The sequence below is a fragment of the Astyanax mexicanus genome, chromosome 5 (assembly GCF_023375975.1).
Source record: "Astyanax mexicanus isolate ESR-SI-001 chromosome 5, AstMex3_surface, whole genome shotgun sequence".
In the NCBI taxonomy this organism is placed as follows: domain Eukaryota; kingdom Metazoa; phylum Chordata; class Actinopteri; order Characiformes; family Acestrorhamphidae; genus Astyanax; species Astyanax mexicanus.
In genome coordinates, this window is record NC_064412.1 from 6,943,241 (window position 1) to 7,087,419 (window position 144,179).

Sequence of the window (144,179 nt, forward strand, 5' to 3'; positions counted from 1 at the left end):
AACAAAGAGCAAGAGTTTTCTCTGTTGTACAGTATACATTCATCAGAGTTACCAGCCTCAGAAACGACAAGTTAACAGCTGCCCAGATAAGAGTATTTTAGTTTGTTTAACACTTTTAAGTTACTAAATGATTCCTTATGTGATCCTTCATAGTCTGGGTCACTATTCATTTACAATGTAGGAAAAAATATATATAAAAACTGTGCATGTCTAGGTGTGTCTATACTATTGACTGGTACTGTCAATGTTTATTGGGCTCAATTACATCTATGATGAAAAATACCCATGTTTTTCCAGTCATGTCTTTATCTGTCACATCAGACAACCAGACATTCATTTGAATAAAACAAATAATTATCAGCGAATAGATTTACAGACATTTTCACAGAAATTATTATAAAAAGAAATTCATGTTTTGCATAAACGGTTCTACAGCTGCCCAATAGTGCATCACAGATGCAGCAGTTAGAGATTGGAGTATCGTAGTGAAGCCACAGGCGCTAACTGAAACAGTACCACCACAGGTGGTTTTTCCACTGTTACACCTCTGAAAACTGACCTGAATTGGCAGAGTGTCTGATTGCATGTGATTGGTTGCTTTGCTCTGTATTGTTGTTAGATTCTGCTTTTGATACAACATAGATCAGTCAGCTCTGTATATTAAATCCTGAGGGCATGGCTCTTATTGTTGGTAATCTTCTTTTCCCCCCTTCTACATACACAGGGATTGGAAAATGAAACTGAAACACCTGGTTTTAGACCATGATAATTTATTGTGGTGACGGACAGTTCTGGTGGAACCAGGAGAGTTGAGGTGCACATTGAATTCTGCCGTGATTTGATCTGCCGTGGTTTTATGTTTTTTGGATACAATCCATGTTAGCACCCGAACATCCCTTTCAGACAGCTTCCTCTTACAGCATCCACAGTTAATCCTGTTGGATGTGGTTTGTCCTTCTTGGTGGTATGCTGACGTTACCCTGGATACTGTGGCTCTTGATGCTTCACAAAGACTTGCTGTCTTGGTCACAGATGCTCCAGCAAGACGTGCACCAACAATTTGTCCTCTTTTGAACTCTGGTATGTCACCCATAATGTTGTGTGCATTGCAACATTTTGAGCAAAACTGTGCTCTTATCCTGCTAATTGAACCTTCACACTCTTATTGCTCTTACTGGTGCAATGTGCAATTAATGAAGATTGGCCACGAGGCTGCTCCAATTTAGCCATGAAACCTCCCACACTAAAATTACAGGTGTTTCAGTTTCATTGTCAAACCAATGTATAAATTTGAATATCATTAAAAAAGTTACTTTATTTCAATAATTCAGTTCAAAACGTGAAACTATATATATTATATAGATGTATTAAACACAGAGTAATCTATTTTAACCGTTTATTCCTTTTATTGTTGATGATTATGGCTTTCAGCCAATGAAAACCCAAAAATCAGTATCTCAAAAAATAAGAATATTATATAAGACCAATTGGTACTTTTGGCAGTGTGGACAGTGTGGCAAGTCCTGCTGGAAAATGAAATCTCCATAAAAGTTGTCAGTAGCAGAGGGAAGCATGAAGTGCTGTAAGATTTTGTGGGAAAACAAAACTGCACTGACTTTAGACTTGATAATAAAACACAGTGGATCAACACCAGCAGATGACATGTCTCTCCAAACCATCACTGATTGGTGGAAACTTCACACTAGACTCAAGCAGTTTGGACTGTGTGTCTCTCTACTCTTTCTCCAGACTCTGCTCCCTTGATTTACAAATTAAATGCAAAGGATTTTAAGTTTTCTCTTAGATTATTTTGGTTATGCTGCATGAATATTATATATGTATTTAATATGTTCTGAGTCTGTAAGGCTGCTATACTGACCAGTTCTCTCTTGTAAAAGAGATTCTGCTGATCAAAGTGGGACATCATGATAAAATAAAGGTAATAATAATATAAAAAGAGTAAATGTAAATAAATGAAGAGGAGACAAGAGAACAGATGACAGGAGAACTACAGAGATTAGAGATCGTAGGAGAACAGAAGAGATTGGTCAAAATAATAAAAGAGAAGAGAAGAGATATGAAAGGAATGGAGGTCCTCAGAAAGAACATAAGAGAATGGTCAGGTGAAGAGAAGAGAAGAGAAGAGAAGAGAAGAGAAGAGAAGAGAAGAAAGTAAAAGAGAGTAAAAGAGAAGAGAAGAGAAAAAAGAGAAGAGAGTAAAAAAGAACAGAAGAGAAGAGAAGAAAAAGAAGTGAAGACAAGAGAAAAGAAGAGAATAGATATGAAAGGAATGGAGGTCCTCAGAAAGAACAGAAGAGAATGATCAGGTAAAGAGAAGAGAAGAGAAGAGAAGAAAGTAAAAGAGAGTAAAAGAGAAGAGAAAATTAGAGAAGAGAAGAGAGTAAAAAGAACAGAAGAGAAGAGAAGAAAAAAGAAAAGTAGTGAAAAGAAGAGAAGACAAGAGATGAGAAGAGATATGAAAGGAATGGAGGTCCTCAGAAAGATCAGAACAGAAGGGTCAGGTGAAGAGAAGAGAAGAGAAGAGAAGAGAAAAAAGTAAAAGAGAGTAGAAGAAAAGAGAGCAAAAGAGAGTAAAAGAGAAGAGAAGAGAAAATTAGAGAAGAAAAGAGAGTAAAAAGAACAGAAGAGAAGAGAAGAAAAAAGAAAAGAAGTGAAAAGAAGAGAAGACAAGAGATGAGAAGAGATATGAAAAGAATGGAGGTCCTCAGAAAGATCAGAACAGAAGGGTCAGGTGAAGAGAAGAGAAGAGAAGGAGATCCTCAGAAAGAACAGAAGAAAAGGGAAACAAGAACAGAAGGGTGATAGAAAAAAAAACAGAGACAAAAAGAGAACAGAAAGAACAAAGGGGACCAAAATGAGAACAGAAGAGAAACAAAGAGACATTAGGAAGCTAGAAGAGTGTGAAAAAGAGAGCAAATGAACAGAGATGAGAGGAGGAGAGGAGTGGAGGGAAGGAAGGAGGGAGTGAGTCAGGATGGAGTGATGGTTCTGCAGGGAGGAATAAAGCTGTGAGGCTGGAGCTCGGTCTGTCTGCACGCCTCACTGAAACAGCCATACTTCACTCTTTTACTGGAGCAGAAACAGATTTCTGATTTCTCTCTAATAAACGTGATAATAACAGCACAGGAACGAGTGCTGAAGTGAGCTGGAAGGAAGTCTGTGAGAGCGGTGTGTGTGTGTTTGAGTATGTGAGTGTGTGTGAGAGAGAGAGAGCGTGAATGAGTGAGAGAGAAAAAGACAAAGAGAGCGAGAGAGGTTTGATCTGTCTTCACCTCCTCTGATCCTACTCTTCACTCTCACCCTGTGTGCTCCTTAAACACATTACTAATCTCATCTGAGACCCTGAAACATGAGCTCCATCATTGATTCTCTCTCTCTCTCTCTCTCTCTCTCTCTCTCTCTCTCTCTCTCTGCTGAATAGGAATTAACTGGGAGAGAAACAGTAAACCAGTGTGAAACCTACGTACAACCCAGAATAACATCACCGCACTTCCACACTTGCCTCTCTGAACAAAACTGAACACAATGACATTTTAATGTTATCATTTTTTTCCTTTGTTTCTTTATTTAAACCACATATATGTGCTATATTTTCGCAACTGAAAACTAAATTAATTTCACTAATAATACTGATTACAATGAGTAGAAACATCAAACAGCTTAAATTATGTTAAAGGTGCACTATTTAAGATTCTAATACTGTTGCAAACAACTTATTTATATGTAAGGACGTAGTGTAGTAAAGATGTTTTGAACAGATAATAAAGCTTTGTGTTCTCATACATAGCTGGTCTGGCCATGCATGCTATTAGCCCTATCCTCTGAAAGCATTAAAAAAAGACAAGACAGTGACCCCCTACATTGCACTGTGCATGCAAGATGGTAGAGTGCTGTATTGAAAGTCAAAGAGACCGTCCATACATTCTCTCTCTCAAAAAAAAAAAAAACATCATATTTTACACATCAAGTCATCTAATAATGTATTGCTACAATACACTGTCTGAAATTGTTTAAAGTTTGCAATGGAATAGCCACAATGCTACTAGCCAGGTCTGACAGGCTTGTAGCCACAATGCTACCTGAGATGCACACCTGAATGGGGACAGGTGTGTTACTTTCATTCTAAACATCTTTTCAACAGATAATGTGTTAAAACTGTTGGGCACACATTTTTACTCGTTTCAAACATTCTCACACCCCTGCATTCTGCAATATCTGTTCTATTGTAAATATTTAAAAATGGAAAGCTACTCAAAACTCAGTGTAGATTTTTCAGAACATTTGCTCACACTGGGAAATTAACCCATTTATGCCCAAATTTTTCCCAGACATGAAAATATGCAAATCATGTGTTATTAGTAACCCTTTGAAATAATCAAGAATCATTTCCTCCAAAAAAATGAGAAAAGTAGATGAAAAAGTGTGTTTTATTACCGGTCACAATTGTGACCGGTGGGATGATATGCGTATTCTCAATGAAAGGTTGCTCAAATAGTTTTTTTGTTGAAATAAGGGCCTTCTGACAGCAATCACTGAAACAGAATACTTGATCAGGAACTTGGGACTTTCCACACCATAGGAACACAAAGACCCGTGGCAAAATATGTTCAAAATATGTTAACCTTGTTTAATTATTTCAAATACAAATTGCAACAGCATCACTTTAGTGTAACATGTATTGAAACATTTATTTGTAAACATTTTAAATTGTACTTTACTGCAAATCTTTTAATGTTGGTGTAATATTTTAGTACAACATTTACAACTAAATGTAAATTACAGTCAAATACTTCATTCAAAACTTCAGGAACGATGTAAACTGTTGTGTATACTATTAGTAACCAGTGTTGGGCACGTTACTTTGAAAAAGTAATTAGTTATAGTTAGTAGTTACTTCTCCGAAAAGGAAACTGATTTACTAACTGAGTTACTCCACTATAAAAGTAACTAGTTACCAGTAAAAGTAACTACTGGGTTACTTTTGTTACTTGCCTCCGTAACCCCCCCCCCTCCCAGCCCCCAAAGACAACAGCAAAGACAACAATCATTGCTTAGGCGGTTATCTCATCCTCCCCTCCCTTGTAACTCACACACACAACACACACACACACACTTGCATATTTGTCTGTATGCGCAAAGTTAAAAAAAAATAGTTAATTGAGCGTCTAAATAACGTGCAGTAACGGGGTGTTGAAAATGATAACAGTAATTAGTTACCGATTACTCCTTACTGAACACCGTTATTCCCTAATTTAACAAAAAATTGATAATAGGCAGGTATACAGTAACGAGGTAGGCACCTGAGCGAAGTGCTTGATTCTGTTCAACAATCAGTCAGACATTGTATTACAGTAACTTAGAAAATAAAGTAACCAGATATGGTAGTCCATATCTGACCCATCACTATCACAATAACTTATAATAGCATCTTTCTCATTTTGAGGTATGATAGCAACGTTGCATGCCTAAAATTAGTCATCCTAAAATAAAAATATATATAGGTAAGATGCAACAAGAAATTTGTTTGTATATTTAGTATGTGTGCATCTAGATACAACATTCTATCCCACCGGTCACAATTGTGACTGTTTACATGTTTACTCATTCTGCAAACACACCAAAGACATTTGACTAATTACGAATGCATATATCATAACTAAACAACTTCGAGAGCATGTGTACAAAAATATTTGTTTCTATGTTTATTTTAACATACTTTACCAGCCTTTTATTTGGGAGCTTTGAGGCAGCCATCCTCTTCTCAAGATGCAACCAGGAAGTAAACAGCTCTGGTCATGTGACAATTTACTCAAAACATTTGATACTGTCCACATTTAATTGAAACATTGTAATATTTCAATATTTCCTTATAGAGTATTGGGAAATTAACCAGTAACATTTTTAGAGGCTAATAATTAAAAAACATTTTTTGGTCACAATTGTGACCGATGGGTTGAAATGGGTTAAGGAAATATTTTATTCTTCTTAAGGTTCTTATCCCTTTATCATAATCTGCTCTATTTTTGGAAAAAAACATGGAACTGGGATCATTTTGTTTCGTAATGTTTAACAAGTTCACCATATTTCCACCAAAATATTAGGTTCTGAAATGTTTATTCGCAGCAGGAACCAAAGAATACTGTGTTCTTCAGCTCGACCCATGACCTCTTCTGTTCAGTGCCACTGTGATATGCGATCTGTTGATTACGTTCAATGTGATGATTTGACGGCTCAGCTGAAACTTGTATAACGTGGGCTGGTTTGCTGAAAAGCAACATGAAACTGGTTCAAGAACCAGAGTTCTTTTGGTGGAAAAATGCTATGTGTGGAGGAACTGAGAGAAAGTGGATTGTACCATTTGTGTGACGAGGTTTTTTTTGTTTTTGTTTTTAAAATTCTGTTTAATAATACACTTTTTAGGATTCGTTTTTTTAGCTTGTCCTTATCGTAGACCAATTTATGTTAAAAAAAAAAAGACAACTTTTATCTATCACTTTGATGGAACTCACTTTAGGGTTGCCAATGGCTGATCCCAAAGTTAAGATTGACACCTTTCGAATTGTATTTTTCAACAAATGCTGTTCTTTAGCCTTTGATTTATGTGTTGACTAGTATTTTCTTCCACTGCACCGCAGCCCTCACCCTGTGATTAAACCAGGCACTGACCCAACATGGCGAACTGTAGGCCTGACAATGATCCAACATTATTAAAAGGTCTTTCCTTGGTAATTTTTGCTATTATGAAACAAAAAAAGGAAAACAGAATAGTGGGAGAGGAGATGTAGAGAAAGAGAGGAGAGCAGGAGAGGAGGAGAGTAGAGAAGTGGAGGAGAGTTTTTAGCAATAAGTTATGACAGTATAGAATGTTATACATATCTCTACAGTACGTTGCATTTAGGGGTGATTTAGAGCTTTGATAGACTTCGAGGAGGGTACAGAAGCTCCAGTTGGTCCAAAAATGCATGAGAAAACTGAGAAAATTGATTTTGTCACACAAAATTTAAACAGAAAAAAGGGAGTGGAGACTAACAGTAGAAAGTAGAAAGAAAAAGTGTTTATATTTAATGCATAGCTTGCAGAAAATCCAAAACACACAACCCTGATAATGAGCCAACATTATTAAAAGGTCCTTCCTTGGTAATTTTTGTTATTATGAAAAAAAAAAAGAAAACCAAATAGTGAGAGAGGAGATGGAGAAGAAAAAGAGAGAAGAGGAGGAGAGTAGAGAAGTGGAGGTGATTATAATATTCTATACTGTCCTTTTACTACTTTTACTAATGTGGTGTTGTACAAGCTAAACATGATAAACTGTACAACACCTCATTAGTAAAAGTTAGGACAGTATAGAATATTATACATATCTCTACAGTACCTTGCATTTAGGGGTGATTTAGGGCTTTGATAGACATTGAGGAGGGTACATAAGCTCCAGTTTGTCCAAAAATGCATGAGAAAACTGAGATTTTTTACACACATTTTAAACAAAATTGGAGTGGGGAGCAACATTAGAAAGTAGAAAGAATAAGTGTTCATATTTTTTTAATGCATGGCTTGCGGAAAATCCAAAACACACAACCCCGATACTGAGCCAACATTATTAAAAGGTCCTTCCTTGGTAATTTTTGTTATTATGAAAAACAAAAGAAAACCAAATAGAAAATAGCGAAAAAGAGAAAAGGAGAGTAGAGAAGTGGAGGAGGGAGGGGAGGGGAGGAGGGGAGGCAGGGTGCTGAAGGGAAAATATCAGTCGGCATTCTGCAAAGCACCTCTTAAGTAAAGCAAACATGCAGCGTCTGAGCAGAACCAGCTGTGTGAAAATGAACGCTGGCATCGGGATAGAGAATAAAATGCCTGTTAATAGAAATAATAACTGCTGGGGCCCTCCATAAAGACTCTGGTGAGGAAGCCCAGTTATGGCAAGCCCCAGAAGCCCAGACAGCCCATGTCATCTCTGCTCTGCATCTGCTGCGGGGTGGCCGTGAGCGTCCGCGGCTCTGGATTTGGTTATGTATCTCTGCCATGTTGATTCTGGCACTCTGCCGTCTGAAGCAGAGGTGCAGCCTTCACGATCTGGGCACCGGCTTCTGCACCATGGCAGAGAAAAGCCCTCGGTTATGTTTGCCGGCCAAAACCTCCTCCAATTTTTGTCTCTTGCTGCTTGAGGGCTGTAATTTACTCTCTCTCTCTTTTTCTCTTTCTTTCTCTTTCTGTGGATTTTCCTAGTAAACTGTGAAACACACAGACGACTTGCTTTTTAACAGATATTGTTTAAAATAAACTTGTGTTTCTTTGTCAAGCAGGGAGATTCCTGTTTCCCAGCTGGAGTGACCCTTCCTTCTAGTCCCTCTAGCTTTACACCTTGGTCTGGGTATAGTTAGGCTCAATACACTGCTCAATCTCTCTTTTCTTCTTCTTTTAAATGAAATGTAAAATTTACTGATGATCAGTGATGGTTTGGAGAGACATGTCTGTCATCTGCTGGTGTTGATCCACTGTGTTTTATTATCAAGTCTAAAGTCAGTGCAGTTTTGTTTTCCCACAAAATTTTACAGCACTTCATGCTTTCATGGAGATGCAGATTTCATTTTCCAGCAGGACTTGGCACACTGCCCAGGGATAGGGGCCCTCTCGCCCACTGACATTGAGAGTTTACAGCGCCCAGAGTTTGCTGCTACGCCCCTGGCCAAAAGTACCAAGTGGTCTTATATAATATTGAATTTTTCTGAGACTTTTCTTAGATTTTTGCGTTTTCATTGGCTGTGAGCAATAATTATCAACGATAAAAGAAATAAACATTTAAAATAGATCACTCTGTGTGTAATACATCTTTGTATATAACACATGAATTACTGAAATAAAATAGCTTTTCAAAAATATTCCATTTTTTTTTTTAGATGTACTAGTAGGATCTTAGGGCAACATAATACTGTTTTATGACATACATGCATTCATCAGGAAGAATGGAACAAAATAACACCTCAGATCATTTTTGCTGGTCATCCTCTTCGCCAAAATTTATTTTAATTGTTGTGAAAAAAAATTGTGAGCTTTACAATGGGGTGAATTCTGTACATTTTTGGAATGTGTTGCAGGGGTAAAATAAAAGTTAAGCAGATAAAGCATAATGCATGTTAAGCAGATAAAATCAATACAAAATATAAAAATAACTTTGGTTCAGATTGTCTGCAATTAAATAGAGGTCAAAGACTCTGTTCTACTTCAGGACTGTAGGGGAGCTCAGGAGCAAGAAATATTCATTCTTACATAATGTTGCTTTAAAAAGCATTTTATGTATGAGGTTAAAAGAACCTTTAAATTGGTAAAGAACCAATACATCAACTTACTTTAACATTTAAAAGGCTTTTAACACAAAGATCTCTTGTACAAAAATATCTCTTCTATAGCTTTACTCAAAAATCCCTTTGTAGCTTTTACAAAGTGCATATCCTATAGTCCGATAGCCAGTTGAAAAACTGATAACAGTTTGTAACAACTTTTTGGTTTTGGTGGAAATTAAAGTCAAGCGAATGTATACAAATGTGTGCTTGTAAATTGCAGGTAAAAAGTGTGTCCTTCGGTGGTGTTACAAAGCATCTGTTCTACTTCAGGACTGTAGGTGAGCTCAGAAGCAAGGAATATTAATTCTTACATAATGCTGCTTTAAGAAACCTAAATTTCTTTAATATTTAAAAGGATTTTCACTTTCAGATGTCTCTTCTATATGGAGCTTCACTTAAAAATCCATTCGTATCACTTACAATGTGCTACATCTTCTACAATCCAAGAGCCAGATACTCATACAGGCCTGACCATGGTCTACTTGAGTAAATCTAGCAGACAACATCTCCTCCAACCAGGACACAGGAAGGCGGTAAACTGTAACATTTCCTTTGTGTAAAGATGAAGACGAGGCTGGAAGGACGCACAAACATAGCAGCTTGTAACAACTTTTTGTGGACAGTGATTGAACGGAGGATAAAACGCAGTGATATGAAAGCTGAGGGACGGTCTCAGGGCGTTCTGACTTCCACCCATCTCCCAAGGTATCTCTCTGGCACGGGTGGCGGAGCGCCAAGAGCTCCACACTCGTCTGATTTACGAGAACAGAGGGAACGAGAGAAAGGAAAGAGAGGGCCGGCTCATAAATCAAATTCATCACAATAACAGCGCCCTAATAAAACACTCCCTCTCTCTTTTTCCTCCCCAAATGGACAGAGAGAACTAGAGCGAGAGGATGCAGATGAAAAGGAAAAAGAGAAGTGTGAGAAAACGGAGAGAGGACGGGCAAGGACGATGTTGTAATACCTGAGATATTAGTCATGCCACGCTTTTTCTGAAGATGTCACACTTAAAATCATAACATCTCAATAATGACAGTAATACATGTATTACAGGGATTCTGATATTCAACAATGTTTTCTTATATAAGATTGATGTTTTAAGTTTGATGAGAACAATAGGATCCATCATTATACTGTTAAAGAGAAAAGCAAGAAAGAAAAGAAAGAAAGAAAAAAGAGAGACCATTTCAGTTTCTGAATCAGTTTCTCTGATTTTGCAATTTATAGGTTTATGTTTGAGTAAAATGAACATTGTTGTTTTATTCTATAAACTACAGACTACATTTCTCCCAAATTCCAAATAAAAATATTGTCATTTACAGCATTTATTTGCAGAAAATGAGAAATGGCTGAAATAACAAAAAAGATGCAGAGCTGTCAGACCTCAAATAATGCAAAGAAAACAAGTTCATATTCATAAAGTTTTAAGAGTTCAGAAATATTTGGTGTTTTTTAATCACGGTTTTCATGCATCTTGGCATGTTCTTCTCCACCAGTCTTACACACTGTTTTTGGATAACTTTATGCCTTTACTCCTGGTGCAAAAATTCAAGCAGTTATTCCTTGATTATATTCCAGAGGTTTCTAATTTGGTAAAATAAAAAAATGTATTTAACTATAAGTGTTTTTGAGAAGGAATAGAAAAAGGTAAGAAATGGGACAGCGCTATACAGCGTTATATTGCTGTTTTAATAAATACATGAGTAAATTTCATGCACTAAATTGAATTTATTCAATTCATATTGGGACTGTGGGGTGTGAGAGGCAAAAATGTATATTTGGCTGGCGAGTGCAGGATTAAAACAAGCGATTTTTGGTGGGAGCGGGTGGTAAGGGCTCTAAAACATCCTGGAATTGGCAGGACTGGTTTAAAAAAAGCAGTCCCGTGCAGACATATATTGTAAAGCATGTACTGTATTCCACTTTATGAGAGTAGGGGACACCAGGAGCAAGAAATACTAAAGACCAATTCTCACATAATGCTGCTTTAAAAACCATTACGAAGAAATGTATCCCTTAAACCCACTCATGTGATTTTTGCAAAGATTCTGACATTCAGAACTCATTTCCTATATAGAATTTGTCCAGTTTATGAGAAACAATGGGATTACTTATTATGAAAAATTATCTGTGTTATTAATCTAATATAGACTCTCAAAAAATAAATTTAAGGAAATTCTCAGGAAGATTTTAATGAATGCTGCCCAAAGTCTAAAACCCTGGTGACTAACCGCCTTAATAGAGCACCTCGAGGGCAGGGAAGGTGTTTGGCAATGTTTGACTGCAGTGATTTGGAAGCGATATGGTGAAAAAGGAGAAGCTATGGCCTAATTTAACTGGCCTCAGGCAAATGTTGTTCCTTTTAGCGAGGAAGTGAAGGACTTAGTCTCATAGACCTACATTTATTCTCAGACTCGTCTTGCCATTTTCTCGAACACCTCCCATAGTACACAAAGTTCTTGGTGTGTAAAGTTGCCTTTTGCGTTGTGTGATCATGTTCTGTTAAATGGATCTGGGAAGGAACATTTCAATATGAATTGCCAATAAAATATTTGGCTAAAACATACATTCAAGTTCAGAATATATTTTCAACAAATTTGCAATGATAGAAATCAGCTGCTTACAAATACAGCGACAGTAACGTATGTATGGGGCTAACCATAATTTCTTTATATACTGCAAAAATGTTAAAATATATAATATAATTAACTGAGCACACTGTTTTATCAGTCAACTCATGCTTTAGTAGAGTTTAGTAACACTGAGATAAAATAAAAAAACAGATCAGTATTGTGATTTATCAGTCTACTCAGGCTTTAGTAGAGGTTAGTATCTCAGCTGAGATAAATAGCTGATCATCAGTACAGTGATTTATCAGTCTACTCATGCTTTAGTACAGTTCAGTATCACTGAGATAAATAACTGATCAGCACAGTGATTTCAAGAGTCAAGAGGTCAAGAGGCTTTTATTGTCATCTACTCATGCTTTAGTAGAGCTCAGTAACACTAGGATAAATAACTGTTTAGGATAGTGATGTATCAGTCTACTCATGCTTTAGTAGAGTGTCTACTCAGTCTACTCATGCTTTAGTTAGTGTCTAAGCTGAGATAAATAACTGATCATCAGTACAGTGATTTATCAGTATACCCATGCTTTATTAGAGTTCAGTAACACTAAGATATAAAATAACTGATCAGCACAGTGATTTATCAGTCTACTCATGCTTTAGTAGAGTTTAGTAACACTGAGATAAATAACTTATCATCAGTACAGTGATTTATCAGTCTACTCATGCTTTAGTAGAGCTGAGTAACACTGAGATACAAAATAACTGATCAGCTCCGGTGATTTATCAGTCTACTCATGCTTTTGTAGAGGTTAGTATCTGAGCTGAGATAAATAAGTGATCAGTACAGTGATTTATCAGTTTACTCATGCTTTAGCAAGGTTTAATATTAACACTGAGACACAAAATAACTGATCAGCACAGTGATTTATCAGTCTACTCGTGCTTTTGTAGAGGATAGTATCTGAGCTGAGATTAATAAGTGATCAGTACAGTGATTTATCAGTCTACTCAGGCTTTAGTAGAGGTTAGTATTTGAGTTGATCAGAGTTGATCAGTCTACTGCTGCTGTTTCCATTTAAAAGGTAATATATATATACACACTGGCTTTACAATATGTATACTGCCATTAGGACTGAATGCAGATATTTGTCTATGTATTCTGAATATAAAGTATCTGAGCTTACATAAATAATTGATCCTCACAGTGATTTATCAGTCTACTTATAATTTACAAGAGGTTAGTACCTAAGCTGAGATACATAACTGATCATCAGTACAGTGATTTATCAGTCTACTCATGCTTTAGTAGAGTTCAGTATCCCTGAGATAAATAACTGATCAGCACAGTGATTTATCAGTCTACTCATGCTTTAGTAGAGCTTATTATCTAATCAGCGTTGATCAGTCTACTGCTGATGTATTCTGCATACTGGCTCTACATTCTGTATACTGCTATTAGGGCTGAATACAGATACTTCATCTATGTATTCTGAATATATATATATATATATATATATATATATATATATATATATATATATATATATATATATATATATATACACATAAAATATAAATATACTCAATACTTGTATACCAACCTTGCATGAAATCACTGTCAAAGCATTTCATAGGTTTTACTTTTCTCCTCATGTGTGGCATGAAAAGTATATTACCATCCCCATAAATGCCCTGGGTCTGAAGCTCAGAGCAGAAGGTCATGCTGTAAGTGTTCCTGGTGCTGCTGAAAAGTCTGAGTTGGAATCATGTGGAGTTGATTAGAGTCATGTACTCGGTCTCGAGCATGCACCTCTTAGCCCTCATCTGGATCCGAGCGGGAATTGGGCCCAGAATTCACCCTTGATGCACCCCCTCTCAGCTCACATGTGGACAAACAGCCCCCCACACACACACACTTGCTCTCTCTCTCTCCCACAAACACAAAGGCCTCAGGGCAAGTTGATTGACAGGTTGGGGCTGTGCTGTTGGATTAAGCTAGAAGAAGGGGGGTGGAGTGGGGAAGAGGGGATTAGGGGCAGTGAGCTTCATTAACCTGAATGTTTACACAAGCTGATCCCCGGCAATGAGAGCTTTTCCTTCCCACAAGTGTCCCCCATCATCAGCCCCCACTGGAATGGACATCCACGGTCTGTACTCTCTGATTGGAGGGATGCAGAAAGAAAGTCCATCTGTGGTAAATGAAAACAATGTTGTGGCAGCTTCACTGGGAATCCACTCACTCAGCGACTCAGACTGTCTTAAGTACACAAAAATGGATGGAGCGTCTCGGGCATGGCTCGATTTAGTACGAGGATTAGATAAAATCCTAAAAATAACATAATAACATCAAACTGATAAAAAAATATAATAATCTCAAAATATATGATCTCATATATTCTTTAAATTAATGAGTGATTCTTCATTATGAATGTGATTGCAATTATGATTGGGAATTGTAGTTCTTACATGACATGACAGTTCTTACATAACTTCTTACAAATAGAAAACAGCATTAAAGGGATGTGCAAGCTTCAAATGGTCTATTCATTAATTTATTAACAAATAGTAAGTACCCCCCTTCAATCTTACATGCAGCTTTTAAATTAAACAGTGCAAACTTAACTTAACTTGTTAAAATCCTTTTTAGTGTTAAACATGTGGAAAAGTGTACAATATGAAAATGACTGCCACATAAAAAAAATTGCAAATGCAAATGTCTATCTACTGATATTCCCTCTGGCAGCTTGTATATGTAAAGATGTACAATCTTAGGCTTTGAGTGGTCCAGCAAACTAAGGCGCTGCCAGTATGATCGAGAGATTGCTGGTTCGATTCCTGTTTATGCAGCTTGCCATCAGCTGCCGGAGCCCTGAGAGAGCACAGCAAGTAGTCTTGCTATCTCTGGGTGGGTACAGTAGATGGCGCTCTCTCCCATCATCACTTCAAAGGGTGATGTGGATCATCACAAGGCTTCGTCTGTGAGCTGTTGTATCAGAACCGTGTTGCTCCGCTTTCCTCCGAATGCGCTGTGATGCTACTCTGCAATGCTGCATCAGCAGCAGTTTGAAAAGAGGTGGTGGCTGAATGAAGAGGCATGTGTTCAGGTGATTTTCATCTGAAGTTAGTAATAGAGAGTAAGATATTTTATGGGTGTAATTTACCTAGTGTGTTTGTGTGTTTAAATCAGACTCATATATGTCACAGGAATGGGTGCACTAAAGACCAAGTTCCCAGCAGCATTATTTTTTTTTTTGTTAGAACATTACTAATTAACTATTGCTGTTAAGGATTACCTGTTTTTCCAATTCCAATATTTTTTTCTGCCTTTTTATAGGGTCATTTATGGTACCTATTTTTTATTTTATGTAATGTTGTATATTATAAAATAAATAAAAAAAAGGTTTCCAAAACTTGTCATACAGTGTATACCCATATACCCAGTGTATATGATGGTGTTACTAATTTTAACGTTAGGGTTCTAGGGCTAAAAGTCTTGATGTGAGTTATACATTCAAACAACAGTCCCGTCCTCACAGGCCTCGTCATCAACAGACCATTCCATCATCATTCCTCTACAAAGCCTGCCTACCAGTGGCCACTTTTACATGTGAGCAGAAGAAAGAGGGGTGTGTGTAAAGGGGCTGGGGGGCTCTGGAGGGGAGGGGGGGGGGGGTCATAAATCCAAAGCCATCAACCCCTCTCGGACTTCAAACAGTCTGACTCATTCGCTTTGTTGAAACTCTCAGCGGTCCCATAGTGGAGCCCTGAGTCACTCCTGAGCCTTAAAGACAATATTGGGATGCTTTTTTCTCTCTTTTTTTTTTCTCCGTCACACACAGTCTGACAGCATATATGTGTGTGTGTGTGTGTGTGTGTGTGCACTCTCTCTCACTATCCTAACTATCCTCTAGACTAACATGCTAGAGGCTGAAAGAGAGAGAGAGAAAGAGAGAGAGAGAAAGAGGCTTCAGAAGAGCTGCTATCATTTCCCGAGTGGCTGCTTTGTTTAGTCACTGCAGGGCAGTTGTTTTCCTACTGCACTCAAGTGGAAAAGTAAATTAGTCTTCTCTCCCTGGCCGGGGGAACAGTGTGAATGGTGTGTGTCGACAGGCGGGGTGCTGGACAGTTTTGGGTGGGCTGAAAGGGCCGATTTGCTGCCTCTTTGGCTGGGGCTCTCGCGCTCGCCCCTCGCGGAGACGTGCAGAGGCTGGCTGAGGCTGAAAGAATAGACTCTGTGCACTGTGGCATGCAGGTGGAGAATGTTAAGAGATTCGTATAGGCCAACCTTTCTCCTCGGTTTGGCTGAATTCCCGGTAAAGTGTGTGTGTATATGTGTGAGAATGTGTGTGTAAGAGTGTGTGTGTGTGTGTGTGAGTGTGAGGCTGCACTCATTTCTCAGCCCTGATAAGAAGGAACATATAAGGGCTTGCCTTAAAAATCCCACTAAATAAATCGTCAATAGTAGAGGCCTCCAGGGTACCCGTAGCACCACCGCCACCACATATCCCCATCTGCACGGAATGTGGAATTCCAGACAGGAAGGAGGGAAGGAGGAAAAGGGGAGGTGAGAGGAGAGCAGAGGAACGGTTCAGGAGACATCTGGTGCTGATTTGGCCGGGGTGCTGTGGACATGCTCGGCCTACGCTTGTTTTGACTCGGATTCCAGGGGAAGTTGCCGTTATTTGTTTTTGAATAGCAAGTGGGGCCGTTAATCGATGAACAAGGATCCTAAACAGCAGGCGGCGGGTTTACGGGTTCAGGATTGGCGATGTTGTGTTGGAAAGCAGCCTGAGGGTTTGGGTTTGGGTTCAGGTTTAGTCAGAGAGGAGGAGCATCAGGAGCATCACAAAAACAAAACAGTAGTAAAACGTTTTAAAAAAAGAGTCTACTGATTGATTCTTTAAACTGAACATATTCATAGGAATGTATTGTAATTGTAGAAAATATGTTTGTCGGTTGATTTAAAAAAAGAAGAGCAAATTAATTATAAAGAAGCATGCTTGTAATATACAGTTTTGTTGATTTTACCAAATTGAAAACCTCTGGAATATAATCAAGAGGAAGATGGATGATCACAAGCCATCAAACCAAACTGAACTGCTTTAATGTTTGAACCAGGAGTAAAGGCATAAAATTATCCAAAAGCAGTGTGTAAGACTGGTGGAGGAGAACATGCCAAGATGCATGAAACCTGTAATACAAATCCAGGGTTACTCCACCAAATACTGATTTCTGAACTCTTAAAACTTAATGAATATGAACTTGTTTTCTTTGCATTATTTGAGGTCTGAAAGCTCTGCCCCATTTTTGTTATTTCTGCCATTTCTCATTTTCTGCAAATAAATGCTCTAAATGACAATATTTTTATTTGGAATTTGGGAGAAATGTTGTCTGTAGTTTCTAGAATAAAACAACAATTTTCATTTTCCTCAAACTTATACTTATAAACAGCAAAATCAAGGAAACTGATTCTCTTTTTTTTCCAGAGCTGTAGATATGATGTCTTCACAATTTCTAACAGCTTTAGTGACTTAATATTTATATTCACAATCCAGGTTTTAATGTTAGCTGACATTCCTCCAGAAACCTCTCCAGTCTCCAGTTTGGCCTTAAGTTCCCAAATTCATTTTACAGGTTTCAGCTCTAAGTGTGAGCGGTGTAACACTAATTATCATGCAATTTTCACACCAAAACATGCCAACAACAGCTTTATTTCAACACAGGGTGGTTGTTCAGCACTAAGAAAAATGGTGTACTGAGCACACACATATGTGGCAGGTAGGGTGAGTGGAAAAGCAAAGATGGGCGACTATGCTGGGACGCCCGTGTCTGACTGAATTGAAACACTGATTTGGGGAAAGCTCATCACGTCAAGAAACACACTGACTCACACTCCTCTCTTTTAGCTGGATTAAGTGAGACTGAAGGAATTGCACAGCCTTGATGCCCTGAGCATCTGCTTATGCATAAAACCACAAACCTGGGGGACCTGCCAAAGAAAACGAACCGCAAAGGCAGTTTGCACTTAACTGAGATAGAGTGAGAGAGAGAGAGTGAGAGAGAAGGAGAGAGAGAGGGACAGAGATGAAAAGCATGCAGCAACTACAAGAAATAGTCTAGCAAAATCCATTGCAAGTGAAAACATCTGAAGTTTGTTTCATTATAAACTCTTTTAAATCTGGAAACTCAGAATATTTCCATGATTGAGGTTCTTTTGTTTTAGCAAAAAAAAAAAAAAAAACGAGTGTAGGTTCTATAGCTTGACTGCGGTTATGAAACCCCAGACTCTGGCTTCCCCTGTTGGGGCACGGAGCAAGTTGACGGTAATTGGAACTGGCATTGGCTTGATTTAGTGAGGTGTTGGGCTATGGTGTGTGCTTGCTTAAGTAATGTGTTTGGTTAGGATGCATTGCAAGTGTTTTTGCTGTTGCTTATGGTGACCAGTGTTGAAGTAAATTGATACTGGATTGAAGAAGAAGAAGAAGAAGTGGAAGACGACGAAGGCAAATTATTCATTGACTGTAGAAAAAACAAATCTGTAAATTTCCAAAACGTATTGGCAGTACAGTTGGCAGGACATTACTTTAAGTGCTGTTCTGTAATTACTGTTGGCCTACTGTATTTTTAAATGGAGTAGAAATCAGCATTTTAATAAGACTATATACTGACATCATAACATTACTATTATCCTTATCTTATGCACAGTATTATCCTTCAGTAAGTCCTTTTTGAATTTAATGGAAATTTCGCATTAGAAGTACAATATTAAATGAATCCTTTTTTGTGTTCTTCTAATGTATATTATAATTCCGATGTGACATTTTTTTACATTATATGCTGCTATGTAATGAAAAGTAATACAAAATAAGTTTACAAACTCTTGCAACAACTTGCATATCACATGCAAATGTATTTTTTATGCTGGGAAAACTGGTCACATGACCCATGTCCAGAAGGCCTTGTGTCAATTTGTTAGGTGCAATTTAATTCCATTCCAGATCACCTTTGGTCTTCATTACAGGCACTTTCAAAGCCCAACATTACAGTAGTAAGTTCCTGCAACCAGTGACCATACCTTTTTTGAATGCAAACTCTGGAGGGCTATTTCAGTAGAACAATGCTTGTCCACATGCTGCTGGCATTTCAACAGCTTGCCTTGAAATCATAGAATTAGGATTGTACTTCTGAGAAGTGTGAGGCTTAAGAACCTTTAAATTTTCCAAGCCATTACATGGCGGGCCACAAAAAAATCTGTTTTGGAAAATGAGATGTAATGGGATGGAGTGCTACAGACTGGTAGCTCTCCAGCCCAGAGAGGTGTTGAACCCAATTGCAGAACAGTTGAAATCAAAGCAGGTAAACCCAAAAAAAAAAAAAATAAACACACGGGATCGTCCAATACACTACTGATGCCCCGGCTATTGAATTGGGACACGACCGGGAAAAAAAAAACCTTATAAGGAGTTGGAGCCCAAGTACAGGCGGAAAAATGAGAACGGGTGGAAACTAAAGTCATGCCGAGCGCAACAAAGAGACAGGGGGAGGGCTGTAAACAAAAGCTCACCAGAGAAGCATTTTATTCATTTTTTTTTCATCATCGTTCATTATAGTTCATACAACCTCACGGGCCAGATGTTTCATGCTTGTGGGTTTCTTACAGAGGTACAGAAACAATTTAGTTTTTTAAGAGCCCAGAGGAGCAAAGAAAGCTTAGATAAAGTATCCTCTGCTGAGACACACAAAAGTGCTGCATTGTTAAGATACGAACACGCCACAGTCAGAGCTCACCTGCTTCTTAAAGGGAATGACAACTGACACACTGGTTGGTTTACTTCACATTACGCCCAAAACTCTCCCATTATAATTAAATTACGATACCAAAGACACATTGACACTCCCTAAACCCAGCTGCAACATCAGCAATTGACCGTTGCGCTTCAGATTGCTAAAGTACGGCCCAGGGATGGAGAAATCTTTATAATCCCAGATCATTTTTAATCTTCATTATTGGCACTTTAAGAGCCCATCATTACCAGAGCTCACCTTGAAGACCTTTGAGAAGTGTGAGGGTAAAACAACTATAAATCCCCCCTTATCCTCTAAAGATTTCAGACCCTTTCAGGTTTCTTACAGAGCCACACATTCAGCCAAAAACCATTTAGGAGCTTTTTAGGAGTTCAGAGGAGCAAAGAAAGCTTAGATGAGGAGTCAAAAATCAAGCCGTTTATGCCAAACCGGAGTGGAGCTACAGAATGGAATGAAGAGGAAGATGAAGACGGGGAAATCTGCAGTAAAGCAGAAAAAGAAGAAGAAAAAAGAAGAAGAAGGTGCTGAAAGGAACTGTACGCCGGGCACCGTGTCTCCCTCTGTGAAGCCTTCATGACGAGCTCAGCGACTAAGCAAAGAAAGCCCACCTCCACTGTGCGGTTGCACAGCTACCGCTAGCACAGCCGCAGCATAGGCCCGAGTTAATGAAACAGTATCTGGGAGCTGGGAGGCAGCTGGGAGGCACAGGCGCAATTCAGTGGATTAGGTGTGACGTTACTCCCAGCGCTTAACAAATGCAGAGAGGAGAAAAAAGGAAAAGAAAGGGACTGGAGCAACGGCTCACTGAGCAAGAATGTCCTCAACCTCCTCCTTAATGTGAGGAAACAGCCCACATCCTCGGCTGTTCTGATCTACTCAAGGAAGGTGTGTGTGTGAGTGCATCGGTGTGTGAGTATGTGTGTGTGTGTGTGTGTGTGGTGATGACGTGGTTTGGTAGCAAGGCATTTAAAATTCACAGATCAATTCACACACACGGATCATTACGCTTAGGAAATGCCTTAGCAAATTGTGCTAGCCAAGGTATGTCTGCACAGTTTATGCCAGCATTAGCCATTGTCGAGATTTCGAGATTTCTGAAGACCACAATTATGCTGCAACGTCACCGCAAGGTTTCTAACCTACCAAATATTCAGCGTCTGACCTCACTCCCTCACTGTAGGGACACTTTATTTAGGCTTTTTTTATTCAATTAATTAATGAATTCAATGTAGCAGAGCTTACATAAAATTAAAGGGATTGAAAAGTAATTTTAAATGATAAAAAACAAGCAAACAATGTAAAATTTAATAAAGAAAAATCTAGATAATTCTAAATACAAAGATATGCAAACAGGCTAAAATGTAGAGATAAAACAAAGAGATAAATGACTAAAATAACCACAATTAAAAAAGGTAAATGGTGGAACTAAAATAAACAATAATAGTAAGTAAAAATAAAATTAAAAATAAATAAATATATATATATATATATATATATATATATATATATATATATATATATATATATATATATATATATATATATATATATATAAAATAAAAGGAAGAAATAAATGAAATAAAAAGGTACAAGGCCAAAAGTAAAAACAGTAACAAAACAAATAAAAGGATGAAATTAATGAATTAAATAAAATAAAAGGGCTAAAAGGTAAAACATAAAATTAAATTAGGTGCTTATTAATGTCTTATTATTTGCTTAATAAAGCCTTAATTGGACATTTGTAAATTATTTATTCACTACTTATTAGGCTTTATTCTGTGTAAGTGTTATTGGTGCTTAATTAGCGGTCTTTTATGTAGAAATGATTAATAATGGCTGTATTAGTTCTTATGGAGCACAATCAACAGTTATGTTATCTAACAGAAAATAAAACTGCTTGAATTCAATAGAGAATAAATGTGCTAAAATGTGTTTTCTGTTATTTCATTAGGACAAGTGCATTTTTGACATTTAACTTCTGTACATGGGAGGTCAAACACACAGACTTTTTAGTGTCTAATTAGTGATGAACAGAACCTCACTTTAGAATATGGTACACATCTTAGTGACTTATTAAGCTCTTATTAGCTAAATCGTGATGGAGATTGACTTATTAAATGTTTATTTTGTGCTTTTTAGTGTCTAATTAGTGATGAACATTAATCACTTTAGAATATGGTACACTTCTTGGTCTATTAGCAGTGATGGGGAAACTAACGCCGTTACTTTTTTCAGTAAGGAGTTATCTAACTAGTTACTCTGACTGTAACACAAAAGTAATGCAATAGTTACTTTTACTGGTAACTAGTTACTTTTATAGTGGAGTAACTCAATTAGTAACTCAGTTACTTTTTTGGAGAAGTAACTAGTAACTATAACTAATTACTTTTTCAAAGTAACATTCCCAACACTGTCTATTAGTGACTTATTAAGCCCTTGTAACTCAATAAACTCCAGCACAGCCATAACCTTGCCAAACTCACATATAGATCAAACTGCTGCCAATTATAATAACACTAATAACACGTAGAATTAGCTAATAGTTAATGTTTAACAGGGTGCTAACATAACTGTTTATTGAGCACTATAAGAGCCATTATTAAAAGCCTAATTTCCACATAATAGACCGCTAATTAAGCACCAATAAAACTTACACAGAATAAAGCCTAATAAGTAGTGAGTAAATCATTTACAAATGTCTAATTAAGGCTTTATTAAGCAAATAATAAGACATTAATAAGCGCCTAATTTGTGTTTCTTAAAATGAAGTGTTACCAATTAGGTAAATAAAAAAAGATAAAATAATTAAAATAAATAACAAGGTAAAAGAAAAACTCAACTTAAACAGTTACAGGCTGTCTGATATGGAGGATCAAAACTGCCAAAATTAAAAATAAATACATAAATAAAAACGTAAGTAAATCACTCAATAAAAGTAATATGGTGATTAAAACAGTAAAGAATAATCATAATTAATATAAAAATGAAAACATATACATAAAAAGAAATATATTAAATTGTTATTTGTGGGTTTAATTTCTCTTTTGATTCGTAAATATATATATTTCTGCATTCCTTTATTTCCCGATTTATGTATTTCTGTATTTATTTATTTCCCGATTATTTATTTACCAATTTATTTATTTCTGTATTTATTCATTTCCCGATTTATTTATTTATGTTTTTCTTTTCCTTATATGATAATGAAGGGGCTGTCCAGCAATGATGTCACGGTGTCTCAGCATTCCTATTGGTTGATCATCAGATAAAGTCAGATAAACCTAGATGGATTGTACATGTCTTGCTGCTCTGGCTGTAACTTTGGTAGTAGAACATTATTAAAAAACACTCCCCTTCATTATCATATAAGGACAAGGAAATATAGAAATAAATTAATCAGGAAATTAATGAATTTAGAAATAAATAAATAAATAATTAAAAATCAAACAATAAAGAAAAAATAAAGAAACCCATAAATAACAAAAAAATGACATATTGATTTTTATGTACATGTATTTATTTTTATATTAATTACAATTATTCTTTACCGTTTTAATCACCATATTACTTTTATCGAGTGATTTACTAATGTTTTCATTTATTTATTTATTTTTCATTTTGGCAGTTTTGGTCCTCCATAGTCTGAAGGTGGTTAGATATTGAAGGATTTAAAGGAATTTATTTGGGACACGTTCCTGAGGTACGTGCTCGGACGCACTGGGCGGGAGCAGTAGTGAATTAACACTTGACTGTTTTCCCACTGATGTGTGAAGACAGGGAGGTCTCGAAAATTGAATATACTGCCCTGTTTTGTTTTCCTTCTCTGGTCAGAAATGTGCGTCTGGGTGAACACCCAATGCAGTAATGCGGCGTTTATTTTCATTCAAAACTCTCGCCGGTCGAATTGTCTGGACTAAAGCTGCGGTTTATCTACAACAGCGCGGCTCTTTTATGGCAACAGAATTTCATTCACTGCATTTCGTGGCCTATAAAAGCCCCGAAATAAAGTTATTATTATTGTAGATGTCTCTTTGAAAGAGTTTCTTGGACATCTGAATTCAAGTTATAAACTCCAGCGTTTCCATCTATTCTCTGTGGCGTACTCTTGATGAACACAGACAGTTTCCCTGAACTTATAAAAGGAGAGTTCACTCCAAACATATGTATAATAGAAGCCAATGGGCAGCTGCTGTGTGTGTTTTGAGTCAGTGGGTTTTGTGTTCTTTTCTAAGAACAGGGAAAGCATTGTCTGTGGTAAACTCACCATATGCTGGAGATGCTGAAGACTGATATTAGGTTGACAAAAAAGCAGAAGGACTGATACATACTGCATTCTTACAAATAAACTGTATATTGACTCATTTCTACATATTGACAACAGAACATTACATAATCTTCTTGATTCTAGATACAACTGCACAATATACAGACACTATACATTCCCCACTTGTGTTAAATTGTGTTAAAATATACAGCACTGGAAAAAATGAAGAGACCATAAAGTTTTAGGAGTTCAGAAATCAATATTTGGTGGAATAACCCTGGTTTTTAATTACAGTTTTCATGCATCTTGGCATCATATTCTCATCCACCAGTCTTACACACTGCTTTTGGATAACTTTATGCTGCTTTACTCCTGGTGCAAAAATAAAAAAAGCAGTTCAGTTTGGTTTGATGTCTTGTGATTATCCATCTTCCTCTTGATTATATTCCAGAGGTTTATATAAAATATGCAATAAAATAATGACTTTTAATGAAGTGTTTTTACATGGACACCCATTGAAAGCTAAGGCCAAAAGTGTCTTCAGTTCCATAGAAAAATAAATAAATAAATAAAAGATTGTGATATCACTGATGTCCCAAGACAGAGTGGACAGGTTTAAATAGCTTAATATTTTTTTTTATAAATAAATAAATGAAATGCGTAAATGATTAAAAATCAGAATCAAAACAAAGAAAATATAATGTAAAAATGTATTTAACCACTTTTAGGAAAGGAACCTTTAGGTGCCATCACAACCTTTACACTGTTTTCTTTTCAAGAGACTGAAATGAATGATTTCTAAATGATCTCTTGCCAGTATAATGTGTTTGAGAGCATCAGTTGTAAAGTTGTGAAGAGGTAGAGGTGGTATACAGTAAATAGCTCTATTTGAGTAATGTTCTAATACATATTATGGTGAGAACTACTCAATTAAGTAAGGAACAAAAAATGAACTTTGACAGTGTCCTTAAGTGCAGTCGCAAAAAGCCATCAAAAATGTTATGATGAAACTGGCTCTTATCAGGAACACCGCAGGAAAGGAAGAGCAAGAGTTACCTCTGTTGTAAATTAATCAGAGTTACCAGCTTTAGAAACCAGAAGTTAACAGCTCCTCAGATAAGAGCATCTAAATGCTTCTTCACAGAGTATTTTGGTTTGTTTAACACTTTTAAGTTACTACATGATTCCTTATGTGTTTCTTCATAGTCTGATAGATCACTTTACTATTCATTTACTATGTAGGAACAAAAAATTAAAACTAAGAGTTGAGAGCAAAAATGCATAATATTTTGAAAAAAGACCATTTTAATTGTTACTTATTAGCAAAAAAACATTTAAAAGTTCCTTAGTAGCAAAGCTGCATTATTAAATTTTTAGCATTTAGCCTACTACTGTACTACAAGAATAGAAAATACAGAAGTCAGTCAGAAGCAAGACAGGTGGAGACTGAAAGACAGCAGTAGCACAAATTAAACCTCTCCATCATCTCTGTCCTCTCCAGCTCACCGTCCTTATCTCCACTAATGAAACACTCCGTTCTCTGGGCGTCAGAGCAAGTGTCTACAGGCCTGACCTCCAGCCATCTTTCTTACTTCATCAGCACATCACTCAACCTGGGCCGTCCCCAGGAAACAACCGCCCCCCGGCTAGCACAGGTGAACTGCTTAAATTAGATTTAATAGACTGATGACTAACAGCGCAGGATGAATGGTGTGGGAAAAAGAGTGTGAGTGACTTTTATACACACAGTCCCGTGTGCTAGAAGCAGCAGCAGCGCTAACAGGGGGGTGGGGGGGGGGGGGGGTGCTGGATTCTGTGGACTGACAATTGAAAAGCATGTGCAGCCAGTGTGGTGTGGTTTTATATGTGAACAGTGTGAGTGTTTGATTTTACTATGTGGTTAGCACCATGCTAATCACTGGGGTATAATCTTCTGCTTTGTGTTAGCTTCATTCCCTTACAAAATTTTTTTTTTTTTTTATTGTACTATTGGTATACTTTTTTATTTAAACTAAAATTAAGCAAGTGTGCTTTAAAGTTACTTTTTGTGTACTTATCAGTATAAACATAATTATACTTAAGTATATTTGGCTTGTACTTGATAAAGATATACTTAAAAGGGCTCCAAGTGGTCCAGCAGGCTAAGCGCTGCAACTATGATTGGAAGATCGCCGGTTTGAATCCCGGTCATGCAGCTTGCCATCGGCTGCTAGAGCCCTAAAAGAGCACAATTGGCCTTGCTCTCTCTGGGTGGGTACAGTAGATGGCGCTTTTTCCCCTCATCACTTCTAGGATGATTTCAATCAACATAAGGCGTCTGTGAGCTGATGTATCAGAACCGAGTCGCTTTCCTCCGAGAGTTAGTACTGTGATGCTACTTGGCAATGCTGCATCAGCAGCAGTTCAAAAAGAGGCAGAGTCTGACTTGTAATGTAACCTATTTAAAAATTACAAATATTCTTTCAGGGTGTGATAGTTTTGTACCAGGCTTCATTTATAATATAATCAATTACCACATACATATGCTGAGTATTTCTTACTTATTTTTATATGTGTAGTCTAATAGTAGATCTAATTAAAGGACAGTTAAAAAGACCTACATCTAAAGTTAACTGTAAGTATTATAGTATAAAAAAAAACTAGACTAGTTTTTTTTTTACTAAAAGTATACTTAAAAGTGTATTTTAAAAAGCTAAAATGTGGAACAGAAGTACCGAATTGAATCGAAAACCTCTGGAATATAATCAAGAGGAAGATGGATGACCACAAGCCATCAAACCAAGCTGAACTGCTTGAATTTGTGCACCAGTAGTGGCATAAATTTATCCAAAAGCAGTGTGTAAGACTGGTGGAGAAAAAAATGCCAAGATGCATGAAAACTGTGATTAAAAACCAGAGTTATACCACCAAATATTGATTTCTGAACTCTTAAAACTTATACACAGTAAAGGTATACTTTAAACCTTAACTATTGCTTTAGTTTACTTATTAAGTGTAAGTATTCTTTTTTTTCATAAAGGTTAGCCACAATAGCATTGTAGCTCTAGTGCAGACATTAAAGCTGAAATCTTTGGACATAAAACATGCCTGTATTTGGAACTATTAAAATCGGTATTAAACATTTGGCAGAACTATTGCTTTAATAACATAAGTATACTAAAACAAGCTACTTTAATATGCACTGAATGCCTCAGGCTTAGGAGGAGAGCAGATAAAACTGCACAGATGTGAATCACTTGCTCCACAGTGACATAATTCAACCTAAAACAGAACATAAAACATAAAAACATTTAATAAAATCATTCTAAAGCCCAATAAAGAACAATACAGCTGTAGCCTTGTTTTATTTATGAGTGACTGACTCACTATTCTTTGTTTAATCTTAAATCTGAACCTGAACTGAACTTTTTTTTCTGGTTATTTTTACAAACCATTTAGGCATATTAACAAATTAATTGTAGTACCATAACATATTGGGGCTGTCACATTAAATTATTTAATCTTTATTTTTGTGATTTCTTTATATTTGGACATAAATATACAGTACCAGTCAAAAGTTTGGAAACACCTCTTCTTATTCAATGGGTTTTCTTTCTTTCTATGTTTTTTAATAGTGTACATTTATTATTGATGTCTATATCAAAGCTATACAGGAAAACAAAAAGTATTAAACTTTAGATTTTATACTTTAGATTCTTCTAAGTAGCACATTTATCTTTGAGGACAGTTCTGCACTCTCTTGGTATTTTAATCTCAGTATCTTCATGAGGGAGAGTCACCTGGAATAGTTTTCTCAGCGTCTTGAAGGAAGGAGTTCCTGGAGGTGCTGAACAATAGTTGCTGCTTTTCCTTCACGCTGTGAAGCTCCAGCTCATCCCAATTAAATCACCTCAAATCACCATCTCAGTTCATACCCTTTTTAATTGTTTGCTACATAATTCCATATGTGTCCCTAATTTATTTATTTTTTTATTAATACGTGATATACTTTGTCAATATTTTGAGGTACTGTCTTATTATTCTGATATACTGTATTAAGTCAGCTTGATAGAGTACGCCACTATTTTAAGATACTCTACCATGTATATGAGATACTTTCATTATTCTGACATCACTCATTAACTTGAGATACTATGTCATCAGTACGTTTGAGAGACTTAGGGCCCTATTTTAGAGATCTATAGCGCAACTAAAAAAAAAATCAATTGTGAATTGCAAAGCTCGATTTAGGGCATGTCATTTATTCTTAAAGTCTGATGCTATTTTGAAGGCCCATGCACAAGGCATAAAAAGAGAGCATTGACGGGGTGTAAGATAGCAAAGAGCATTGTGACACGCCTTGCGCATGGTGTGCGATAGGGTCCTAAGTCATTATTTTAAGGTAATACTTTAACGTATATTAGTTAAAATATCAAAGTCTTTAGTATCCTTTCTTAATATTATAATTGTATGGTGATTTCTCATTATTATTATGTTCTTTTTCAGTCTATTCAGATGCAAAAATATTTTTTTATTGTGAACTAGATCCAGTTGCCAGTTAACAGTAAGGTTTATTAGGTCACTGATGCTTGCGGTGCAGGAGGTGCACAAAGATCCACCAAAACATCATTCATATGAACAAATTAAGAGTTCCTCTATGTGAAACAGCAGACTAATTCTTCTTCTGGGATTTTTTTAACCCATTCATTACCAGTATCTTACCAGGTGACCATCTGACTGTTTAGAGGTAACTGAGGTACCTGACTTCACCTGAAAAAAACATCATAAATAAAATAATTTTATTATTTTATTGAGAACAAACCACACATAACACAGTACCTCTCCTGATGATCTCCTGAACAGATGGCACTCTTGACTCGACTCATCATCGCAAATTTATTGACAGCCCTTAAAAATATTTACCATGCCACTTCCTCTTCCCAACAGGCGCCCAGCCTGTAATCCTTCTGCCCCTTTATTAGATCATTTGTCAAACCCTAGAGCTTTTTTTTCTTTCTCTCTCTCTTTCTTCTGCCCCTCACCTCCCTCCCTTGTCCTCTCCTTTGAGAGAAAGTTATTGTGCAATGGGCCTCGGCAGGTTAACTCCTTCCCTCCCTCTGCTTTGCTTCTTAAAACAGAATTTACAGCTGATTAGGCCGCACAGTAAAGACAGAGCCGGTCCCAAAAGGAACGCACCGAAAACATTTATGCAAGGCCAGACGCTCAGGCCCTTATGAGAAACACATGCAGGAAGAATAGAACAAGCGAGAGAGAGAGAGAGAGAGAGAGAGAGAGAGAGAAAGAGAGTCTATTGGGAGATGCTTGGTTGGGTAAGAGAGACTCTGTTAAGCAGCAGCTGCTCATTTAAATGCTTTCTGGAAACTGTACGAAAATTAGAGAAACAGAGATGTGGTTTCTTCTGCTCAGGGCACCAGAAAATAAACAAAGGGTAGCATTGGAGTGTATGTGTGAGAGAGCGAGAGAGCAAGAGAGAGAAAGAGAGAAAGAGAGAGAGAGAGAGAGAAAGAAAGAAAACCAGGAGCCCTTGGTCACATGGGGTCTCTAAAACTTCCTGGTCAGACAAGTCCTGGCAGTGGCAAAGGTGGCTGTCAGGTTAAGGCACACACACACACACACACACACACACACACACACACACACACACACACACACACACACACACACATACTACTTTGTTTTGCTTCCCAATACCAGGCCTTTCCTACCAGACACACACTTACACTTGCAAGACACAAGGCCATACATACACTGACCAACCATAACATTATGATCACTGGATTTTTTTTAAACAGTTTTCATTTACTGACCTCCACCTTTATTGAACACTCCTACCTCTAGCTGCTCCACCTTGTAAAAAAAGGTAAAGACAAAGACTATGGGCCCTATTTTAGTGATCTATAGCACATCGGTTAATTGAGGATCACACAGCTAGATTTAGGGTGTGTTGGTGTGTCTTTGGTATCGTGAAGGTAAACCAATCAGTGTGCCAGTTGTCTTTCCCTTTAAGGGCCAGGTGAACTCTGACTTTGGTGCATTCGTATCTTAACAGTGCAGTGCTTTTGTGAGTGTCTCAACAGAGGATACTGGCTTGCACGTTCACATTGTGAAGGTACGCCAGCAGTTAATTTAATGAAACAGCTATTTTGTTTTATTCTTTATAATGTTAATTGTTAATTTAAAAACTGGACTTTTGCTGCAGAGCATTTAATTATGTGTGTAATAAGCTGGGGTGTAAACATGAGTACGCTCCTGCATGGCTAAGGTAGGATTGGGCATCTAGATGTTGACTGTTGTCAGGGTTAGTCAGTGACACACCTGTACTACCTGCCCATCCGCTTAGATTTATTTTATAATATTTTTGGTATGAAAATGTTTGGGCACCCATGATACTTTTCATGATTCTCCTTTATAAATCATTGGTAGTTCGGATCAGCAATTTCAGTTAAATATATCATATAGCAGACGGACATAGTGATATTTGAGAAGTGAAAGGAAGTTGTAGGGTTTACAGAAAGTGTGCAATAATTCTTTAACCAAAATTAGGCAGGTGCACAAATTTGTGCACTCCAACAGAACAATTATATCAGTATTTAAGTAGATCGTCCTTTTGCAGAAATAACAGCCTCTAAACTCTTCCTATAGCTTCCAATGAGAGTCTATTTTTGCTTCTGGTTGAAGGTATTTTGGACCATTCTTCTTTACAAACCATCTCCAGTTCAGTCAGGTTTGATTCAGGTTTCTGATCATGAACCTGCTTTAAATCACACCACAGGTTTACAATAATATTCAGGTCTGGAGACTGAGATGATCTGAGATGATCATTCCAGAATGTTGTACTTGTTCCTCTGCATGAATGCTTTAGTACATTTTGAGCAGTGTTTAGTGTTTAGGGTCGTTGTCTTGTTGAAGGACCCAGCCTCGGCCCTTTAACTTCAACTTTCTCACTGATTCTTAAACATTGTTCTCAAGAATCTGCTGATATTGACTGGAATTCATGAGACCCTCAACTTTAACAAGATTCTGAATAGTTGAACGATGTACAGTGTCAGCATCTGCAACAAGATGATGATGTAGGTGTTTGGAGCTGGTCTGTGGTCTGTTGACTATGACTGTTCTTACTGTTCTCACCATCCTTCTCCTCTGCTTGTCTGAGATTTTTCTCGTCCTGCAACTTCGGGTCTTCACTAGAACTGAGCATGTGTTTTTTCCATTTCCTTACTATGTTCCTCACAGTGAAAACTGACAGCTGAAATCTCTGAGATTTGAGCTTTTGGTATTCTTCTCCAAAACCAATCTTTTCAGTTTTCAGGTTATTTGAAAGGTTTATTTTGAGGCCCCCATGATGCAACTCTTCAGAGAAGATGCAAAAAGGAGAAAAACTTGCAATTGGCACCTTAATCCTTTCTCATAATTGGATTCACCTGTGTAAATGTAGGTCAAGGGTCATTGAGCTTATCAAAAAAATAAAATTTTGTGTTCCAATAATTAGTGCTAAAGGTATTCAAATCAATAAAATGACAAGGGTGCCCAAATTCATGCACACTTTCTATAAATCCTATAAACTTCTTTTTACTTCTTAAATATCACTGTGTTCATCTGCTATATGATATATTTAACTGAAATTGCTGATCCGAACAACCAATGATTTATAAAGGAAAATCATTAAAAATGAACAGGGGTGCCCAAACTTTTCCATACTACTCTATATGGTTTTATGTTAACTAAATATAATCTTCTGTTACGGCACAGCTGCTTACTCTGGTCCACTGTGGGTTTATTTTTTAGATTTTTTTTACAGGTTCCTGTAAATGTTGAAAAACTCTCCTCACACACCTAAATGTGGAAAAGCAAAGTGTTGGACCTCATTGATATGCAACGGCATGCAGCCTGAGGGCAGGAGAGGCCTGTTATTATTAGAGTTTGTATAGAGACAAGGTCTGGCATGGGCTGCCGCGTGGCAATGCCCCTGTGCACCACCAGCACACACACACACACACACACACACACACACACACACACACACATACCCACATACACAGATAGATAGCCACAGGTATGTCCCTGTCTCCATGGGTATCCCCTACCCAAGCCAAGTAGCTGTCAGGAGCCCTCTGCTCCCCCTTCAGCCTAACGAGATTCGACCAGGCCCAAGCAGCCAGCGACTGGGGTTTTCAGGGGTGTGGAGAGGGGGGGTTGTTCCACTACTGCACATGTGGAGGTTTTCCCCCCCTCACTCACGGCCTTCAGGCCTCCCTCGTTAGCTCCATGGATGCTGCCAATTACTTCTCCTCTCGAGTGGTGGAAAACATCTTCTGGAATTCTGTTACCAAGAGTGAGGTCAGGTGGAGACCGGGAATCAGGAGCAATCAAGGAAAATGGAACAAGAAGTGCAATATCACTGTGGGAGACTTTTCGATATTTGATAAAACATGGTGGGTGGGTGCCCGGAGGGTGCCCTATTCCATCATACTGCACTTAGCAAAGTTTTTCCACAAGAAAAAAAAAACAAGAGAAAATGACAAGAAACTAGCAGAGTGGGTTTGGGCAAGAAGTTTTTATATTTAAACATTTAGTACAATCAAAATAATGAGTGTCTAAAAGTATGCAGCATTCATATATTATTTATTTTAAGTTGTTTTTCATTATAAAGGTACAATATTAAAAATTACAGCTAAATATTTATATATATTTATATAATATTTTTATTGTGAAATGCAATGTGAGAAAACACAAACAAATCTGTATTTAATATCTGTGGCATTTTAAGATTTTTGGGGAAATTAAATAAGGTAATTTAAGACTAAAACAGCAGAGTGTGAAGTCGCTAAATATGTTATCATACATATATTTTGTTTCATCCATCATCTAATAAACAACATCTACCTGATTCCTTTTGATTAATTAGGACAATTATAACATGCCTTTTGTGCATTTCAAGCCGTGCAAGGATTACTTTTCCCATCATTACGATATCAAAAAACACAATGACACGCCCTAAATTAAGATGCACGGTACACAGTTGAGGGCTTTCTGATAGACTGATAAAACAGAATCCTATGAGTTTGAAGAACTGCCACATAAATTAGGACTCAAGGCTGTATACTAATAGATTTTTTTAGATTTCCTCCTAGAACACTGTACTCAAGCCAAGAACAATATAGTATAAGTGCAAATGATTAAAACGAGTATGACTAAGATTATTGTAAAGGTGCTTAACCATGCTCGATAATAATAGACCTCGCTAATGTCAAGAGACCCCCTTCCGAAAGTCGTTTTAGTGAGCTTTAGTCACTGCACTATGATAACCCTTATTCAATTTGTAATGATGAGTCTAGAAACACCCCAAGTGGAGAGATTTGCCATTAGAGCCAGTGTGAGTGACAGATTGGTCTAATAGTGCTCCAGGTGCACTCGGATTAAATAAGGCGCAAAAAAGCCTCCCATTTTCAAACAGTCTAACATTCTTTTCCTATTGCACATATTTTGATGGACTACCTTTTGAAATCGAATCAAGATATGCCTTCCCTTCCCCGGTCGAGCCGTTATTATTTTAACCCCGAATGCGCTGTATGATCTCTATAGCATATCGGCCTGCCAAAATGTCCCCGGTATGCTTCGCTTCCTGCTTCGGAGGAGAAAAAGCAGAGAGAAGAAAAGTTGCATTCCTCAGGTTTCCAGAATTCTGGCCTCCTTCGAGTAGCTGGAGACTCTTTTGGATTGGGAGAGGCCTCTGCCAGTACAAACAGCGAGATGCCTGCCCAATTAGAGATGCTAAATGCATTTGACTTGCTGCCCCACCAAGCCTGATGAGTGCAGCTAATGCCTGCTCCAGGTTCAAAGGCCGGTTCAGACCGATTCCATTACGTCGTGAGGCATGACTTCTGATTGCATGAAAAAGGTAGAGCTCGGAGGTTCTCCAGTTCTTTTCAGAGACAGGCTGTGGCATGAAATAAGCAGCTCAGGATCTGGGCTTACACTCAGGTCAAGCTTTAGAACTTTTCTGGGGATTCTGGGGTTTTGGGATTTTGGGATGATTCCTCTTTATCCATCCAGCATCCAGCTTTTCTAGCTTAGGATCAGAACTTGGTATAAATACTTAGATATAAAGTTTTCATAGAGGTCCGCAGTCCAAAACCATAACTCGTGGTCCGAAGCCACAACTCACGCTTTATAAACTGCTGCTCGTATAGATATTGACATAGCTGTGTCGTTAACTATTAACATAATAGCTTTAAACACATTCATGCGCATCAATCATCCACAGCCATAGTCTTCCATAAAGTCTGCTGTACAAACTAATGGCACTCTAAGGTGCACGTCAATGGTAAAGCAATCAGCATCTCTGGGATACTCAGGAAATAGATTTTTATTAGCACTCAAGACAACTTTTATCTCCCAGCCCTTAGAACAGGAGTGGTGGCCTGTCACTGAGCATTTCTATTCATATTCATTATTGAAGGTGAGAGAAAATTGACTTAAAATGATTCTGGGAAGCCCCCTCCCTTACTTAAAGTGACCATATGACCTCTTTGTCTTGGACATGTGCTCTCTGTGGGATCTAAAAATATGTAAATGTATGTGATTTTTCATTATTATCATCTCAGCATCTATTTGTACAGATTTTGCAAAACAGGAAACAGCATTTCCAGCTTAAGTTTTTGAGATAAGGGCTGCAGAATTAGGGCTGCATACTTGCAATATTAATAAGATACAGTATCTACAGTACCACAATACATCGGTTATGAATTAATATATACCGCGATAATTAAGAGAATTTGTACACATTTGTACACTTTTGTGTGCTTCAAGCCACACAAGGCCTACCGGAACTTTTCCCATCGTTCCGATAGCAAAGACACACTGACACTCCCTTAATTAAGTTGCATAGTGCACTGCAGACAGCTCGCCTACAGATCACTAAAATATGATCCTGAAAGTCAGGAAAACTGCTACATAAAGTGTGCCTTGAGGCTGTACTAATTCATTTTTTTCCCGCTAGAACACTTTACTGAAGCCAAGAACAATATAGCAGAAGTGCAAATGATTAAAACGATTAAAATTATTGTAATGGTGCTGAACTGTGCTCACTAATAATAGACCTCACTAATGTCAGAGACCCCCTTCCTAAAGTCTATGATAACCCTTTTTCAATTTGTAATGACGAGTCTAGAAACACTTCAAATGGAGAGATTTGCCATTGCAGCCAGTGTGAGTGACAGATTGGTCTGTGTACTGGCAATAATGTACAATAAGAGTACAGTGTCTGTACTACCACAATACAGCAGTAATGATTCAATATATACCACAGTATATTGCGATACTGTAAGCAAGGTGATATATACATACATATATATATATATATATATATATATATATATATATATATATATATATATATATAGCGACCTATTAACCCTTTTCACACAATCTGGTTACAGAGGACAGTATTTAAAAGTCATCATTTTCTATGTCCATCAGTTTTACTGTTAATAATGCATGACAGCCTTTTAATGCAACATTATCAAACAACCCTGCACCATGTGTACTTCTGTACTTTTGTACTCAAGTGAGGATCTAAGGGGAGGACCTCTGTTTTACTGGAGTAATATTTAATGTTAGGTATCTCTATTTTAACTCAACTACATGTTTTGTGTACTGTCAACCACTGCTAAAACACACACACAAAAAAAAAAAAAAGTTATATAAACATTAAATGTGGTTTCTTTTCAGTGGAACCAAGTAAACCAAATATTCTGGGCCTATGCTGATAACCAATAAGAATGATCTTATTGGTTATATGTAAGAGACCACTTAAAAATGATATATATATTTTTTTATTTTACCAAATTGAAACCTCTGTAAATAATCAAGAGGAAGGTGGATGATCACAAGCCATCAAACCACGCTGAGCTGAATTTTTACACCAGGAGTGGCATAAAGCTATCCAAAAGCAATGTGTAAGACTGGTGGAGGAGAACATGCCAAGATGCATGAAAACTGTGATTAAAAACCAGAGTTATTCTACCAAATATTGATTTATTGAACTCTTAAACCTTTATGAATATTAACTTGTTTTCTGTGCATTATTTAAGATCTAAAAGCTCTGCATCTTTTTTACTATTTCAGCCATTTCTCTACAAATAAATGCTCTAAATTACAATATTTTTGTTTAGAATTTGGAAGATTTTTTTCCCCATAGTTTATAGTATAAAACAACAATCAATACAGCAATACAGTAGAATAAGAAATGTTATATAACTACAAGTCAGTTAGATTTAAATATTCTTCTGCTCTGTTGCAAATATATATATATATATATATATATATATATATATATATATATATATATATATATATATATATATATATATAGGTGTAGTTAATATTTCAAAAGTTAGAATCTTTTATCGTCTTTTATATGTATAATATTTTTCTGCACAAATAATTACATTTATCAAATATCACAAATGATTTTAGGTGACATCAAACCTGCACATTAAAGATTAGTTTATAGCAGCCCCAACTGTTTTATACAGCCCTAGAACAGTTTATTCAACACCATTCAGAAGTATTAGGCTCCATCTAGCGTTTAAACACGTAAAATAGGTAAAAACATTTTACAAACTGTTAATTTTAGCTGGAGAACACTCGGTGGCGGTAGGGCGGAGTTCTGTAGGCGGAGGCTCCCTCTTTCTGAGCTCTCCTCGTTTGTTTATTCGTCGACTGTCTGAACCAGCTTAGCTGTCCGTTTCTGTGTGTTTGTGGATATTTAGCTTATTTTAAGAGTTTATAAAATCAGTAACTTGGTATTTCAGCATGGGATGTGACGGAGGAACCATTCCCAAAAGGCATGAACTGGTTAAAGGACCGAAGAAGGTGGAAAAGGTAGTAAAACACAGCGATGTTTGGTTTGGGGATCTGAATTTGACGCTTGTAGCTTGGGTAACTGTTCCGTTCCACCTTAAGTAGTGTGATAGTAGTATATGGAGCTTAACTTAGCTACGCCGGCTAACTGCTATACTATTTAAGGTGGACTGGAACAGTTAAGTGAGAAGTTAGCATTTTAAGCTAGCTAACTTATGTCTTTTAATTTACACTTTTAACAACACCTGATAAATGTCTAGCTAGTTATCGTAGTCTGTTATTTGTTTAATTGTATGCAGTTTGTAGCTATTTAGCATTAGCTAATACTATTTTTCCACTGGTTTAAAACATGTTTGTTTGGCTACTTAACACTAGCTTAGCTAGGTTAGCAACTAGCATAGCTAGGTGAGCTAACCTAGCTTGTCGACTAGCCATAACCTATAGTTTTACGTTATAGTGATGACAGAATAAGCTAAAGCCGAGCTGTTAATATAGATTACGTTCTAGTATTGATTAATATTTGACCTAAATCTTGTATATTTCAGGTGGATAAAAATGCTGAACTTGCTGCTAAGTGGAAGTACTGCGCCCTGAGCCAGGAGAAGCTCAGGCGGCCCATTGTGGCTTGTGAACTTGGGAAGTAAGTTTGATTAAGAGTCTTATTTCTAATATATTCATTATATTAAGGTTGTATCATTTATGTCTTATATTAAATTCATGTATTATCTCAGAAAATAAGAATATTATATAAGACCAATTGGCATTTTTGGCAGTGTGGGCAGTGTGTCAAGTCCTGCAGGAAAATGAAATCTGCATCTCCATGAAAGTTGTCAGCAGAGGTAAGCATGAAGTGCTCTAAGATTTTGGACTTGATATAACACCAGCAGATTACATGACTCTCCAAACCATCACTGATCATCAGTAAATTTTACATTTCATTTGTAAATCAAGGAACCAGAGTCTGGAGGAAGAGTGGAGAGACACACAGTCCAAGCAGCTTGAGGTCTAGTGTGAAGTTTCCACCAATTAGTGATGGTTTGGAGAGACATGTCATCTGCTTGTGTTGATCCACTGTCTTCTATCAAGTCTAAAGTCAGTGCAGTGTTTTCCTGGAAAATCTTACAGCACTTCATGCTTCCTTCTGCTGACAACTTTTATGGAGATGCAGATTTAATTTAATTTAATTTAATTTTCCAGCAGGACTTGGCACACTGCCCACACTGCCAAAAGTACCAGTTCATCTTATGTAATATTCACATTTGTTTAAGACACACGCACACACACATATGAATACATACATAAGTACATGTATGGTTTGTTAAATTCAAATGGTTGAGCTGATTCAAATTATAAAAACTTTGAATTAAAAAATTCAAAGGACTCAACAGTATTAACATTAATTACTCAGGTAGTAGGATAGATACTAGGGTTTAAAATACTTCTGTAGAAGTTGAAGTATCAACTCAAGCTTTTTACTCAAGTAAAAATTTAAAATTACTGGTTTTACAAAACTATTTTAAGTACAAAAGTAAAAGTAACATAAGGGGAAAAATGCCATTAAGTACAAAAGCTTAGGGCTCACCACAGTGTCCTATAGTGTAATCTAAATAATGCTCCAGTAATGTATAGTAATAACAAATTGTTTGTACTTCATTATTGACACCTTTGACAAAATTATTATTTTAACAGATTGTACAACAAAGATGCTCTCATTGAGTACCTGTTGGATAAATCAGCAGAAAGACCAAATATCGAGGTTGTAGCGCATATTCGTGGAATCAAGGTGAGAAAAAAATATATATTTAATTGGTCATTGACCGTCAGGTGTGTTCATCTAACATGACGATTAGTTGTGAATCATGCATGTTAATTTTCACCAAAGCAACATGTTTAAGGTGTAGTTACTGTAAGTGTGAGTAGGTGCAGTTACAGTAGAAGTGCTAGAGAGTAACTTACTTTTATAATATTTGGAGAATTTAAAGTAATGAAATAGAAGTAAAGTGAGGAAATAGCTTCACCAGACGAGCTGAGTGAGGATGTCAGAGAATCTATTTTAGATTAATTATTGTTTAACTGTTTTAATAAATAGGCCTATGACCTGACTGCAATAAGCTAAAATGCTTTTACACGATTTGACTATAAAAACAACGACTATAAGGTTCTATGGTCTAGTCCTAGAATAAAACAACAATTTTGTTTAAATAAATTAATAATCATTCTCAAGATAATAATTAACGTCTGATGTAGTACTAAAGTACAGCAGGGTGTCTGTGTATTAGTATTGTGTCTGTGTATTGTGTATTGTTTATTGCTTTAGCTTTAGCATTACCTAATTTAGAAGACTGCAAAATCAGCCAAATACAACATTAGCTTACCATAATAAAGGAAAGTGAATGGAAACAAGGCTGACTGCAGAACAGCCTGACCTGACTAAAGGATTCCCTACAGCATGGTCACCTGTCAATGATCTATAGGACAAAACTGATCTGAAAATGGAGCTATGTTAATCTGACTTCTATATCATATGATTTTCAGAACAAAACTGTGCCAATATAGGAAAGCAAAAACATGTTTTCCTTTCAAATACATTCAATAAAAGACTGTTTTTATTGAGTAATTTTTGAGTGTTTTTTTATTGACTTTTTTGTTTATTGTCCTGTTGAAATAGTGCGCTGGAGTAAAAGTTCATCTTTGGTAGGCTCATATGTTGTAGGGCCTCATTAATGTACTTCAGTGTGCCTGTAATCAACTGTGGCCCAACTGTGATCTGCACAAAAGTGCATTCAATACCATTCATCTTACCAAGACAAAAGTACTATATAACTATATACCCAAGATGACCCACTGCCATTATGAAGTATATTAGGTTTAAAAGTTTAAACGTTGGTTTAAAAGAAAATATATGAGTCATTTTTTGTCTTACAGGATGTGAAAGAATTGAACCTGACCGAAAACCCTGCCTGGGAAGGAGAGAGGAGGAATACTAAAGGGGACTGCTATGAGGATATGCACTGCGCCATGTTCATCTGTCCTGTAGTGGGGCTGGAGATGAATGGCAAACACAAGTAAGAGCACTCTGTCCCAGTTCTATCTGTACTGCTTGTTGCACCATGCCAGATGTTATTGTCAGATAATCATAGGTTACTCAAGTATGTCTTAAACTCTTTTTCTTTGGCCAAAAATTAGTTTGTTCAATGAACAAACAGATGAACATTCATCTGATCTTGCTTGTAACTTGTAAAGAGTACTATGTTAGGTGGTTTACGGATTACAAATTACATTTTCAACATCTTTTCAACAAATTACTAAATTTTATTTAATGTCTTGAAACATATATATAGCCCTACAATAATATCACAATATTTCATGACAAAATATTTAATTTTAAAACAAATTAATTTTAAAAATTCACCACTGCAGCAAAATTAATATTTTTTAATTTTATTTTTAACTTTATTTGAAATATTAATGCATACAATATGATATGGGACACCCCTAATTAAGATTTTTACCAGATTGTAAAGAAAGTCACTGATCTGACATGTCATAATACTAAAAATGCACTCAATATATTCAGGATTAAAGTAAAATAAATGATACTGGACAGATACAATCTGATATTATTTTATGGGAAATAAGAACAGTGTCAATTTTTCTTTTCCTACAAACAGCAAAAAAAGTTGTAACCTGATAATCCATATGGCACCAAAATAATCTAACCATATCTTAGGGTACTTTTACAATAAATATAAAAAAATAAATGTTGATATTATTGCATAACATATGATCATGATCTGACAAAAAACTATTTTCTCAGATGTTATTGTGTAAATGTATAAAATCGCTGTTGTAGGTAGTAATGTCTACTACTGCAATATATTTTTGTAAAGGGTTTATTAAATTATTTTATGTCTGTAAAAATTATTCTAGTGTCTAGTTTGTTTTTCCCCTACTAAAAATAGATAGGAAATGCTGCCCCCTAGTGAATTAATTTATCCATACTACAAACATTAATTGCCAGATTAAAAAGCTTTTCTTTTGTATGGTCATGTTTTGAACACTAACAAATTAGAAACACTCACAAATAACATTCGTGCAGGTGGCTAGCTGAAATGTTTGCTAAGAAAGCTGTCTATCATCAGATATGCGACCTACACTAAATCTGTATGTATAGAATAAGTGGTAGGAGGAATGGGATGATCTGGACAGAAATAGATTCCTTGAAATGAATCCATTCATTCATGTGCGACTAGGGCTGGAACAGCATGCGCCAATGAGAAACAGGGTCTGTGTCCCAAATTGCACGCTTCTGCTAAATATAGCGTGTTAAAAATAGTGCACTCATTAATATAGAAAGTAAAGAAGTGAGTGGTTTGGCATCTAAGCGTTGATTGTTTTAGCAAGCAGCTGTTTCAAAAAAAGGGAGAAGTAGATCTGTTTCTTTGGGCAATATACACAATATTTTAGGTGATATGGCCTTTGATTCTAATCGATTTTTTCCCCCTACCAATAATCGAGCCACAGATAACAAAGAAATGGTCCAAAACTAGGTTTACCTTTATTTTGGTTTCACTTAAATTTCTCCTTTTTTTTCTCCTGCATTAAAAGTGCAGCCAGACTGGCACTGACAATATATATATATATATATATATATATATATATATATATATATATATATATATATATATATATATATATATATATATATATGTGTTATTAATGATTGTTTTTTCCCTTAGATTAATACATTATGGATCCTCACAAGAGAGCAATAATGCTGCAGTATTTACAAACTGTAGGATTTCTTTCTAGCCAAATATATGCTTTAAGCTGATTTGTTAAGGAATTCTATGGTTCATAAGCTGTGAAAAAGACAGTATGCAATTTTGATGAATCCAATTCCAGTTTATGTTCAGTCAGAGAGAGAGAGAGCACGCTCAGTCAGACTCAGCATCACTCACAGAGCAATTCATTATTAATTCTGGTTTCAGCACGGACTCACATGTTCCTTTTTGACTTCGAAGCTTGCTTCACTCTTTCGTTTCTTTGGTTTTACTATGGATGAATGAGCTACTATGGTCTAAGTTTCCCCTTCTGAAGTCTCCATTGCTCCACCAGCCACTCATGTTTTAGTAATACTGAGCTGGATCCTCTTTTAGAGGCTGTACGTGTGACATAAGTATGTAAAGACGTGTGACGTGGCCAGAAGAACTCTACACCCCAATTTTTAGAATTTATATATTATTAGGCTTAGCAGTGATGGTTGTTCCAGCACATTGGTACCATTAAACACAACATTTTGTACCTTATCCAGTCAGAAATGCTTCTGCTTTCAGTTTAGAAACAAAATTATACGGACTGCCACGTTAATAGCAAGTTTTCTGGATTTTTACATGAATGTAATCTCAGTAATTTTGAACACGTCTATGATTACTTTGACATTAATCACAGTTTCCAGCTAGAATCAGTGTTTCTGAAACCGATTCTCAGAGATGACCGAGTGTGTATGTGTGTTGTGTGTTTTTTTTTACTCCAGTAAAAAACTGTGTACTCTATGGATTTCCCTGAGGGCTGCTGTGAGAACTACTGTCTTAGTACATTTACTCCCAAAGGCCTTATCTCTTCCTCTCAGTCTCACCCTCGAGCTACTCTGGGAACAAATATTTGACTTGGTGCCAGGAGATTACCCTCACAGTGAGAGGAGACCCTGCTATAATACTAAATATAGAAAGCCCTAAAACAACAGTGACTAGGGACTAATGACCCTGTTACTAATTTAGAATTCTCTCAGAGGGTGTGCTTTTAAGGAAGTACACTTTAAATTTAAGTATCAATTATTCTTATTAATATAAATATACAGAAAAGCCCGTGATTCAGGCTTGTACAGCTTTGTGTCACTCTCGTTTTTAAGTGATTTATTCTGCAGCATTTTTTAAGTTTTGCACATCATTTCTCATGGGTTTAGTGGTAAAGTCTGGTAGCAATAGTGGTACAGAGTAGCAATTCAACTATGGCTGCATTTCTGCTTGTGCGCATGCATGTCTGCTTGTGCGCATGCATGTCTGCGCGCATGCATGTCTGTTTGCGTGCATGCATGACTATCTGTCTGTGTGCATGCGTGCCTGTCTGTGTGCATGTGTGATTGTGTGCATGCAGGTGTTTGTGTGCATTCGTGTCTGTTTGCGTGCATGCATGTCTGTTTGCGTGCATGCGTAACTATCTATCTGTCTGTGTGCGTGTCTGTTTGTCTGTGTACATGCGTGCCTGTTTGTGTGTGGATGCGTGTCTGTCTGTCTGTGTGCACGTGTGAGTGTTTGTGTGCATGCAGGTGTTTGCGTGCATGCGTTTCTGTGCGTGCGTGTCTGTCTGTCTGTGTGCGTGCGTGTCTGTCTGTCTGTGTGCATGTGTGATTGTTTGTGTGCATGCAGGTGTTCGTGTGCATGCGTGTCTGTTTGCGTGCATCCGCCTGTCTGTGTGTACATGCCTGTCTGTCTGTGCATGCATGCCTATCTGTGTTTGCCTGTCTGTCTTTCTCTGCCTGTCTGTCTCTGTTGTCTGCTTGCCTGTCTGGCTCTCTGCGCGCGAGTGTCTCTCTGCGTGTGTCTGTCTTGTCTGCGTAAGTGAGTTTGTGCGTGTCTGTCTGTCTACTTGAGTCATGCACCACTCTGACAGTACCTGTGGTGTGTGGAAAAGAGATACTGCAGTTCCTTTTCTTCTTCCTGCTGCTGTCAGACTGATAAATCATCTGATAAATACAGCCGTACAGTTTAAATGTTTATACTGTGCTACATTTATCACTATACACTCACATGGAGTGACTGTTTTGCTGCTCTATGTGCAATAGTTCTGCTCATTATGTGCAATATCAGAACTTATTTGCTATTTATTTTCCACTAATTCTGTATAAAATGACAACCTTAATGTACCTTGTACATTAGATGGCTGGACTTGTCACACTAAACAAGTTGCTGTCTCATTGTCAGGAACCTTTTAGTGGTTGTGGTTTGCACACTGCATGACTGGTCAGGAATCACAGGGTCAGGAATTGAAACTTGTAAAAGCCTGAATACATCCCTCACATTTATATTTAAGTATATCTTTTCATGGGAAAACACTGACAAAATGACACTTTGAAACTATGAAAAGAAGTCAGTGTGCAGCTTATATATCAGTGTAAATTTTATGACTACACCCCTGTTTGTCATTTTAACACTGCAAATGTTATCTTATGGATCAGAAACGGTGCATATCTTAAATGCACATCATATCTTAAATTAAATTAAAGAGATTTTAAATTAGCATTAATACTAGTAACAATTCATTTGCAAATATACAGACATGGACAAGAGTTTAGATTCTCTACCCAACCTGAACTCGGGCCGCTTTCATCAGAGCTCAAGAAAATTGTCTGTTTCGTATTCCTTTTTAATGCTTTTTTTATTTTATATAAAGCTATAGCATGAGAATTGCAATATATTCAAATCAATTTTGAATGTCAAATCAATTAAATCAGTGGTAATACCTAGAGCTGTGTTGCAGGCCATGTTATGTGCATCAGACTGATATTTCGATATTTGTTCAATGTCTGTCCTCTTTTGGTAAAAGATATAATCATACTACCAATTAATCACAAAACAGTAGGTTTTGAATGTTTTATAGTGATCACTGTTGATTTAATTAATTTATTCCTGCAGAAAGTTTATATATAGTTATTTCTTTGTATTCACCCCCCTAAAAAAATTATAAAAATATATATTTTTTTCCACATGAAAGCAATGCATTGCACTCTTCTGATAAAGTGTGACAGAGGCTTGAACTCTTGAAGCAAACTGGATTATCATCATTAAATAAAATTAATCGATTCATTTTTCTGTAGTGTTTAAATAAGCCTATAATATATTACGTAATGTGTGTTTTGCAGGTTTTGCTTCCTTCACACCTGCGGCTGCGTGTTCTCAGACCGAGCTCTCCGTGAGGTTAAGACAGAGATCTGTCATAAGGTAAGAAGCATCCTGAATATCACTCTGCAATTTATTATAAATACCATTATACCATAGTTAGTTCCAACCCTGCAATCTGATTGTCTAACAGGAGTTTTATGAGTGACATTATTAGCCAGTAATGTACTGTAACCGAAGCTCTCCATGTATTACTCCGCCACATACAGGTAACCTAGCAATGATGCAGTGCTTACAAACCAAATACAAACCAAATGCAATGTCATTATACACCCCTGAAGTCGCTAGATCCCATAGGCACAGTGAAGGAACACCATGCCTCCAATAGTTGGCGCACGTTATACATTATAGCACTCCCTCTCGTGTATTATTGGGTGATTCTCACGAAAAACAGATTTAAAAGGGTTCACACTTGAAAATTTTCAAAAGGCATTTAAATATAAAATTTCTTTTTGTTATGCAAGACTAGGGTCTGAACTTTTTAGAAATACTTTTTTTTTTTAATTTTATAATTTTTTTCTGTATATTTTGCACCATTTTAGTCAGTCAGAGCACACACATTCTCAGTACCGCAACATGATAACACAGAACAGATATGGTTTAAAAGTTACACATTTGTTACTTTTTAAATAGATATTATTAACAGTTGTGCTCATATGTGTATATAACCCAGAAAATATTATATTTATAAGTTTCCCATTTTTTTTTATTTTATGATTTGTCTCATTACCGCAACAGATTTCATGATTCATGTCCTGTCTTTTCAGGATATTTAACTGAAAAATTACATGTATAATTTCTTATTTAGTACAGATGACCTATGAAGAAATACAATTTATCCAAATACCATTATAAACTAGAATTTGTTTTATAACAGTAAAATAATTAGTAAATAAATATGTGTTGCGGTAAAGAGAATGGTGTTTCGGTAAAGAGAGTCAATGTTTCGGTAAAGAGAGTCATTACAAGGATTCCTACTTAATTAACAATAACACTTTACACAACAAACACAGAGTGTGAATGCTGTGAATAAATAACAAATTCTAATGATGTACTTCTTGAGTTTTGTATGGAGTAGTAATATTGAACAAAATGTGGTATTTGCTGTTGAAAATTATTCTCAGTAAGACTCAAGCTGTGAAAATATCCTATTTTGAACTGTGTATTTTAATAAAACAAATTTCAACATACCTCATTAGACATAAATTCCTTAAAACTTTAAACATCACTGTATAACTAAATTGAAATGGAATGTTTAAATACAAAATAAGTAATTCAACATCTCATAAAACAACTTTTTTATTAAGTATTAATTTCATGACAGATATAAACATCAATGTACAACTAAATTGAAATTAAATATTTAAGTATGAAACAAGCAATTCAACATCTCATTAAACATCTTTGTATTAAGCATTAATCTCATGAAAAATGTAAACATCAATGTGCAACTAAATTAAAATTAAAGATAAAATTAAAGAAAGTTGTTTAATGAAATGTATATATGTGTGTATATATATAAATTTCATATATATAATATATACATTTCATGAAACAACTTTTATTGTTATAAACTGTTAATAAAGGTTGTTTCATAAAATGTGTATATATATATATATATATATATATATATATATATATATATACATATAAACAGTTTATAACAATAAAAGTTTATAAAAATAAATTTCATGAAACAACCTTTATTAACAGTTTATAACAATAAAAGTTGTTTCATGAAATGTATATATTATATATATGAAAATTATATATATATATATTATTATTATTATTTTTATATATTATTTTTATATCTTATGCGGAAGTTATATGGGTGCCACTGCCCTGCTACATAAATCTGTTTTTTATCTGAAATTGCATCATGTATTGTTTTATATATTGTTTATTATAAGTAAATAAAGGCTTTTTTATGAAACAATATATATATATATATATATATATATATATATATATATATATAAGTTCATGTCACTTAAAACATTAATTTCTCTTTACCGCAACAGTGAATCTCTCTACCGCAACAGGCCTTAAATTGTTGCGGTGTATGAGAAGGCTGTTGCGGAGTATGAGGGACCTTAACCTTCTTTGATCTCTGTGGGGCCACCATGATGCCTGGCTAAACTTTTGCTAGCTTTTTGTATTTAGACTTTAAAAACCTTAAAAATTCCCAAAACACAATAACATTTTCATTTTTTAAACATTAAAAACTAGCTGTTTCGGTAATGAGAAACAAAAAGTTGTGTATGCTCGCTGACAACCAAGTTTTTAACATTTATCTGGAGAGGTATAAAATTAGGTGCTTACCTGGTAGCCATCTTGGGTGTCATACTAAAAGGTGTCCCCCCTCTCAAAATGGCTGTTTTTTTTCTGTTCCTTGTGGTCTTAAATGGTGCTTGAAAATTGTTGCGGAGGCTGAGAACATTGGTTCTGACCAAAGTTATTTTTCTAAATATTTTCTTTTCTTTTACCAATGAATTCCAAGTAATACATTTTTATTGACTGTAACAATTTACTTTATGAGATACATTTAAGTTTTTTATTATTTATTTATTTTAAATATTAAAATTGTGTAATTGAAGAGCCGAGATTCAGCAATGGACGCGTTGCGGTACTGAGAATTTCACACTAAATTATAAAAAATACATAATTTAAAATATCACAATGTCTACTTTTAATCACTTCCAATATAGCCTTTGATGAGATGTTTATAAACCAGTGTTTCCCAAATTGATAGCATTTACCTGTTCATCACACTCCTTAATGCCACCTCATTAGTCTGATTTCGTGAGAATCACCCTATTGCTTAAGTATATTTACAACTACTTTTATGCAAGACATACAAAATGAGTATCATAATATCATAAGTGCTATTTATTTTTAAAAAAGCTTGTGCATGGGTGGTTTATGTGAATTTATTTGGTTTTGCTATTTACAATTAAATGCCGTATGTGTTACAAAGGATTACTTTTAATTAACTATATACTTTAAGTTTTTATTTTATCTAAGAGCACTTCTGAAACACATGAGGTTGTAGGTCATCAACCAGCCCTACTATTTTCTTTATTTTATGACACAAGTCAATATTTATCAATGCAGTTTCTGCTGCATTTCCAATTGGACTTGATTTTGTGAAAAGTAAACCAAAAGCAAATTTAAATTAATTAAGAATCTGCTTCTATATTTAGTTAAAACTTGTGTAGTCTAGTGTCTAGTGTATCAGCTAAATAAATCATAATAATTAAATTCACAGGAATACTGACATTTACATTTGCAGTGAGGTTAAAGTGTATAATTTTTTATAATATACATCTTCTATGCTATACACAGCTCTGGAAAAAAAAGACCCCGTCAGTTTCTGAATCAGTTTCTTTGATTTTGCTATTTATAGGTATATGTTTGACTAAAATAAACATTTTTGTTTTATTCTATAAACCACGGACAACATTTCTCCCAAATTCCAAATAAAAAATATTGTCATTTAGAGCATTTATTTAGAGAAAATTGGAAATGGCTGAAATAAAAAAAAGACCTTTCAGACCTCAAATAATAGAAAACAAGTTAATATTCATAAAGTTTTAAGAGTTCAGAAATCAATATTTGGTGAAATAAACAGTTTTCATGCATGTTGACATGTTCTCCTCCACCAGTCTTACACACTGCTTTTTGAAAACTTTATGCGTTTACTCCTGGTGCAAAAATTCAAGCTGTTCAGTTTGGTTTGATGGTTTGTGATCATCCATCTTCCTCTTGATTATATTCCAGAGGTTTTCAATTTGATAAATTCAAAGAAACTCATCATTTTAGGTGGTCTCTTTATTTATTTATTATTTTTCCCCTGACTGCAATACCTGTAGTCTGTACCCAGGATAAATTACAGCATTTAGATCCAGATATCTCAGAAATGAAGACTATAGTGTAAGGTTGATTTTTAAAACATTTAGCTTAGCTTGCTTTGCGGTATGTATTTTGTGATTTTACATAGGATTGACTGTTGAAAAATAAACAAAATGACCTCAGTAGCCTCTAAACTGGCTCATATCATATCTCACTTTTGCATGATGCAAAATACAAGACTGACATTGCTGACATTACCAGAACAAAATGAGATCTGGGACAAGATGGAAAAAATGTGGTTTGCAAGTGAATTGCAGAATATATTGTGATCTGTGGAATTATTAACTCTTTCTCACAAAACATATTGTATCAGTTCTTGTCAATACACAGCCTGGACCTGCTTTCATAAGAAGACATGTTTAATAGTATTTTATTGTTAAATAATGTCAGTGCACAGTGCAGAATGAATGAATTGCAAAAATATGTTTTGTCTTAGTTAATGTGGAATAATAAGCATGAAAAGTAGCTGTTCCATTACCTGATCATCATGCATAAGAGATACACAATGATACACCTGTAATACCTCTTGTTAAAAAATGCTTGTTTGTATTTGATTAGGAGGAAATTCTGTGTAAACTAGTAATACTGAGCCCATTCTTCAAAGAAGGGAGTAGTGGATCTTGTGTAAGGTGTAAAGGGTTAAAACGCCCTTAGTAAACAGAAGTCTTGTTAGCTTTGAGTTTGCAGTATGTTTGGGGTCTTTTAGTTTTAAATTATGTTGATTGTTTTTACTTTAGAAGACATCATTTTATTTTCTAATGCCATTTTAATTCAATTTAATTTTCTTTTTGTTGCATATTATTGATCAGTAAATTGTAGAGATGCACCAATATGGGAATTTTGGGCTGATGTCGATATGCACATTTACAACTTGCAGAGAGACATTTTTTACATTTTTTGTGTGTGTTTGTAAAAAACCTTGTGTATTGAGATAGAAAAGAGCATTGGGACATGTCAGTAGAAACAGTAGATCTTAATTTAAAATGCAAATATACTCAATATAGAGGCAATAGAGGCAATAATACCAAACCAATATTTATTTGTGGGGGGGCATCACTTTTCTGACATACAGAAGGCCCAATCCCATTTCACCCCTTGGCCCTACCCCTTACCCCTCTGTTTTGCGTGTGTACGCCAAGGGGTAGGGGTGTCTCGCATTATATTAGGCTGGAGGGGTGGGTTAGGTGAAGGGATAGGGCTTGCTTAGCCCTTCATACAGAAATTTTTCAGGTGCACACTTCAAACGAAAGAGTATGAGTATGAGAATGACTAGTAAGAAACCAACACCAAAAGTGACGATTAGCACAATATTACCATAGTTTAATGTGTAGTTTCACTGTTTTATGGCCAAAGTCTTCAGTGTGACTCAGTAGCTAGCTAGCTAGCTTTCCCATTCCACCTTAAATGGTGCAATAGACAGCAGGGGCTGCAGCATTTAAGGTGGAGCGGAAAAATCTAATAAAATTAAAGCTAATCAAAGCTAATTTCAGCTCCCATTTACAGAGAAATTAAGCAATGGACACCAATAATTTATTTCTGCACCTTTTCTCTCCTTTTTCTGAAGACGACCGATAAACCCCTAAGGTAAACTAGTTAACCAGCTGCTAGCTTACTGAACTTGCGCGCTCCTGATGGCATATCAGGTGCTTGAAGGGGAAGGGTTACACTCGAAAAGAAGGGGTAGGGGTAAGTGGTAGGGCCAAGGGGGATTTGGCCTAAATACATCTGCTAGTATCAGTTTGAATTTTTCAACATATCTGCCGAGGTTGATTATTCTAAAAAAGCAATTACAGGCCAATACCAGTATCATTCCAGTATTATTGTGCATCCCTAGTAAATTGTGCCACCCACAGCCTGCAGGGAATCATCTCTAGATGTTGCTACATGACCACAAAGTGCAAAACAGTGCAAACTGGCCAGTGATGCATTTATAAGATGGTGGTGATGTGAGCTGTTTGGTAAAATGTGAGAACTTTTTCTGCTATGTTTAAATGAATTTCCGGTGGTTAAGTAATGTAACAGGAAGCTCACATGTACCACAAGCAGGTGTACCAGCATTTTGCATCAAATTTTCTGAATATAGTGCTGAGCTGTGCAGTATTGTGCAGAAATGGTAAAATGTGTTCTGACATAAGGCATTGCTATACCGAGGAACCATGAGTATTATGGTAACCCAGGTTGCTATTAGCTAGCGGTTCTTCACATGTAGCTTGTTTTGACAAAGTAAACATGCAGACTAAAGTCCAATATACTCTCCTCTGAACAGCGAAAGACCTAGCGCTGCTGTTAGCGGCTAATGCTAATACTGCTCCAGTCTCTGTGCTGGAGAAACTTCACTAAAACTCCTGTATTATGCTGTACTTTAGCAGAGTGGCTTTACTGCTCCTTAATACCCGACTGATAGAATTCATACATAAAGAGCGCCAGATAATAAAATGCACTGTTAAATTTTGGATAGATTTTTTTTAATGGAAGAATTTAAAGTACGCTTTATAGGGTGCAAAAAATATGGTAAATAATATGTAATTTGTATTTCTGTCCTCAGCACTTCATGTAGTGCTACAAATTAACAATATATATATATATATATATATATATATATATATATATATATATATATATATATATATATATATATATATATCTATATATATATATATATCTATATCTATATATATATATATATATATATATATATATATATATATATATATATATATATATATATATCTATATATATATCTATATATATATATATATAGATATATATATATATATATATATATATCTATATATATATATATCTATATATCAATATTGTCAATTATAGCGACTAATTGTTGTAATTTGTCATTTTTTCCATTAGCATAATGAAACGAAAATGATAGAATTGTTAGCAAGGTGATACAATTACACTTAATTTTTTAAACATTAGTAAGGAGCAGCTATGTTTAATTATATCCTAAATAATTAGAAATAATTTATATCCTAAATAATTTGAAATTAAATTAAGAAAAAGCGATGTTAAAAACATCAAGAAAGTAAAATGATTGGCTCACTGATGTTAATGGGCTCACTTTACTAAGAAAACAAAATGTTCACAATGGAGATCATCAAAAATTATTGATTCTGTTTCTTAATTTAATAATGTCAGTGCGACTTCTTTAACTAACAGGGCACTGTTGCCCTTTTAATGACTTTATGAATGGGGTCTAATAGGAACACGCAGCAGTTATTAATCAAGGTTTAGGGCCCACGAACAGAACTTTATCTTTGTGTACTGTAAGATTGAGAAGTCATTATGTAGTTTGTGTTATATATCATGATGCATGCTGACAGTGACTATGATGAAATTGTGAGTAACACTTGACCATGATTACTAATGACTTATATCTGTACTGTTGATGATATGAAAAAGGAGGGGTCAAAAACAGAACATTGGGGCGCTCCCTGGAAAACTAGAGCAATGATTCACTACCCCTGTGGTTATAGAGATTATAGCGAAAAACTTCCTAAAAGAACTGCGTGTGTTTAGTCCTGTAAGATTATAAGATAAGTATGTTTAGTTTCATGGGGTTAAAAACATAAAGGAGGGAGGATGTAAAAAAAATCTATTATCAGTAGAAAGTAAGAAATTACTGATTGTTTACGAGAGCAAAAGGCCAGACTGGAAGACCTTGTATAGATTAATTCTAGTGAGAAATACATGCAGCTGTGAGGCCACAACTCTTATTTCTTAGCTAAAGTGACACAGATGTGAAGTGCGTTACTATTTAAAACGATAAGAAGCATTTAAGCATCTAATCCCAATGGGTCCTGGGGTAATTTTCTGTTTTATGGGGGGGGGTCCTCTGTTATTTTATTCCCATCCGGAACGACCATGTATGTGTTTTTCTCAGATGTCCTCTGAGAAAATTACTGTTGCACATCTCTGAATTTCGTGACCTCACGTTTAATAAAATAACTATTTGTTCACTGCCGTGCACCATAATTACATTTTAGGCGTGCATTTCCAATGGAGGAGCTACTGAACATGATGTCATGTGACTGAGAAAGCTAAAAACTCACTGGTCCTCCTGTTTTTTCAATTGCCGTCCAGATTCAAAAAACTGAAATTTCACAGACGTGAAGCTTTAGGTTAAGTATTTGAGAAACTGCTGCAATTTTAGGGAACAAAAGAACCTGAAGAGAAGCATTAACTAATCAGATAATCAGGAAATGAAAGTGCAGAGAAGTATTATAAGGCACATTTTAATATATTACCCAGATAATATCTACAGCTATACACGAGTGCTGTCTCTGCTGCTGTTTTCACACTGTGTGTTTACGTTTGTGCCTGTGTGAAAACAAACCAAACAGAGAGAGAAAACACTCCAAATAAACAAACTCATCAACTGTTCCAGACCAGAGAAAACAACTACATGTGTAGTCACAAGTGCAGTGAGAGCCGTGAAAGCAGGTTGCACTGACAAGAAAAGGAAGTACACGTAAACCTCTATCACATGCGATAAGCTGTAACACTTTCTAGGTGATCGAGTGTTTCCTGTGTATGTAGATGGAATAGAAGATAAAAGCTGGTGTCAGATGTGCTTTAAGAACTTCTGTCTGAGATGGTAGATAATATTGTAGAGGATAAAGCTGAAGGAATAGTGTCTTCATTTTAAAGTTGAAGAGTTGAGCACAATGAGGTAGGATGCGCAGATTTGATCTGGTGATTGTCTGGTAAAATAAAAATTAAAAATAACTTTTGTCTGTGAGCTATAAGCTGTCTGAGAGCAGAGCCCATCCTAACCAGAAAATCTCTGAAAAAAATAGAAGAAAAAAATATATATTGTGACAATATTAGCACTGCCACCCCACACTTTTAATTTGGAATCAAAGTTCTCGACAAGAACCAGTTCCTTGTTTGATGTTTTGATTCTCTCGATCACTGAAATCTGAGAGATATTTAAACTTTAAATTGGCACTAAACCTTCATGATTTTTGCTGACTCCACCCTCAGCTCAAATTTGAAAAAGGCAAAAAAAAATTGAAGGGGTAGTTTGGGAAGGGCATTGGGTTATGTATGGGTTTAGCATTTACATCTACAGTAAAGTTATACCTGTGAGGGTGCTGCAAAGGTGAAAATGACCACAATAAAAGCGTTTTTTAAAGGTTAGGAAATGTTTATAAAAATAAAGCCAGTACTGGTATGTTTCATTACCTCAAAATAACAAATTTCAGCAATAACTGGAAAAAATATGCGTTAAGGTTTAGTGGCTCTTAAAAATCTGATTATATTTTGTGAATAATCATGTGATCTATGTGGTGTTTGAATGCTGTCAGGAACTAAAGAGTTTACTCAATGGGTGATTCGTTTCGTTTAAATCAGTGATTTAAAACATTGTTTAGAAGCTTGTGTCTTGATTATGAGGCTCTGAGCTGGTGTATACACAGCCCCAGGGAAACTCTGAGAAGACACAGAGCTCTCCTTAGACACTGGATTATCCTTCAGAACACATGTTTGTGCTGAAAACTGAGAAACAAAGTCAAATAAGTCACTTAGAAGGGAGTCTTTACTATTGAGTGTTCTCCACAGTGAATTAATCACAAATCCTCACAGAAGAACGATCACGCTGCAGTTCTTACAAACACTAGGATTTCTGTCTAGCTCTTTTTAGTCATATATACTGTATGGTTTATGCTGATATGTTGAGGCATTCTGTAGTTATTAAGTTGGCAAGATGACAAGGTGCATTATTGGGGTATTGTACTGTATTTTAATGACACAAAATTAAGCTACTTTTGTAGTATATCTGTATACCCTGCAACACGATTACATCCCATGTCCAATCTAATGTAGCTCTTGACTGGTCTGAATCATAATTAGGAGACTTAATGAATGCACATGTTTTAACCTTATTCATTAGTTTTAATAAAAAGACTGTTAAATTCATGTTTTGATCTTTTATTCCATTGACATGCATTCATTCCAGCTGTTGCTAAAAACATATCTCTATAATCTCATGCATTTCCACCACATATTTATTAACATATATGTGTTAAAATATGTTTCTATTTTTATTTATTAAGAAATGTATGTACTTGTATGATTTGCCTGTTAGCACAAATATTATTTTTTTATATATTAAGCATCAAAAAAAGACCTCATTGCATAGCTTCCCATTTGAATTATGTTACGGAACATTCAGAGAAGTTTGATAAAGTGCCATGAACTGAAGTCAGATCAGACCACCATGAACAATACAAAAGAACAAAAGAAACCAGCCAGTTCTACAGAACCTCTGCCACATTTGCCTGTTCTTGATTTTCTTTGTACCCATGCAGTCCTGCCAACCCACAATAACCATTGACTTTCCAAAGCAGCTAACTGAAAGTAACTGCTGGCCACAAGGCAGGCTTACTCAAGTCACGTCAAGTGAAGATTTGTCTCACGCACAACGTGTCGGGACATACATGCATTTAAATCCTTTAAACAAGTCTACGGTAATTACTCTACAGCAGGACAGGATTAATATACAGAAATGCAGTAAATAACCAGAGTGAAAAGGACCTGTGTATGGATATACTATGTACAAATAAACCAAACAGAGTTTAAAGAAACCTGGATGTGGTTTGATAGTCAGTCTGGCAAATCAAAATTCATAAAAAAGGCGGGGAACCTGCATGAAAGTCAAGTTTGAGAGATGAGACTGAGTGATTTTAGTATGCAGAGTTGCATGTACATACTTGAACATAATTTTATGAACGCGTTAGAAGAAGGAAGCTTTACTCAGTGTTTAGTTTATGCTACAATAACAGATGGGATTCAATACTGTGGACTGAACCTTTGGCAACAGTCAGCAACAGGTACATTGAAAGACTAAAGCATGGCAGGAAGTCAGCCAGGAAGTGAGACTGTGTGGCCGCCAGTTGCTTTGGCATAGAAAAAATGGGTCATTGCTAAGCGGTTACTAGATAGTTGCTAAGGTGTTGCTATGGTATCCGTCTTTGTAGCTATATAGTTTCTAAGTGGTTGCTAAAGTGTTTCTAGGTGGTTGCTAAGGCATTGCCATGGTATCCGTGGTGGTCGCTATGTAGTTTAAAAGTGACTGCGAGTAGGGGTGGGTGATATGGCCCTAAAATATTATAACGATATTTCATGGTATTTTCACGATAATGATACCCTTGCCGATATAAAAAAAAAACTGAATTAAATAAAAAAAACAAGAATACACTACTAAAAAAACTATGGGAAAAAAAAAAGAAAAAAAGTGGTTCCCTGATATGATAATTAGAGGTGGTTGATATGGCACGATATTTCAGGGTATAATATTGTGAACGATATTGAAACATGTTGGCGATATTATTGTGTACAATACGATATCTACCTAGCAACCCCTAGTTGCTAGGTAGATGCGTAAGGGTTGCTAGATGGTTGTGAAGGTGCTGCTAGGTGGTTGCTAAGTAAATAAATCAGGTTATGTACAAATGTATAATTGCACTGAAATTTTCAGGGATGCTGCTGGAGAATGTGAGAAAAACCTACCTAATTAAATATTAACAAATAAATTATCTAGAAAGGGTGTATACTAACATTTGGACATGTAGAAACTGCATACTCAAAAATGATTTTTTTGGCAGAAGCTTGCAAGGGATACCAAGCCCTCTAGTCACTACCAAAATAATATATACATATATATATATATATATATATATATATATATATATATATATATATATATATATATATATATAATATATATATATATATATATATATAATGAAATCAAATTGAAGCTGAGCATTAGGATTTCTTCATTTTAGTCATATGGCTGCAAACAGTAACATTCTGGCTAACTACAGCCAATTAGCTTTTATGTCTTCTTTCAAATAGTTAATAAATGATTGGATGTCGGCTCCATAAACTGTATGGGGCAGTTTCACAGACAGGAATTAGGCCTAATCACTGACTATATTTCTGCTTCAGTGGAGAATCGTCATTCGAGATGCCGTGTAGTCCAAGACTAGGCTTAATCCCTACCTGGGAAACAGTGACTATTTGCATATTTGATTCATTCATCTCTAAATCTAAAACAGCAACTTTACAGAAGAAGGAAAAAATAAAGATCATTTTGGAGCATTTCGTTTGGTCCATTTATCAATAATTTGTATTATTATTATTTTTGTTAAATGTATGGGACAGCCACCATACATATCTCACAACCACTGCAGTTTTATATTCACTTCAGTTGAACCCAAGAATGCTTTTACGAGTTGAACATGGTTCCTGTGGATCTGGAGCTGTTCTGGCTTGCCACTTGTGTTTGTTCTAATAAGCAGGTGTGCTGGTTGCTAATACAGAGCGCACCCTATCCAGAGAGGAGGCTTAAAGTCTTGAGCCCAAAAAAAAAAAAAAAAATAATAATTTTGCTTCTTGCATTTGTGTTGTCATATAGAATCCATGTCTGCTTCATTTTCTTTCACAGTAAAATAATTAATTCAACATTTGGTGTGATTTACCTCTCATTATGACTATCTATAGTGAGTGTTTACAGGGGGATCTGATGTTATATAGCCTTTTCCATTATGTTTGTTTAATTGTTTAATGCTAATCTACAATTCATATGCATATGACATATGACATTTTGACTGCTATTGTTTAAGTTACAGACAATATAAAAAATAATTGAAGCATTCAACAAATGAGGCAAACATTAAATAAATATAACAACTTAAATATTGGTATATTGACCACTACACTGTTGCATCAAGTTATTTCCAGTTACCTGCAAAGTATTGAATGTGAGCAACAATGGCCAGTCCCAGTGGTCCACTACACACCACACGTTTAACAGAAAGTGAATAACTAAGAGTTTTCTGGTAAGTAATTAGTGATGACCAGTTTCACAGTCTCACAATTGTGTCCCCACTCTGCAAATTGTGTTATATACTCATTTGATTAATTGATCAAAAATTTGGTGTAATTTAATGTCCAAACTCTTAGTATGACTACCTGCAGTGAGTGTATACAGGGAAAGCTGGTGTTTTGTAATGTAGTTTGATTAATGGTGCAAATTGTGCTTGCTACTGTGGCAACCAAAATAAAACTTCATTCACATTACCAGGCTGAAGTGACTCAAATCAGATTTTTTGCTCAATGTGGCTCAGATTTGATTTTTTTCATGGCTGTGTGAACGTGCCAAATCCGGATTTTCAAATGTGTTCCTAAATTGGATACGTATCCAATCCATGGACATACAACATCAATGTGAACAAGCAAATTGGAATCCACGCGTCTTTTTGCTTTTACGCAATAGCATTAGCATTAGCGCTACATGCTTCTCTCTCGTACCCACCCTCTATCTCTTGGTGCAGCTGTGCGGCTATAGCTGCAAAAACAGCAAAAGCAAACCGCCCGGCCTTTTTTCACCTCCTCAACCTGAGCATGAACTTCAGACCAACTGTTTCCTGTTTCTCCACTCCAGCAAAAGATGCTCCACATGTGATCTAAGCAGTAAATCTGATTTGAGAAATGTTGCTTGTAATGTGAACGAAGCCTACGTTTGAGGGTAATTGAGCCAATCACACTAAAAACCTCAAAGCTGGATTGCAATATAGCAGTGGTTTACATTACATTACATTATATTTGGCACACGCTATTGTCCAAAGCGACTTACAATAATGAAGTACAAAAGTAATAGAAGTTAAAGGTAAAAACATCTTTATATAGGGCCTAAAGGAGGTCAAAGGAAAGTAGTGGGATAGAGGAGTGAAGGAGGGGAAGAAGGAAATGAGGTTAGAAGTAGTTAGTGTGTTAGAGGTGTTAGGAGTGTAGGTGCTCTTTGAAGAGCTCTGTCTTCAGGAGTTTATTAAAGATAGTGAGAGATTCTCCTGATCTGGTAGTAGAAGGTAGTTAGTTAGAGGTGTTAGGAGAGTAAGTGCTCTTTGAAGAGCTCTGTCTTCAGGAGTTTCTTAAAGATAGTGAGAGGTTTAGGTTGCAAACCAACTGTTTGTTTGTCAAAATGCATCATATTTTCTTTTCTTTTTTTTAGCCCTAGGTAGCTATTTAGGCTCTGCTTTACTGCAGTTCTGCAAAAATGTGCCGGTTAAGGAGTGGGAGGTGAGAGGAAACCCGAAAAAATCTATCTAGAGAAGTCTCTATAAACGATCTGTTGATGGTTTATCTGTATTTAAATGCATGCTCTATGTATGTGTGGTTCAGAGCATTAGCAGTTGATATGTTATGCTGTTGTTGCCTTTAATAGGTGATTGGTTTGACAGTGATGCTTTAGAAACTAATAATCCCAACTGTGATCATTGCTATTGTTTCCTAAGCTTTCATAGAGTACAGCAGTATTGTGTAGTAGAAAGGGTAAAAAGTTTTAAGTTGAGTTGATGTGAAAAAAGGTTAATCTTAGGCCTGGACAATAATTCGATATCGGTATTTATCGCGATAAGAAATGTTTCAATAACGGTGATATCACTTTTGTGGTATATCGATATGTATTATGTACAGAATCTGTCACGGACAGGCGTTTTTTACTGGCGTCAGCTCGCCGCAGAGCCAAACACATTCAGCCCCCATAGCTGTGCTACCTCAGTGCGTGATGACGCAATCACACAGGCACGTAGCCAGATAGGCTAGGCTAGGCTAGGTTAAAATGGCTAGGCTAGGCTAGGCTAGGTTAGGTTCAGGTCCGCTCCGCTACGCATCTAAAATGTCTCGAAACGGAGCCGGGACGAGCGGATCCAAGGCTAGGGTAGACTCGGTTCGGTCAGCCGCTGTTTCGCTCGCCCATTCGCGCGTCCGCTCGCTCGTCCGCTCGCTCATCCGCGGCTCCGCTGGCCCAGCCGCGGGTCCGCTCGCTCATCCGCGGCTCCGCTCGCCCAGCCGCGGGTCCGCTCGCTCATCCGCGCCTCCGCTCGCTCATCCGCGCCTCCGCTCGCTCATCCGCGCCTCCGCTCGCTCATCCGCGGCTCCGCTCGCCCAGCCGCGGGTCCGCTCGCTTGCCGCTTTGCTGCAAATTGTGCCGGTGAGTGGAGCCGACAAGCAGCGTAACGTTAATACATCTAATCTGTTCCACCACCTCAAGCATCTTCACTACATACAATATTTTCCTTATACTGACTGAAGCACTTTAATAGATTATGTTGTCACTAAGTTATTTATAGTTGAAAAATCCTATAGGTTTGTTTATTTGACGGGAAAATCTTGTTGCTTTTATGTATATAAAGGCTTCTTGTATTATATATCCTAGTTAAAACACTTTTGTTTTAATCTGTTAAATTTGTTTACAATGAATAAGAAGCTCTGCCTCTGTTGTCATTTAAAGTTATTTTTATTTGTAATAGTTATATAGGCTTATGTTTGGCAGGGATGTCATGTTATTATTTTGCTATATGCAAATAAAATTGAGCATTGATTTATTTTGACTACTTTTATTTCTAAAGTATTAAAGTTTTTGTGAAAGGAGGTTTCAAAGACATAAACATTTTCATACAGTAGTAGGTACAGATTTCCATTAGATAGATTGATACAAAATGTGCAAATACACAGTTAAATAATAATTTAAATTTGCAGTGCAAGCTGCAGAGATTGCAGGGATTCTTTTTCTGAGGCCTTCAAAGTATTTATCGATATCGAAATTATATCGTATCGACCGAAATTTAAGGAATATATCGTGATATAAATTTTGGCCATATCGTCCAGCACTAGTTAATCTAATACAATTGAAAGCATTTCTATTGATCCATTGAACATAAAATTTGGACCAGGCTTGGGGATATGGATCAAAACTATTGTTTTAAATATTTCAGAGGCGATATATGATATATGTCTCGATTTATTTATTCATCTGGTCCATCTGTGTACCAAATAAACACACACTAACCCCACCTCATATACCACCATCAAGTACAGTCACTGCAGTGCACTACAGTCTGCAATTATAGAACTAAAAAGTGTCATAATGACATAAAAGGATCATAATGTTATGTAATATTGTGTGTGGGCTCCAGAAACAACCATTTTATACAGCCTTTTTTATTATTATGTTTGTTTAATAATTACACATTCTAAAAAAAAATCAACAAAAAAAACATTTTCAACTTGTACAAATGAATTATAATTTATTTAATAAATTACAGACAGTATAAAGACCAGTTGAAGCATTCAAAAGATGTGGCAGGAGTTTAAACAAACATTAAATAAATATAAAAACTTAAACCTGAGTGTATTGAACAGTACACTGTTACCGCAAGCAGGCTTTGTAACCTAAGAAAAACTATTTTTATACAACAGCTATTGTAAAATTACTCACACACACACCAAAACAAAACCAAACACACACGCGCACACACACACACGCACAGTTATTTTCCGCTACCTGCAGAGCATTAGATGTGAGCAACAATGGCCATTCCCAGCGGTTCCCTACGCACCACGAGTTTAGGGGAAAGTCAATAACAAAAGATTTTTTTCTGGTGCGTAATTACTGATGGCCAGTTTCACAATCATGTCTCTACTGTGCAAATTGTAATCTATTCCCTTCTCTCATCACAACCATTTTAATCTCATAAAAGTATGTTAACATGGGCTGTGCAAAAAAATCTCTCTCTATATATATCACAATGTAAAATGTTTCAGTAATGATCATTAGACATAATTGCAGCATTTCAGTGCGCATTAATTACAGCATCTGTCGCTGACTGACATTCATTACAGGGATGTTTATTAAGCATTCTTGGCAGTTTTTCATTAGGCCTTTTTATTTATTATATTTTCAGAATAATACAGTATAGACTGAAATTAAGAAATATTATTTAAAAAAAAAAAGTGAAATATTATTTCATATATATTAATTATATCTCTGAAAAATGTTGACATTGTATCTTCTCATGATAAAATTTCCTTATCGTATCGACAATATGCTTTTTTTTTTTTAAAGCATAGTCAGAATCTCATAAATGGATGATGAGGGTGTTAAAAAAATCAGTTGTAATTAGGTAATGTGTAATTGGATAATGTGCAGCAAAAAAATTAATGAAAATATGTTTTAGTATCATGATATGACATTTTTATTCTGTCCATGCATGATTACATACACCAAGGGTGGTGCCTATACTGTTCATATCAATATCAGAATTATATTGTATCAATCAAAATTAAAAGAATTACTGTGAGATCAATTTTATCAGTTATTAATTTTAAGATGAATATATTATACATTTTGGTCTTATCGTCAATCGCTAATATTAATATATGATACATTTTGGTGTTGTAGACCAGCGCAAATATTAATATATAATGAATTTTTTAGTCTTATTGTCCAGTGCAAATTTTAATGTACATTTTCGTTATATTGTCCAGCGCTAAAATTAATATTACACATTTTTATCATATCGTCCAGCGCTAATTTTAATATATAATAGATTTTGGTCTTAGCATGCAGCTCTAATATTAATATATTATGCATTTGGGTTCAGTCATCTAGCTCTAATATTAATATATTATACATTTTGGTCTTATCGTCTAAATAAGAGTCATTTTTGCTTCTACAAAAAAAAAAAAATATTGAGATTTAGAAGTCTGAAAATCACTTTTTTTTTAAGGAATGTAAAGCTTATTAATCTTAAAATAAATCTATATTTTATTTGTATTATTTTTCTGGAACCAAAAGTAGCTCTTCTTCAGTGCAGTGACTCAAATAATAATTTAAAGCAGCTTTATATTAAAAGACAGTAATAGAAGGTGAGCTGTGTTTGTACTCGTACTATGCATGCGGTCAGTTTCACGAGATAATTGGATTTCCTGTTTGTAATATATCAGTAAAACTAAGTTTTCTTCCAGGATCTGTTGCCTCAATCTGTAACAGTAGAAATGAAGCTCACATGTAAGAGCCTTGGATAAGGATCTAATGTCTAATGTGTATCATTTCCTCATCTGAGGCATCTGGCATCTCTGCTGGACTAAACTAAGTTTATGATGTTGGGCAGCAGAAGATCATTAGGAAGAGCTTTGCCAATAATAATAACGTAAATGCAGCTCTGAGAGGAGGCTTTTACTATTTTAATCAGATAAAGTCAGTCTAATCTAGTAATTATGAGCTTTTCTGTTATATACTGTATGAACCCTGCCCTGATATAAGTGTAATGCCCATCTCTTGACAGTGTTGCACTTTCACTTTGCCATCTGTTGGATGTTGTTTATTATTTATGAAAGTCTGAGGCTTGCTAAAACCACCTCAATGTAAAGAATAAATTATTTTTACAGCTGTTTTTACATCTGGCTAAGAGCCAATTACATGACATTTAATAACATTTAAATAATAGACAATTAACAGATTAACCCTGAGGAGTTAAAAAAATAAATAAGCTGCATTGTTTCATACAATTAAAGCCAAAGCTTTTGTTCCATATGAACCACAGTCTGAGTTCAGACAGAGCCTCTAGAGAGAGATAATTATCTTTCATAGAATTTCCAGTGGCTTCCTATTCAAAGGCCTGTCTCTCAGCATATTAAGCACATAAGCATAATCATAATAAAAATAACAATCCATGAAGGTCGCAAACAACAAAGCAGTGCAATAAATAAATAACAACTTGTCTCTAAAGCTCGAAAGCTTTGTCTACACAAAACAAACATTTATGAATCCACAGCTGCTGTTTCTTGGAGTTAATCCGTTTTACTGTACTTTCTAGGGGTGTAACGATACAGAAATTTCACGGTTCGGTTCACACCGCGGTTTAAACCCCAGGGTTTGGTACGCCACCACTTGCCCTTCAGCCCTACTATAGTTCACAGGGAACCCACAGTATTCCCACACAGTTGATTTAAAAGCAGCAGGTGGGTCTTCGATCTCCTGTGTGTCTTTTTCACTCTCTGGTGCACTGTTTTCAGATGCCATACTCAGCCCATGTGCTGAAAGCTAAATTTCTCAGGGCAGGCAACAGTGCTACAGCTACACTTTCCAGGTGCAACACTCCTGTGAACATTAGTTCTGCATTACGTTTATTGGTTCCACACGTCTCCTGTAGACTGCCTGTACCGTGTATTCTGCGTGCTTTTGCGCAAACCGAAACGTGACCCCTGTATCGTGACAGGGTCTTCGAAAAGAATACACGTACCGTTACACCCGTAGTACTTCCTAAATAATGTAAATCTCATTTCAGCATATAGTTTTGTAATGTCCTTTTTTTTATATAGTTTGGCAGTGTTCTTGCTTTGTTTTCTTTTGTTTTCTTTTTGCATTCATCCTGCCACTGTGACACTACTGATGTTGACTTCAGTTGCAAGCTGCCATGATGGCTTGATGGGCACCATTGCTTGCTGAAGGACTTTGTACCTATGCAGCTGTTCCAGGCAGTCCAGAGCCTCAGGAAAACTAGTGCTCTCAAACTTATTAGCAAACATGCTGTTCTTCTCGATTATCCAGGGCAAGTCCTCGACAGCGTAAATGCAGATGTCCCGGACGTAGTGTCCTGTTGAGACAAACAGCGTGTTCTTGATTAGATTAGTGCAGTGAAGGCATTATTCCTCATCCTGTGCTGTGTAAACTCTTTAGAGATTAGTCTCACAGGTAAAAGGATTACACAGCATTCCTGTCACTGTTTTAGGTTAGATTTTAACCAGTGTTGATTAAACTGTCATATGCGTCATACCTTTGCAGCCTTGATGTGCTGTTCCTTCCTGGTCCTTCCATTTGATGGCTCGGATATTTCCTTCCCATTCACCTTCTATATTACTGCCAGGGGCGTCTGTGGAGTTTAATACAATTTATTTATTACTGCAGTTTATAAATTTGTGCTTACTTTAAATGCACATACTTTAATTACCAAGCCAGTTCAGCATAATCCATGAGCTGTGGCTGTTTTCTCATATGTTTGGTATGTAGAACTTCCCTGGTTGTTTGCATATATAATCTTGTATCAAGTGTGTAAATAACATCACAATATCCAGGATAGTTTTTTCAACAACAATATTCTTGGCACTATGATACAAACAATAACATGTTTTCTTTAAATTGTATTTTGTGACAAATTTGCATTCAAAAATTGTTACATAAAAATAATCTATTGCAACAAAGTGCATAATATTTAGTGCATGCATATCAACTTCAAACTTAAATTTCTGTAAATAAAAGGCTGCTTTAAAGACAGAATATTACTGTGTCAAAATATATTGTGTTCAAAAAGTTATGGTACACAATAAAATTAAATAATAATAATAAAATAAAATACAATAAAAACTGCAGTTTATATGCAGGCATAAATAGTTTGCAATTTAGTATGTTGGTACATTTTATGTTACCTTCCTTGATTTATCTGTTACATTATTATTTTGTGCAAAGTCAGAGTTACTGTTTACAAAATAAACAGTGTATGTTTCAAACTAGATAAAACTGACACAATTTCTTGCAGTAGTATATTAAATAATACAAGTGAATGAAATAAAATATTTGTTTTCTATTTTGTCATATCGCCAAGAATTCTGTAGTACCCTGAATATTACTTTTATCTGACTATGACTAGGGCTCTGTTTTCTGTATTTTCTCCCTGCAGTTAATGAATATATACTGTATAATGTATATATAATGTCTATATACTGTGTACAGTCTGTCATAAAATATTTCATCAGCTGTGGCGTTGTTTGCAAATGCTGTGCAGAAAGATGTTCTCTGATCATTTGAATATGCTTATGTATAATTTGTATGTAAGTGTCTGTCTGTGTGCTTACCTATCACATGGTTAAGGGTTACCCAGTAGTGCTCATCAGGGCTGTAGGTGTCCTTAGACCACTCTAACAGGTCCTTGGCCACTGAGCTGTTGAGGACGTAGTCCACGAAAGCTCTGGTCAGAGCGTAGTAGGCTGTGCCGAAGTAGATTTGCAGGTTATGTGGTGGCAAGTTCTTCCTACGTTTCCTTGGAGCCACGTAGACTCCGTTGATCTCCACATGCTGAATTTGAGTCCTGTGCTGCATGGACTTTGGCTGTTTGATGCCTGGAGTCATGTTTCTGTCCCTCCATTCTGCTTCCTGCATGTATCTAATGAGTTCTAGGTTGCTCATGATGGGGAAATCTTGCCCGCAGAGGTTTATGACTTTTCTCCATTTGACTGGCGACCTCGCTAGATCCTGCATGCAGTTGATGTCTGCCTTCAGACGAGAAAAGCCGGCGTACGCCACCTTCTCGCTAATTGAGGCCAGAAAGACGTTGGGGAAACACCCGGCCAACTTCCTGACACTGTCTTTGTAGTCTTTGGGAGCTTTGGCATCTACGTGAATGCAGTAGATGTTCTGAGGCACGTATATGGCTCTCAGGAGACGCACAAACATTTCAAACTCTTTGTGAATTGTGATGATGAAGGCCAGAGGGTAGTCCTCCTCCTCCTGGCTTAGAGGCTCCATAATGAAGTGAAGTTCAGTCTGCATCCAGGAGCAGTTCAGGGCATCTTCGGAGTAGCTGAAATCTCGACAAGCTGTCCTCTCCCATCTCGTGGATGGGGAGCTGGACGGCAGACCTTGGCAGGTGGCGGGGAGCGATTGGCAGCTGATGCTGCGGTTCAGTGCCCGGGGAGCCTCCGAGTTCTTGGCGTTAAAGTAGATGACTGAGCAGATAAGGATGCAGATTCCAAGGCAAAAGAGAAAACTGCACTTGGCGCTCTCAAGCTGGAGCATAATAGTCCAGCATCAAGCAGATCAGATGATGTAGTTCTGCCTGAAACACAGAGGATTAGAGATGGAAGGGTCAGTAAACTCACTGAATGGCATTCATCTTCTTTTCTACTATTGTAAGTTAAGAGGAAGAAGGATATACAGCAGAACCAGTCAAAACTTTGGACAAACCTTCTTATTCAGGGTTTTTCTTTGTCAATAATCTATAATGTAGGAAATGCATATTAAAGACATAAACACAATTAAGGAACACACATGAAATTCTGTAGTAAACAGTAAAAAAAAATAGAAGTTCTATATATATTTGTTTTGCGATATATTTTGAAGTGTTTTTATATTTGCTTAGGTTTGCATTTTATTTGCGTTTGCTAAATATTTTTTTTAACATTGCATCATTTTTATGATTCATTATTATTATAATATTTTTTTTTTGTCAAAAATATTCATACTTAATATTTGAGCCTAAATATACAAAATAACATTTATTTTGTTGCAGTAGTAGACTGTTGATATGAATTCAATATGTTCAGTGCATAAATATTTATTTATTTGTGCCATATTACTTACACCTGCATTTAAGTAGATTTGGCAAAACCATGTTTATCTTTATTACATTTTATAACATTTACATTATATTAATACATTTATAAGCTGTAAATACCAGATGTTTTTTTTTTAAGTAAAAACTATTTAATGTTTGGGTAGTTTTTTTTTTTTTTTTTTTTTGTAATTTTTATGCATGAATTTATGCGCTTCAGCATTATGGTAATTTTTTAAACATTAAGTTATTTTTATGTTACATTATTTGTTGCATTTTTGTTATTTTATACAGAAGCCAAAAATAGACAAATGTTTACAGATGTATTCAATTTTTTTTTTTTTTTTTTACAGATGTTGTCACAAAGCAGCTTTTACAGAACAGAAAATAAAACGAAACACTGAACATACAATATTTAAAACTTAAAAACCAAACCAAACCGAACTTTGGAATAGAAATGTTCCTAAATTAAATGTATTTTTTGCACTTGTTTCATTTAAAAATTAGTTATTTTTGTCTTCTAAAAAAACAAGTTATTATTTTGTATGAACAAGCCATTGTTCTGTGAGGGAAAACATATTCATTAACCTGTGATGGATCACTGTGACATCCCTCAGTCCTCAGTCCTCATTCTCTATTGCTTGTTTGGTTTAGCTCTGCGTTGCCACTAATTTGCTTTCTTTCTTTGTTTAGGATCATATTTGTTTTTATTGTCTGCGAAACTATGGAAATGTTGGTTCCATAAATACAGAGTTGTTTTAAGAGCAGGTGGTGTTTGTGTGTATATAAAACATCTTTATTCCTGCCATTAGCCCAGGGCTGTCATTTTAATAGCTCATACATTCTCATTTTACAGAATGATGGCAGCTATTTTCCTAATAGTTTTCATCAGGGACAAGATAAAGGACATCCCCTCTATCTGCCATCATTAGATGAGTTGACCTAATCATGCTTTGTAGATCTGATTTCACTGGAGCTGGTGAGGTTTGAACACCATGTTTCCAAGGAACTGCCTGTAAACGAGGCCCAGTTACTTAGGTGATTTAGTGCATTGTTGAAGTATTGATTAGGTTTTGTATGGGTATTGATTAGTTCAGTTTGAGGCTCTGAGGAGTGGATGTTGATTGTAGTTCGCTTTAGACTATGTTTTATTTAGTCTTAATGTATTTCAGATCGGTTGAGTGATACTATCCACACTGTTATTTACAATTAATCTAATTGGATTTTGCAGGCATCACAAATCTATCTTCATGGGTTGCTTTGGTATCGATGTTGGCATATTTTGGCCTTTTTGTTGAATCCCCACATTTTTGCCACTTTGGATGATTAGAGGCCATTGTTAATCCATGTTTTGAGTGACAGAAAAGACACGTTAAAATCTGGTTTGAGCTTTCTGTCTGAGACGCATCTGTACAAATCTGATTGTTTTCACAATTGTTTTAAAAACAGGATTATATGTGCTTTCTGGCTGTAAAGACTTAAAAAATCAGTCTAGATTCAAACTACATTTGCCAAAATCAGATTTCTGCTGGCAGTCTGAACATGGCTTTAGTGTTCAGATTGTATTTTTAACAAATGTGGTTGGAGCTCATTCTCAAAACATCAGAGTTTCAAGAGGTTTTTGGCTGCCTAGACTATTCAACATTCATCTATATCCAACCTAAACATTCTAAAAATCAGATTTGGTCTAACAGTCTGAATATATAGCCTTAGATTAGAGCTGCTTGACAGATCTTAAGAATAAGTGGCTTTAGTGTTCAGACAGAGACTCTCTGGTTTCTGGCTGTGTAGACAATTTAAAGTCAATATAGAGACAATCTAAACATTTTAGAAATCAGATTTGGTCTGACAGTCTGAATATATAGCCTTAGACTAGAGCTGTTTGATAGATCTTAAGAACACATTACACATAACCTTAGTGTTCGGACTGAAATTAGTCTATCTTAATCTGATTTTAACCACAATTGAATTAAATCTGATTCCCAAAAGATCAGGATTTTAGATGATTTCTGGCTGTCCATACAATCAAAAATCAGTCTGGATATCCTGTCAATATGCCAGAAATAATCAGATTTGGTCTGACGGTCTGAATATATATATAGCTTTAGAAGTAATTGTTAGATCTTAAGAACAAGGTGAACATAGCCATAGTGTCCAGACTGAGAATCGTCTGTCTTAATCTGATTGTAACCACATTTAAATACACCTCCAAATGTGATTTGGATATGATCCACAAAAATCTGGATTTCTGTGGTTTCTGACCTTAGTGTTCAAACACGTCTCATCTAGTTTCTGGCTGTCTAGACTATACAACATTCGTCTATATCCAATCTAAACATTCTAGAAATCAGATTTGGTCTGACAGTGTAAATATAGCCTTAGACTAGAACTGGTTAATAAATCTTAAGAACAAGGTAAACATGGCCTTATAGTCCAAACTCAGACTTGTTTGACTTAATCTGATTGAAACAACATTTGAATCCAACTTCAAATGTGGTTTGGATATGATGCCCAAAAGATCAGGATTTTAGATTATTTCTGGCTGTCCATACAATCAGAAATCAGTCTGGATATCCTGTCAATATGCCAGAAATAATCAGATTTGGTCTGACGGTCTGAATATATATATATATATTCATATATATATATAAAGTCCACAAAAATCTGGATTTCTCTGTGGTTTTTGGCTGTCCACATTATTAAGAATCAATATGGATGTAATTTAAATAGGTTAAAAATCCAGAAAATTTGGGCTACTTAGAGTAGAGAGCTTTTGGATAGATCTTAAGAACAAATTGTCTCATCCGATTCTGAAAAAATAGTATTTTTAATGGGGTTTCTGGCTGTCAAAGTCAAGATAGACAATTCAAAGTCAATATAGGTACACTTTAAACATGCCAGAAATGAGATTTTTTTTTCAGGTCTGATAGTTTGAATATATGTAGCCTAAGAACAAGTTGATTAGTATGTGAATTTTATTATTTTTTTTTGTTTATGTTCAGTGAAGATGCATTTCTTGCCTTGTTACATGCCTTGTTTTCCGGTCTCACAGTTCTCTCACTTTGATGTTTTTATAGTAGGTGAATTGTAACATGGTCACACAAACACAGCAAGCTGTGATGCTTCTCTGCAAAGCCTTCACCTATATATTAACTGTTGCTCTTTTGTAATCACACCACATTATTATTTTCCCACCACACACACAACCCCGAACACACAGACTATAGAGTGCTCTTACCTTTCAGCTCCTGCTCTCAGAGTCCAGCTGTCTTATCAGAAGTTAAACATTAGAGAACGCTGCCGTCCAGGAGAGTCGGCTCCAGCCTGACCTCAGCCGAACACGCAGTGCCTGAGGGAGAGCAGGACCATGACTGCTGGTGTGGAGAGAAGATCTGTGCCTCGGGAGCCTGAGCCGATGTCGCTGTCGTCACCCTGCTGCTTTCAGAGCTCCGTGTGTTTGTGACTTGTTGCTGCCGCTGTGTAATCAGTGTGCGCTGTCCTCTGTTCGCTGCTGAGCTACATTTCCCACGAGGCAGAAAGAGAGAAAGCGTGAGAGAGAGAGAGAGAGAGAGAGAGAGAGAGAGCGAGAGCATGAGTGAGTGAGTGAGCAAGCAAGCAAGCCAGAGAGAGCGAAGCATAGCAACCACTTGTGCCTCTCGTCCTCTAAGTCTCCTCCCCTCTCTCTCTCTCTCTCTCTCTCTCTCTCTCTCTCTCTCTTTTGTACCTTCCCACAATGTTCATTCTGTACCTCTCAGCCTCTCAGTCTTTCTTTCTGTTTTTTTTTGTATCTCCTCCATTCAATTCATCTTGAAGCCCATTTCTCTTTTTAGTCTTTTTAGTCATTTTAGTCACTTTCCTTCACACACACCCACTCATAGACTCCACCCTTCTCCCTCCTTTGTTGATCTGTTTTTTTTTCTTGTTCTTTTCCAAAACAACAGCAGCCCCCGGTCCAGCTGAATGGTGTCTAAATACAACAGTCAGTAGTACAGTTTTGCTCCGGAGTGGTGTTATGTTCAGATGCATGATGTGCGCTGGTGTGCTGCCACTCCGAGCCTTAGAGACTGCCTGTTTATGAGCTATGCCTGGTCAGCTCTGGAGATTAGCCCCCTTGTGTCAACCACCACTGCGGATAGTAGTCACGTTGACCGCACTGCGAGAGACAATAGTTCCCCTGCTCGTGAATGCTTTTGTCTTTGTGTGTGTGCACACGGCACGCTTTTATTTCAGTAGCTGTCATCGCCGACAAAACTTCCTATCCGTCTCACATAATATTACTTCTCTATTTGCTTTGGTTGGGTTGGGCAGGTTGCACTTTGAGGGAAAAAGTACATAAGCCCTTCCTTTCTTTTTCCACTTATAGGATAAATCATTTTGTGCAGGGATGAACGGCTGCTGGTTTTGAATAAAGCTTTAGTGAAACTTCCCCGGGTTTATTTGGCAACGGTTGTTCAGTCCATTACAAATCTGTTTCTCATGCAAATTAGTTTGTAGAGTTGTTGGATGCAGAATCATTGGTTTGCAGCGTGAATTTGAAAATAAGAGCTTTTAAGGTCCTATATTACACCCTGTGCAATGTGTGCTGTGATGCTCATTGCTATTTTCCACCCCTCCAGCTTCCCCCTGCACCATTTAAATAGCAATAGGGGTGCAACGATTAGTCAATATAATAGACAATGTTAATTGTAAACTAATGTAAACTAATCGGCTAATCGTTAATTTGTAACAGAATCGCAATCGGAGATGGGTAAATGGATAAAACAAAACAGATTATATATTTAATAACCAAAATATCAGTACTTTCCACATTTAAACAACATACAGACGTTTAAATGCCTTTTAAATCTCATGTTCAGCTGTTTCTATTGTTTTTAGAGATGGAGGAAATGGCAAAAACAATAACGCATAAAACATGCACATGATTAATTAAGAGATTTTGTTATTTGAAAGGCAAGTCCAAAAAGGTAGGGGGGGAAAAAAGTGTCAAAATGAATAAAATCTGCAAAAAAACAAAACACAAAAATTGTTCTTGCGAGATTTAATTTTTGTTTGGTTTCAGTATCTCTATTTATTTTTATTTTTTTTTTTTAAAGAGTTTTACGTATACTCCGTTCCCCTGCAATTTTGTAAGGGAGTCAAACTAATTGAGTTTTTTTTTTTTCTTCTGATCATAAAAGAGAATGATACAATTTTCTTTTATGATCGTTCTCTTGTATCACTCTCTTTTATGATCAGAAATCCATTGATCCATAATCCATTGATCATAAAAGCATATGAAGTAATTTGCAAATGACAGGAGCTGTACAAGACAGGAGCTGTACAAGATAACTTGGCTCTAGGCTCTAAGCCAATATAACTTTATCATTCGTTTAATTACCAGAAGCCTGGCTACCTTCTAAATGTACATTTTTACTTGCATTTAAGTTGAGTAGCACTGCTGAGGTACATTTATGACTGGAAAAGCACTGCTGTAAAAAAAAGGAAATTCATGATTAGAGTAGAACTGCTGGGGTAAATGTATTTTGCTTTGTTGGTACGTCTCCTGGGATGTTAAATTCTTATAAGGTCAATACATATTTTATATTGTAGCTTTGTAATTGCACTCTTATGCTTTGAAAAAAAAAGTGAAAGAAAGTGGCAAAGTTCACTTTCAGTTTTGTTCAGAATGTTTCATTTCAGTACATCTCTATTTTATAGGGTTTCACTCATACTGGTATTTAAATGTAACCCTGCTATTTTGTTTTCTGTTCATTTTGACATTGTTGTACTTATTGATTTTTTTTATGTTTATAAAACAAAATTATGCAGTTTTGATATCAGCATGATTAAACTAAAATTGGTATTAATATCGGCCCTTTCCATTATGTACCTTTAATTTCTTTTGATCTATTTCTGATTTTACGCAGTGTGGAGATCCGTTCCAAGAAGACGACATTGTGGTGCTGAATGGATCCAAAGAGGAACAGGAGAAGTTGCAGAAGACAATGGAGGAGAGAAGAGCCAAAGCTAAAACAGGAAAGGTGGGGAACCTCCTCTTGGGCGTTACAAGTTGCATAACGCCCCGTGCTTTGGTGTGATTTTTATTTTACCCTAGCCTTATTTCCAAGAAAACAGGAAGCCCACAGTCACATTTACTGTGTGCTGTAGAGGGGGAGTGGTGCTGCAGCTGCGGTTTAGGGGCAGATTTTTTTTTTTTTGCAGAGTTTTGAGTGATCTGTACTCATAGCTTTGAAGTTGTGTATGCAACTACAGTCTTAAAAAGTATGCTTTATAAATTGTTATAAAGCATAGCCATAAACACTTGCTTTTATTAAAAAGAAAAAAACATTTGTAATAGAGATGTGACTGGGGGGGAAAAACTTTTTCAGAAGTTGTTTAAGAAGTATTACATCAGCGTAGGTCTGTCATGATGTGTGTTTTTCTATTGGACATATCTTGTTCTATATCTTATCGCCCATTTTATGACCATTTTATGGCACTTCAGGTCGACCTACCGGCTCATTTAGGATGCAGGATTCTGCTCGCTAAACACGCTAAGCAAATTTGCACATTAGCAAAAATGATTTGAGGTCTTGTCCATGTATCTCTATTATAAACATGGTTCTTTATTGGACCAAATTTAATTATTTTATGGTATAAAGAGCCGTTTGAAGCACCTTTTATATTTTAAGAGTCTTTAGCGTGATGCTTATGTAGTGTTTGATGTTCCTTTGCAAGAAAACAAACTCTATATTTCCTCTTTTCTCAGAAATCAAAGAAAAGCAAGAGTGCTGAAACGGTTTCCAAACCTTCGGATTCAAAAGGTACAGTGCACAATGGCATTTCCTCTCAGATGTTTGTGTTCTACTTCTGCTGTTATCTGTGATCACAAGCGCTATGCTCAGAAATCCTGAATCGCCCAAACAAACAGTTTTGCATAGTTTGGTGGATCATGCAGATCCTAGCAATGATTGCTGTGTGTGAAGGAGCTGCTCACTAGTTGGCATTAAATTAACCTTGTGGCTGTGGGTATTCAGTTTGGGTTAGTCATGGGTGCTGTTTTCTTGCTTAAATATTAACTTTGAGTTTTCACACATTTGCTGTTAGAAGTAACATTATGTTCTGTCAAAAAAACTGATGTAAAGGTGCACTTTAGTCCACATATATTTATTCTCGTTTCTATTGGATTTTCATAGTGTCTTCAGATTCGAAATCAGCACCAGTGAATGGAGAGAGCAGTGGAAGCAGCAACAGCAGCGGCAGCAGCAGTGACTCAGGTGTGCAGTTCTTATTTTGCATATAAAAAAGCATAAGTACAGTAAAAAGTAACATCTTCATGAGGGAGAGTCACCTGGAACAGTTTTCTCAGCGTCTTGAAGGAAGGAGTTCCTGGAGGTGCTGAACAATAGTTGCTGCTTTTCCTTCACGCTGTGAAGCTCCAGCTCATCCCAATTAAATCACCTCAAATCACCATCTCAGTTCATCAGGTTTAGATCAGGGGATTAATGTGGAAGAATAACACTTTTTTACTGTTTACTTTGTAATTCCATATGTCCCTTAATTGTTTTTATGTCTTAATTATTAATCTACAATTTACAAAATAAATATATTTCACAGGGCACCCATTTTTCCTCACACATACATTTATATATATATATATATATATATATATATATATATATATATATATATATATATATATATATATCAATCAATCAATCAATCAACCAACCTTTATTTTAACTCGGATGTACATTGAGGGCGGCCCTCATTTTCAAGGTAGCCGAGCATAAAAGGTAAATTTAATTATTGTAAAATATCAGTAAGTAAAATATAAAAATAGATAAAAAATATAATAATAATAATAATAATAATAATAATAATAATAATAATAAAAAATAAAATTAATGATTATAATTAAGTATGGTTTAATTGACAAAAAATTAAAATCAAAAGAAAGTAAGACTAATACAACAAAAATGGGTTAAAATTAGCTTAAACTAACTTGTAAATAAATGAACTAACAAAAATAAAAGCAATAATATTAATAAAAATATATATAAAAGGATGCTCTGGAGCAAATCACCATGCCTAATGCCTTCTCATTGGTAAAGGGGTATAAATTCTGCATTTTATTACAATTCTGATATTGTTTCAAGAGGAAAATCCCAACTAAAACATACCTAGAAATCAGATTTCTTATTCAGAAGTTTAAGAGAGCCTCAACAACCCTGCGATTTATTCGCATTAAATTTTTATTTATTTGAGTTATATAATAAGATTTGATTTTAAATTAGCTACAGATCTTTTTCTGTTACATTTCATATTGCTTCATCATTTGTATTCATTTTCAAAAAATATTGGCAATAGCAACTAACAAGTTTTCTGCACTCATTTTGAATAAAGATCTTGTGAGCTAGTTTCAAGAACAAAGCTCTCCTGGATGTCCCCAGCCAGCGCCCCAGTGGGTGTGTTTAGATCCATCAGCAGCTTGACTGATTTAATCAACCACTGATTTAATCACTGATTTATTAATCCAGGTGTTGAAAGACGATTATAAATCCTACAAAATTGTGAAACATTGAAAAGACAGGGGACTTGTTTGTTTGGAACTGCTTGGGGAAAGTATATTAGAATTATTAGAATATTATTTAATCATCAACAGTGACTTTTCCTTGACCTCCTGGATGAGTTCCCATGTCCTTTTGGACAATTGTGGTTGGCCAGCCACTCCTGGGAGGGTTTACCAGTGTTTTATGTTTTTTTTTTTATTTGTGAATAATAGCTCTCACTATGGTTCTCTCTGTGGAGTCCCAAAGCTTTAAAAAATGACTTTTCCAGACTGATAGATGATCAATGACTTTGATGGCAAACACTTATACAGGGCCAGGTTTGTTTGGACATTTCCCCCTCCTCAATAAATGAAATCATCATTTAAAAACAGTTTTTTTTATATTTACACAGGCTATATTTAAAGTGATATTAAAGTTTGTTTGATAATCTGAAAAATGTAGGTATGATAAAAAATGCAAAAAAACTGTTTTACGTCACTGTACATATATTCACCTAGGACACCAAAATCATCTGCTTCACACCAGTGTTGTAATATTTTAGAATTTTTCATTATAGTTTAATTTCATTTCATTTTGACTTCTTCTCCTCCAATTCGGTTAGTTTGATTTAGTTTTTAGAGCGGGTTTGCTAGTTTTTATTAGTTTTTATTTTTGATGAATACTTCGTTTTTTTCAGTTTATTTTTAGTAGTTTTAATATTAATTTCAGTTTTTTTTATACTTTGGACTATTTTTGAAGTGCTGGATTCAAAAATGTATTGTGTAATAAAAAACTCAACAAAATAAACCATTAAAAAATATTCAGTTACTGTCCCCAAATACTGTAAAAGTCCGCAGGATTGTAGTCTTAAGCCCAAAATGCTGCTTAAAATAGCCAATTGACTAGAACACACATTAACATAAAAGTTAACACAGAAATCATACTAGGTAGAAAAACATTAACAAACCCAGAAACCCAAAAAACTCTACAGGTTATACTCATTTTTACCAGAATTACGAAAATTACAAAAATGCTTATAAAAAACAAACATGAAATCGAAGCATATTTTACCTATAAGTTCAGTTTGTTTTAGTTGATTTTATAAACACTCTCGGTTCCAGTTAGTTACTTTTTGCCATTTTTATTAGTTTCAGTTAACAAAAAGTGTTTTAATTTTTAGTTTTCATTATTTGGTTCACTTTCATTAACTATAATAATCTTGATTCACACTGAACAGTAACTGATGGTAGGTATTGCACTTTCTACTCAGAGCTCTGTATCTGTAGCCTCTTGGGAGTGTAAAATAAAGTACTGACGCAGGAGGTGGCTAAGGTTTCAGGCCTTGTGTTCTGCAGGGATTGTGTATGATTGCAGTGGTGACCCCTAGGGGGATTGTGAGGGGGTTTGTTTTGATGGAGTGCGAATGTGTGTGTGTATATATATATGTGTGTGCGCGCGCATAAGAAACATTAAAAAAAAAAAAAAAACATTTTAATGATTTATCTTCACTTAAACTTTTATAAACTGTATTTTTCGCACTATAAGGCACACTTAAAATCCTTTAATTTTCCCAAAGATTTTCCCATCAGTGTGCCTTTTAATCTGGTGCACCTCATGTATGAATTCTACCGGTCGGGTATTAAGGATCGGTAAAGCCACTCTGAATAAAGTGCAGCGCTATAAAGGAGTTTCAGTTTAGTTCTCCAGCATTAAAGCTGGAGTAGCTTTAGCATTAGCTGGTAACCACTATTTTCCTGTTCAGAGGTGAGTATTATCAGCCTGTAGCCTGCTACTAACCCCGGTTAGCACTGCTGGAACAGCAGTAGCATTACTCGCTAACAGTGCTAGCTAGCTCTTTCGCCTTTCAAAGTGCGAGTATATTGGACTGTAGCCTGCATGTTTACTGTGTTAAAACAAGCTACATGGGACGAACCGCTAACTAATATCACCCTGGCTCACCGAAGCATTCAGGGTTCCTCTGTACAGTGCTGTTCAGCAGGTTAGCTGCTAATGCTAATGCTCTAGCCTTAGCGATGGAGAAATTTAGGGATCTAAGCTTACTGTAAATTAACGGAAGCTTTTTACTGACCCAAATAAACAGTTTTCAGGAGAGAAATCTGTGTAGTTTAACATCCAACGCTCGTTTGACTTTAAAATAAATTATTTTTTTATTACAGTTTTGTATAATTATTTTATTACAGTTTTGTTTAATAACCACCATCCAGCAGCAAGATCTGCTGAATTAAAAGTTCTTTATAGTGTCTCTTAAAATGCGCCTTGTAATGTAAAAAATATGGTACTTGTATTTTTGGCAGGGATAAAACACAAACGATACTAAAACAAGCTGGATAAAACTTTATCAATCCATTGAATTAAAGCTTTTGGGGAGATTTAAATTGAAAATTGAAGAGGATCGGACAGCACTCGTATAATGTTCAATGTATTTATTAGACTCACAGATAAAATACGAACATTTCAGCCCTTAGTGACCCAGTAAATACTCTCTACCACAGCACAGTTCAGATCTCAAACAGCTAAATTAACTACTACTGTTAAAGAAGAGTTCAACAGATAAATGCAGAGATTATACAGGCAGAAGAGGAAACAGCAAATGTATGCCTCATGAGGCAGCAGTGGTGTGGGGGGTGTGTATCTGAGGTAGAGAAGAGGAAGAAAGTAAAAGAGAGTGAGTTAGTTATGGAAATTAATCCATATATTTTTATTTTAATTAAATGTAAGCAATGTACCTTCTGAACACAACTTTTGTGACACTGTAAATTATTTTCTAAAGAAATCTGCTAATAAGTCTCCTTTCTCTGTAAAAAGAGTGAATTATGGCATTTACTGTAGATTATCCCAAAGGTTAACAAGTGTAAAAAGGAAAACTTCCAAAATGTCTGCATACATAAAATGTTAAAATTTTAAAGTAGTAATTAAACAGGTTTTTAATGCTGTTACAAAGCAGCTTTGCAGAGTACTGGGTCTGAGTCTCTTTTGAGCAGTTAGAGGTTTTATAATGACTAAAAAAAACTTCCTCTTAGCAGGACATAGAAACCTTGTAAAGGAACCAAGATAAAAAAAGGGGAACATATCCTCCCCAAGCCCACAACAGATAACAAAACTCATGTCTATATCTACTTTAAATAGTGCAGCTTTTCTTCATTTTTAACTACAAACCCAAAAATGTCCCTCCCTGTTGGATCCAAGTTACATTAGTATGTAGATTCAAATTTCATTCAGATCTGATTCTCAGATCTAATATGACTGGTTGGTCTGGTTTTGGTTATTTGAGAGATGGTGGTTCTTGACATCAGAATGTACAGGTAATAAAAAGGCTATTGGTCCACAGGCATGTTATAATATAGCGTAAACATGAAGACATACTACAATACATTTACATCTCTGGAAAAAAAAATGAGAGCACTTAAATATTATGAGTTTCTTTGATTTTACCAAATTGAAAACCTCTATAATATAATCAAGAGAAAGATGGATGATCCCAAGCTATCAAACATTAGAAGTGGTGTAAAGTTATCCAAAAGCAGTGTGTAAGACTGGTGGAGGAGAACATGCCAAGATGCAGGAAAATGTGATCAGAAACCAGGGTTTTTCAACCAAATATTGATTTCTGAACTCTTAAAACTTTATGAATCCGAATTTGTTTTATTTGCATTATTTGAGGTCTAAAAGCTCTTCATATTCTTCGTTAATTTGACCATTTCTCATTTTCTGCAAATAAATGCCTTAAATGACAATATTTTAATTTGGAATTTGAGAGAAATGTTGTCTGTGGTTTATAGAATAAAATAACAATGTTCATTTTACTTAAACATATACCTATAAATAGCAAAATCAGAGAAACTTATTCAGAAATTGTGGTCTCTTAATTTTTTTTTCAGAGCTGTATGTAGATAGCAATTTTAATTTGTATTTCATGCTGTTTAACTGTGTTCTTTTCAGTGAAGATTATAAAATGCTGCTGAGAAGTGTGACAAATGGCAGGTTTAAGTAAAATGTTTATGCTTTACTTGCACAAATTAAACTTTATAAACAAACTGACGTAAATTAATTGAAGTTCAACAGTATCTTAATTTCTGTGTTAATGATGTACAAGCTGACACACACACACACACACACACCGCATAAAAACTACCCTGAGATATTATAAGACGGTAAAAAAGGATGTAGTTTGCCAGGCCTAAACTTCACTACATTACTATTACTGTCCCCCTCCCAATAATACACAGAAATACTAGAGTGAAAATACAATTATTTAATAATTATCATGATTTTGTGGTGAGTTAATGCAATTATTTTTAATTGATTGACATCACTAATATATATAGAATTTAATTTGGCTTTTCGTCCTTTTAATTTATTTACCTTTAAACAATAAATCATTAAAAAGAAAATCTGTTAGGCCGCATGGTTTACACATATGTGCACTGTTTGATATTTGTACTGGACTTCTACTGTGATTTTAATGTTTTCTTTGGTTCAATTAAGATAAAAATGCCTTAAATATATAGTTTCTATAAATATATTTATTACGCAGTTATATTTAATATTCGTAACATGAGATGCACAGAAATCAGTTTAACATATCAATTAAATATCAAAAATACTTATGCTAATCTGAGCTGCTTTGGACAATTTACAATTAGTCTTTATTTGTATATGTGACAGAAAAGAGCAGTTTTGGATCAAAGGATCACCGTTTGATTCTACACCTCTAATATCAAAGCACTATGCAGATGATTTACAGTAAAGTCACTTCTTCTTTACCCATGAAAACCTTGTGTTAAAAACAGGAAAGGTGGTTATGCTAAGATGTGGTGAGCCTATACAGGAAGACCAGTAAAAAAAAAACCTCCCAAAAACCCCCTCCAACTTCTGAATGTTTGGAAGGTATATATATATATATATATATTTTTAAACTTGCGGTCTTTATGCTTTAATTAAACAATTTATGCTTTAACGACCGCATCACAGCAGTGCCAATATGACACGTTATAGCACGAACCTTGAGTGTATTATAGCGATTATACCACAGTTCCATTACTGCTGTTTATTGAAAGATTTTGAGTTAAACAGGACGAGAAACTATGATTTGTTTGGTTGTAAACACTCCGCCAGTTAAAAAAGTTCCATTACTGCTCTGCTTTAGCTGCACTGTAAGCTCTGCATTATCTGAGATTTCAGTCAAAATTGTGGAAATCTAAGAGTACTGTTAATAAACAGAAGAGCTGTATACATCCAAATAAACAGTTTTTCAGGAGAGAAATCTGTGTAGATTAAAGTCCAGCACCCGTTTGACTGAATCCACCTTACATTCAGCTTAAAATACCCTATATTAACTGGAAAATATATACACTTAAGCTTTTATTTTAATAATAACAACTCTTAACCTAATATTGGTGGCTGAGAATGTGTGTAAAATGTGTATTTTCAAATTTCTGGGCTTTTTTTATTTGTGGGACCGTGTCTTTGTCTGCACCGCCTATTGGAGACATGGCGTTTATTTACTGTATCTATAGGATCTAGCGGCTCTCAGTGATGTTTATTGATATCGCATTTGGTTTGTATTTGGTTTGTAAGTGCTGCATCGTGGCTAGGTTACCTGTATGTGGCGGAGTAATACTTAAAGAGCTTCGGGTACAGTGCATTATCGCCAAATAATGTCACTAATAAATTGCCTCTTAGCCAATCACATTGCAGGGTTGGAACTAACTGTGGTATAATAACAAATATATATTTGGATGTTTTCTATTTTTTAAGACTGACATTAAGACAGACATATGAAGGTAATGATTCAATGTTAGAGTTATCATTATAAAAAGGTCCTCACAGGCATAGCAAACCCAACAATTGTGTGTTGAGGAGTCTGATGGTCTGAGGGCAGAAGCTGTTGCAGAGTCTGGCAATGGATGGTCGGATGCTTCTGTCAGATGGCATCAGTGAGAGGTGACTGTGTGAGGAGTGGGTGGGGTGGCTTTGTGGATGCAGCATGTGGGGTGGTGTAGTGTGGTGTAGGTGTAGTATAGGTGTAGATGTCCATGATGGAGTGGAATGAAGCCCTCAAAAAGGCTCTCTACAGTCCGGCTCGCTAAATTGTGCTTAGAAATAGTGCACCGTCATTAAAAGTAGGTGCATGATATAAAAAAAAATGTGTTTTATGACAGTGCTGTTGGATATATAAAGATCTAAATTAGTTTTAGTGTATCAAAAATGTTTTTCATCCCTTGGCTTGGCTGTGTTTCCTTGTACCTCACTCTTCCTCACTCTACCACACACTGCCTCGCTTTGCCTCCAGTTTCTAGTCACATGACCACAGTCTTCAGCATGAAGAGCTCCCTCTGTTTCTACACATGGGTTATTCAGTTTGAGTTTGTGTTTGCTGTGAAAACTCATCCCAATAAGAATTAAAATATGATTTTTCGTACTGCCATAATTAATTAGTGCATTTGTTAGCATGTTATTTTATTATACTATATTATATATGTAGAAATAAAGAAAGCAAACACAATTGACGAAGTGGAGAGGACTGAAGAAGCCTTCTGCTTTTCAACTGTTACAGAAAAAGAGAAGTCCAGAAAATGCAGTAGCCTGTTTTTGACCTCAAGCAAACAGAATGTCCTGACTAGTATTTGCTCATTTGTTTAGGTGTGCTTTTCTTATGACCACGTTAGGTGTTGTCTTATGTCATCACGTTTACTGTAATAGTGTGGTTCAGATTGTTAAGGAATGCAGTGAGTGGTCTGTTGTGCATGATTCACGGGAGAGGAAACTGTTAGTCACTTACAGCAGAATCACATGATGCCCTTTTAGTGTCTGCTTTCTGTCACATTAACATGACTCTTCCCTGTTTCATCAGCAACAGGATCCAGGAATTGAATATATATTAATAAATATCTAATAATTTGTCAAGTGCATAGATTGTGTGAATGTTTTAACACAGTTTAAAAGCTTTTTTTATTATTTTTTTTAACATCATGGTCTGCAGTTTTACAGTTAGTTAGTGAAATAGAGCTTCCTCAGTATGTTACATTACAGTATGTTTCTTTCCCTTCAATACATGATTTTTTAAGGATTAGGTGTATTAAAAAACTAGCTACAGTTGTTATAATGTGAGAGTGGAAGGTCCTCACAAGAATATCAAAACCAGCAAACGTGTGTGTGTGTGTGTGTGTGTGTGTGTGTGTGTGTGTGTGTGTGTGTGTGTGTGTGTGTGTGTGTGTGCAAGGAGTTACTGTGTTTCCAGTTCACTTTTAGTTGTTTTTATGTTTTTTTTTTTTTTTTTTTAGCTTTTGATTTTAATGTTTTATTTTACACTGTGTGTAGAAACAAACACTAAAACTGTGTTTAAACAGTTTGCACTACAACTACAACCATATGACCTTTATTTTACCCACTTAAAAGAACTGGAGTGACACCTTAATGTGAACCAGATTTATGGTTGCCTAGGTGTTTTTCAGAAGCTAAATATTAAGCTTTATTTTTTATAGAAGCATAAAGCACTGAGTAATCTCATTGACTGCCCTGAGTTAGATTTGCACAATTTAAACAGCTTAATATTTTAATCAATATGTTCTGCCCAAACTTAACTGATAAGCTAAGTTAACGGTTACCTACCATTGTGATTTCAAGGTTAGCATGTGAGGGAGCGATAAAACTGGATCGTAAAGTAAACTTCAACTTCAAAAGAATGCAAGAATGCAGTGGCCTAGTAAGGATTGGCGATTGGCATCCAGATGTTGTACATTTTTATATATTGTAAATGTAAAAAGTCTTTAGAATGAATGTCTAAAATAATAATCAACCAAGTGTAAATGGCAATATATACTTCAAATAATGCAAAGAAAACAAATTCATGTTCATTAAGATTTAAGAAATAAAGAGTTCAGAATTCAATATTTGGTGGAAGAACCCTGTTTTTTAATCATAGTTTTCATGCATCTTAGCATGTTTTACTCCACCAGTCTTACACACTGCTTTTGGAGCAGTTTTGATCTTAGTTTCACTGTAAGTTTAAGGGGCTTTAGTCATGAATCAATAAATACATCTGTAACACTTTCTTTGAATTTCATCTCTATAAGACTCTATAAACATACTCATAAGACATTATAATGCATTCATAAGGCATTATAAACATGGCTATACATATTTATAAAAATGTATAATTCATTATAGCAATGTTTATGATGCATCATGAACTGTGATTATAATGCATTAATAGCTGTGTTTATAACATGTTACACATCAATAACAAGAAACTCAGTCCCTGCTTGCAGACTTTATCATGACTAGAAAAGCTTCCAACTTATAAACACACCCTCAATAATCCTATAAGTATATTTTAACCACTCATGAATTATACTTGTCTTGAATATAATATTAGTTATAGTCAATTATAATGTATTATAACAGGCCTTTGTGCGCTCTAAGTAAAGTGCCAGACTTTCATTGAGTGACTAGATTATTAATGATAGAGATATACTATCTTAAGCACAGCTTATAATGTATTATGATCACAGGTCATAATGCTTAACAAACATGGCTATAATGGGTTATGCATTTTTATAAACATTTATAGCCATGTTTATAATGCCTTATGAATGCATTATAATACGTTATGAATGTGGTTATAGCGTCTTATAAAGATGACATTCATAGGAAGTGTTACCAATAAATCCCCTACAGGTTTTAAGGCGGTAAACAAAACAACACTGGAAAATATTGGGTTTCTGACATCACACCTCAGTTTCCGAAGGTGATTTCCTTCTCTGTGACTCTGTGCATTTGTGAACAAACTTTTTTTTAACCCTTGATCTGAATTGTTTGCTTAATTGTTCAAAGATTTAGGAGAATAATTGGAAATTAAAAATGTATTATGTTTAATGAGCTGTTAAATGCAACATAAAGGGCTACATTACAAATAATCAAAAAAAAGAACACTGCCTTAAAAACAGTTTTTATATATTTAATATTTAAGAATATTTTCATATTTATTTTTCCACAGAATTGTGTTTTTGTTTAGTGTAATTTATTGATTTATTGTTTATAAAAAGCTTTTGAGAATCCACATGTCCAGATTTACAAAAGCTTTCCTTTGAAATAAAATGCGTTAAACGGTACTAACTAACTAACGGTGCTAACTTTTAATGTTAACCCATCTCAAGAGTCCAGATATTCAGTACTAGTCAAAGCTTTGGAATATAGAATCATGTAGTAACTTAAAAGTGTTAAACAAACCAAAATACTCTGTGAAGAAGCATTTAGGTGATCTTATCTGGGAAGCTGTTAACTCGTGGTTTCTGAGGCTGGTGAACTCTGATGAACTCATCCTGTACAACAGAGGGAACTCTTGCTCTTCATTTCCTGGTGCAATCCCTGATGAGAGCCAGTTTCATGATTTTTGTTTTTTCTTCATTTATTAATTAAAACATTGCTTAAATATGACTATTCACTGAATGCCAATTCTAGGGAGGCAAGAAGTTCAAGTAATTGACTCTTGACAAGGCACAGCTGTTAACTGAAAGATGTGCAAAGCTGTCATCTAAGCAAGAAGAATCTAAAATGTAAAACATATTCTGGTTTAGCACTTTTTTTTGTTTACTAAATATTTCCTTTTTTTTCTTTATAGTTTCAGATCAGTAAGAGAAATTAACCACAAATTCTACATGTTTGAAAACAGACAAGAAGCAGACAACCGAAATTAAACAAAATGTTTGAAGGACATTAACTGTACCATTTTTTTTGTTTGTTTGTTTGTTTGTTTTTTTAGGAAAATATTGATTTTAAAATTAAGTTTAGGGAAGCGTTTTTTTTTTTTTAATTGTTTTTTTGTTTTTTATTCTGTAAATAATTAAATCTGTGAAAAAGAGTGGGGGAAAAAATCCTCCACAGAGATGTAGAAGACTCGTTGCCAGTTATCTGCAAAGCTTGATTGCAGTTGTTTCCTCTAAGGGTAAAGTGCACAACCACGTTATTAGGTTTAGGGGGCAATTTAAAAAAGTAATTTTTATTAAAATAAATAAATAAAAAAGTATAAATAAATATATATAAATAAATATATATAAATATTAATAAATAAAAAAAAAAAAAAAAAAAATATATATATATATATATATATATATATATATATATATATATATATATATATATATATACACACACACATATACATACATACATACATACATACATACATACATACATACATATATATATATATATATATATATATATATATATATATATATATATATTTATTTATTAATATTTATATATATTTATTTATATATATTTATTTATACTTTTTTATTTATTTATTTTAATAAAAATTACTTCTTAATAAATGTTATATTTACTCAGGTTATTTTTGTCTGATATTAAAGTTTATTTGATAATTAGAAAAATATCAGTACGACAAAAAAGCAACCAAAAAAAAAAAAGAAATCCGAGGTGCAAATCCTTTTTCATGCCACTGTACGTTCCAGCCCTGCTGCAAAATCTGCAGGAACTATGTAAGAATAAAAAAGCTTTATTTGATGGATTATCACAGGACTTCTTTAGGAACCTCTACAACTCCATGGCCGAGACTTCTGGAATGTTGTATTACACATGTAGCTCAATAAGTGTTGCCCATATCAGTCTACGGTCTAACTTTTATCTTCCTTCTGGATAGCACTGTGGAGCACTGCAGGAGTGTGAAAGGTTGTGCTCGTTTATAAACTCATTTGATCTCATTTTCTCTCCATTTACAGTTCCAGGACCTTCTGGCTCCTCTAAAACAGTGAAGCCCGTCGCTGCAGCAGGAAGTAAAAGATCCATTCAGCAGATGGATGAGAAATCAGAGGCCTACAAATCTCTCTTCACTTCCCACAGCTCTGCCAAGCGCACCAAAGATCAGCTGTCCAACTGGGTCACTCACACTCCCTACCACTTTTGAGGGTTGTGTTTAGTTAAGTGTGTGGAAGCGCCCTCTTGTGGAGAATTGTGTGAAAGAATATTTTAGTTTGTGCACACTGTTACCTACAATACAGATTTTTTTTTTATATAAACCCTCTCCATAATTTTACATTATAAGGTTTTTTTGGGTAGAAGTGTATGATGATCCTTCTCAAATTACTGTTGTGGTTAAACATTATTGTTGCATGTTTTATTTCAATTTTTTTGACAAACATTTTTGAGGCTTATTTTTCTTGCTTTATTTCTTTTTTTTTTAATGTGTGTGATACAGGTGCATTCCACAAACATAAAAAAGTTACTTTATTTCAGTAATTCAGTTCAGAATGTGAAACTCTGAATCCATAGCTCCATAAAAGTTGTCAGCAGAGGGAAGCATGAAGTTCTGTAAGATTTTCCAGAAAAACACTGATGATCAGTAATTGTATGGAGGGACATGTCATCTGCTGGTGTTGATCCACTGTGTTTTATTATCAAGTCTAAAGTCAGTGCAGTTTTGTTTTCCCACAAAATCTTACAGCACTTCATGCTTCTCTCTGCTGACAACTTCCATGGAGATGCGGATTTCATTTTCCAGCAGGACTTTTGCCCACACTGACAAAAGTACCAATTGGTTTTATAATATAATCTAATTTTCTGATTTTCTGATTTTTGGGATTTCATTGGCTGTAAACCATAATCATCAACAATAAAAGAAATAAAAACTTAAAATAGATCACTCTGTGTTTCATACATCTATATAATATATGAGTTTCACATTTAAAACTGAATTACTGAAATAAAGTAACTTTTTAATGATATTCAAACGTTCTGAGATGCACCTGTATCTGTAATTTCTGCTCTGTTGTCATTTTTCATGACTCCTGATTCACTGCTTATTCTGCATCACTAAGAGATGCAAGTTTATGGACATAGCTTTGGACACTTTATCAGGTACATCTTCCACATTTACACCTGCACACCTTATCCCAACAAGCCACTGCTATGAATTTGTCACTGAAATGCCTTTTTTGTGGGTGCATAAGGTAGCAGGGGAGGCTGCAACAGGTTAACTACAGTCAGAATCTATAAAGTCAGTCAGAAAACTATATACTGCACCTACAGGTGCATCTAAAAAACAAAACAGAATATCATTGAAAAGTTACTTTATTTCAGTAATTCAGTTCAAAATGTGAAACTCATATATTATAGATGAGTTTTAGATGCATTTATTTCTTTTCTTGTTGATGATTATGACTCACACCTAGTGAAAACACAAAAATTAGAGTCTCAGAGAATTAAAATATTATATAAGACCAATTGGTGTTTTTGGCAGTGTGGGCAGTGTGCCAAGTCCTGCTGGAAAATGAAATCCGCATCTACATAAAAGTTGTCAGCAGAGGGAAGCATGAAGTGCTTTAAGATTTTGCTGGAAAACACTGCACTGACTTTGGACTTGATATAACACAATGTGGATTTCATTTTCCAGCAGGACTTGGCACTCTGCTCTCACTACCATAAGCACCAATTGGTCTTATATAATATTCAGATTTTCTGATTTTGGGGTTTTCATTAACTGGAAGCCATAATCCTCAACAATATAATAAAATAGATCACTCTGTGTGTAATACATCTATATATCATTTAAGTTTCACATTTGAACTGAATTACTGAATTAAAGTAACTTTTTTAATAATATTCAGATATATTTTTGAGATGCAACTGTACATGTATCTGATAAAATGACCAATGTGTGATAGAGTGGGTAGGTGAAGCTAATGAACTGGCAATTCTGTGTGTATTTAAATATTGCTTTTTAGAGTGATATTAGAAACAGCATTTCCCAGACCCTTGCCTGGCTCCCAGCTCTGCACATTTTAGTACTTTTCCTGCTCCAGGCATGCTTTATCTAATTAGTTAATTCCTTGCATAGTTGCAGTGGGTGTGTTAAAACAGGAAATCTAACTAATTTTGCAGGGTCCACATCTACTAAGACTACGGTAAGTATAGCTAAAACTTAGTTTAAAAATTTAAAAAAATTAAACTGTCATGAGGAAACACACAGATGTAGGAATGTGGCCTACGCAGCTTTTTTGTAAGCCTGCAATTTTAGTACATGAAGCCCAAGATCTGGCATTGTTTAAATCACTTGTCTATAGTCTGAGTCTGATAGATAATATGCTTCTTATTTGTTAGAATATATGTAATCCTAGGTGCAGCAGTTTACAGCAAAGTGATTTATAAATAAAACTCAACACCCAACTTTGTTTCCTGGTGTTAATTTGAGTGGCCACAAGATGGCAGCAAAACATTGACTTTGGCTATCAGGCCTTATAGAGCTCTGAAGATCAGATAGATGTTTTAACCGGGAATTGTAAAAAAAAAAAAAGAAAAAAAGTCTTGTATAAATAGTATCTTGTATAAAAGCTCAGAATTTACTGTTGCATTTTACGGGTTTTACAGTTATGTTTTGTGCTTTTGCTTTGGTAAAGTAGCTTTTTTGTGTAATTAATTACAAAAGGTGTTAGTAAAAGAGTTCATTAAAAAGTTAAACAAAAAATAAAAATAAAAATAAGTGCTGTATCTCCGTATTATAATTAAACACTATCGACCTGATAACCATGTGGATCTACATGCTAGTCCTATAGTTCATTGCCTATAAATGTTGTAATGAGTCTGTGGGTTTACAAGTCAACCAAAACAAAAAATATATATATATAACTACTCATATAAATAACATACAGGGGTTCTCTTGAAATTTAATCACTTAAACAGCTTTTTTAAGAATTGTTTTTATACTAAGCTCATGTTTTCAATCGTTTAAATACTTAGATGGTTTAGTCACTTTTGGTTGTTTTTAAACATCTAAAAACTTAAAGGTGAACTGTTTTATTAAATCTCTTAAAAAAAACTATTAAAGCCACAGTTCAAAGTTTAAGTGTTGCTTAGGACTGTCTTGATGAGAGCGTTATAGATTTATCTTACAATAAGTGGACATGACCTCAATAATACTTGATAATCGTGATAATCGCGTCGGTTGTTTGTTTGTATGTGTGTATGTCCACATATATAACAGTTACGCTAAATGACTGGCTTGGCCAATCAGTGCTTCAATAGTTATAATTGCGGTTTCATACACAGTGTTCACAGACTGCAGTAGGTAAAGAATAAAGTATACATTTATTTTGTATACAATTTAATTTTTATGACCGTAATATTATGTATTGCAATAATTTCTTCAATGATATAGCGTCTACAAAATATTGTTTTCGTGAATATTGCTATTTAATAGTGTTGCTCAATGTTTAGCCCTGTACTTTTTTAAACAACCGTTTTTAACAGATATGAGTGTGTGGAACCTTTTAGTTTATTAAGGAGCTTTTTTTTTTTTTTTTTTTTACAAACATTAATGGTATGAGGTGTGATTACCTGTTGTTTTTTTTTTTTGTGGCAGTAAAATTGGTTATTTTTGGGTATTGTTCAAATAACCGTTTGTGACACCCTTGTTATTGAAACGTAAATGTGACTAAACGGTCCCAACATTTTCGTACCATCTTAATATTAATTAATACTTTAATTGGGATTTTTGCGGGATTTTTATTGTCGCATCAGAGTACAGGTGAGTGAAGAACGTGAATGTAGGTTCTCACTAGTGTGCAGAGAACAATATTTACCGCATAGTAGAATAATTAAATAGAAAATTGAGATAACTCTACAGGATAAACAATACACACAATAACTTACACTATAGACATATAGCTGCAATTTTTAATAGAGTTGAATTAAAACAGTTAACATTTTGTCGTAGCCAGTGTAGTTAGTTTTGGGTTATGGCCAATAAAAAAAAGATAAGAGAAGTTATTAATTTAATCAATTTGCACTCTTATCCGCACACCGATATTTAAAATTGGAGCAGTGCCTCATCACTAAATTACGCACAGTTTATTATCCACCGATTTTCAGACAGGCCCCGCCCCCTATATTATGATTGGCTAGTATTTATTCGCTCATACAATCAAGGCCTCTAAACCCCCTTTCCTTTACCCGCTTATTCAATCGCAGCGCAGGAAGGCGGGGTTTGCCGCAAAACGGGTAGACGAGGCATGCAGAATATTGCCGCTTCCACTCAGGTGTAGTCATGGTCCGCGCATGCGCCGCCAGCCAGGTGTAGTGAGCGCTCTCCCTCAGCGCGAGCTCAGCATTTGCTGTTTGTCGGACCGTGGAAGCATCAATGCAGATGTCATTATTAGAGAGGCTCGACTGGAGGGTAAGTTTAGTTTCAGTATTTTGTTATTGCAGTTATTGATATTTCATTATTTTTTGAAGGAAAAAAACGCTGGTTTGTGGTCGAAATCTCGGCGCATCTTTTGCTCATCAGGATTCGGCTGGTTATCTCTGTTAAAGTGGATTTAAAACAGGATTTAAAAAGTCTTAATGACGTGCTTTAATAAATCTAACCATGGGGAAATTTTACCGTAAAATTAACTCAATAGTAATAACAACAGTGGTAATATAATAACAAATACTGCTGCTGCTAACACTACTAATTGTTTTTTCCAGTAACAACAAGAAGAAGAACATATGAACAATAATTATTATTAACAAACTGCACATACATTGTCCACACTAGTTTAATAAATACCACCAACATTGGGTTTATTAAAAAAATATTAAATTGAATGAACTATTTTCAGACTTTTACATGTGAATGTTTGTTGTATTATTTATAAGTATATATTACATGTAAAACATTTTAACTCTAGACGTATGTTACTTGTGTTAGGCGTCCCGACATCTACGCAAGCCATTTATCTTATTTCAGATTCAGACGCGGTTATTATACGATTTAACGAAAATTTAATCTCTAAAAATTTAGAATACTTTAAAGTATTGTAAAATATGTACAGCATTTTTTGAAATCTCTAGGAGCACATAAATGCAGTTTGAAAATGAAGCTATATAAGTCAAAATTCTAAGATGCGAAGAGTTCTTAATAATCTATAAGTGTAAATAACTTTTTCTTTTAAAGATTTAATTAACTCAAACCTGAATATGTTTGTTCGAATTCACATCTCTTTCACACACATTGTTCCTTTTGGAAATAATAACGCTCAAATAAACCCTATGTAGCACTTTTATTTGAAAAAAGTGTAAGGCCTACAGAGTGAAGCTGGATTGTTAATTCAGTTTGACTATACTGGAGGCCTTTATTTGATAAGATGTGTTTATTATATAAAGTCATATTATATGCACGGTTTAGACAAATATGCAAAATTGAATTAAATTCCACAAAATGCAAGAAGCTATCTTGATTTAGTGGGATTTGCCAAAATTTACATTTTTTTACGCCATCCACCATAAAACTGTAAATATTTACAGATTAAGAACTTTAGGCCATGAAAGCCCCGAATATTGAATTACATATTTACAGCAATTCTATACAAAAACTTTGTATGTTTTGCTAAATATTGTAAAATTGCTAATGATAAAAATTTAGCTAAGATTGATGTTAATTTAACGTTGGAAAATCGTGTTATATTTCATAGTGGTTTAAATTATTTTGCTGAAAGGTCACCGAATTCACTTGCCGTACATAATGCACGAAGCGCATGCTGGACTTTAGAACCCTTAAGGATTTTTCAGGGATCTTTTTGTCGTTTTGATCGTTCTGGAGGGATATCAGGAGAATTTGAGTAGATTCTTTTAAAAGGTGCTTCAACTGGTTCTTTAAGCAATCCCATAAAATACCTACGTTTAATGTTTCAAAAAGATGAGTGTGAGGAACCTTTACATTTGTAGGGGAAAAAATAAGATAACAAAACAACATTTATGTTAGTCGGGAGTTCTTCAAACTTACACATCTCTATTAGAGACATGATTCTGTATGGAGCAAAAAGTGATTCTTCACATGCGCCGCTGATTAAAAAAAAAAAATGAAGGCATCTTAATTGTTAAAAGTGTACACATTTGTTTTTGGGTTTTTTAGGTTTAAGTAAGCTATACTTTTTTAATTGTATCCTAACATTGACTGCAAAATGAAAAACAGATCTCACTGATTGTGGTAGGCTATTCTTTTTAATTATGTATTTTTTTCTAAGCTCGGCTGGTCTTTGGTTTCCTGCAGCAGCTTTGCTCAGCCTAGCAGCTCCACCAAAAACGGTGATTAAGATTAGAGAGTGAGTCTTAGTGGTTAAGCGATGCACCTTCTTGCAGTGATCCAGCAGACCGTGCTCTACCTCCGCATGTAAACAGCCAAGGGCTTATAGACTCAGGGCTTAAATGGGATTCACTGGTGTTATAGCGACATCAAATGCTGATGGGAAGACACCGTTCTTAAAACACAGCTGACCTCTCGGCGGTTTCATTATTTTAACTGTCTGCTTGTAATCTTCGGGATTATATCGCGTGCCCCTTAATGTATATCACACAAATGCAGCTGCCGGAGGGATCAGAGAAAGATGTTTGGGAAGTGGTTGTATTTAATTTACTCATAGATCAAACGTAAGATGTATTAAGTTATGATTTGCCTTTTCTAAAAAAAATCGCTAAAAAGTTTCGCTAACATAAAAGATTTTCAGTTGATGTTCAAGTGTTGAAGGGACTACATCATATAAAATGAAAATTTAGTCAATTAGACGCACCAATCTGTTGTTTCAGCGCACTGAAACACACAGTGTTGGGTAACGTGTAAATTTAGACAATAGGACAAATTGTAAACAAAAAAAAGAAATATTGAGTTCTTGAGGGTTACATTTTCTGTAATATGTAATATTTTATGGCACAGTTGATGTATGAAAATAATGACGTCTCATAAATATAAATATAATAGTCAAGAGTCAAAAAGCTTTTACTGTCATTCCATCTGAGTATAAGTACACTAAATCTAAGTAAGTACAATAAAATTACCAACACAGAGCAACATGGAACAAATAGTACAATATAGACAACGTAGGGTGCAAACGTGCAACAATTTGTCTGACATAAAACTAAAATACTACGATAAATACAATGAAAGAAAGCAGACATTAGACTTTTTTTGTAATCAAGTTTTATTGGACGTTTTATAGATAAAAGTTGCAGAAATATAGTACAAATACAGACAATGTTTTAAACAGTGCAATACCGACACAAGACAATCTAAGTGTGTGTGTTCAGGATAAATTGCAAATATATGTAACATGCTATTACATATATATTATATATATATATATGTTCAAAGCAGTTACTGAGGTACAGAGTATAGTTCATTAGTTCATAGTAGAATATAGAATTGGACGCAAACATTGTTAACTTGGCACTAAACATTGAACTGCTGAATTTAGAGGAGTCTAAATGTAAGTAAAGTTTTAAGGTTTATTTGTGATTTGTTGTCATTTATTAATAGAACATTAATGATAATATTATGTAATATATTTAGTAGTAATCATAATATTAGTAATTTTGTGGTTATGATATTAATTATATATAATAATAATCATAATAAAAACACTTATCATGATTTATAACAGTAACTGTTTTAAGTAATGTACACAATTCAAGCGTCCCGTTTTGTTGTTCAAACTTTGTGAAGAAGGCGGACAGCGCACTGATTGGTCCGTCGTTTCCTAGAGCCAATCGGCAAATCGAGGCTCTCGTCATTGATTGTCACGTCTCAGAGAAGCCCCGCCCCTATTCGGCAGCTGCTCGAATACAGAGGCGAGATTTAAAGAGGGATGAGCCGAGAGGAGGAGAGCAGAGGGACTTGGCCGTCAGAGGGAGTCAGGTTGCTTTTGCGAGCAGCTCGCGCCCGTGTCGCTTCTTCCCGGAACACAACGTTTGGCAGTTGCGATAATTCTCCCGACAGTCCGTAGACTAGTAGGTCCAGAGCTTCATGCGTCTGGCTGGTCCACTTCTCCACAATCTCGGCTGCCCAATCCGCCAGTTGATGCATCTCATCACCGCGTGCTTTGCGCACTCTGGAGTAAACTGTAGACCTGCAGACAACTAAACGTAAAAGTCGCCTCGGTCTGAAGAGAAAATGTTGTGGAAGTTAGCAGATAACGTCAAGTATGAGGATGACTGCGAGGTAAGTGTGGTTGACCGTAGGGATTTTTTAAAATTTCATTAGAAATTAGACGTAGCGTTGGCTTTGCTATGAGTTTGTGCAACACGTAGTAAGTCTTTTAACTTTTTTTTTGTTGGTCTTCACTGCAGCAATTTAAGATTTCTAAGTTCTAAGATCATGTGCTGAGATCTGATGTGTTTTAAGAACTTCTGGGATCAGAACATTACTAAAGTCACATAGGGCTTTAGTTGTTTTGTTTAAGCATCTTTGATGACAGTTTTAATTTAAGAGTTTTTATTTTATTTAGTTAAACGTAATTCAACAGCAAAGCTCATATTTGCTTCTAAATTAGAAATAAAACACGCACTCTCTTTTAAAAGTTCAGTTCTTTCAAAGCTCTTCTTACAACATCGCGTCTTAAGTGGTCTGTTGTTTTTGTTTTTTTATTGTGCTGATTTGGTCCCTATTCAGTCTACAATTGGCCTAATGTGAGCTGAGCAGGGCGATCTGCTCCGCGGTCTTCACTCTTTGTCCTGCAGTGACAGTAATATCGCAGAGACAATGACACCTTAACAATGTCAATCCCATTCAAGGCGAGGACAGTCTGCCGCAGGGGGACCGCTTCAGACTAAGTGCTATACAATATCACATGTGTTCATAATGTACACTCTTTAAAAAGGTTGTTACAAAGGGTTTCTTTTTAAGCGATGCCATTAAAGAAGCACTTTTGATTTCAGGACCGCGAAGAGCCATGTTTGTAAATAAAAAAAGGCCACATAACAGCAAGTGAAGATTATCGTTACAAATGTTATATTTTTTTAGTAAGATAAAAAGTGGTCCTTTGTTATGTATTATATAGTTACTGGAGACAACTTATTTAAAAACGTCTTTTTAAAAGATATAATATAATTAATATTTAAAAAGTAAGTAAATACAAAACATTCTTTCAGCGATGCCATGGAATAACCACTTGTGACCAACTTGTAGCCCTTTTTTCAAAAAAAACAACAACAACTAATTTGTTAGATTAAAAAAAGATTAAATCTTTCGATTATTTGTTGTCTTTGCGCTGAATAAATGAACAAGCAAACAAACAAATGAATAGGATTAAAGTTAAATTATTTCTAAAAGTATTTTAAAGGACAAAACAAACTATATATCATTTCTTTGTTTTACTTCGAAACATTATTTTTAATTATAGAGATGTTCAAGTTAAATGATGCACAAAAAGTTGTTTTGCATTTTATCTATATATAAACAAAAACAAACAAACAAAAAAACTAAACCATGCTACTACTAACTGATCACTGGGAGACGTTGCGCATCAATTTCAATATTCAAAACATTTAATCCCTTACTCTGCAAGTGTATTTCTAGCTGACCTAGCTAACCTTAAAATTGACGGCTTGGGTGCGAAAAACTGGTTTATTCCAGTTGCAGCTGGTGTTTACTGGAGAGTTCCTTTTTTAAAACTAGTGTAAAGAAAACACCATAAACATTTTTTTTCACAGAATTTATTTAATAACGTGACACGCTGTCAAGTATGAGTTGAAGTTTTATAACCCCTCCACCTTTCTTTTATTTCCAGCAGGAGAGACATGATGGCAGCAGTAATGGGAACCCCCGGTTACCCCACCTGCCCGCGGTCAGTCAGCACCTCTACAGTCCGGCTCCGTCCCTGTCGCACCCTACCGGCTCGGACTTCCAGCCGCCCTACTTCCCCCCTCCGTACCAGCCGCTGCCCTACACCCAGCCCAACGACCCCTACGCCCACCTCGGCGACCCCTTCAACATCAACCCCATACACCAGTCCCCAACCTCTAACCAGCAACAGGGGTGGCCCGGCCGCCAGAGCCAGGACGGGATCGCGGGGCACGGCCGCAGCGGGCTGGCCGGGCAGATCCTGGGTTTGGAGGGGGGGTCGTCCGGCGTGCGGAGGGACGGATTCAGGAGACCCGAGCTCCTGCCGCCGCACATCCACGGCATCGAGTCGGCAATAGGCGAGAACATGGCAATGCACGACATGGGGCATGGCCTGGACGATGTGGAAGTAAGTGTTCACCCAGATCTTTCGATTTTAATTAGAGGTTGCGCAATAAATTTCCCATTATTAAGATGTGACAACTAAAATCAATGCAACATTAAAGTTCTGAATGAACCCAGCTGGCATTTCAACGTTGAATTAACGTTGTTATTGTGAAAAGTGAATAAACCTTAATATGGAAACGTTGTTTTAACACTGTACATTCAACCTTTAATAAACCATAGCTCACTAAAACTAGAAAACCCTATGGTTAACAGTGTAAACAATAAACTTATATTACTGCAGTAAATCTACTGTAGTATAAAGAAAGTCACCCACCACTATCAATCTGATTACTAAACATCTGATCTCAGGAACACAACAGTAAAACTAATAAAACGTGAACATGCCCACATGTATGGTGAAGAATTGGTGTTAAATCAAAAAGCAGTTACTGCAAATGGAATAAAAATACTTTTTCATTCCTCCATCCAACTGTTTTTAGAAATTATATGGTATTGAAATGTAAAATGCTTATTTAAAAAGCAGAAGTTTGAGGACATGTTGATTCAACACTCAAATTTGAACATTTGCACAACCATTTAACATTAAATGTTGATTCAACCTTGTTTCAACATTGAAACAACAACAGACATTACTTTAATCATATTTCAACCACATTTTAACATTGAAGATTGGTTGTGTGCCAGCTGGGAACACCTTTGAGCTTTCGGACACTTTAAAATTGTATTCTTACACAGGCTGTTCATTTTGTGATTAAGTAAATCATTAAGTAATTTTGTTCTTAATTTATTTATTTTCAGCACGTGGATGACAGTATTGTAATTGCAGACCAGACAGTCATCAAAAAAGGTAGGTTTGATTTTTCTCAGAAATGTTTAATGTCAGGGTAAAAACAGGTCACGCTGCTCTAAGACTTAGTTAGTTCATTTGTTTCGGTTGTTGGTTGGTTGGTTGTTCGGTTGCAAAAAAAGAGCTATTTTTTGTTTATGATATTTACGTCATTTTGGAGCATTTCTATTGATCAGTTTATCCTGACATTTTGATACAGTGACAAGGACATCTGCTAGTTTTAGTTCAGAATGATCTTAAACGGTCATCTAGAGAATTTTAATGATAAGCTATGTTAATATTACTGAATAATACTAAACATTTCCCTTCTTTAGGTGCGTGTATGCACATTTTCCACGATAATTAATTACACATATGCTAGACCAAAATCTTTTGAGTAAAACTACTGTAAAATGATGTCTTGGGTATCAGGTAACAAATTTATAGTCCCTTAAAGTTTTATGTAGGTAAGCTTTTAGGGGCATTGATCTCTTTTAAAAACTCTGACTTTTAGGTTTCTCTAGAATAGTGCATTTAAGCATTTTATTTCAAACATCCTCAACATGTTGAACGTTCGTTCACATCTATTTAATTCTACTACTACAGTATTACAACTACTAATAATATTAATCATTATAATACACTGGAACACTGGAAGATCCTTTTATGGGTTAAGGATATTTTTAGGGAATGCCAGCCACTGTTCTTAATAATAATTAATATAAATCAAATTAAATTAAGTTAACAATACATGACTAAAAGACATAAAAGAAGTGTCTTCACGGAAACGGGCATAAAATAACAACATGACGCACACATGGCACCAGTTACACTGCTCTTAACTTCGATGTTTGGCTGCTTAAAGCACTGAGAGTCTGAATGGGAAGGGCTAAGGACGCTGTGCTTCAAATTTTCCCCTCTTATCCCTTTTGCCCACGTGCTCCATTTAGCTAATCTGGGTTTGATCCCGCTCGCATTGTAGTCCACCTTCAGCATGAATGGAAAGTCAGGAGGAGGAATCCTCTCAAAATGGCTGACGGGCCTACAACTTGTGGAAGTTGGGCAATCTTTAAAATGCTCTGTTGGCTCAGAGAGAGAGAGGAGGCCCAGGCCATCTTTGTTCAGCCAGCTTAATGCTCTTTGCTGAGGTGAATGAGCGTTGAGTGCTGTCAGAGCTGACCGCCTCGGCAGAGTCACGCGAATCAGAGAAACGTGAAACAACAGTGCTCGGGTGTGGCACCATCAGAGCACAGCTAGTTAGCTCAGTCAGGTGTTGTGACACGAAATGTTTTTTTGACTCAGCGAGATGCAGAAGATCCTGGACTGAACTGGTCAGGGTGAAGGTTTTGATTTTTAGCCCACATTTCAGAGGCGTGGCTGAGTTCGTTCTGGTTCGACCTGGATATTTAAAAAAAAAAAGTGAAAGAAGAACAAGACAAATTTAGCTTTATTTAATTATTACCTCAAACTAAACTCCACTTGTGAAAGCAAAACTAACTCTAGCATACAACTAACAAAGATCATAAATTATAATTTCAATAATTAACTTTAATCTCATGCCACACTTGCCATGTCTTGTTCATTTTTAATTAGCACTCAATCCTGTCCATACAAATATCTAGATAAATAAACACAGGTTCTAGATGGCAGCAATGGCCTTCTTAACATAGGGACTGTATTTGTAAAATAACTGTGGAATTGAATGTCTAGCTTACAGAATAAAATGAATGTAAAGACTTATAAGATTATTATTTTTTTATGACACATAATAGTTTCTAACAAAATTAAGCTCTCATTTAAGAACTTTCTACTTTACTCAGCTTTGAGAACCGCTCTTAAACTTTATAATGTATTAAAATAGTTGTTTTACACTAGATAAAAAATTAAACGCCATGTCTTACGTAACTGAAGACAAATATACACATCTTTAAGTGACTTTAAGTGAGATTTTGATGGGTTTGTGTCAGTTAACAGGATTAGTTTGCTATTCGTTTTTTTTTTCTCAAGGTGAATTCTATCTGTTCAGAATTTAAAGAGCTTAAATAAATTAAAGCTTTTTTGTGCATTAAATTTCATTCACTTCTGTTGGTTCAGTGAAGTGGACTGCCTCGTGACGGGTCACACTTTAAAGCCTCAGCATTTTATTAAAGGACCAGTGGTTCCCAAACTGTTTACAGTCCCATATTCCCTTAGGCATTACATTTCCTGCTGCGTTCCTACACTCCAGCCTCTTACACGCAAGTATACAAAGTATATAGGCAAATTCAGCTTTATTTAATTATTACCTCAAACTAAACTCCACCTGTGAAAGTGAAACTAATTCTAGCATACAACTAACAAAGAACAAAAATTATAATTGCAATAATTAACTTTAATCCCATGCCACACTTGCCATGTCTTGTTCATTTTTAATTAGCACTTAATCCTGTCCATACACACAAACATAGAGATAAATAAACACAATTTAGATTGACAATGATGCTTTTTTAAAACATTGCACAGCTAGCTTACAGAATAAAATGAATGTAAAGACTTCTTAGATTTTTTTTTTTAGACAAAATGCAGCACAGAACAGTTCCTAAAAAATGTAAGCTCTTATTTAAGAACATGTTTGGACCAGATACTTCTTTCTTTTCTATTTTACTCAGCTTTGAGAACTTTTTTTAAACTTTAAAATGTATTAAAATAGTCATTTAACATATTTAGCAAAAGTTGGCATATCTCTTATAAGTAAAGACAAATATACACATTTTGAACTACACACTAAAACTAAATAAATAAATAAATAAAGAAATGAACTAGATGACTAGAGGTTAAAGGTTAACAAAGGTCAAGGATTTTTTTGTTACATCAGTGGTTCTAGTTGTCAAAACTAAACATGCTAAACATGCACCAACTTCAAACATCAAACTTCAAACATCAAACATCAAACGCCTTGGTTGATTGACTGTGTTTAGAATAGAAACTCAGATAAAAAAAAAAAAAAAATCAGATTTTTTACTGATCCGTTCCTTTAAAACATATATATTTATAACTATATCCATCATGTGAGAATGATTTTACAGGGCTGTATTTTTTTTAGGGACCAGAAGCAGGAATCAATGGGCAAAGCTTTACTAGGCCATTTTATACAATGTAATTTATTGTGTCTCTGTTCATCCACCGTGGGATGTTTTCACCACAAGTCGATTTGACAGGCCTGGCGTGCATTTTTGTCAGTCAGTAATTTAGAGTCGCTTTTAACTCCGTGAAGCATCTTGACAAATACACATTTACGCCAATACGTTTGAAGACTTGATTATAGTATGGATGGCTCTGGCAGAGCGTGGGCTTCTATTATGGTTTACATAAGTCACAATTTTGGCTCACATTTATTATCTCAATGACTTTTTCGACCATCTGACTCTCTGCTTTGGGCAGAGAAAGAACCATTTGATAAACTCTGAACATCAAACGGCGACGGATTACTAGTCAAACATCTACATCATCTATTTTCTTTCCCTAAATGGTCCTGAGTTGTGCATATTTTATTAATGCCATATGGCGTTTGCCCATGCTGGAACGCCACAGGACACAAACATCCGTTTTGTCCTAAACGACCACCCATCCTGCTTTTGAGATTCAGCATTCGCTGGTTGGTGTGCTTGAGAGTTGTAACTGTGAGGTGGCCGACATCTTGATTTCTTTCAGTGACACTGGAGGGTGGGGGGGGGGGGGGGGGGGAGGTGCTTTCTTGCTGTTTTTGATGAAGTTATTAGTAATGTTTCCTGTTTGTCTGGAAGTAATGTGCAGGGCAGGCTCTCTCTGCGACCGTTACGGTTACGGATTCGCTTTTCCTGACGCGGATTAAGTGTAGTCTTAGACTGTCTTAAAAAATAAAGAGGTCTTTGAGAGAATTGTTCCATTGAGGAACTATTTTTGGAAAAGATTTTAAAAAGAGATGCGAAGAATATGTGAAGATCTTTCAAAGGGTCAAAAAAGTTTAAGAAAGCTGTTTAAGAAGCTCTTTTACAATAATAAAGGTAATAAAAGAACCAGCCATTCCCTCTATGGGCTTATTTAAAGAGCTTATTTTAGCACAGTCTTTTTTGTTAAGCATCTAAGTCTTAGTGTTTTAGTTGAAGCTACGTTTGGTACTTGATTTTTACATCTGACTTCTGGTCAAACTAAAGCAGATTTTAAGTATTAGACATTTTAAGTGTTTGGCTTTGGTTTGGGTTACTAGTCCTATAGGTGTTGAGTGTTGAATATCCTGTTTAACTCTTACTTGCTTTGCTTTTTGCATGACTTGTGCTTTTTGCATGTTTGGTTACTCCTAAAACAAGGCAAAACGACTTTATTCCAACCAGGAATTAGCAGGGAATGTTCAGGTGTTATTAAATTATCTATCTCCCTTAAAGTGCATGCTTAAGCAGTGATCTGTTGGAAGTAGGAAAGTATTTTGAAGGGGTTAAATTAAAAGTCATATACCTTCCTAGAACATATTGTTCATGAATAGCATCATAATGCTAAAAAAAATCATTGTCTGTCCATCAAACAACCCCAAAAAATCCCTCCATAGAAAGTGACCACATTGACTTGAGCCAACTCCTATTTTTGAAAACTAAACAGCTGTTCAGGTGCAGTTTAACCTGATTCATTACCCACATAATAATACTATTAAAGCTGTTAACTAATTCATACCTTTAACTAAAAATTTAACTATACAGAAGAAAAATAATTGTCTGCTTTTTGTTCTTATTAATTGCATCACTACAACACTTGGGTTGAGTATAATTGTATTTCTCTCTTCTATTTCTCTTTTCCTAGTGACCCTCCCCAAGGGAAACCCAATGGGTCTTCCCTTCCAGAAGGAGTCCCTGCTGGGTATGGTGTCCAATCCCACAGAAGTGTTCTGCTCAGTTCCTGGGCGCCTCTCTCTCCTCAGCTCCACCTCCAAATACAAAGTGACCGTAGCTGAGGTACAGAGACGTCTGTCCCCCCCTGAGTGTCTCAACGCCTCTCTGCTTGGAGGAGTACTACGCAGGTGAGGAAACACACACTGTCCTACAGTAAAACATTCAAAAATATATACAGATCATTTAAATTCAGGAACATTGCAATGATTTAGTCACTGTCTAAATCTTGTATTTACCACAATTAATGCCTTTTGTGTGTTTTGGTGTGGAGTGGGAGATGAGTTGTAGACAAAAATCAAGAGAAATCAAAAGAAATCTAGATTTTGCTATTTATAGGTATATGTTTGAGTAAAATGAACATTGATTTTTTTTATTCTATATGTCATTTAGAGCATTTATTTGCAGAAAATGAGAAATTGATTACTTTTTTAAGAGTTAAAAAAATCTATATTAGGTGGAATAGCCCGGGTTTTAATGACTTGAATTTTTTATGCATCTTTGCATGTTATCCTCCACCAGTCTTACACACTGCTTCTTTGTTACTGAGATTGTGTTTAAAGGTATTTCTGGTGCATATCTATAGAATTAATCACTAACAAGTATAGGATGACACTCTTATCAGGAATTAAAAGGAACAGTAAGCAAATTATTCTATTTTTATATGTACTTTCTTTGTAATTTTGGTAATTTGGTTTTTAATCATCATTTAATGTTACTTACTGTACAAAGCAATGACTGATCGCTTAATTAAAACTATCCCATACACTGTGCATACTAGAGATCTGGATCTGTTGGGTTCTGTAGCAGTATGTGAATATCTGTGTGTGATGGTAGGGGAATAACGGGGATCATTGCCTGTGTAGGTGGATTTGGGGGGGTCAGAGGGGGTCGAGGGGGTTGGGGGGGTTGCATGGCTGATTTTAACAGTAGCTGAACAGTTGACCTTGTGCCCCATATGTCAGCATGAGCGGTGTTGAGGGAAATGGAGAGCGATGGGGGTTATCACAGAAGCTCTGATGTCTAAAGGTGTTTTTTTTTTTTTGCTGGAAATGCATGTTTTTCACTTCCCGTGTGTGTTAAACACACACACACACACATCCACACACAAGTGCACACTCATTTGTTTTTATACCTTGGATGACAGGATGTGCGATCATTGCACACATGTGCCTGATCGTCAAAACAAATAGCAGAAGGTAAAAAAAAAAAAAAAGCTTAGTTTTCAGTGGAATTCAGTGTAAATATATTTGATTTTAAGACATTTAAAACATCATTCATTATGAAATCTTGAGAAAATGTATTTTTTTTATCATAAAGACAATATACAGCCAATGCAAAAGCCTGAATACTATTAAATCTATTAAACTGTTACTGTTTATTTTCTTAATTTAACACAATTAGAGAAACTACATATATATATATATATATATATAACCTTATGTATCATGTACAAAAGTCATGGTAAGTTGGTGTGGTGTAGTGGATAACACCACCCCCTGCCATTGAGCTACCCATGTGGGGGACTGGTGCTCAATCGCAGGTCCTTGGGCAAGACTCCTAACAATACATTACATTGGCCCACTTCTGTAATAGAAATAACTTTAAGTCACTTTGGATAAAAGCGTCTGTTAAACGCTGTAATTGTTAACGTAAATTTTGTATAGATTATACCATGTTTCTCACATATTAATTCAGGGAAATCAAATAGAAATAGTGATATTTCCAGATCTCACATTTAAGATAATAAAAAGATAACTTAACTTGTGTTCACTTGCAAGTTTTGACAGGAATGCTCACACTCTTTCATTTACAGCTTTAATAATAATCTTAATATATTACTTATCTTAAATCCGATTACAGTAATAACAGTAAATGGGAACACTTTACAAGAAGGGTCACAAATGCTAATTGGCATGGCAGTAATAAACATTGTTAAATAGTAATAAAAAGTAATGCCTCAACTAAATATTTATTAACACTGATTTTGACATTATTAAGCATTACTCCATTTTTATAATGCTATAAGAATGCTGTAAATAAAAATGAATTGATACATAATAGATAAAAACAAATTAAAACAATGCGTAATTATTATTAAGCTCTTAACTCTCCTGTTATGCTCATTTGTCAGGAACAGCAACGATGTTCCCAGGTCAATTTGACCTAATTCAAGTTTAATTATCCAAGTGAAGAACAAAATTCTAACAAGCAGTGTAAATATTTCATTATTAACTCCATTACTAATTATTCTATCAATATTTAGTGCAATGGTGTTTCTTACCTCTAACAGGTAATGCTTCAATTAGGATAATTCACTCGTTTTTCGTAAGAAAAATACATGTTCCAACTTTTTTTAAATGTTACACTACTTTATTACGTTTAACAGACCAACGTATAAAACACAAATGATACATAACATTGAAACATAACATTGCAATTTTGCAGGTTTTAGTTCTTGCAGGGGGTGGTTGCAAACATGTGAGATGAACCATTTTCATATGTTATTATATGTTGATTACACTAATTAAGGCAAGCAGAAGAAGTTTTATACTGAAAAAAAAATACTTTTAACATTTTTAACAACTTTAAAACGGTTCAATTTGACCCAGAACATAATAGGAGGCTTAACTAGTGTCAATTAAGAATTAAATGCAGTAAGTACTGTTAATTAATGTACCCTTATTGTAAAGTGTTACCCAGTAAAAAGACATATAGAACATTTTGTGGCTCCTGAAAATTGTAAGCATATATATATATATATATATATATATATATATATATATATATACACACATACATATGCACATGTAGTCACCCACTCAGAGACATTATTATAAGTAGGTCATGTAGAGATGTTGGTGATGGCTGAGGGGGCAGTAAGGGGGGGGGGTAAAGATGTCGCCTCTCTCTCACCCGCCATGCGGAGGGCAACGCCAGGCCTCCAAGCCTAGTCATGCGGAAAACTGAAGCGGCTCAATTAAGTGGGGAATTTGTTTGTGTGTGTGTGTGTGTGTGTGTGTATTTTCACTCCAAAGGCTTTATAGCTGTAGCTTCATTTATCCTCTTTTTTCTGCAGTTTTGCTGCTATTTATTATGTGACCGTGTTTTTTTGTATTTTTTACATTGTCTCCCTTATATAGTAAACTACAGTAATAAAAGACAAAAATAACGTTCATGGCCAAAACTCCAAAAAAAAGTGTTTCTGCTTGCTTTTTTGGATTGAATCACTAACATATAGTTTGTTTTGTCACACAGGGCTAAGTCAAAGAACGGCGGACGATCCCTCAGAGAGAAGCTGGATAAGATCGGGTTGAATTTACCAGCAGGTCGCAGGAAGGCGGCTAATGTCACATTGCTAACAGCGCTAGTAGAAGGTACGGCTTAATGAATTCTTGATGAATATTCCCTTTTAAATGGCTTTGACTTTACAGTACAGTGTTTATTCACTTCTTATTTTACAGTAAACACTCTTAGAAAGTGAATGGCTTAATAAAGACAGTGATTCTATATGTAGAGATTCAACAGGCATTAAAAAGAAAAAAACTGCATGCTGAAAAACTTCTTCAGATTGAAGTCAAGTCAGATTTATTTGTTTATAAAGCACATTTAAAGGTCATCCAAAGGGTCAACCAAAGTGCTGTACAATAAAACAGAATTTTAAAGAAGACAAATCAGTATCAAAGTAAATCGGTACCACTTTAAAATAAGACTACCTTTATAAAGGGTTTATAAATGGTTTACAATTAGTTTATTAATAGTTACTAATTAGGTTGTAAATGCCTTAAAAATCATTAATAATCAGTTATAACACATACGTAGAAAGGGCAACAATGACCTGTAGTTTGCCAAATAGTGAACCCACAGCCATCTATATTGTTGCCCTTTCTATGTATGTGACTGGTAATTAATGATTTTTAAGGCATTTACAACCTAATTAGTCACATTTATAAACTAATTGTAAACCATTTATAAACCCTTTATAAAGGTAGTCTTATTTTAAAGTGGTACCAGTAAATCAGTATATTCGGCACCACTTTAAAATAAGGTTCCTTTATAAAGGGTTTATAAATAGCTTATACAGGAGTTTATTAATGGTTATTGATTATGTTATGAACCAACAATTAACAAGCAGGTACATCACATACATAGAGCAGGCAACAGTGGCATGTTGTGTACCAAATAGTGATTCCACATTCATTTATACTGTTAAACCTCAGATTTAATAACTTTATTTATTTTATTATAATAACATGTTAAACGACTAAACTCTCTCACTCTCTGTATTATTTTCTAGATATGTTAGTCATTGTCACTGTTGTTCTTTCTATGTTCTTTCTTAATTGTTTATTTAGTGCTTGTTAATGTTTTTAAAGTATTTACAACTTACTTTAACCATTAATAAACTCCTTTATAAACTATTTATAAACCCTTATTTATAAAGGAGCCTTATTTTAAAGTAGTACCAAATGTCCTAATCTAATTCCTAATCTGGAGCAGAAGTTACTTAACTCCAGAAAGTTGGGTCAATAACTTTACATTTTGTTAATTTTGTTACAGTTTGTTGTTGTTTAACACATTAATTTAGGTATATTTGAAGTAGTCCTCTACTCAAAAATAGAATAAATGTTCTACAATATGTTGATTCCATTCCACATTTTCAAAACTGAAAGCACAACTTTATTTCATCACATTAATTCAACCACATTTCAACACTAACGGTCAGTTATAATCAATGTTCCAGCCCAAATGGCTGTAGTGTTTTTAATTTTTTTATTTATTCTCTGCACGCACATTTTAATCACAGTTTAATGCTATGTGACTGATTGTAATTTGCCCCAGACAGTATTCTAGTATTGTAATCAACACGATAGCATTGATAGAATTGTCACTTCTGTTCAGCTCGTATTACTGTTCGCTTGTCTTAAGCTCGTACCAAAATCATCGTACTGGAGCCTCTTCCAGCGTTCTTTCCAGCCTAGCTTTCATCAGAAGTGGAGAAAGCCTATAAGAGAGTGTGTGTGTCATGTGAGAAGATGTTTTGTTTGACGTTTTGGGGTTAGCAAACAGCTGCCTCAAACTTGAAGAGCAAGAATAGGCTCATAAAAAGCCGGGCTTGTAAATTCCAGCAGATCTTCTGCAGTGGAGCTATTCATCATGCGAGACAATGACATGTACTGGCTTAGCCATCTCAAGCGTTCACTCTTATTGCTGTTACTTCTCAGTCTTAAAATGCAAACTATGCTTGTTTTCCCTTATTTTTAACTTTCTTTTGGTTGGTTGGTTCAACTCAGTAGTGCAAATGAACCTTGAGGACATGTGCTAACAGATGCTTTAATTTCATGACATTTCGTCTGGAGATTTACCTTTCGCGAGAGTATATTCAAGCAGTGAGTCATGGAGATGTTAATTTAAAGATCATGAGTGAGCTAGCTAGTGCCCACAGCTACGCAGAATACGCTTCCTCGTCTTCTGTACTATCGCCGCGCTCGCTGTTATAATGGGATGAGGGGATCAGAACAGGAACATAACTGCAAGGCTGTGTTATTTAGAGACCTTCAAAGCTGAATTGGGGCTTGTTATCATGTGTTTGCTCGCCAAGAGGAGAGACTGACCTTAAAGACGGAGAGACTCCGGAGTAATGTGCGGTCTATCAATAAGATCCTCTGTTGGGTTTGTGGAACTGTTTGGTGCCTTCAGCTACATAAGCCCATTAACGGCGTGCAGTATGACCACCCTCTTATCCTGGAGAAGATACAGCCACATCTATGTTCATCTGAGTAACTCCTCAACTCTCTCCCTCCAGCTGAAAACCGATTCCTTCTGTTCCGTGGTGTAATTTGTATTTGACTCACTGAGTTGTGGAACCGTTCGGTCAAATGATGAGTCATGTTCGTTTGCTCATGTCTTATGAACCTGACTCACCTCTGATTAACATCTGCAGGTGAGGCCGTGCACCTGGCCCGGGACTTTGGTTATGTCTGCGAGACGGAGTTTCCTGCCAAGGCCGTTGCCGAGTACCTCGGGCGGCCGCACGTAGAACGCAATGAGATCAACTCTCGCAAGAACATGCTCCTGGCAGCCAAGTGAGTTACAGCGCTCTCAACTTTTCCATTCGCAACATTGCTAACAAACCATTCTGCCCTTTTTTCCATTTTAGTGAAATGCGACTCGTTCAAAATTCCACATCATTTGTAGGAATTGAGCCTAGACTGGAAGCACTCAAGTAGAAATGTAGAATTTATGTCATTTTAAGTTTAAAACGTATCTGGGAGATGGCAGACGACAAACTTCTGGTAGTGCCTGGGATTGCTTTTGAAAAAACAAAAAAACAAAAAAAAACAATAGCTGTATTTGTTATCCTGTGTATTATTATAGAAGTTGACACTTGAATTACCTGTAATTTCTGTGTCTGTGTCCTAATTAGACCTGACACGATAATTACGCCATCAGTGTATTGCACAATACAGCATATAGGCATAAAATGACTTGAATCATTTTAGATAATGTTAATGTTAATGAATAATACCAGGAATGCACTATGTTGGCATTTTTAAAACCAGTGTTTTGATTCTATTTATCGTTTTATTTATCTATTCTTAATAATTTAACATTCACTGCTTTTTTAAAAGGGTACAAAAACATTATTATGCCATTTTAGTATCAGTATATCATTGGTCATAAAATGATAGTCATATTTTTTTTTGCAATAAGTGCAATTATTTCTGAGATAATAATTTTTGATAATGTCAATATTTCTCTGTTATGTTTTTGTTATCAATGAGAGCCCATTTTCATGAATAATACTAGGAATGCACTATGTTGGCATTTTTAAAACCAGTGTTTTAATTGTATTTATCGTTCTATTTATCTATTCTTAATAATTAAACATTCACTGCTTTTTTAAAAGGGTGTAAGCACATTATTATGCTATTTTATTATCATTATATCATTAGATTTGATCTGATAATTATATTTTTGCGTGTAGCACAATTATTTTTGAGATAATATATTATCCGACAATACAGACCTAGTCTTAATGGAATATAAAGCTTGAGATTCAATGGTTCAAAGGTTCAGAAGTTAGATATAAACTTGTGTTTGCAGTGATACCTACTGTATATTGTGTTGTTATCTGCAATAGATAGCACTGATACCATGAAGCAGTTACTGATGCAAATGCATGCTTTTAGATGATGCTTGTCTTAACCAGTAAATGCTGTTTTTCAAGCTAATTATATCTTATTTGTAATTCAAAATAGTGCCTTTACCAAAAGATAAGCTGTAAAAAAATTGAGCACTATGAATATCAGGATTTATAGACATTTATTGAGTAGTTTATTTAGAGCTGGTATCAGTATTGGTGTCTGATATTAGCAGATACTGTAAAATTAACTGAAAATGTGGCATCAGTATCAAAAGGGAAATAATAGTAAAGGTGCATCACTAATTTAAACTGAGCAGATTAATAGACTTTGATATCCTTCTTTAACATCTAAACAATGTAGGTTAAAAAAAAAAAATTAATAGACAATTCTACACTGTAAAACCACTGTAACCACTACTACCTCACTGGACTCTACTGGACTCTATTGCACACTGTGTAATAGAGGTAATTACTACCTCACTGGTCTTTTTTGCACACTTTTTGCACACTGCATAATTTGCACACTGTCTTGTTATTTATTATTCTTTGTCTGTATTGTGTTGTATTGTCTGTCTGCACTTTTGTACTGTTGCACTATTGTTCTGTCTACACTGTGTTTATGTGCACCATGGTCCCTGGAGGAACGTTGTTTTGTTTCACTGTGTACTCTGTATATAGCTGAAATGACAATAGAAACCACTTTGACTTTGACTTTGACTAATAGGGTGAGATATTGTAAGTAGATTTCCCAAAAAGGAAAAATATGGTTTATTTCATATACCAACTGTATTATAGTAATTTGTAATGAATTCTTTATTATGTCTCACCTTAAATAAACTGCGTATACTGACTAATGATGAGACTAATGATACAAATATGTGTTTTCTTTACCTCTAGACAAATCTGCAAGGAGTTCACTGACCTTCTAACCCAGGATCGCTCTCCGCTGGGTAACTCTCGGCCTGCGCCCATTCTGGAGCCAGGGATCCAGGGCTGCCTGACCCACTTCAGCCTCATCACTCACGGCTTCGGCTCTCCGGCCATTTGCGCTGCCATGACCTCGCTGCAGAATTACCTCAACGAGGCTCTCAAGCAGGTGGACAAAATGTACCTGAGCGTGGGCGGAGACTCCTCGCAGGGCTCCTCAGATGGAGGTAGCAAATCCACGGACAAGATGGACAAGCACAGAAAGTGAACTGGTGAACTGGTGAAGCTGGACTGGATGGGAACATTTTGAGGAGCATGCAGGCCCTCGTGTCTCATGGACTACACTTGACTTTGTTGCATTTTTTGATTTTTGTCGCTGTAGTCGTTGTTAATGGTTCGGTTCTGCAATATCCGCTCGGTTTTGATGGACGCTGGGCATCGCTCAGTTCAGCCTGTTCCTTCCTTCCTTCCTTCCTTCAGATCTTGGTCTTCCAGAACTCATCCCTTCACAGTACTTCGCCTTCTTGAGTGGCCATTGGCTGAAATAGACGATTACGACTATTCGAATCTCTTCAAATCTCTTCGAATTTCAGTGACATGCACGTAGACCTGCACACCTCTACACGTCTACGGCTCAACACAAACAATATGGAGGCTCGTCTCTTTCAATTCCAGATACCATTTCAAGAGTTTATGTGGAAATATTATTTTTGTGTGTTTTTTTTTTTTCATGAAGAGGAAGCCCCTTTTTGTCTTCTTCCTTGGTGCTGAACCCCTGTTGAACATGCAGAGGACATGAGATCTGCTGAGATCTGGAGAACTCTTTGCTTGACTTCATTTGGATGCAGTGTTATTGTAATTCTTTTTGTCTGTGGGAGTATTGTTAGCATGGACGAGTGTTTTTTGTGTATGTGTGTGTGTGTGTGTGTGTGTGTGTGTGGCTCTTCTCAAGATCATTATAGTCAATGAGTTTGACTATGAGATTGAAATGACCCTGAAGGCATTGAAGAGACACATTTTGGGTGAAATTCAAATGCTGTTTCAGGGCCAGTAACTGTCTGGAAGTCTTCCTTTAGTTTCCAGCCATTGAAAATACAGAGCTGAACAAATCTTGTCCAGTTATCTGATTAAATCTGATTGATTCTATTGATTCAGAGAAGATCAGACTGATATCAGACTGAGACATTAGGCGTATGCATATGTGTGTGTATGTATGTGTGTGTGTGTGTGTATTACGTGTGAAATTGTATATGTTTTCTGTAAATATAGTGCCTCTTTTCATGCTTTTAGTTGAATTGGACTAGAAATGTTTCCACATATCTTGCCCTAATTGTAAATATTTTCTAATTTATGTTGTAATTTAATGGGATTTGTAAATATTGGTACAATTCTGGTGTATGGTTTAACTTTCAGACAGATGTGTTAAACTTTTTATAAACGGGTTAGTGTTTTTTTTTATCATATAGTGGTTAGGCCCTGGGGATGATGATGATTTTCTTTTCATATCTGTGTAAAAGTCTTTTAAAGCTATAGGTCAAAGAATAATAATAATAATAATAAAAAAACAACAACAACAATGACACTCTTTGTAGTTGTGCTTGATGCATCTTCTTGTTAATATCATTGGGTTAAGGACAGTGAGACTAGTATATACAGTATATACTATATTCTAGTGCATCTCCAAAAAATTGAGTATTATTGATAAGTTACTTTATTTCAGTAATTAGGTTAAAATGTGTAAATCTATATATTATATAGATATATTGCACACAGAGCAATCTATTTTAAGCGTTTATTTATTTTATCGTTGATGATTATGGCTTACAGCCAATTAAAAACCCCAAAATCAGTGTCTCCAAAAATGATAGAACTAAATGATATTCTAATTATTTGAGATGCACTGGTATACAGTATGCCTATAGGCATATAGGTACAGGGGTTGTACAAAGAAACTGAAACACCTGGTTTTAGAGCACAATAATTTATTGTGGTGACGGACAGTTCTGGTAGAAACAGGAGAGTTGAGGTGCACATTGAATTCTGCGTGATTTGATCAGCCGTGATTTTATGTTTTTTGGATACAATCCAGGTTAGCACCCGAACATCCCTTTCAGACAGCTTCCTCTTACAGCGTCCACAGTTAATCCTGTTGGATGTGGTTGGTCCTTCTTGGTGGTATGCTGTCATTACTCTGGATACCGTGGCTCTTGATACATTACAAAGACTTGCTGTCTTGGTCACGGATGCTCCAGCAAGACGTGCACCAACAATTTGTCCTCTTTTGAACTCTGGTATGTCACACATAATGTTGTGTGCATTGCAATACTTTGATCAAAACTCTGCTCTTACCCTGCTAATTGAATCTTCACACTCTGCTCTTACTGGTGCAATAATGTGCAATTAATGAAGATTGGGCACCAGGCTGCTCCAATTTAGCCACGAAACCTCCCACACTTAAATGACACGTGTTTCATTTTCATTGTCCAACCCCTGTATATATTGACTTTGATTCAGCATGGTCAGTTCGAGTATGTAACTGCAAGTATTTTGTATATAATTTTCATTTTCAGTCTGAGAAATGCAGGTCAATAGATGATGGCAGTGTTTCAGAGAAAGATACTTAAGATAATATGAACAGGGCAAGCAGATGTATATTGTTCTTTTTGAAGCATGTTTGCTCTCGGTTTTAACGTCTGGCAACACCTGCCTAACCTGGACTCTCTGCTCCATTGATGTTTTGATGCTTTGTTTATTCATGGCCTGTAAACGCAGTTCCCTGTTTTCCTCTCTCACCTCACCATTCTGCAAATGGGCGTGACAGCTCAACAGATACCAGATATGAGATAGGCGATAGAAGAGATAGGAGAGATGAGATCTGGTGTGTATGCTGTATTGTATAATTTTGGTCTATGCTGCTTTCTCACTCTACTTCGTGACGAATAGGTGAGGAGTGAGGAGAAGTGAAGAAACTGTTGCGCAACCTTTACCAGTAAGAATTAAGATAATATTTGCTCATCAATACCTGTGGATTTCTCGAGCTTATGTTTTTAAACTCATCATGGCTCACCGGATGGAGATGTGTGGTGTGGCAGGTTGTGAAATTGCTGAATTCACTGCAAAGAAAACTGCCATTCAGATCTACCAGCATGGAACGACATTGGTGTGTCTTTTGAATGGGTTGGGAATCCAGAGCTAAAATTAAGAAAAGTCTAAGAAAAGAACTAAAAAGTGCAGATCCACTATTCTTTAAACATTTTAAGAGTTTTTCTGATATATATCTTTTTCTACTTTCTCTATAAAGTTTTTTTTCATTTTCTTATTTCACACTGGTCAGGATCTTCGTGTGTGTCTCAGTGTGTAAAGTGTGTGAAGTGAGTGACTCATGCTCCTAAGCTGACAGTAGAACAAGTGTGAGCTTCTCCCTCAGAACCTGACGGACCGGCCATGTGGCTTTTGCCATAACCGCCTTCAGTTGATTCTTTTCCTTGCTCAGGACTGAAAGATGAGATATGCTAACTTTGCTTTTGGAAGCCTTGCTTTGATGACTGATCGCCTGTGTTTGTGACATTCACTTCCTCTTGTACCTGAAAAGTGTTGATGTTGATGAACAGAGCGAAACAACTGAGTAGATCGAGTGCAAGCTGTTTTTCAAGCCTTACTCTCAGGCAAAGCAATGCCCTTGTGAATTCATTAACTTTTATTTAAATGTTAATTATTTAAAGCAATTATCTTTATTACTTCCATTCATTTCAGTAGAATCTCTTTCAGTTTTCTTAAGAGATCTGCAAGAAGTCTTTATAATATGTTTCTGTAATAACTGTGTAGTTACACATTAACAATCATATATTATACAACAGTTAGTTCCGACCTCACAATCTGATTGGTTGAGAAGTGTTGTGACCGTGCTGATATTTGTGATAAGTGCATGGCATTCTCACACTAAATCTAAATCACTCCAGGAAAAAGTTACACAGTATTACAAACAAAATACATTTTTAAATCATCATCTCCAGCAGCAGCAGCAGCAGCATTAGCTTAGCACAGGCTAGCACCCAGCCAAGGCATGCTTACAGCGCTGGCTCATCTTTTGTGGAAAAAAAGGGAAGAAAATCGATCTGTCACCTTGGCTAAGCTAAGCTAATGCTAAGCTAAATCAAGCTATGCTAACCTAACCACAGTCCTGCAGCCACAGTTGGCCTGCCAGCTAGCTAGCTAACTAATGCCATCCAACAAACAGGCAGAAATGCTCACAAATGAGTTCCAGCATTATTTCACAGTTCTAACTTTTAACCTCTTAACTTTCACTGCTCTTCGTTTATTCCCAATTTTGATTTCAAGCTAACGTCCGTGGTGTTAGCCTGTATAAACCATACACTGTTTTTTAGTTACATTTCTGTTACAGTTCACTTGTTGTGGAACTACCTTATGGTGGAAGGCACAGTCAGTATTAAAGCATGATTTATTTTTTAAACTACAATTTTTTTAGACAACATGTCTCCCAAATTCCAAATAAAAAATATTGTCATTTACAGCATTTATTTGCAGAAAAGCTTTCAGAGCTCAAATAATGCAAAGAAAACAAGTTCATATTCATAAAGTTTTAAGAGTTCAGAAATCAATATTTGGTGGAATAACCCTGGCTTTTAATCACAGTTTTCATGCATCTTGGCATCATGTTCTCCTCCACCAGTCTTACACACTGCTTTTGGATAACTTTATGCTGCTTTACTCCTGGTGCAAAAAATGAAGCAGTTCAGTTTGGTTGGATGGCTTGTGATCATCCATCTTCCTCTTGATTATTTTCCAGAGGTTTTCAATTTAGTAGAATCCCAGATGTGATTTTACAAGCCTATTTACAAACCTCTTATTTTGCCTGTCCATTTCTAGAGGTCTTAAAATACTTCCATAACTACATGCTTTAATCGTATAGTTTATGCAACTGCAATGGCTTCCAGTAGCCAAATACCATATTTACAGTAGCTAACATTACCTATGATAGGATCAATGTGTAACTGTGGCTAATAGTGTGCTCAGTTTTGTAAGATTAAGTACTTAAAAGAACTTGCGAGTCTAAAGAGCTACCTAAAAACAAGTGAACACTGATTTGCATGAATGTGTTTCACAAATGTAAGAGCAGAGATGGCTCTCCATGAAAAAGCTGCTCTCTCAAAATGTTTATTTGCATTGGCTACAAACCCCATGTCAAAATAGAACTGTTGTGAAGGCCGTAGCTGGCAAGATTAAGAACATATGTGGACAAATAGAGAAGAGCAATTATGGCCGTAGCCAAATATATCAAATTAGATATACACAACTATGCATGCACAAGTCAGTGAGACTACATGACACATCATACGTAGGCCTCAAATAGGTCTAACAGCCTAATTACTGTCCATTTAAACATCAAACTTTTAGGGCATTTCTGTGTTTGTGTTTTTTGTTAAGTATGGATTATAGTGTATAAAACTAAGCCAATAACATAAAACTACTATGAAAAAAGTACAACCTCTTAAAAAAAAGATAAAAAAAAATCTTAGTAATTTCACACACTATACTCATTATAAAAGTCAGTCCTGTTCCAATGCAATTAGCATATTGCAAGGATTTTTTTTTACGTTCTCATATGCATGAATTATCATCTTAATATATGCAGAGTCTCTGGCCTTATTAAGAGAGCAATACGTCGTCATGCTTCGTTTGTTTCGCCTTTAATTATATTTATTACAACTCTTGATTAGTTGACCCTTACTAATGTAGGTCGTAGGAGGCCATAGTGGAAAACAGGAAAGCATGTAACTGCTGCCAGGCTGAAACCTTGTATCTCCATTTCTGTAGTTTTTGACCTTTTGTCATTATTTGAATATTGTCTCCAAATATGAGGATGAATAAATAGATCAAAATCAATTCAAATTCAAATAAAATCATATTTAATTTGGCTTTGATGGAAAGATAAGTAGGTTTGTTTCATCCCCTGGAAACAAATACAAGCAATGTATGTACTATTAATTTTACAATTTTCTGCTTAGGCAATATGTTGTATACTCTTTTTTGACTGAATTCAATTCTTAACCAGATTAAATCTTGGGATTATCGCTCATTTAAGACATCAACCTTTAGAATCAGTGAAATTACAACCGTCATACTTTTTTACTTTCACTCAAATCACAAGGTCACCATGAACAAATTAACATATCTGCAACTTCAGTTAAGCAACAGTTCTATTAAATGCCAATTTATGCTAAAATTGCTCACCTTGACCTGCAGCTCGCTGTTACAGTGTGAACACATGCATGCAAGTAAATATATTAAGTGATTAAATAAATTAATAGGGAATACAAACTTTTTAGTTTGCCTTCAATTGTTTAGCTTCCCTTTTTCTACCACATGTATACATTTAGTATACTTCTAATGTGTTTTTTTTTATTATTATTTGCCCAGAAAATGTGTTGATTTCTGATTTTCTTTTTATTTTTTGGCATGGGGTGAGGGTGAATGTGGGGTAAGGTTATATTTATATTTTATTATATATACAGTACAGGACTATTTACATTGTAGATTCTCACTGAAGGCATCAAAACTATGAATGAACACATGTGGAGTTTTATACTTAAGAAAAAAAGGTGAAATAACTAAAAAAAAAAAAAAAAAAAAAATATATATATATATATATATATATATATATATATATATATATATATATATATATTCTAGTTTCTTCAAAATAGCCACCCTTTGCTCTGATTACTGCTTTGATTGCACACTCTTGGCATCATTCTCTCAATGAACTTCAAGAGGTGGCCACCTGAAATGAAAAGTTTTCCAACAGTCTTGAAGGAAGGAGTTCCCAGAGGTGTTTATTAGCACTTGTTGCTCCTTTGCCTTCTTCACTCTGTGCTCCAGCTCACCCCAAACCATCTGGATTGGGTTCAGGTCCGGTGACTGTGGAGGTTCAGCTCATTTTCTTTTGTTAAATACATAAAACTCCACATGTGTTCATTCATAGTTTTATAGTTTTGATGCCTTCAGTGAGAATCTACAATGTAAATAGTCACGAAAATAAAGAAAACGCATTGAAAAAGAGAAGGTGTGTCCAAACTTTTGGCCTGTACAATATATTTATATATTTTTTTACAGGTTGCATCATTATTCAGCTTCACACTTTCTTTCGCCATGGTTCGCAATGTGAAAAAAAGACCAGCATGACGTCAATGTACGTTTAAAAAGGAACCTGGAGATAAGAGAACATCTTAAACCTCTTATATTTTATTTTGCATAAAATGCTAGAAAGTAAAGTGTTTTTTTTTCTTTCTTTTTCACAGCTTTTAATGAAGGCAGACTGAATCAAGCCCTCCGCCCCAAAACCCCTCCCACCTCAGCATGGTTTACATTAGGAGTCATTTGCAGGAACACTAATGGGAACAGAAACTGCAAACCGCTGTAACCACTCGGTAATGCCTTCAGATTAAATGAGCTTTGTCATGTGTCCATCAACACACACATACACACACATATACACACTTAAACACACACAGCCCAGCTCATGATAACTACAGTAGAGCATTATATAACGGCAGGACCAGAGCCATGCTCTGACATGCAGGCAGGCATTTAAGTGGCCTATACCTGTATGAAAGCATGGGGAGGGTAGTGTAGGGTAGGGTAGTGTAGGGTAGGGTGGGGTGAGGGTCAGGGGAGAGACGTTGCTGTTTTCTGGCCGGCGAAAAGCTTAGAGGGGGGTCTGGTGGGGGGGGGGGAGGGGGGTGGTTTGTGGGTACGAGGAATTCAAATAAAAAAAGTGAAGGGAGGGGGTGACGATGTAAGTCCTGGAGAAAATGTGGAAGGAATTAATTTAAATTACAGGCGTGGAGCGCGCCCGTGCCCACATTTCGGGTTGGGGTGTAAACGCAGAGAGAAGAAGAAGAAGAAGAAGAGGAAGAAGATAGACAAGGGGAAGAAGAAGAAGGGCTGGGAAAGAGGAGACGTGGGAGCGTGGAGTGACTCCTCTTTTTGTTCCTTCTTGACTTATTCTGTGGGAATGCTGTGGCCTGGCTCCCTCTCTCTCTCCGGCCAGCCACCCAAACACCCCTCCTCCCTCCCTCCCTCCCTCCCTCCCTCCTTCCCTCCCTCCCTCCTTCCCGTCCTCCCTGGCAAAATACTGCTAATTAGGCTAGCGCGGCGCTGCCGAGGCTTCTCTCCTGGTAGACAGCAGATGTCTGTGTTTCTGAGGGAACTGCACGACTCCTCAAGCCAAAACTCCGCAACAAAACCCCACTTCTTTACTTTTCTCTCAGAGGAAATAAAAAGAAACACACGTCTCTGAGCCGCTTTCCACGTTCAGAATCCGTCCTGCTGGAAGTGCCTGTAGATAATGCGCTGTACGAGGACACAAACTTCAAAATGGCGGATGCATCAGACTTAATTAAAAGCATCTGGCCTTCATAGTCAGTATACAAGCAACCGCTATGGCCTTCTGAATGTCTACGCTCAAAATATCTCCCCCTTTCCACATTATATTGTTACAAAGAATAAATAAAAAAATTATATTCCTATTTGGTTGAAAACTTGAAATTTAAAAATTGGGTGAAAATTTATCTCTTCATCTTTTTTTAAGTGGTTAAAACATGTTCATGTAAGAATGTACAGTTTTTTAACATACAGATTTGTTTTCAAGTTAAAGTCCAAAATCACTATCTACATTCTCTATATTAAAAAAATCTACCCACCCCCTAGCATGGACTGTTCACACTTCTGCCTTCAGGATGAAGGTATAGAAGCATAAAATACAAGACCACCAAGTTAAAGAACAGGTTCTTCCCTACGGCAATCAGACTTCTTAATCTACCTCAGAAATAACCCTGCATTTCTTCCCTGATGACACAGGGAAGACACAGGCATATTGCAAGATGACAATGTCAGGATTCATGGGGCTAGAATTGTGAAAGAGTGATTCAGGGAGCATGAGATCATTATTTTCACACATGGATTGAGAGAGAGTTCACCACAGAGTCCAGATCTTAACCTCATTGAGAATCTTTGGGATGTGCTGTGGCACAATGAATGTGTGCCACAAACAAAGCTAAAGGCAGTCCAACCAAATATTAGAGTGTGACCTTTTTTTTAAATATGTAGATTATATTACTGTGATCATGTACTGTACTGTGCAAAAGTTTTAGGCACCTAAGCAAATTACACTCATTCAATAATAATTCAATTATCTCAGCAATACGAGTGTTTTTGCCTGAAAAAGCGCCACAAATGATTTGAACAGATGCAAATAAACATAAATACAGTAAAAAGTAACAAGAATTCGTAATTATTAGGTACGTAAGTTGTATCCTGTGAGCCAAGCTGTAGAACAAAGTGTAGTTTCAGATTTCTCCTGGATGATCCTCCCTTCAGCCAGCATGTGTATCTGTTCAGTTCCATCAGCAGCTTACCTGATTTAACAACAGTAAGATTTGATTTACCAAACCAGGTGTTGATTAATACAATGAGAACTAGAAATATTAAACTCTATTAAACTCAGATGAGGAGGAGAGATTAGGAGATGTTGTTTTAAGGAAAACAGGGCTGTAAAAGCTGCTCTGCTTTTTGTAAAATTGCTGTTTGTATTTATTGTAATGCTGTTAGAGTTTTACTGAGCTAATAAACACTGCACAGATAAGAATCTTTTTCTTAATTAAAATTCACCCACAGGTACCAACAATTTGCACAATACGGTACAGTAGTTTGCTATTTCTTGCTTTATTGTATTTTTCTACCTTTCTTTTAATATTGTATTCTTGTTTTCTTAATGTGCAGATGCTAAATCTTGACAATAATCCTGAATCTTGAATTAAAGCATGTGTTTCAGGCAATATGACTATGCAAATTCACTGCATAGATGAGTAGAACAGATAATGACTATGTAAAATTACACTACTATTGCACTGGAGTTGAGTTTGTTTTGCAAATCTAGGTTTAGGTATAAGTTTAGGTTAAGTTATGGCTTCTTTTCCAAGTGGCATTTTAAACTGGATTGCAGTTCCTGCAGAAACTGTGAGTGTGATTGCACTGCTGATTGGTGGCTGGCTGATATGATGTTGCTATGGTGTCTGTGGTGGTTGCTGAGGTGTCCAAATTTTTACCTAATGCTGCTTTTTTACCTAATTTTTTACCAAATTTTTACCTAATCTATACACTCGCAATTCTGTGAGCACCTTCATTGTGCCCCTATTCATTGCAAAGGGGCAAATTCATAAGACAATTGTATGAAAACCGAACATCATATCATTTCGTACAGCATTTTTTTCCAGAAAGAACGCCATAATTTCTATCGGTGATCTGCATTTGGTCTTTGTATCTCAAAAATTGCGACGCACACGGGCCTGCAAATTTCTGACCTTTCATTTTCAATGGGCAAAAAAGTGGACATTTACGAAGTTTTAACGAAAAACTTATGCCTGATTGGAAAGTTGTTTACAAGCCCACCATTTCCAATAAGGACACATATTTTAGCATTGGAGTGGAGTAGACATTCTAAAAACTGTAGCCTGAATTAACCAAATGAAAAACAGGTGGAATAATTTTTAAGAAGTAAAATTTAAGAAGAAGAAGAACTACTCTACTAAGTACTGAGTTCTCTAGATGTTATTACACATTTTAATATGTCTTTTTGAGTGTATAGATGGCATAATCACAAACCATTTAATATTCAGTCCAATTAATCAAACAGATGACCTCTTTCAACCACTTAATTCAGACCCCAAACTGTTATTGACCAGAGCGCTTTACTAATCCTATATAGCCAGAGGCCACATGGTCATTTCCCAGGGTTGTTGTGCTAGTTGATGATAGCCATCGCTAATACTGTCTAATTTCCTCACCAGACCTGATTTAAGTGTGTGTAAAGGGTGAGAAGGGGCCTGTAAGCAGGATAGTCCATGAACCGCCTGTCAGAATTCTCTTCCCATCCGATTCTGAGGATTAAAGCTGAGCTGCACCATCAACAAAATCAATCACAACAGCTTTCTCAGATTGTGTTGCTGGCTCATCGTGTATTGTGTCCATCATTGCATGCTAACTCCTACCAAGCAGAAAAGTAGGATTAAACAAAGCAAAGCAGGAGTAGGATGGGGTTTGTGCTGTGTTTCTAACTGAAACCACACTGTATGTAATAGTGTACGTAAAAAACTGATTATTAAATCAAATATTTTTAAGCATATGTTCCACATACAGTAAGTTCTCATTTAATGCATTTTCTTCTTTTATTTAATATTGATTATATTAAAGCTATAATGAAACACATGCAGAATTATTTTTTTTTTTAACAAAAAACTAAATATGTTTTATATTTTAGATTCTTCAAAGTATCACATTTATCTTTAAGGACAGATCTGCAGACTCGGTATTTTAATCTCAGTGTCTTCATGAGGGAGAGTCACCTGGAAGAGTTTTCTCAGCGTCTTGAAGGAAGGAGTTCCTGGAGGTGCTGAACAATAGTTGGTGCTTTTCCTTCACTTTGCTGTGAAGCTCCAGCTCATCCCAATTAAATCACCTCAAATCACCATCTCAGTTCATCAGGTTTAGATCAGGAGATTAATGTGGAGGACAAACACTTTTTTACTGTAATTCAATAAGTGACCCACAATACTTTTCATATCTTTAATATTAATCTACAATGTAGAAAACAAATTAAATAAAAACATAAAGAATGTTTATATCTTGCTATAAATGTGACCAAATATTGAATAAACCTCGTTCTGATTTTCAGTTTTGAAATTGTGAATAAAATATGTTTACATTGACTTCCACTGTATGTTCCACTGAATATGCCATATAACATTTAAATGTTAGGTCTGGCACCAATGACATTGAGTGTTTACGTAGCCACAACAAGATCATTTCAAATTCTAATTCTAATGTTTTAAAGAGAAAATACAGGACCTACAGTATTTTTGATATTTTCTAACACTCATGTTTTTAATATGGTTCTTTTTGTATCCTGCAGTTTTTGTAAATACAATCTCACATCAGAGAAGCTTAGTATGTGTTGAAAATGCAAATAATAAAAACACACAGCTCCTTACATTTAGATTTAATTTTATTTAATTGCAGACAGTATAAAACTGTCATTTTATTTATTAATATACATCCTTTCCTGCATTTCAGCTCTGCTACACATTGCAAAAATGTTGAAAATACTCTATAACAAACACTGCATTTTATTTGTCCCATCATTTTCTGAGTAGAGGTTATAGAGACAGACATAAACAGGTTTAGCAATTAGCGTAATTAATTAAAATGAACATTTTTGAATGACAATTTTCATGTTCGTATGTTTTTATGTAGCTAATAACTAGATAAATTTAACTAGAGATGATGTTTTTTGATGATATTCTGACTGAGTGTCTCACACTGTATTATTCATTCTTCTTGTGTTGATTTGCCACTTGTCAGTAGGCCTGCTAATCATCGCTTAAGTGACACCATTGCTAATTACATTCATTATTCTTGAAGTGTGAGGGAATACCCATCATAATTCAAAGGAAATTGCGATTTTATTACAGAACTATAATGAAGTTGGATTACCAGCCAGTTAAAGCTCTGTAAAGATGGCGCATGCTATGTTCAGAACTTTACTGAACCCTTACTGCACTCTTCCAAGGGCATTTTTTACACCTGTAGTTGGTTTCTCTGGTCCAGATCAGTTGATGAGTTTGTTTATTTGGAGAATGTTTTCCCTCTGTTTGGGTTGTTTTCACACAGGCATAAACCTAAATGCACCAAAATGTGCACCAATAAACCACGCAAACACATCTTGTCTCCTCCTCTGGTCAAATATCGTGAGAAGATTCTGTGTTCCAGCACATATATATGTGCAGTGAAAAGCTGCATTAATACAGAACGCTAAAAAAATTACTGCACTTTTAAAAACAGTGGTTTTAATAGTACATGCAGTGCAGATGTACACGTAGTAAAAAGAGTAGTGTGGCTGTGAGCAGTGAATGCAGTACACACAGCGTGTGTAAACAGCATGGAGCAGCAGAGACACTGTTTGATCATAGCTGTGGTAATTAGCATTATCTGGCTAATATATCAGATTAAAATGCAGTTTGCCTCAAATAAAAGGAGTATATAGGAGATATCATTCTTGTAGCCTAATTTACCGATGTTTAGGCTGTGATTCATTTTTCATTTTGCTTTTATTGTTCATGTTTTCATTGTTCATGTTCATTGTTCATTTTTTGGATATATGTTTATAATAAACATTTTTTGATAGATAGATAGATAGATAGATAGATAGATAGATAGATAGATAGATAGATAGATAGATCTCGTTCCCATGCCATAATAAGTCATGGCCCTACCCTTAATTATCTCATTCCCACGCATTAGGATCTCGTTTCCACCCCTAAATTATCTTGTTCCCAAGCCTTAGAATCTTGTTCCTGTGTCTTAATAAGGCGTGACCACACATTATTATTTTTTTTTTTTTACATGATGTAACTTTAGGGGCTCCGTAACAAGCAGGTCTCGGTTTGGTTGTTTCGATCCGCACCCAATTGTGATCACTGTTTTCACACCTGCTCAATCAAACTGCATTAAGGGTACAAACCAATCAGAGTCCGTTTTAACCAGACCAAACAGTGCTGGTGTGAAAACGCCCTCAGACTCAGCTTCATGCTTTGTCTGCAGTTTGCAGTGTGAATGCACAGTGTATCTTAGTGCTGCGTGTCTCTGCACGCATGCACTGAGAAGCAGGAGGAAAGGCATCGTTTTGCCGTGGCTGTAAACTCTCTGCTGCAGTCCTGAGAGTAGTGGAGGCCTGTGGAGCGGCTTTGTAGTGGAAATGAAGGCAGCTGAAATCTAGCAGTCATGACTGGGAATCAAGTGGTGATTGTGACCTAAAAAAATACAGTGTTATAAGGAACAAGTAAAGCGTTCTGGAATGATCATCTCAGATCATCTCAGTCTCCAGAACTGAATATTATTGAATTATTATCTGTGGTGTGATTTAAAGCAAGCGGTTCATGATCAGAAACCTGAATCCAACCTGACTGAACTGAAGATGTTTGGCAAAGAAGAATGATCCAAAATACCTTCAACCAGAAGCCAGACTCTCATTGGAAGACTATAGACTATAGTTTAGAGGCTGTTATTTCTGTAAAAGGAGGATCTACTAAATACTAATGTATTTTTTTTTTCTGTTGGGGTGCCCAAAATCCCAAATTTATGCACCTGTATAAGTTTGTTTTTTAAAGAATTATTGCACACTTTCTGTAAATCCTATAAACTTCATCTCACTTCTCAAATTTCACTGTGTTCATTTGCTATATGATATATTTAACTGAAACTGCTGATCCAAACAATCAATGATTTATAAAGGAAAATATAGAAATGAAGAAAAATGATCAGGGGTGCCCAAACTTTTTTATACCACTGTATATATACACATATTACTGATACCACGTTATATGGCAGGATAAATAATTCATGCTTTCAAAATACTATAACTTTTGATTGCTTACATCACTTGAAAGCACCAAATGTATTTATTAACTAATAATAATGAACATAACAATACAACTTGACGTGGAATGCAATTTTATTCCAATAACTTAATCACTTTCATAGAAAAACCGTGGCTCAGCAATTCAGCTTTATACTTTAACAGATTGTTAATATAAAATTGTTCTTAAAACAATCAAAATTCTGAACTGTATAATTAATTGACCAAGAGAAGTGCACCAAAAACACTTTCTTATTCCTAGACTTTACTGGAAATAGAAGTATTTTACATTTTTGTAAAGGTTCTTAAGTAACGTTAACAATATATCTGTTTTATGTTTTTACCAATATGTTTATGTTAGTGCAAAAACATTGTATTCAAGTTCACCTTTCCAAAATAAAGTGCAATATCTTATACAGTATATATCAATATAAAAACATATAAGTAAAGCCACGGACCTCATTCATCGCTATCTTTCTAAGAATTTTCTAAGAAGTATATTTTGAGTTTATGTCAGATTTAAAGGGAGTTTTTTTTTACTTTTACAATTTTTTAAAAAATTGCCAGTGTTAAATCAATACTCTTAGTCTTAAATTGAAACATTTACAATGAAAAATGTTACGTTGGGAGATGTTTTTGTTCTCATTTGTTGTTTTCCTAAATCTGGGTAAGATCTTGCTTGCTCGTTCTGTCTCTCTCTCTCCCTCTTGCACTGTCTCTTTAACAGGTTATCTGTGAGGGAGGAGCTGTCTAATTGGTCCTAGTGCCGATTATCCATAAAAGGCTGACAGCTGTGGAGATCGGGGCGGCACCCTTCCATTTTTCCACCGCCACGCTGCCCAGACCAAACCAAACCACCTTGTAGTGTATTGATGTTGTGATCCGTGTTATTGTCAGTTTATCTGAAGTTGTCTGATAATTAAATTAGCTCTTTACCTATTTCTCTGTATGTTTCCTTAATGTCCATCGTCGTAAGTACATTTGTATATATGTATATATTTTACCAAGCCAATGTAGCCCTGTAGGGGATAAGGCCTATTTATTTGATTATCATTTTCTCCTGTTTTTGTTTAGTTAGGGAGAAAGGTAAGAGGTATGTATTTTTCTTTTCTTTTCTTTTGTTAGGTTTAGTTATATTGAATTCTTGAAGTTAGTTTGGTGTTTGTTTATTATTTTAGGCATTCTTATCCCTGAAGCCTTTGCTACAATTTACTAAATAAAACTTTTTGGCTGGTATTTCTGTGTCGGAATTGTTTTTGGTCTGGGTGCGAGACGAGTGAGGGGTGTCGCCTTCCCTTATGTTTTCTGGTCTGGCCTTCCAGGCCGTAACATAATTGGGGGCTCGTCCTAACGCCCTTTGTGCCTGTTCTGTGGGCGCGGTTGTTTGTTTTTCTTTGTTCGGTTGGCAGTTTTTGTTTGGTGTGGGGCGGGTGGGGGTACATGGTTAATTATGGCCTCTGGCGTTTTTAATCTGACCACTTTTACTCTCTCTCCGTCTATAGAGGAGTTCCGGCGGTGTCGTAAAGCTGACTTGTTGCGGATCGCTGACTTCTTTGAGGTTCCAGTATCTGGTGGGGCACGGAAACATGTGATCCAAGCGGTGCTGTACTCTAAACTTGTGGAGCTGCAGGTTTTGCCGGAATGTGCGGAGCTGGAATTAGCTGCGCATGCTGTCCTTGGGGTGGGCGGGTCGCAAGCCACGGCGGGTGAGCCTGAGCCAAATCCTGGCCTGGAACGCTCAGTTTCCCGGGAACAGGTAGTTCACCAGGGCGAAGCCATACCAGCTGTAGGACCCTCCCGGCTTTTACATGCTGCTCCTGTAATTCCTCCGGTAGATGCTGCTTTAGCTATACGGCTTAAAGAGCTCGATCTCCAGGTTAAGAGGCAGGAGCATGAAACTCAGTTAGTTCGGCTCCGGGCTATCGAGCTAGAAACTGACAAAATGCTGCAGTTACGTAGGCTCGAGCTGGAGGTGGCGTCCGCTGTTAAACCTGTCCCAAAACCCAGGCTGTTCCTTTCTTCTGCACCTGCTGCAACTAGCTCCCCAATCCCTGCACATTCCGTTGTGGATCCTGGAACGCCAGCAGGTATGGATACTTCTGCTGTGATTGATGTTGGCAAGTACATTAACCTAGTGCCCCCGTTTAGAGAGTCGGAGGTGGACTCTTATTTTTCTTCCTTTGAGCGCATTGCTGCTGCTTTGAGGTGGCCGAAGGAGGTGTGGTCTCTGCTGCTTCAAAGCAAGTTCGTGGGTAAAGCGCAAGAGGTATGCTCTACTCTCTCAGTTGAACAGAGTTTAAATTACGACGTAGTGAAGACTACTGTTTTAAGGGCTTATGAATTGGTACCAGAAGCCTATAGACAAAAATTTAGAGCCCATGTGAAAACTGCCAACCAAACTTATGTTGAATTCGCTCATGAAAAAAGAGCCCTTTTTGAAAAATGGCTTTATGCCTGTAAAATCTGTGACATGGAACAGCTAAAGGAGCTGATGTTATTAGAGGCTTTTAAAGATTGTGTTTCAGACAATGTTGTTGTGTACTTGAATGAGCGCAAAGCTACGTCTGTTACCAGTGCCGCTGTATTTGCTGATGAATTTGTTTTGACTCACAAAACTGTTTTCTCTCCTTCGTTAGGAAGAGAGAAAAGAGCGCCTCGCATTGTAACTGACAAAAGTGATGTCCCATTAGAACTTAGTCGTAGCACGCCTAGTAAAGTAAATGCAGCACGGAAAAGTGATTTCCAACGCAAAAGTGAATCAAGAGTGTGTTTTTATTGTCTTGATCCAGGTCACCTTATTGCTGATTGTAAGGCGTGGCAGTCTAAAAAACCCATCAAGCGGGATAGTGGTGCTAAACATGTTGGTTTTGTGCAGAAAGCTACAGGACCACAAGCAAATTTCAATACAACTGACCCTAGCTATGCACCTTTTCTTTTGGAAGGTTCGGTCTCCCTTGATTCTGATGGTGCAGACTGGAAACCCATCACCATTCTTAGAGACACTGGGGCAGCCCAGTCATTTATATTGGATAGTGCGCTAAACTTCTCCGCTTTTTCTTCTTGTGGGGTTAGTGTGCTGGTTCGAGGGATGGAGCTGGGCTGTATGAAGGTCCCGTTACATACTGTTTATCTCCGTTCAGGCCTTGTGTCAGGCCGGGTAGAATTAGGGGTGTGCTCTAAACTGCCAGTCGAGGGGATAACTTTGTTGTTGGGGAATGACCTGGCTGGGGGAAAAGTGTTTCCCTTACCTGTCGTCATTGACAAGCTTGAAGAAAATCAGAGTGATTCCTCTTGTGAATTGGCTCAAAAATTTCCTTCTGTATTCCCTGCGTGCGCCGTGACGCGCGCACAGTCTCGCAAATTAGACAATGACGTTAATCTGGCTGATACATTTATGCTTTCGCCACAAGAAACAGTCGATTTTGAGATAACACTGCCCACACCTAAACCTGACACTCTTTCGAGTTCCTTAAGTAATGAAACTTCTCCTTATGTTGGTAAGGAAAACCTAGCTCAAGCGCAGCGATCTGATCCATCTTTAGCCAAGTGTATTAACGCTGTGGTAAAGAAGGAAAATATTGTTCGCAGTAATGTAGCTTATTATTGGGATGACGGGGTGTTGATGCGAAAATGGTCACCAACCAAAATTGATGTAGGTCAGTGGAACACAGTACATCAACTTGTAATTCCTACTGTTTACCGTTCGCATATTCTCTCTTTGGCTCATGATCATGTTCTCTCTGGCCATTTGGGTGTTACTAAAACGTACGAGCGCATCCTTCGCTATTTCTTTTGGCCGGGGTTAAAATCGGATGTTCAGGCGTACTGCCAGTCTTGTTCGGTTTGTCAGGTTGCAGGTAAGCCGAATCAAAGTATACCTCCTGCTCCTTTACATCCCATTCCCGTAATTACTGAGCCTTTTGAGCGCATAATTTTGGACTGTGTTGGGCCATTGCCAAGATCAAAATCGGGAAATCAATATCTTTTGACTATAATGTGTGCAGCCACTCGGTATCCCGAAGCTATCCCGTTGCGTAACATTACTGCTAAGACCGTGACTAAGGCGCTCGTGAAATTCTTTTCCACTTTCGGTTTGCCGAAAATTATTCAGACTGACCAGGGAACAAATTTCATGTCCACGCTATTTTCACAAGTGCAAAAACAGCTTGACATTAAACACAAATTCTCTAGTGCTTGGCATCCTGAATCACAGGGTACCTTAGAAAGATTTCATCAGACATTAAAATCCATGCTACGCGCATACTGTTTAGATACAGGTAAGGAATGGGACGAGGGCATCCCATTACTGTTATTTGCAATTCGAGAAACTGTGCAAGAATCGTTGGGGTTTAGTCCCGCAGACCTCGTATTCGCGCATACAGTTAGGGGTCCACTCCGTCTCCTGCGTGAAGAATTCTTGTCTGAGCGCACCGTGCCGACAAACGTGCTGGACTACGTTAGTGAGTTCCGTGAACGTCTCCAGCACGCTTGTAAATTTGCTCAGACACAGCTCGGCTCTGTACAGAAAAAAATGAAAAAAAGGTTTGACGAGAAGACAGTGCGTCGCGCCTTCAATGCTGGTGACAAAGTACTTGTGTTGCTACCAGTGGTGGGCTCTTTACAAGCTCGCTTTATGGGCCCTTACGTTGTCGAATCAAAATTGAATGAAACCAATTATGTCATTCGTACCTCTGACCGGCGCAAGAAAACTCGCGTATGTCATATCAATATGCTTAAATCATATATAGCTAGAAAAGATAATGTGGCATCGCCAAAAATTGGACACGAACAATCTGACCATGATGTGAAGGTAACTCCAGTTGCATCAGTTACTTTAAGCCCAGAGTATAGCTGTCAAGATGATGGTATTGTCATGCGTGATGTGCCAGTCTCTTGCGCGCGGCTGACAAATTCTGTTGTTTTATCCAATTTGGATTTGCATCTGTCCTATTTATCTGAGGCTCAGAGGAGCGATGTCAGTACTATTTTAAAGGATCATTTGGGTCTTTTTGCTGATGTACCGTCTAGAACTACTGTGATTCAACATGATATTGATGTTGGTGACTCTCGTCCCATTAAACAGCACGCATACCGTGTTAACCCGCATAAACGAAGTCTTATGCAAGAAGAGGTGAGCTATCTTTTGCAACACGGTTTAGCTATACCTAGCACTAGTTCCTGGAGTTCCCCGTGCTTACTAGTGCCTAAGCCCGATGGCACCTCCCGTTTCTGCACTGATTTTCGTCGGGTAAATGCAGTCACTAAAACTGATTGCCATCCCCTTCCGAGGATGGACGATTGTGTTGATCAAATTGGTGGTGCTCGTTTTGTAACAAAGTTAGATCTTTTGAAGGGATATTGGCAAGTTCCCTTGACAGACCGCGCGTCTGAAATTTCTGCTTTTGTGACCCCTGATAACTTTCTTCAGTACACTGTTCTCGCGTTCGGCCTAAAAAACGCACCTGCGACCTTTCAGCGTTTAATGAATTCTGTTCTTGCTGGCGTTAAAAACTGTGAGGCGTATCTTGACGATCTGGTTTTGTTCTCGTCCTCGTGGGTTGAGCACCTTGCTGTACTCAGAACCGTGCTTGGTCGGCTGCGTGACGCATCACTAACCTTGAACTTGGCTAAGTGTGAGTTTGGAAAAGCCTCCGTAACCTATTTGGGAAAGCGTGTTGGACAGGGACAGGTTTGTCCAGTTAATGCAAAAGTGGAGAGCATTGCCATCTTTCCCACGCCTACCACCAAACGCGAACTTCGCCGTTTTCTGGGAATGGTGGGTTATTATAGGGGGTTTTGCAGAAACTTTTCTAGTGTGGTGTCCCCTTTGACTGATTTGCTGAGCACAAAGAAGGAGTTTGTGTGGTCCGTTGAGTGCATTAAGGCTTTTGATTGTGTTAAAGCACTGCTTTGTAGTGCGCCTGTATTGGCGGCTCCTGATTTTACGCGTCCGTTTAAGTTGGAAGTGGATGCCAGCGCTGTGGGCGCAGGGGCGGTGTTGCTCCAGGAGCACCCTGATGGTATTGACCATCCTGTTTGCTTCTTTTCGAAGAAGTTTAATAAACATCAAATGAGGTATAGTACTATTGAAAAAGAAGCTTTAGCACTTCTATTGGCACTGCAGAACTTTGAGGTGTATGTTGGTTCTAGCTCTTTGCCGGTAGTTGTGTATACAGATCACAATCCACTTGTGTTTTTAAACAGAATGCAAAATTCTAGTCACCGGCTGATGCGCTGGTCTCTTTTGGTGCAGGGCTTTAATTTGGAAATCCGTTACAAGAAAGGGTCTGATAACGTACTCGCAGACGCGCTCTCTCGCGCTCATAGTGGAGAGATTTAGTGTCTCAAACGAAGTTTGTTCTTAAGGGTGGGGGTGTTACGTTGGGAGATGTTTTTGTTCTCATTTGTTGTCTCTTTAACAGGTTATCTGTGAGGGAGGAGCTGTCTAATTGGTCCTAGTGCCGATTATCCATAAAAGGCTGACAGCTGTGGAGATCGGGGCGGCACCCTTCCATTTTTCCACCGCCACGCTGCCCAGACCAAACCAAACCACCTTGTAGTGTATTGATGTTGTGATCCGTGTTATTGTCAGTTTATCTGAAGTTGTCTGATAATTAAATTAGCTCTTTACCTATTTCTCTGTATGTTTCCTTAATGTCCATCGTCGTAAGTACATTTGTATATATGTATATATTTTACCAAGCCAATGTAGCCCTGTAGGGGATAAGGCCTATTTATTTGATTATCATTTTCTCCTGTTTTTGTTTAGTTAGGGAGAAAGGTAAGAGGTATGTATTTTTCTTTTCTTTTCTTTTGTTAGGTTTAGTTATATTGAATTCTTGAAGTTAGTTTGGTGTTTGTTTATTATTTTAGGCATTCTTATCCCTGAAGCCTTTGCTACAATTTACTAAATAAAACTTTTTGGCTGGTATTTCTGTGTCGGAATTGTTTTTGGTCTGGGTGCGAGACGAGTGAGGGGTGTCGCCTTCCCTTATGTTTTCTGGTCTGGCCTTCCAGGCCGTAACAAAAATGAAAACACTAAAAGTGTTGGTTTAACCCATTTTTCTAGTATGAATCTCAATATAAATCCCACATATAAAAACACTGATAAATGTCTAAACCTTAATTAAAACAAATGTTTAAAAGTGATTTCATTCATTATTAAACCAAGATTGCACCATCAGTATGTGTTTACGTATTATTTTCAGTAAAACCAGCTATATTAAGTCCAAATGATGAAAAACCTGCTCATCTGGATGGCTTAAACCATTGTTTCTGCCCTGAAATGCTCAGAAATGCAGGTATTGTTCAGCTGCTGAATGTTCTTCTGTAGTGTTGCTAATGAGCTAAGACAACCCCAGACTGATAACCATCAGCAAATCCCCTGCTATGCTGCGTTATGACAACTAAGGCCTGGACCAGGCAGCCCTGAGTGAATTAGCTGAGGTAAGACTTTCATCTTCGCTGGGTGGTGTTTGTGTTTAGTTATTATGGAGTCAGAGGAACATGAAGAGCTGGTGGAGGGGGTGAGGGGGGGTGAGGGGTGGGTTAGAGAGAGCATAGGCGCCTGGAGGCAGCCAGCATTTATGGTTCAGCTAAAGGTAAAACTCATTACTCGCCCTGCCATCACTAACCAGCTGTCCTGCATGGCTAAAGAAAAGGCCTCAGGGCTGTTAGCCTCTCTACTGATAGCACTAGCGCTAGACAGAGAGAGAGAGAGAGAGAGAGAGAGAGCAACTCACCAGGGTTTATTTTTAGGTAGCCAAGATGTGAACAACCCCAATCATCAACCAGAGTACTGTATTTTTCACACAATAAGGCGCACTATCAATAAACGTCTATTTTCTGGCCTATTTTCATATATGAGGCACATTGGATTATAAGGTGCATTATGCAACACTAGTAAGGAACAGTGGTGTCACCATGTTTTACTTCTAATTCAGCAGGTCTTGCCACTGGGTGGTGGTGGGGGAGTAACTGAGTTACGTTAAGCTAAGCTAAGTAAAGAGAACTGTATTTAAAAATATATATATATACTTTCTTTTAAAGTCTGACAAGTACTGGATGTTAATCTAAACAGATTTCTCTCATGAAAAATGCTTATTTGCGTGAGTAAATCACTTCCATTTATTTACATCAAGCTTAGATATCCAGATTTCCACTAAGGCTGGGTGCAGCAGCATTAGCATTAGCGGCTAACCACTACACTGTAAATGCCGCCCGACAGCGCTACACTGGGGAACCCTGAGTCTTCTGGGAAACCAAAGCAACATTAGCTAGTGCTATTAGCTAGTTTGTCCCATGCAGCTTGTTTTAACATGGTAAACGCAAAGGCTACAGTCTGATATACTCAACTCTAAATGGTGAAAGAGCTAGAGCTAATGCTAATGCTACTCCAGCAGTGCTAACCAGGGTTAGCAGCAGGCTACAGACCGATAATACTCAACTCTGAATGGTGAAAAGAGCTAGCGCTTAGTACAGTTAGCAACTAATGCTAGTGCTGCTCCAACGGTGCTATCTGGCGTTAGCAGCAGGCTACAGGGTGATATACTCATCTATGAATGGCAAAAAAGAGCTAGCACTTAGTGCGGTTAGCAGCTAATGCTAATGCTGCTCCAACGGTGCTATCTGGCGTTAGCAGCAGGCTACAGGGTGATATACTCATCTATGAATGGCAAAAAAGAGCTAGCACTTAGTGCGGTTAGCAGCTAATGCTAATGCTGCTCCAACGGTGCTATCTGGCGTTAGCAGCAGGCTACAGGGTGATATACTCATCTATGAATGGCAAAAAAGAGCTAGCACTTAGTGTGGTTAGCGACTAATGCTAATACTGCTCCAGTCTCGAGTATCCATGCTAGAGAACTAAACTAAAACTCCTGTATATCGCAGTGAAGTGGCTTTACTGCACCTTACAACCTGACTGGTAAAATTCATACATAAGGTGCACCAGATTACAGAAGATTTTAGTCGACTATTATAGTCGATTTTTGGGAAAATTAAAGCGCTGAATGCTAATCTACACAGATTTCTCTCCTGAAAACTGTTAATTTGGGTGAGTAAAGCACTTCTGTTTATTTACAATAAGTTTAGATTTCTAGATTTCCACTAAGGCTGGGTGCAGCAGCATTAGCATTAACCACAGTTAGTGGTTTAAGCGTGCTTTATAGTGTGAAAAATACTGTAAGTTCTCAGATACTCCAGTCTCCAGTCATAAGTGTTTACCATAAACAACGTTAGGATGAAACTCACAGAATCCTCCTGTGTACAGAAAACCCACACCACATTTATAAAGACTCGCTAAAATTAGCAGTTACACCCGAGGAAGTCCTTCTCTGCTCAGTCGTTAAAGGAAACAAATAGGGTAAACAGCAGCATAAGATGCTGTCTAGTATAGTAATCATGTAATGTCTGAAAGCTTGAATGAGTTTCTCAGACAATAAGTGTTTCCAGTCTAGGGTGAATCACAGCCCAACCACACTCATTTCCTGCATGTGTTTATCTAAAAAAAAGAGGGGGAGATGCAAGATGTCCAGACTTGTTTGTAACACTCAAGATAGAGAGAGGAAGCAGAAGAAGAAGAGGAAGAACCAGGAACGAGGAATGATTGGAGATCCTTGCCTGTCAAAAGCACCTTTCTTATTGGATTAATCTTAATATGACATACCTTGCGTTTAAATGTCATAAATTTCATCACAGTGGTTAATTTGACCTACATATACACTTATTATATGGAAGAATAATTCATGCATTTAAAACATTTTAACTTCTAATTGGTTACATCACTTGAAAGCACAAAATTCATTTTTTAACCAACAATAATAAATTGATCAATACAAAATGCTGTGGGATATAATTTTATTCCAATAACATAATCACTTTCATGGGGAAAAAACATAGCTTTCCACTTCATATTTTTATTTATTAATATAATGTTATTATGACAATTGTTCTTATAAAGAGTCAAAGATTCATGATAAATTGACCAATAGAAGTGCACCAAAAACCCTTTTTTATTCCTAGACTTCCACTGGAAGTAGAAGCATTTCCATTTTAATAAATGTTCTTAAGTAACACTAACAATATATAATTTTTTTGTCTTTACTAATATGGCTATCTTACAGCAAAAACAATGTATTTACATACACTTTTCCAAAATAAAGTGTAATATCGTATATATGTCAATATAAATGCTTATAACTAACACTTTTAAGGGTTCTTAAGTAAAATCATAGACTTCAATCATCATTAGCTTTCTAAGAATTTGATTCTAGCACTCGAAGTAATAAAGTCTGTAAGGTCCAGTGAGCCTGAGGCCAGCCCCAAGACTTATCTGGATGCATTAAATACCGCTTTTGGATCCGCTGAATCAGCGGAGGATGTGTACTTCTCATTCAGACTTCTTCAACAAAGATCTGGCGAGAGATTGTCTGACTTTTTGCGACGATTAGAAAAATCACTGACCAAGGTGGTACAGATAGGTGGCCTTCCTTCACGTGACAGAGACAGAGTCCGTGTGGAGCAGCTCCTACGGGGAGCAGTGGCCTCAGACCTCCTACTGGTTCATCTGAGATTGAGGGAAAGAAAGAATAACCCTCCAAGTTTCGTGGAACTCCTTGGTGAAATCAGAGTTGAGGAAGAGTACCTAGCTTCGCGGAGGCAATTAAACACTGCAGTGCGGCCAGTACAAACTGTCGAAACCACAGAGTCTGATCAGTCAGTTGTTCTAAGCCTGCGAGCAGAGCTCAAAGATATGAAAGCCCAGCTCAAAGAACTCACCGCACAGTCAAGACGAAGTTCCTCCAAGGACGAGGAGGTAGCGACGCTCTGTCACCAAGCAGCTCCAGATCATGAAAGTCCTTCAGAGTTAACAAGTTTGAGAAAGCAACTTAAGAGGCTACAGCAGGACATGAGCGACATGAAAAAGAAAGGGTCAGGAGCATCCACTACCGTTATGCGTGTGGCTACCTCTACTAACTGTCCACCAGCAGAAAAGAGACAGCAGCACAATATCTGATTACTTCTGCTATAGGTGTGGTGGGGACGGCCACATTGCTTCGAAATGCCGTGCTCCAGAGAATGAGAAGAAAGTAATTCAAAAATTACTTGGTTCCCTCCGCAAGCTCAAAGACGGGAACACTGGTAAAGCAGCTGCTGCCGAATCAGACAGACTACATTGTTCTTCCAAAAGGAGTGCTGTGGAAGTCAAGTCAAAAAGCAGTTCCCAATGGACTAATAGGTCCCTCACCCATTGTTCAAATAAAGATTAATGGCGAACCATGCAGTGCACTTCTAGATAGTGGGTCACAGGTCACTATCATATTTGAGGAGTGGCACCAAAAGCACTTGATAGATGTTCCAATTCAACCAGTATCTGGCCTAGCTGTGTGGGGTCTTAGTGAGTCCAGCTACCCTTATAAGGGATACGTTGTTGTGAACGTACAATTCCCCAAAGAACTAGTTGGGGTACAAGAAACTATTTCTGTGTTGGCATTGGTATGCCCAGTGCCGAGGAGTCCGGACCAGACACCAGTAATACTTGGCACGAATGCAAATCTGTTTCAGAGGTTGGCCCAACTCTGTAAGGAGGCCCATGGAGTGGACATAGCCCCTGCCTTAGGCCTAAACAGGGTGTTCACACAGGCTGCCAAGACACATCCTAGTGTAAGGTACCGTGGTCCAGATGAGGCAGTGGGTCAGATCATTTGGAAGGGGCCTGAACCACTCTGCATTGCCCCATGTAGCACCGACTGTGTACAATGCAGTGTGAGCATTTCCCATCCCTCTCAAAAAGGTGTTCTGTTAGTTGAAGCCTCTGACTCACTTGTGCTCCCTCAAGGTCTTTTGCTCAAGCCCATGGTTGTCCCTTCATCAGCTATAGTGGCCACCAACTTTAAAGTTGTCCTTGAGAATGAATCTCTAAAAGAAGTGATTGTACCAGCAGGAACTGTAGTAGGTCAGTTATACCTTACCGATACCGCTACTCCAGCCATGACAATGACTACCTCTGTTAAGATTGATCCCGAGCACTTCAAGTTTGCAGACTCACCTATTCCTGAATACTGGAAGAATAGGCTCAAACAGAAGCTGTCTCAAAGGACCAAAGTCTTTTCATTGGAAGAGTGGGATGTCGGACTGGCCCAAGGTGTAGAGCACCGCATCAGATTAAATGACTCTCGTCCTTTTCGTGAGCGTTCAAGAAAACGTGTTGCAAGAAAAAAGAAAGGAAGTGTCCATATGTGCATAGTCTACCGCACATTAAACAGCCAAACAGTTCCAGATCAGTACACCACCCCACGTGTGGATGACGTGTTGGATTGCCTGACTGGTAGCGAGTGGTTCACAGTGCTCGATCTAAGGAGTGGCTATTACCAGATTCCAGTAGCGGAAGAGGACCAGGAGAAGACCGCATTCATTTGTCCATTAGGGTTTTACCACTTCCAGAGAATGCCACAAGGGGTTTCCGGGGCCCCCGCAACTTTTCAGCGGCTTATGGAGAAGGTGGTTGGAGATATGAACCTGCTTCAGGTCTTAGTGTACCTTGATGATCTTATAATCTTTGGAAGGAGCTTAGAAGAACACGAGGAAAGGCTCCTCAAGGTGCTGGACAGACTAGAAGAAGCTGGACTTAAGGTCTCACTGGACAAGTGTCAGTTCTGCCAACCCCGTGTCAAGTATGTGGGTCATATTGTGTCGGCCGAGGGCATAGCCACCGATCCCTCGAAGGTGGAAGCTGTCACCAACTGGCCCCAGCCCTGTGATATCAAGACCTTAAGGTCATTCCTGGGGTTCTGCGGATACTATCGCCGTTTCATCGCCAACTACTCCTCAATTGTTTAGCCCCTGACAGACCTAACTCGAGGTTATGCTCCTCTAAGAAAAGAAAGCAAGCCAAACAAAGCGAGCAACATCAAGTATTTCAAGGAGTCCGAACCATTTGGACAGAGATGGACAGAAGCGTGCACTAAGGCATTTGGGCAGATCAAACAGTGTCTTACACAGGCCCCCGTACTGGCCTTTGCAGATCCTGACAAGCCATTCATTCTTCATGTCGACGCTAGCCTAAGTGGTCTTGGAGCTGTACTGAATCAAGAACATCCAGATGGGCTGCGACCAGTCGCTTTTGCCAGTCGAGGACTGAACAATGCTGAGAGGAATTATCACATTCACCAGTTAGAATTCTTGGCGCTAAAATGGGCTGTGGTGGATAAGTTCCACGATTACTTGTATGGTGCCCGTTTCACTGTGAGAACTGATAATAACCCTCTCACCTATGTTTTGACTACAGCAAAGCTGAACGCTACGGGTCATAGGTGGCTTGCAGCCCTGACAACCTATGATTTCGACATTGAATACAGACCTGGAAAGATTAACACAGACTCTGACCTTCTATCCCGTTGTACTCTGGGAGATGGCACCAGTGTGGAGTGGAGAAGCATATCCCTTCCTGGAATCAGAGCAATCTGCAACAGAGTTCGTGCTCAAGAATCGCAAGAGACGCCTTTCAGTTTGGCTGAACAGTTATGCAGAAAGTGATGACTGCACTTCACGATGATCTAGGACACTTAGGGGTCGAGCGAACCCTCGAGCACCTCAGAAACAGATTTTATTGGCCGAAAATGGCGCATGAAGTTGAGCAGTATGTGAAGAACTGTGGCGAGTGCATTGTGCGAAAGAGCAATAGTCCGCGAGCAGCACCACTCCATCAAATTACAAGCAGTGGTCCCATGGACCTTGTATGCATAGATTTCCTCTCATTAGAAGCTGATTCCTGTGGTTTCACTAGTATCTTGGTAGTGACGGATCACTTCAGCCGCTACGCACAGGCGTTTCCCACGAAGAATCAGAAGGCAATCACAGTAGCTAAAATTCTAGTGGAAAAGTACTTTGTTCACTATGGACTGCCTGCTCGCATCCACTCCGACCAAGGTCGAGATTTTGAGAGCCAACTCATTCGAGAACTTCTGAAACTGTTAGGGGTGAGGAAGTCGAGGACCACGCCCTACCACCCGCAAGGTGACCCGCAGCCAGAGCGCTTCAACCGAACTCTTCTGTCAATGCTTGGGACATTACCAACTTCCCAGAAGCGTCAGTGGAGTCAGCATGTCGCTAGTCTGGTCCACGCCTACAACAGCACTAAAAATGATGCAACAGGGTATTCCCCTTACTTCCTGATGTTTGGCAGAGAGGCTCGATTGCCAGTGGATGTCTGGTTTGGCAGTTCTCTAAAAGATGGTGATGAAGTCACACATTCCCAGTATGTAAAGAAGCTGAGACAGGACTTAGAGAATGCTTACTGGTTGGCAGCTGAAGCAGCGGACAAGAGCCATCAAAGGAACAAAAAGTTGTATGACAAGTTGGTTCGTTTCCAGGCCCTTGACCGTGGCGACAGAGTCCTTCTCAAGAACCTTGGACTGAAGGGGAAACACAAACTGCAAAGTCGATGGAATCCCATACCATACGTGGTGATTGGAAAGATGCCAAATCTCCCTGTCTATCAAGTGAAGCCTGAGAAAGGCATAGGAAGTGTGAAAACCATCCACAGAGACCACCTCCTACCTATAGGACTGCTTGTGAGATTACCATCCCCTGCTGATGATGAGCCATTGCACCGGAAGATACCTGGACTGAAAACCCGAGGGCCTGGTCATCCCATTACAGCTCACAAACAGACCAGTAGAGACAAAGAACTGCTGTGTTCTACAAGTGACTCTGAAAGTGAGGAAGACTATGAGATCTGCTACACCCGTGACCTGGATTTCGTGTCTGCCAAGAACAAAGAGAACACATCCAGCTACGAAGTAGCACATGATGGTGAGGAGCAAATGAATGATGCTTATGAGCGAGATGACGTGGTTTTGAGTGACCAAGAGGTCAACGATGACCTTCTGACACAGCTGGAACTGGATCCTGACACAGAGGACGAAGGCGGTAGTCACATAGATAAAAATGTTCAAGTTCTTGCTCTTCTGTTCACCCAGATGTCACTCAGTCAGCCTATGCTCATAACCAAGAGAGCACAGAGTCAAGCCCAAGCAAGGAAGCCAAGTCAAGTCAAGACTCTGCTCTCTACTACTCTGCTCTCTACTACTCTGGTCTGCTGCTGTGCTGGTCTGCTGCTGAGAGCTTGCTTTAATCTTCAGCTTCTACACTTTTCTCTGTTTTCTTCTCTTTTACTCTCTTCACACTTACTAATCCACTTTTAGTCTGCTTCCTCTTTGCTCTACACACCTATTAATCCACTCTCAGTCTACTTTTATAGACTTTTTCCTCAGGTTTGCTGGATTAGCTGTTTGCTGCTGCAGTTTGTTTGTGTAAGTTTCTAATTTCAACTGAAACAAGGTGAGTGCTTTTTTCTCCATGGCTTCTGCTCAGGTTTACACCTGTTTAGAGTGTGGCATGTATAGCTTAGAAGCCTTGTCCACCGATACTGGTAACAATAGTGGTATTTGTACTAAGTGTGAGATAGTTAGCACCTTGGTGGATAAGGTGAATAAGTTAGAGCTGCACGTCCGGGGTTTAATAAGGGATAGACAGCAGGATTCACTGTTAGCAGCCCCGGGTGTCTCAGGGAGAGTTAGTACCCCCTCGACTCCGGCCTTAGAGCCCTCACAGCGGGGCGAATGGGTAACGTCTCGGCGGCATAGTCGAAAGGCTAAGGCTAATGCTACTGCAAAGGCCACAGCCAGCCCACCTAAACACCACGCTCCCCCAGTTCACGTGTCAAACAGGTTTGCCCCGCTCAGTGAAGCACCAACTGAGGAGCCTGTTAAAGGTACTCTGGTGATAGGAGACTCTATCGTCCGACACGTGAAATTAGCTACTCCTTTAGGGGCACCAGCGGCAACAGTTACTTGTTTACCGGGAGCCAGAGCACCGGACATTAGTGGCAACCTCAGGTTAGGGAATAGGAGATATTCGAGGGTAGTAATTCATGTAGGGGCCAATGATATTCGTCTGCGGCAGTCTGAGGTAACTAAGGCTAATATTAAAGAGGTGATTAAACAGGCCCAGACGCTGTCCGAGGAGGTAATCTGCTCTGGCCCCATCCCAATGAGGCGTGGTGATGAAGCTTACAGCAGGCTTTCTTCGCTGAACCGCTGGATGTCCAAGTGGTGTGCAGAAAATCATGTGGGCTTTATAGATAACTGGCTACACTTTGAGGGCAAGCCTGGTCTTTTAGGTAGGGATGGTGTCCACCCCACGCGGGAGGGTGCTGCCTTACTTTCATGCAGCATAGCTCATAGTCTTTTAGCTAGTCGGCAGAGTAGTATTAGAAGCTGCTGACAATCCAGAGCCGGGACCAGGCCGCAGACAGAGAGGCTTAACCGACCGTCTGCGAGCTGCAAAGAGACGTTACCTAGATACCAATGTATTCAGACTGTGTCTGTCCCCCGAGTCAAACAAAAACATCAAAAAACTAAAACAGTAAATCTAAATAACTTAACTTATATTAAACAATCATATCCAGACTGTAGTACTAACACTTCAAGCCTAAAGATTGGTTTACTTAATATTAGATCTCTAAATTCAAAAGCAGTTCTAGTGAATGAAATGATAACTGATCAGAAATTCGATGTTCTGTGTCTGACAGAAACATGGATTAGGCCAAATGAATATGTAGCATTAAATGAAGCCACCCCTGCAGGCTATAATTATATACACAATCCGAGATTGTCCGGTAGAGGAGGTGGGGTCTGCATATTTTTCCAAAGTACCTTAGTTAGCAATCAGAAACACTATGAAAATTTTACTTCTTTTGAGCTTCTTTACACCAGTATAATTAATCCAGTTACAAAAAAGAATGCATTTTCTTTAATTAACATCTACAGACCACCAGGGCCCTATTTAGAATTTTTAAAAGAATTTAGTGATTTTGTCACAGACTTAGCAGTAAGTAGTGATAAAGTGATTATAGTTGGAGACTTCAACATTCATTTCGAAAAATTGGATGATCCATTAAAAAAGGCATTCACATCGATTTTAGACTCAGTTGGTATTATTCAAAATATAACAGGACCTACTCATTACTGTAATCATACTCTGGATTTAGTTTTGACCCTGGGTGTGAGCATAGATAACCCGAATATTCATTCTCAAACCTCCGCAATTTCAGATCATTACCTTATTTCATTTAAATTACATCTTAGTCATAATATACGTACATCCCCTAGCTACTCTGTAAAACGTTAAATTACGCCTTTTACAGCCCAACAATTTACAGATAAGCTTCCAGACTTATCAACTCTAATGTACTCTCCTATAGACCCAGTAGAACTAGACAAACTAACCGAAGGTTTAGAAAATACCTTTCGCTCTACCTTAGATGTTGTAGCACCCCTTAAACACAAAATAGAGAGACAGAAAAAGCTTGCACCGTGGTACAATGATCAAACTCGTACCTTAAAGCAGTTAGTACGAAATTTAGAGCGTAAATATCGATCAACTAAATTGGAAGTGTTTCACTCTGCGTGGAAAGACAGTCTTGTTAAATATAGAAAAGAACTTAATAAAGCCCGCTCAGCGTATCTGGCCTCACAGATCGAGATAAATAAAAATAATCCTAGAGTTCTCTTTAGTGTTATTTCCAAATTAACTAAAAACCAGGCAGGTACTGAACCTCAGATTCCAGCCATTTACACCAGCAACGATTTTATGGACTTCTTCAATAGTAAAATTGAAAACATTCGGGATAAAATTAAACAGATAAATATTACATCCTCTCTGTCATCTGGTCTGGCTGATCTAGAACAAAACCCTGTTACTGAAGTTAGGTTGGAAGTCTTTAACCCACTTCCACAGCTAGAACTAGAGAAAATTATCTCCTCTTCAAACAGCACAACCTGCACACTTGATGCTGTTCCCACAAAATTATTAAAACAGGTACTGCCAGATATAATTAAACCTCTGTTAATGATAGTAAACTCATCGCTCGCCCTGGGCCATGTACCCAAAGCCTTTAAAACAGCTGTAATTAAACCTCTGATCAAGAAACCAAATCTTGATCCTAGTGTACTGTCTAACTATAGACCTATTTCAAACTTACCCTTTATTTCTAAGATTTTAGAAAAAGCTGTAGCCCAACAACTTTGCTCTTACCTGCAAAGAAACCAGATCTATGAAAAATTTCAATCTGGATTTAGGCCTTATCATAGCACTGAGACAGCTTTAGTTAGAATAACAAACGATCTACTTATAGCCGCCGACCAAGGCTGTGTTTCCCTACTCGTACTTCTCGATCTGAGCGCAGCCTTTGATACAATAGATCATACTATCCTTTTAGAAAGACTAGAAAACATGGTCGGTGTAACCGGAACTGCATTATCATGGTTTAAATCATACTTAACCGATCGCTATCAGTTTGTGAGGATAAATGATATGTCTTCCAGTTATACCAAGGTAAGATATGGAATTCCACAAGGCTCTATATTAGGACCGTTATTATTTACATTATATATGCTCCCACTGGGCAAAGTTATTAGAAAACACAATGTGAATTTTCATTGTTATGCGGATGACACGCAGCTCTTCATATCAGCCAAACCTGATGACAGAGTGAGATTAAAGAAAATCGAGGATTGTGTAGAAGATGTAAAATCATGGATGTCGCACAACTTCCTCCTATTAAATAGTGATAAAACAGAAGTTCTCCTATTAGGCCCCAAAGCTGCTAGAAATAAATTATCAGACTTCATGCTAAATCTGGCTGACTTCTCAGCCACCCCGATTCAGCAGCTAAAAACCTTGGAGTTATCATAGATTCAGATCTAGTATTCGATAAACACATATCTAATGTTAGTAGAACAGCTTTTCTACACCTCCGTAACATTGCCAAGCTAAGAAATGCCCTATCACTGCATGACGCAGAAAAATTAGTACATGCCTTTATTACCTCAAGGCTAGATTATTGTAATGCGCTACTGTCTGGATGTTCCGGCAGTAACTTAAATAAACTTCAGCTAGTTCAAAATGCTGCAGCCAGGGTCCTTACTAAAACTAGAAAATTTGACCATATTAGTCCAGTACTATCAGCACTGCACTGGCTTCCAGTCAAATTCCGCATAGACTATAAAATTCTCCTGTTAACGTATAAAGCCCTACACGGACTTCATCTCCTGTTATGAACCACCGCGATTACTCAGATCCCAGGGTGCTGGTTTATTAGTAGTTCCTAAAATTCAGAGGAGCTCTGCAGGAGGAAGAGCTTTCTCTTATAAAGCGCCTCAACTCTGGAATAATCTCCCCGAATATGTTCGGGACTCAGACACAGTCTCAATCTTTAAGTCTAGACTGAAAACTTACTTGTTTAGTTTAGCTTTTGGTAATTAATGTTTTTCCCTTTAGATAAGGCTGCAGACTCAGGGGTTCATGGACAGAGGAAATTGTGGTAAACT

At 36.7% G+C, this 144,179-nt stretch overlaps 3 protein-coding genes across 6 annotated transcripts; 2 read left to right on the forward strand and 1 right to left on the reverse strand.

Annotated features, from left to right (window-relative positions):
• The first annotated feature begins 36,691 nt into the window (after window positions 1–36,691).
• rtf2 (replication termination factor 2) lies at window positions 36,692–88,671 on the forward strand. Its single transcript, XM_007252676.4, has 9 exons — window positions 36,692–36,887; window positions 37,412–37,506; window positions 38,556–38,649; window positions 39,792–39,931; window positions 44,788–44,866; window positions 72,838–72,951; window positions 73,680–73,734; window positions 74,107–74,187; window positions 86,229–88,671. Exons 1-9 carry the CDS (start codon window positions 36,819–36,821, stop codon window positions 86,411–86,413), a joined length of 912 nt encoding a protein of 303 aa, XP_007252738.2. The 5' UTR covers window positions 36,692–36,818; the 3' UTR covers window positions 86,414–88,671.
• gcnt7 (glucosaminyl (N-acetyl) transferase family member 7) lies at window positions 60,761–70,742 on the reverse strand. The gene is made up of 4 exons (XM_007252675.4): window positions 70,170–70,742; window positions 65,457–66,436; window positions 64,382–64,477; window positions 60,761–64,201 (listed from the first exon to the last, which is right to left on the reverse strand). Exons 2-4 carry the CDS (start codon window positions 66,394–66,396, stop codon window positions 63,972–63,974), a joined length of 1,266 nt encoding a protein of 421 aa, XP_007252737.3. The 5' UTR covers window positions 66,397–66,436; window positions 70,170–70,742; the 3' UTR covers window positions 60,761–63,971.
• A 1,876-nt stretch (window positions 88,672–90,547) lies between the features above and the next one.
• Window positions 90,548–111,884, forward strand: tfap2c (transcription factor AP-2 gamma (activating enhancer binding protein 2 gamma)). Of its 4 annotated transcripts, none has more exons than XM_022675615.2 (7): window positions 90,548–90,676; window positions 96,042–96,503; window positions 97,301–97,349; window positions 102,138–102,354; window positions 105,482–105,600; window positions 108,168–108,309; window positions 110,268–111,884. In XM_022675615.2, the coding sequence occupies exons 1-7, from the start codon at window positions 90,641–90,643 to the stop codon at window positions 110,563–110,565; spliced, it is 1,323 nt and encodes a 440-aa protein (XP_022531336.1). In that variant the 5' UTR covers window positions 90,548–90,640; the 3' UTR covers window positions 110,566–111,884. The 4 variants fall into 4 exon arrangements, with proteins under 4 accessions (XP_022531336.1, XP_022531337.1, XP_022531334.1 ...); XM_022675616.2 differs by having other exon boundaries at window positions 96,045–96,503; XM_022675613.2 differs by lacking the exon at window positions 90,548–90,676 and adding an exon at window positions 94,117–94,474.
• Window positions 111,885–144,179: the final 32,295 nt, after the last annotated feature.

What these genes read in the sequence shown, in the direction of transcription:
- rtf2 (XM_007252676.4), top strand. Translation starts at nt 36,819, where the DNA reads ATGGGATGTGACGGAGGAACCATTCCCAAAAGGCATGAACTGGTTAAA. An exon ending in CGCATATTCGTGGAATCAAG is followed by an intron (nt 38,650 to 39,791) that starts GTGAGAAAAAAA and finishes TTTGTCTTACAG; the next exon opens with GATGTGAAAGAATTGAACCT. An exon ending in GAGATGAATGGCAAACACAA is followed by an intron (nt 39,932 to 44,787) that starts GTAAGAGCACTC and finishes TGTGTTTTGCAG; the next exon opens with GTTTTGCTTCCTTCACACCT.
- gcnt7 (XM_007252675.4), bottom strand. Translation starts at nt 66,396, where the DNA reads ATGCTCCAGCTTGAGAGCGCCAAGTGCAGTTTTCTCTTTTGCCTTGGA. An exon ending in AACCCTTAACCATGTGATAG is followed by an intron (nt 64,478 to 65,456) that starts GTAAGCACACAG and finishes TAAACTCCACAG; the next exon opens with ACGCCCCTGGCAGTAATATA. An exon ending in AGCACATCAAGGCTGCAAAG is followed by an intron (nt 64,202 to 64,381) that starts GTATGACGCATA and finishes TTGTCTCAACAG; the next exon opens with GACACTACGTCCGGGACATC.
- tfap2c (XM_022675613.2), top strand. Translation starts at nt 94,427, where the DNA reads ATGTTGTGGAAGTTAGCAGATAACGTCAAGTATGAGGATGACTGCGAG. An exon ending in CCAGACAGTCATCAAAAAAG is followed by an intron (nt 97,350 to 102,137) that starts GTAGGTTTGATT and finishes CTCTTTTCCTAG; the next exon opens with TGACCCTCCCCAAGGGAAAC. An exon ending in CTTGGAGGAGTACTACGCAG is followed by an intron (nt 102,355 to 105,481) that starts GTGAGGAAACAC and finishes TTTGTCACACAG; the next exon opens with GGCTAAGTCAAAGAACGGCG.